The sequence below is a fragment of the Ranitomeya imitator genome, chromosome 3, assembly GCF_032444005.1.
Source record: "Ranitomeya imitator isolate aRanImi1 chromosome 3, aRanImi1.pri, whole genome shotgun sequence".
Taxonomy (NCBI): Eukaryota; Metazoa; Chordata; class Amphibia; order Anura; family Dendrobatidae; genus Ranitomeya; species Ranitomeya imitator.
Window position 1 is genome coordinate 227,273,853 of NC_091284.1, and position 144,179 is coordinate 227,418,031.

The window sequence follows — 144,179 nt, forward strand, 5'->3', positions numbered from 1 at the left end:
CCCATATCACCAAAATTAAAAGCATTATGGGTCTCGGAAAATGGCGACACAAGTAAAGATATATATATATTTTTACAAATTTCTGCTTTTTTTTTTCACCACGTAAAAAAAAAAAATGGATGTTTGGTGTCTGCTTAATCATACTGAAGTTGAGAATCATATTACCGGGTCAGTTTTACCATATAGTAAACATGGTAAATAAAAAAAACATCTCGTCCCGCAAAAAGCAAACCCTCACATGGCTATGTGGACAGAAAAATAAAAAATGTATGGCTCTTGGAGGAAGAGGATGAAAAATGAAAAAAAAAAGGAAAAGAAATCGGCACGGTTGTAAGAGGATTACATTTATCCGTGTGTGTGTGTGTGCGTGTGTGTGCGTGCGTGTGTGTGTGGGCGTGCCTGCGTGCGTGCGTGTGTGTGTGTGTGTGTGTGTGTGTGTGTGTGAAAAATCATTTTTCTAGTAAATGAAGGGTTAATTGCCAAGTGTCTTCTTTAATCATCTTTCCCTGGAAATGAGATAAAATACTAATGTGCATTCATGTATGTAAAGGAAAGGGTTGCTAGTCAAGTGTGCGATCTGATTATAATTCAGATTGATGAATCCATTAGCAAGATGCAAATCTCCTTCACATACAAAGCGTGAGATTCTTTCTTCTCGGCCACATCCTCAGTGTCCATCTCACTTCTTCAGAGCTATGTAATAAAAAAAGGATTAGCATTAATTTATTCTAGGGTACAGGAGGCACGCTGCCGCTGTGGGGCCGTAGGGAACACATCTCAGGGATAAAACCTGGAGACTGGTTACTGGTCGCTGAAAAGTGAGACTGTGGAAGAAATCTGGAGCAGCATGGTATAAAACACAGAGACCCGTTCTACTGTTCTTATGCCATTGGTATAAATGATAAGGTAGCTGCGCCCTAGGTGAAGCTAAAGTTGGTGAAACTCGAGTCAAGCTTGGTGTAATGTACATTTTGAAGCTGTTTTTAGTAAATCTCTAGTAAATATAATATTTTGTGGAAAGGAGCTCTGTTTTGCAGTAGTGGACTTTCGGCTGGTGGTCTGTGCGTTTTCCATAGGACGATTAGTTCCTTGTCTGAACACTGCACTACGAAATTGTCTAGTTTATACTTAGAGTGTGTTTGCATTAATCGCTGTGACTTGGAAAGATTATTCAAATGATTTTTTGTGAAAATGTTGCAAGATTTTATCTGCTCTGTTGAGTATACTAATGCTATGTACAATACTGCCCACTCTCAGTCGTACAGAACCTTGTTCAGTAAAAACTGAAGTGCTGATTGATATTTTCAGGCAGAAAAAAAAGCACTTGCCTATGACATCATATAAAGGAAGGGTTACATAAAGCCGGAATGTCCTGTTCTGGCCTGTTGTGGAATAATAAACATGACACCGGGGTCTTTCAAGTGCACATCAAAGTTAGCCTTCAACACCTGTAAGACAATGAGTGTACATCATGTATTCTCCTGCCGCAGTCAGGCTACAGACACACCGAGAGGATTCACAAACCAAGCTCTGCATCCATCACTAGATGTGGTATCACTTTATTAAGGGATCAGACAGCAAAGTGACCAGTTTTATTTAATAGATCTACTTTTTTAAAAAAACATTTCCAAGGTGCTGCCCCAAATACATGTCATAGTCTACAGTATGTACATTAATACTATAATGATGTATCATACAGGGCTATTGTTGGACAATGACATGTGTATACCAACGTCTAGTATTTAAGCAGAAAAGGCAAACATATTGCAAGTTCATTTAATTCAACTAGTACATAGTGTTCCAGAAACTGGTTCTACTTGCTCAATGGAAATGAATAGTGGTGCTATCTCCTCTTTCTTTTGTTGACGTAATTGTTAAAGGGAACAGGGTTTCCCAATATAAAGTATTACGGTGTCTTTTACAGTATTCTAGTAAGCTGTAGGTCCCCTCTGCATAGCACAAAAAATAATTTTATGGTGCTATCCAATGGGCGTCAGTGATCTTGCTTCGGTGCAGGGCCGGCGTCAGCACCCGGCACAGCGGGCAAATGCCGGGGCCTTGGGAAGAAAGGGGGGCCCACTAGCAGCTGGGAGAGCAGAGCAGGAGATAACATGCTCTCTCCGCCCACAAAGTCACTGCTGGCTGCGTTCTCTTAACCCCTATGTGCCAGCTCTGACACAAGCAGCTTCTCACTCAGTCAGTGCAGCCAGGCAGGCACACATAGGGGTTAAGAGAAGGCAGCCAGCGTGACTGTTTGTGGGCGGAGAGAGCAGTTCTCTGCTCTGGCCCCTGGCTGGCTGCAGACAGTGCTGCTGAGCTGAACTTATCAGGAAGATTCCGGAGGAGCTAGTCCTACCAGAGTGCAAAGGTATCCAGCAATAATTGCAGTTGGTCCTGTGGCTCAGTCTGCTGCTGTCTGTCTCTGCTGCCTAAAAATGTGGGTGATGTCTGGAGGAGCAGCTGGTGGGGTGCAGCCTGCAGCCACCCAGCTCTCCCAGAACACATGCATGCTGCACCAAACCTGCACCAGTGGGGTAGGAAGAAGCTTAACCCCTTCCCATCTGTATGAAGGTTATTGCTAAACCTTAAATATAACAATCTGACCCGCATAAATGGGGTTAACCAGATGCCAGGAGGAAGGGGAGCTGCTGCCATGTGGGCTGTAGGTTGGGGCCAGGGCCGGCTCCAGGTTTTTGAGGGCCCCGGGCGAAAGAGTCTCAGTGGGCCCCCCTCCTTTAACACATACCCGATTTATGATGCACAGATACGGCAGAGAAATGTATAGTACAATGCCAGATTTCACTTCTTACATGAGTGACAGCTATTGTAAATTCTGCAGTGTATATATACAGGACAGGAGGAGTGGTACTGTGCAGTGTATATATACAGGAGGAAAGGTGCTGTGCAGTGTATATATACAGGAGAGGTGCTGTGCAATGTATACATACAGGAGGAAAGGTGCTGTGCAGTGTATATATACAGGGGGAAAGGTGCTGTGCAGTGTATATATACAGGAGAGGTGCTGTGCAGTGTCGTGAGCAGGGCGTTGTTGTATCAGAAAATCTTTTCTGTTTTAAGTTTTTCTATGAAACAAAGACTTTTCTACATAAACAACGTTGTTTGGTTTTGCGGCCCTAACAGATCTGTGCTACAAAGTAACATCGCTCGGGCATTAATGAGGGACCTGATGCTGAATCCTTTCCACAAACCCTAATGACCCAATTAGTGCCCCGTCATTAGAAGCTCATTAAATGCCTCCCTGTCCCGAGCAATCATGTACAGTATGGGGGGATCCTGCAGCCCACCCGTGACTGCTCCATACCATACACTGCCCTCTGTCGCTCTCACTATTATCCTGTGCATTTCTCCTTCATCGTTACCCCATGTTACACTTGTCACCCCCCACTACAGAGTAGCAGGGCAGCCAATGTCACCCCCTCCCGGACCCTAATGGCAGCAGGAAATGTCTGCTCCTCTATTGGGTTGGAACCTGATTTAATCAAGGAATAATGTGGATTTGTTGCCGGTGGCTGCAGAGGAAGGGTTAAGTGATGCCATGTCCTTGGTGGGAGCAGTGGCAGCTGCTGGGACCTGGACAGACACAACCAATGTTGCTGTGACTGCACAGTGTGACCTGGAGGAGAGAAGCTGAGACTCCGGAGCAGAAATCACCCACATGCCAGCACTGGGCAGAGTCCCTCCAGTCACCAGCATGGGGCCACGGGGCCCCAACCTACAGCCCACATGGCAGCAGCTCCCCTTCCTCCTGGCATCTGGTTAACCCCATTTATGCGGGTCAGATTGTTATATTTAAGGTTTAGCAATAACCTTCATACAGATGGGAAGGGGTTAAGCTTCTTCCTACCCCACTGGTGCAGGTTTGGTGCAGCATGCATGTGTTCTGGGAGAGCTGGGTGGCTGCAGGCTGCACCCCACCAGCTGCTCCTCCAGACATCACCCACATTTTTAGGCAGCAGAGACAGACAGCAGCAGACTGAGCCACAGGACCAACTGCAATTATTGCTGGATACCTTTGCACTCTGGTAGGACTAGCTCCTCCGGAATCTTCCTGATAAGTTCAGCTCAGCAGCACTGTCTGCAGCCAGCCAGGGGCCAGAGCAGAGAACTGCTCTCTCCGCCCACAAACAGTCACGCTGGCTGCCTTCTCTTAACCCCTATGTGTGCCTGCCTGGCTGCACTGACTGAGTGAGAAGCTGCTTGTGTCAGAGCTGGCACATAGGGGTTAAGAGAACGCAGCCAGCAGTGACTTTGTGGGCGGAGAGAGCATGTTATCTCCTGCTCTGCTCTCCCAGCTGCTAGTGGGCCCCCCTTTCTTCCCAAGGCCCCGGCATTTGCCCGCTGTGCCGGGTGCTGACGCCGGCCCTGGTTGGGGCCCCGTGGCCCCATGCTGGTGACTGGAGGGACTCTGCCCAGTGCTGGCATGTGGGTGATTTCTGCTCCGGAGTCTCAGCTTCTCTCCTCCAGGTCACACTGTGCAGTCACAGCAACATTGGTTGTGTCTGTCCAGGTCCCAGCAGCTGCCACTGCTCCCACCAAGGACATGGCATCACTTAACCCTTCCTCTGCAGCCACCGGCAACAAATCCACATTATTCCTTGATTAAATCAGGTTCCAACCCAATAGAGGAGCAGACATTTCCTGCTGCCATTAGGGTCCGGGAGGGGGTGACATTGGCTGCCCTGCTACTCTGTAGTGGGGGGTGACAAGTGTAACATGGGGTAACGATGAAGGAGAAATGCACAGGATAATAGTGAGAGCGACAGAGGGCAGTGTATGGTATGGAGCAGTCACGGGTGGGCTGCAGGATCCCCCCATACTGTACATGATTGCTCGGGACAGGGAGGCATTTAATGAGCTTCTAATGACGGGGCACTAATTGGGTCATTAGGGTTTGTGGAAAGGATTCAGCATCAGGTCCCTCATTAATGCCCGAGCGATGTTACTTTGTAGCACAGATCTGTTAGGGCCGCAAAACCAAACAACGTTGTTTATGTAGAAAAGTCTTTGTTTCATAGAAAAACTTAAAACAGAAAAGATTTTCTGATACAACAACGCCCTGCTCACGACACTGCACAGCACCTCTCCTGTATATATACACTGCACAGCACCTTTCCCCCTGTATATATACACTGCACAGCACCTTTCCTCCTGTATGTATACATTGCACAGCACCTCTCCTGTATATATACACTGCACAGCACCTTTCCTCCTGTATATATACACTGCACAGTACCACTCCTCCTGTCCTGTATATATACACTGCAGAATTTACAATAGCTGTCACTCATGTAAGAAGTGAAATCTGGCATTGTACTATACATTTCTCTGCCGTATCTGTGCATCATAAATCGGGTATGTGTTAAAGGAGGGGGGCCCACTGAGACTCTTTCGCCCGGGGCCCTCAAAAACCTGGAGCCGGCCCTGCTTCGGTGCCTCCTCTCTCGTCACAAGCGCCATCCTCCTACCCTGCTTCATGTGGGTGATGCGTCCTACGTCATGCTCACAGTGTCCCCCAATAGCTGTCCTGCGCATGCGCTCTTCTCTCCGCCCAGCTGAGGTCAGAGCAAAGAACTGTAATGTGCGAGGAGAGGCCAACGAGAGCCAATGACCCGGAATTAAAGCCATCACATGTGCACTGCAGAGGGGTAGTAAAAGGTATTTTTCTGCTATGCAGAGGAGATTGAGGACTTACATACAGCTTACTAGATTACTGTAAAAGAGGCCTTAAAGGTGATGGCCATACTTTATATTGAGAAAACCTGGTGGCAGGTTCCCTTTTAAAGAGGTTTTCCAAAATTTGAAAAATACAACCAGTTTTTTTCCAAAACAGCACCACCCTTGACTATTGGTTGCGTCTGGTATTGCAACTGTAACCCTTTGACGTAAATAGGCGCTTGCTTTGTTAGAGGGTATAGGGATGGCTCCTTTATAGTTTTAGACCTTCTTAATTTTACATTTTAATAGGACTAAACATAAATAATTGAAATGAAAAAGTAAAGGTTAAAAAATACTTGTAAAATAAGCATAAAATGACTTTTTTTTGTATCCAGTCCTGTAGTTAATATATTAAAACTGCACCAAAAACCTGTACTGTGTGAATTTGCCATATTATATTGCATTATGTGAAATATCTGAACAAGCGTGTGCACCAACCTGGGTGACTAGACTATATGTGGGTGTCACATATCACACTGTGCATGGAGAATACAAAAACACTATTTTGTGTGTCCGCAGAAAGTAAGATATCACACATGAGTTTTTTTGGTGTGTGTGCTATCTGTTATTTTTACGGATAGGTCACAGACCCATTACAACGAGGCTAAGCTTTGAAAAAATTGTCAGAGTTTCATCCATATTTTTTTTTCTCATTTCTCATCCGTTTGTAATCTGTGTGCAATCTGTTCTTATACAGTGGCAGTTACTAAACATGTATAAGATCAAATAGTATCTTATGTTAGAGGACTGCAATGTATCTGTACAAATCAGAGGCTCCATGATGGCTCCATTCAGAATCTGATTTTTTTTCCCAACCATAGACCAGAATGGGCGATTTTCATCTGACAAAAGGAAAAAAATAGTGCATATTGTAATTTATTTCACGTGCCGTTTCAGTCCATGAAAAAAATCTGCAATGTGGCACTAAATAACATTGAACGGAGTGCTGTCCGACACAACACGTGTTTTTTGTTTTTTGCTTTTGGTCAGTATTTTACCTCAGTATTTGTAAGCCAAAACCAGGAGTGGGTGATAAATACAGAAGTGGTGCATATGTTTCTATTATACTTTTCCTCTGATTGTTCCACTCCTGGTTTTGGCTTACAAATACTGAGGTAAAATACTGACCAAATACTGCTAGTGTGACGGCAGCCAGACACTTGGAACTTTCTCATGCTCTCGTTTTAATAACGCGATTAGTAATCTGAAGTGATGCCATGTCATTTTTTTTCGGTAAAGAGACTGCTATTGGTTGAGCTCATAGTAGGTCTTGGTCTGGTTTTTATATGTATAATATTATGACTGAGCTATGCCATGTACATTAATGGGTAAAACTCCTGTACTTTGAAGGGTACTTCTCTCTTTTTGTCTCTCTTTCCACCCTTATCCTAGTGGTTTGTACACTAATAAAAACGTTTTGGTACATTAAAATGGGTTGTCCAGGTTTAGCACGAAAGTCTGCTGTCACTTAATTTCATTGCAAACTTGTGAACCCTCATAGCGAGCACGGCACATACTGTCAAGATTCTCTGGTGCTGGCGGTAAATATGCATACTCTTCGTCACATTCTGACTAGACATGCCTGGCTTAATTCACTGCATTGAGTGAATCCGCGCACGTCTAGTCGGAATGTGCCTGGGAATATGCAAATCAGCCCTGGAGAATCTTGACAGTGCACGCCGCACGATGGGAGGATTCACAAGTCTGCAGTCACATACAGTGACTGCAGACTTTCATGTCATGGCTGGAAACCACTTTAATCACTATACAGATCAATATAAAATATTTTCATGATCCCTTATTATATTTAATATGTATTTTTGCGTCGATTAGTTACCCTAACATCACTTTAACATTGTTTGAACAAACTTATGTGATGCTGAATATTATAGAGTGTCTTAGTTTTGACTTTAGCAAAATAATTCTCATTTTCTGCTGTATGCGCTCACAATCCAGATTCCATGAATACATCATATACGAATATCTTGGTATACATGGCTTGGCAAATAAAACAGTCTGATAACCACGGTATAAAACACACACTCTGAAACTCTTTCAAACCTACTGTAGAGAATGTACAAAATACCAATAACGCCTTAGTCAAGATTCTATTAAACTCAACATGTCTACTGCAGAGCTGGGCCCCTGGTTTACTCCCCCTATGGCATACAGCCTGTTCTTCAAGACCATCGTAGCGCAGGCACATCGGGGGTTCGGCATGGGACTTAAGCTTTCCCATCTGTTCTTCAATGGATGGAAGATCTCTGTGGTTTCCAAAACGGAAGGTTGGTTTCCTGAAGAGAAACAGAATTCAGTTCTAACTATTCATGGAATGTTTAATATTAATATATAATTGTCCTTATGCTCCGGTAGTGACTTGTATCTCACATTTCTCAGGGTAAAGCATCTGGAAGTAAGCTGAATTTTTCTTTAGGTTACACCTGTCACATCCAAACCCTGTGTAATCTATGCAGACAATCTGCATTCTGCATAATGTGCCCATCCTTATGGCCGCAAACGGAAATATTCTGTCTATTCTCATTATGTCATAATGTTAGATTCAATGAAATAAAGAGATTTTGACAATAAGAATGTCCTTGGTATTAGTCCGGCAGAAGTGAATATTATCTAGTGTTTTTGTCCTTACCAAGACCTCCGGCCACAACAACTCTCCCATGTATTGCCCCCGCAACAAAATCAGCTCTTCTTTTTCTTAGAAAGCAGGAACGATCTGTCTTCATCCAACCCCCTGAAAATAAAAAGATATGAGCTCCTGGGAATTTCTTTTGACCAGCTAAACATAATCAGTGAATCTGGCAACTCTATGACACTAAAAAGTTCATAAAAATTAACCAATTATTTTTATAAATCAATCATGAACACGAACATTAGAAGCTTTGTAATATATCTTATCAGAGAAATCGTCTTTCTCTTTCCGAACTGATCACTCAGTCTCAAAATTCTCAATTCCTGGGTAAAATGTGTCCTCAGTGAATGCAGATTTTCCCATTACTGAGATAGGAGACAATTGGTGCTTATAAAGTTCTATGGAGAACTGTCTCTAGCCCCTCTGTCCTCATCCCGCCTCCCCTCTCCATAGAATCTATTAGCATGAACTATCATCTCCTATGTCATTATTAGGAAAATCTGTCTTCACCGAATCCAGATTTTACTCAAATTGAGAGTAACTGATCAGTCCAGGAGGAGAAAGAAAGTAAATTTCTCTAATAGATGCTTACTTTCATGTGTACTATTGATTTATGAAATAAAAAAACTATGGTTAATCTGTAATCATGAATACAATTGAAGATATGAGTGTCAGTGCTACATTGGCAGACATGATGAAGTCACCTCTTCAGATGTGACAAATGTGTGGGCCATGATAAGTGCTCCATAGCGGAGCCGAAGGTTCAAGGCACTTTGGGAATGTGTAGAGTATAAATAAGTGGGAGGGGGGATAATGCAAGGGCACAGTATGGGACGAAAAGTGTGAACAGGGAGTACAGTACAGAAAAGGGGCAGTGTGGGGAGGAACAGTGTAAAGAGAGGGGGCAGCTTGGGTAGGAGGGATAGTATACTGGGAAAGTAGTGTGAGGGGCTAGCATGGAGGGAACAGAGTGGGAGAGTCAGTGTGAGGGCACAGTATGGAGAGAAAGTAGTGTATGGGATGGTGACAGTGTGAAGAGGGGGTCCAGCATACAGCAGGAGGGGCACTGGGAGTGTCAAAACACTTTCCATACCTCGGTCATGCTGACTCTATTCTATGTTCAGCCTAATCTTTGTGATTGACAGCTCACTAGCTTGACTACAAAGTCACTGAGTAGAGAAATGTGGGCAATAGAGCCAAAGAGGCACAGGCTTGGGAAGTGTTTTGACACACCCAGGGCACTTAAGCCTAATTTGCATACTAATCAAACTAGTAATTTTTCAGTCAAGGTGCAACAAATTGCAAAAAGAAAGGTATGGATGATATTATAATTCACAGTGCACCATAACCATATAAACAGGTTTTGTTTTGCTTTTTTGGGGGGTGGTGTGATCGTGCAGACAGCTTCCCTTTATTATTTTTATGAGTGAGTGAGGGGCCTGTAACTGGGTGTGAAGCCCGTTGCTCCTTTCACTTGGTGTTGTTACTGTGTGGCGGCCATTGTTGCTGTGGTTTTGTGCTGTGAGACGGTGTGGCCTGGAATCATGGGGACTCAGCCTTAGGCCGGGATCACACATGCGAGAAATACGTCCGAGTCTCGCATGGTAATACCCGGCATTGCCGCTGTCACTCAGGAGCGGAGCGTCGGCCGCACGCTCCGCTCCTGAATGTCCCAGTGCTTCAATGGTCCCCCATTATTTTATTTGTTTACTTCACTGAACCAATGATGTGATGTACATGCAAATGAATACTGCAGCCAATCACTGGCCTCAGTGATGATGGTGGCAAATATAGCATGAGAGTTGTAAAGCCATTGATTGGCTGCAGCGGTCACGTGGATGAATGTAACGTCATTGGTAAAGTAAAGTACGACAGACGGGAACCACTAAAGAATCTGCAGTAGAATTCCAGGGGATTGAACATCTGAGTGTTTCATCATCTTTACTGACATATGCTAGATGTTTTAAAATCTTGAACAGTTACTTTAATGTTGTCATTTGCTGATGCACACATATTTTTAGGATGCACTGTCGCCTAAGGCCTATATTTTACTGTCTTAAGTCTTGGCATTGTTTACTCTGAACAAAAAAATTGTTTAACTTAAAGGGAACTTGTTGTTAGACTTAGGCCTCTTTCACACGTCCGTCGGTACGGGTCCGTCGCTATGCGTCGGGCCGATGTACCGACGGACGTTGTGAAAGTTTTGCACGACGTGGGCAGCGGATGCAGTTTTTCAACGCATCCGCTGCCCATTCTGCAATCCGGTTTCAGCCGCGCATGTGTGGTCGAAAATGGTGGACGAGTCGGACAAAAAAACGTTACATTGACCTTTTTTGTGACGACGGTCCGCCATAACACGACGGATCCGTCGCACGACGGACGCAACGTGAGGCAATCTGTCGCGATCCGTCACTAATACAAGTTTATGGGCAAATAATGCATCCTGCGAGCGAGCACATTTGCAGGATCCGACGGAAGTGTGAAAGAGGCCTTATGCCATGCCCGAACCACAGGTAGCATGAATCAGAGCCTGGTTGCACGAGTGCCACTAAGTATGTTTTACTCTACTATAAAATGATGCGGCAATCAGAGAAAATATTGTTTGAAAAGCCAGCTGGGGATTATAGGGGGTGATTTGACAAGTCCAATGATGTCTTCGACCAACTTCTCCCCAGCCCACTAAATTTGCAGATGTTTTACATGTGTGTCTTTAAGGAGAGATCTGTCAATTACTTGGAGCAAAGCGGAAAGAAGTTGGACATAGACCACATTGGTCTAGTCAGGTCTCTCCCTATAGTTCTCAATTGGCTTTCAAGGTTTAATTTTCTCTGAAAAGGTGCAGTGATTCAGAATAAAAGATACCTGGCTGACATTGCACAGCCCGCTCTGATTCATTCTGCGCATGGTTCAGGCAGCATGAATGTAATTACAGGTTCCTTTTAAATAAGCCATAAGATATGTATATCCAGTAACGGACAGTATTTAGATGGAGAGTTGGGGAGATGCATATGCCAAGTTCAGATCTAGTACTGATACTGTTTTATATTAGTGTTTATGACATGGGCTGACAGAAGGAGCACTCTCCCTGTGTTAAATGTCTTAGCTAGTTTTGGTCTCGGCCGGTGAAGACCAACTGTTCCACATTGCAGCTGTCTGTGGCTGTGGATAGCACGGAGTTTACATTTTCAAGCCGGGTTAGTGAACGCTTCTTACTATTTGTATACCTGTTGTTATGTAGACAGGAACCGGCATTCAGGTGTGTTCTTAGACTAGAGTACATAGAGAGTGTTACCTGCTGTACTAACGCGTTTCTTCATAGTATAATAGAAAGTTCATTCTACACCTGAATCAAGAGATTGCAGGATATCCTGCTTGGTGAACCCCTGATATCCTGAAAGATTGGTGGTGGGAGAAATGGGATTGCTACCTATCAAACATTTATGGTGTACAGAATTTGGATTTACAAATCTGTAAAAAAAAGTATGATTTCAAGTTGGTATTTATATTTGAACTTGCCTTGTTCCATTTCAAAAATATCCACAGTCTTTGTAAATTTTGGCCGTCGGTATGTTCCCCCTTGCCGTAGTCCTCCCAAACTGTAGAGTGACCCCTCACTTATCACAAATCTTGAGTATGCCCTTTTGTTGGGGATACTGGGGAATTTGGTCCATGATCGAGAGTCAGTGTCAAAAACTTCAAAGGCATTCACCGCATACTTAGACTGCCTACCCCCTATGGGCAAAGAAATATGTGTTAACAGAGAAAAGAATAGAGTGAAGGTCAAAGGTTTACAATATATGACCGTGCAATACGAACCATAAAGATATGCAGATCACGGTTCTTTCTTTGCAATAATCATACAAAGTCTTAACGCAGATAACATAAAGGTGCAGTAGATTTCCCTATCACATACGTAGAATGTCCTTTGTGGGATAAATGAAACGGCTCCTTCACATTTTATGCATCGCTTTCTTCCAGGTAATTTCGCAGCTCATATCACTAGAGATAACATTGGACTATGTTCTGACCTTTCATATAGAATCCTTCTTCTGTGTGTTCTGGAAACTGTTAGTATTTCTTAAAATTCAGGAGCTATGAAAAGCGCATTAACAGGCAGTGGTGAACCTTCATGGAATGCAGAACCTCAGGTTTTGGTAAAATTTTTACTTAATGGTTCTACTTAGGTTTTATGTGTTAAAGCATTCCTGTCACCAGGTTTGGCTGATACGAGTTACGGCCATCGCCTTTCAGGGCTCATATACAGCATCCGATGGGTGTCGCAGGTCTGGGTCTGGGGCCTCCCATCTTTTTACAATGCCGAACTCCTGCTTTCTTCATCAATCCCCGGCATCGCACTCCTGCGCAAGCGTACTTATCTGTCCTGTTGAAGGCAGAGCAAAGTACTGCAGTGCACAGGCTTCGGGAAAGGTCAGAGAGGCCCAGCGCCTGTGCATTGCAGGAATTTGCTCTGCCCTCAACAGGGCAGCTAAGTACGCCTGCGCAGCAGTGCGATGCCGGGGAGCCATGAAAAAGCAGGAGGGTGGCATCGCAAGAAGATGGGAGTCGCCGGATCAAGACCTGCAACACCCATCGGACCAGATCGCCCTGCAGGTGAGTATAATAAAACTTATTTTTCTTCTCCTACAGGTCAGATCAGGGGCTTACCTACACCATTATAGAATGTTGTAGATAGGCCCTGAAAGGCGATGGTCGTAATTCATATCGGCCAAACTTGGTGACAGGTTCCCTTTAAGTGTGAATGCTTGTGGTTAAGTACCCGACCGATAGCGGTAGGCAGGTGCATATTGTTCTAAAAAATTCTGTAGGGAATGTACCAGACAACTAGCTGACTGCCTAATACAATAACTCACGTGACATAGGCTGAGTTGCATTTCAACATACAGAAAACTAGAGCTTAAAGATAATACAGTCCACTCCCTATTCGCCCTCAGGGTCACTAAATATCGTGCATTCAAATGTTTTTCTCCTTCTATTGTCAGTGTATACCATCTTATGTCACCAATTTCAAGAATGCAAAGAATGTACCAGCTTCAACCGTGTCTAATACTGGAGCACATATTGTTCCTCCTTTGAAGTATTAGCAATTTAATAATGAAAATATTTGTAATATGCAAAAATGATCCTATTAGCTATATAAAATTTATCTGCATTATTGATTTTTACTAACAGTGCTAAATCCATTATACATCTGATCCCAATGATGCCTGACCCCATTGACTTATAATAGGGTCCCTTGGAGTTCCACTGCTGTTATGTCGATCAATTTAATGAGAACCTGTCAGCAGGATTTTGCCATGTAAAGAACAAACAGTGTCATATTAGTGCTGTAATACTGATCAAAATGATACTTGCGGTGAAGAAATACATTTTGTGGTTCTTGTGCAATGAATGTTTAACCTCTTTACCTTCCCCCCAAGCCTGTTTTCACCTTCATAACCAGGCCAAAATTTACAATTTTGACCACTGTCACTTTATATGGTAATAACTCTGTAATGCATCATCCGTAAATAGAGATACCGTATATACTCGAGAATAAGCCGACCCGAGTATAAGCCGACCCCCCTAATTTTGCCACAAAAAACTGGGAAAACTTATTGACTTGAGTATAAGCCTAGGGTGGAAATGCAGCATTTACCGGTGAATTTCAATAATAAAAATAGATCATTATTTCCCCATAGCTGTGCCATATAGTGCTCTGCACCGTTCATATTTCCCCATAGCTGTGCCATATAGTGCTCTGCACCGTTCATTATTTCCCCATAGCTGTGCCATGTAGTGCTCTGCACTGTTCATTATTGCCCCATATAGTGCTCTGCACCGTTCATTATTTCCCCATAGCTGTGCCATATAGTGCTCTGCCCCATATAGTGCTCTGCACCGTTCATTATTTCCCCATAGCTGTGCCCCATATAGTGCTCTGCGCCGTTCATTATTGCCCTATAGCTGTGCCCCATATAGTGCCCTGCACCGTTCATTATTGCCCTATAGCTGTGCCCCATATAGTGCTCTGCACCGTTCATTATTGCCCTATAGCTGTGCCCCATATAGTGCTCTGCACCGTTCATTATTGCCCTATAGCTGTGCCCCATATAGTGCTCTGCACCGTTCATTATTGCCCTATAGCTGTGCCCCATATAGTGCTCTGCGCCGTTCATTATTGCCCTATAGCTGTGCCCCATATAGTGCTCTGCGCCGTTCATTATTTCCCCATAGCTGTGCCCCATATAGTGCTCTGCGCCGTTCATTATTGCCCTATAGCTGTGCCCCATATAGTGCTCTGCACCGTTCATTATTGCCCTATAGCTGTGCCCCATATAGTGCTCTGCAGCGTTCATTATTGCCCTATAGCTGTGCCCCATATAGTGCTCTGCACCGTTCATTATTGCCCTATAGCTGTGCCCCATATAGTGCTCTGCAGCGTTCATTATTGCCCTATAGCTGTGCCCCATATAGTGCTCTGCACCGTTCATTATTGCCCTATAGCTGTGCCCCATATAGTGCTCTGCACCGTTCATTATTGCCCTATAGCTGTGCCCCATATAGTGCTCTGCACCGTTCATTATTGCCCTATAGCTGTGCCCCATATAGTGCTCTGCACCGTTCATTATTGCCCTATAGCTGTGCCCCATATAGTGCTCTGCACCGTTCATTATTGCCCTATAGCTGTGCCCCATATAGTGCTCTGCACCGTTCATTATTGCCCTATAGCTGTGCCCCATATAGTTCTCTGCACCGTTCATTATTGCCCTATAGCTGTGCCCCATATAGTGCTCTGCACCGTTCATTATTGCCCTATAGCTGTGCCCCATATAGTGCTCTGCACCGTTCATTATTGCCCTATAGCTGTGCCCCATATAGTGCTCTGCACCGTTCATTATTGCCCTATAGCTGTGCCCCATATAGTGCTCTGCACCGTTCATTATTGCCCTATAGCTGTGCCCCATATAGTGCTCTGCACCGTTCATTATTTCCCCATAGCTGTGCCATGTAGTGCTCTGCACTGTTCATTATTGTCCCATATAGTGCTCTGCACCGTTCATTATTTCCCCATAGCTGTGCCATATAGTGCTCTGCCCCATATAGTGCTCTGCACCGTTCATTATTTCCCCATAGCTGTGCCCCATATAGTGCTCTGCGCCGTTCATTATTGCCCTATAGCTGTGCCCCATATAGTGCTCTGCACCGTTCATTATTGCCCTATAGCTGTGCCCCATATAGTGCTCTGCACCGTTCATATTTCCCCACATAAATCTCTGCCATTGTCGCTGCTGCGGTAAAAAAAAAACACATACTCACCTCTCTTGATTGCAGCTCCCAGCGTCTCGTTCTGGCGTCCGGTCACAGCGTCTCTCCGCTCTGACTGATCAGGCAGAGGGCGCCGCGCACACTATATGCGTCATCGCGCCCTCTGACCTGAACAGTCAGAGCGCAGATAGACGCCGGGAAGATGGAGCGGCGCCCGGCGGCTGGAACGCGGACAGGTGAATATTACATACTTACCTGGTCCTGGCGTCCTGCTCCTTCTCCCGGACAGCTATCTTCGGTGCCGCAGCTTCTTCCTCTATCAGCGGTCACCGTTACCGCTGATTAGAGAAATGAATAGGCGGCTCCACCCCTATGGGAGGTGGAGCCGCCTATTCATTTCTCTAATGAGCGGTCTCACGTGACCGCTGATAGAGGAAGAACTGCAGCACCGAAGACCGTGGGACGGCAGGAGGAGCGCGAGGATCGCTGGAAGCAGGTAAGTATGCCTCAGCATCCTCACCCCCTCACCCGCCAACCCTGCCACCCACCTTGACTCGAGTATAAGCCGAGAGGGGCACTTTCAGCCCAAAAATTTGGGCTGAAAATCTCGGCTTATACTCGAGTATATACGGTAACAGCAGACCGCACCACCGTAATGTGTGTAAGCTGTGTCCGTCCACTAGCAGCAAGGAGTAAAGCCTGCAGATGTCGGGTGCTATAGCCGGGAAACAAGCCGATGAATCCACAAATGGCCGTCACTGACCCGTAGAAGCGCCAGGTAGGCGCGAAACGGCCGTCGTCAGTCCCCGCCACACTCTGTACCCCTGCACTCCCGGCCATGAAGATGTTATGTAAGTAAATAAAGACACCTGCTTCAGAAGATCGGTGAGTGCTGCCTTCTTTTTTCTCTGCATTTCTGTAATGCATCAATCAATGGATCCCACTGATTCTAAGGCTGCTGTTTTGTGACATATTGTACTTCATAATAGTGGTAAAATTTGTTTGATATGACTTGCGTTTATTTGTGAAAAAATTTGGAAATTTGGCGAAAATTTTGAAAGTGTTGCAATTTTCAAACTTTTAATTTTTATGCCTTTAAACCAGAGAGTTATGTCACACAAAATAGTTAATAAATAACATTTCCCACATGTCTACTTTACATTAGCACGCTTTTTTGTTAGGAAGTTAAGAATTAAAATTTGACCAGCGATTTCTCAGTTTGAAAATGAAAAAAAAAATCACATTTTTTCCACAAAAATGTTATTTTAGCACCAAATTTTTATTTTCACAAGGGTAGCAGGAGAAAGAGGACCACAAAAATTGATGTGCAATTTCTCCTGAGTACGCTGATACCCAATATATGGGGAAACTACTGGTGCACGGCAGGGCTCGGAAGGGAAGGAGGACAGTTTGACTTTTTGAACGCAAAATTGTCTGGAATCAAGAGCAAACACCCTGTCACGTTTGAAGAGCCCTTGATGTGCCTAAAAAGTTGAAACCATCCACAACTTACTCCATTTTGGAAACTAGACCTCTCAAGAAATTTACATAGATGTGTGATGAGCCATGAAAATAAAAAAAAGAAAACACACAAAAATGATCCTTTAGCCCCCAATTTTTTAATTTTCATAAGGGTAACAGAAGAAAATGGGCCCCAAAAATTGCTGCGCAATTTCTTCCGAGTATGTTGGTATACCATATGTGGGGGAAAACTAGTATTTGAGCGCTTGGCAGTGTTTGGAAAGAAAGCAGTGATGTTTTGAAATGTAGACTTTGATGGAATTGTCTGCGGGAATCATATCACGTTTGGAGAGCCTATGATGTGTCTAAACAGTGGAAATCCCCCACAAGTGACCGTATATTGGAATTCATCCTCTCAAGGAATTTATCTAGATGTGTGCTGAGCCCCAAGGGGCTTCACAAAAATTTATAACTTAGAGCTGTGAAAATAAAAACAAAAAAAAATTGCCATAAAAATGTTCTTTTAACCCCAATTTTTTTTATTTTCACAAGGGTAGCAGGATAAAATGGACCACAAAATTTGTTGTGCAATTCATCCTGAGTACGCTGATACCCCATATGTGGGGGAAAACTTCTGTTTGGGCATATGGAAGGGCTCAGAAAGGAAGGAGTGATTTTGAGTGCATATTTTGATGGCATGGTATGTCACATTTGGAGAGCCCCTGATGTGTCTGTGCAGTGGAACTCCCTCCACAAGTGACCCTATATTGGAGATGATCTATTGTTTTCCTAATATGTGAATGTTATAATGTGGTGGTATACGTAAGTTGTGTAGAGTGTATCAGGTTGGCATATGTGAGCTTTGTAGACTATATCAGGTTGGCTTACGTGAGTTGTGTAGAGTGCATCAAGTTGGCATACACGAGTTGTTTAGATTATATCAGGTTTTGATATGTAAGTTTTGTAAGTCGAAATAAATATAGTAGTCCATGGATGTATGGTAGAGTTTGAAGAATTCTTTTATATACATCCAGGTTTGTCAGGGCAGGTGTCACATTGCTGTCCTTTCTTATCCCCCTTCTATAACATACTCGGCACCTTTTTTACAACCTTCCTTTTTTATGTTTGCGGGACCTCACCAGGGAAATGTTGCTGTGGTACGATACAGGCAACTTTAGTTCTGGAAGTACTGGGGCCCATCCTTACTGACTTTTAAAGATTACGATCTTGATCACTACCTCCTGGAACTCAAGGCACGTGCCAGTCTGGCCTGCACATTGTGATAGCACGAAAGCGTTGTACATTGCCATCTGTATGATGTGCATGGCCGGCTTTTTGTACCACAACTTAGCTTTTCTCATGGTACTGTATGGCTGGAGTATCAGAGAAATAAACTCCCCCCATGTTCTTGTTGTACCCCAGGATACAGTCTGGTTTGGTGACCCATATAGAGGAACCTCGTACAGAGGTGGGGATGCTGCCATCACCATGTATGGTGGTCAAGAAAAGGACATCTCTCTTGTCCTTGTTCTTTAACATCAGCAATTTGTTGTTACTTTGACCTCTGCTCTCACCCTTTCTGAGCAAATGCTCAATTAGTGTCTTAGGGAGGCCTCTGATTTTTGTGGACAGTACCGCATGATGCGGTACCTCGCGCAGAGAGGGATTTGAAGAGTGGGATGCTGGTATAAAAGTTATCTAGGTAAAAGTGATAACTTGATCCAGCAGTGGGTGCACCAAATCCCACACAAACTCACTCATGGATTGTTGAATCCTGGTGTTCTTTCCTTCATACACTCTTAACCTGTGGGTGTACCCTGAGGTACTCTCAAACAGCTTGTAGAGTTTAATTCTGTACCTGGCCCTCTTACTGGGCAGGTATTGTCAGAATTCTGAGAGTCCCTTTGTCATGTATTAGGGACTCTGTAAGGGGGTGCCACGCCTCTACCTCCTTAAAGATGTATATTTGTCATGCCATGTATATACCGTATTTTTCGGACTACAAGACGCACTTTTCCCCCCCAAAAAAAGGGGGGAAAATGGGGGGTGCGTCTAATAGTCGCAATGCAGGCTTACCGTGGCGGCAGAGGTGCGGTGATGAGGAGGCGCAGTAAGCGGGGTCCCTTTCTCCGGTGAGGTGATGCAGCAGCCCGGTAAGCAGCAGAGCCGGGTGAATCCTGTTGTTATCGGTGGTGGCGGCCATTTTCCTGAGGCCACGCGTGCGCAGATGGAGCACTCTGCTTCCCGGGGCTTCAGGAAAATGGCCGCGGGAGGCCACGCGTGTGCAGATGAAGATCGCGGTGGCCATTTTCCTGAAGCCGAGTTCGTAGATTTAGATGTTGGCTTCAGGAAAATGGCCACTGCGATCTCCATCTGCGCACGCGCGGCCTCCCGTGGCCATTTTCCTGAAGCCCCGGGAAGCAGAGCGCTTCATCTGCGCACGCGTGGCTTCAGGAAGATGGCCGCCCCCACCAATAACAACAGGATTCACCCGGCTCTGCTGCTTACCGGGCTGCTGCATCACCTCACCGGGGAAAGGGACCCCTCTCACATCATACCTCTCACTGCGCCTCCTCATCCCAGCACCTCCTCATCCCAGCACCTCCTCATAACCGCACCTCTGCCGGTAATCACTGCTGCAACCCTCCCATGGACACCAGGCCGTGGCATCGCCCACCTAAGCAGGAAGGGACCCTGCTCAGGTGCACGCCACACCGCATCACCCCACCTCTGCCGACACCATGCCTCCTGTGACCCTGCTCTGCCACCGCCAGCCCTCAGGTAAGATACTGTACATTTGGACAATAAGATGGACCCCCATCTTATAAAAAATCTTTTTTTCTGCAATTTTCACCCCAAATTTGGGGTGCGCCTTATGGTCCGGTGCATCTTATAGTCCGAAAAATATGGTATATATATGCCATTTTGGCTGTTATAGTTGTGATAGGGCAAGTGTAGAACCTATTCAGGCACTAGATTGGGCTCCATATTATACATAGTTTTGCAGGAGGGGCTGTCTGTGTTAAGCGCAAGAGCCTTCCTGTTGGTAGTTAGTAGGGGCTTAGTGCCTGTGTTGGGCAGACAGCTCCACAATGTTTAAGCCTCATATCCAGCCATTCAGAGTCCAGATGGATGACAAGTACAGCTGAGGCAGCAGTGTAACCACAGTTCGGTAAAGAAGCTAGAGAAGTGGTCCAAAACCAGTACAGGGACACAGGTCGCTCACCATGTGGCAGATTATTGCTTGGGATGATGCCATTCGTACCGGTGCAAAACAGACGGAGGAACACTCAGGTGTAGTGATCTCGCAAAGGGAGGAATCTGAGCTATCGCAAGAGGCGATACGTCCCCGTAATGTACTGCAGGACGTAGGAGAAAGCGTAGGGAGAGCGGAGGATGTGAACTGTGTGGAACCTAATGTTGATGATGTAACTGACAAGAATGTGCTGCGACAAACAAAGAGTAAAGTCCATCGTTTTAAGTTTGAAAAGGACTCTGTTTTTTACTGTACTATGGAGGCAGTGGAACTTCAGCCAGTCCGATGGGACCCAGATGGTGCAGAGGGCGAAGCGAAAGGTATGCTGAAGAAGGAACATTGCATGCATGTCATTGGAAGTGTTATGAACAGGTAATTCAGAACCACAATGGACATAGAAGTTCAGAGCACACAAAGTGACCTGACAATTACCAAAAACATAGGACGAGCTCTGAGACGTGGGAACTCTGCTGACCGCAATCCCTAATCCTTTTACACCACACTAGAGGTAGCCGTGGATTGCGCCTAACGCTCCCTATGCAACTCGGCACAGCCTGAGAAACTAACTAGCCCTGAAGATACAAAAATAAGCCTACCTTGCCTCAGAGAAATTCCCCAAAGGAAAAGGCAGCCCCCCACATATAATGACTGTGAGTAAAGATGAAAATACAAACACAGAGATGAAATAGATTTAGCAAAGTGAGGCCCGACTTACTGAATAGACCGAGGATAGGAAAGATAGCTTTGTGGTCAACACAAAAACCTACAAACAACCACGCAGAGGGGCAAAAAGACCCTCCGCACCGACTAACGGTACAGAGGTGCTCCCTCTGCGTTTCAGAGCTTCCAGCAAGCAAGAAAAACCAATATAGCAAGCTGGACAGAAAAAATAGCAAACAAAAATAACACAAGCAAAACTTAGCTTATGCAGGAGAGAAAGGCCACAGGAACGATCCAGGAGGAAGCAAGACCAATACTAGAGCATTGACTGGAGGCCAGGATCAAAGCACCAGGTGGAGTTAAATAGGGCAGCACCTAACGACTTAACCTCATCACCTGAGGAAGGAAACCCAGAAGCCGCAGTACCACTCTCATCCACCAAAGGAAGCTCATAAACAGAACCAGCCGAAGTACCACTCTCGACCACAGGAGGGAGCTTGGCCACAGAATTCACAACAGTACCCCCCCCTTGAGGAGGGGTCACCGAACCCTCACCAGAGCCCCCAGGCCGACCAGGATGAGCCACATGAAAGGCACGAACCAGATCGTCAGCATGGACATCAGAGGCAAAGACCCAGGAATTATCTTCCTGACCATAACCTTTCCACTTAACCAGATACTGGAGTTTCCGTCTCGAAACACGAGAATCCAAAATCTTCTCCACTATATACTCCAATTCCCCTTCAACCAGAACCGGAGCAGGAGGATTAATAGATGGAACCACAGGTGCCACGTATCTCCGCAACAATGACCTATGGAACACGTTATGGATGGAAAAAGAAGCTGGAAGAGTCAAACGAAAAGACACAGGATTAAGAACCTCAGAAATCCTATATGGACCAATGAAACGAGGCTTAAATTTAGGAGAGGAAACCTTCATAGGAATATAACGAGATGACAACCAAACCAAATCCCCAACACGAAGTCGGGGACCCACACAGCGCCTGCGGTTAGCGAAACGTTGAGCCTTCTCCTGGGACAAAGTCAGATTGTCCACTACATGAGTCCAAATCTGCTGCAACCTATCCACCACAGTATCCACACCAGGACAGTCCGAAGACTCAACCTGCCCTGAAGAGAAACGAGGGTGGAACCCAGAATTGCAAAAAAACGGCGAAACCAAAGTAGCCGAGCTGGCCCGATTATTAAGGGCGAACTCAGCCAAAGGCAAAAAGGACACCCAATCATCCTGATCAGCAGAAACAAAACATCTCAGATATGTTTCCAAGGTCTGATTGGTTCGTTCAGTCTGGCCATTTGTCTGAGGATGGAAAGCCGAGGAAAAAGACAAATCAATGCCCATCCTAGCACAAAAGGGTCGCCAAAACCTCGAAACAAACTGGGAACCTCTGTCAGAAACGATGTTCTCTGGAATGCCATGTAAACGAACCACATGCTGGTAAAACAACGGCACCAAATCAGAGGAGGAAGGCAATTTAGACAAGGGCACCAACTGGACCATCTTAGAGAAGCGATCACAAACCACCCAAATGACCGACATTCTTTGAAAGACGGGGAGATCCGAAATAAAATCCATAGAGGTATGTGTCCAAGGCCTCTTCGGGACCGGCAAGGGCAAAAGCAACCCACTGGCACGAGAACAGCAGGGCTTAGCCCGAGCACAAATCCCACAGGACTGCACAAAAGAACGCACATCCCGCGACAGAGACGGCCACCAAAAGGATCTAGCCACCAAATCTCTGGTACCAAAGATTCCAGGATGACCAGCCAACACCGAACAATGAACCTCAGAGATAACTTTATTCGTCCACCTATCAGGGACAAACAGTTTCTCCGCTGGGCAACGGTCAGGTCTATTAGCCTGATATTTTTGCAGCACCCGCCGCAAATCAGGGGAGATGGCAGACAAAATTACCCCCTCTTTGAGAATACCCGCCGGCTCAGGCAAACCCGGAGAATCGGGCACAAAACTCCTAGACAGGGCATCCGCCTTCACATTTTTAGAGCCCGGAAGGTACGAAACCACAAAGTCAAAACGGGAGAAAAACAGCGACTAGTGTTGAGCGATACCTTCCGATATCGGAAAGTATCGGTATCGGTTGGGATCGGCCGATATTCAAAAAATATCGGATATCGCCGATACCGATACCCGATCCCAATGCAAGTCAATGGGACCAAAATATCGGAATTAAAATAAACCCTTTCTTTTCTTGTAGGTTCATTCTACATCAAGGAAAACAACTAAGAATAATGTAGGATGTATTGTGGGAGGTGGCGGAGACATTAAAGGCAATGAGGTTTAGCCCAATCAAATAGAATAGCATGTTTTGTTTTTTTTTAAAGACGTTCGGAGTGAAAAAGATATTGAGTATGTAAATTTTTTTTTATTTTGTCAGATATTGATGTTTCACTATTCCACGCCCTTCCCCTTCTTTTTTTTCTTTTTTTTTTTTACTTTTCCCACACTTTCATCTTCACCATCATCAGCATCTTTGACATCAACTTCTTCTTCACCTTATTCATCTTCTTCTTCATCTTCTACCTATTTTTTTTTTTATTACATTCTTCATATTCATTTTATTCAACTATTATTATTCTTCCTATTCTACATATTCTTTTTATTCCACTGTTATTATTCTTCCTATTCTACTTCTTCATCATATTCTCATTTGTGACAGGCATTCCCGTAGTTGTTATCTATAAAAGTTGGAAGATTACACCTTCCGTTCTGCCAGTCACAAAAGTTACATTTGTCCGCGTTCAGTTTGGCCTGCAGCATCAGGCTTTATCCAGGGGCACCACGAGGAGGAACGGACTCACCCCCATACACTGCTTAGTCTTCTTCTGCATATAATTTAGATAATATCTTTTGCTCTGATATTAAGTCTTATACTTAATGTTCTTCTGCTCTTTGTTCTGCAGCCTCTTGTTCTTCTGCTTCTCGGTCTTCCATGTCGTCGTCTCCAAGGTCGTCGTCTCCAGTGTCGTCATCTCCGCCGTCGTCGTCTCAGCCGTCGTCGTCTCCGCCGTCGTCGTCTCCGCCGTCGTCATCGGGGTGGTCTTCCGGGTCGTCGTCGTCGTCATCGGGGTGGTCTTCCGGGTCGTCGTCATCGGGGTGGTCTTCCGGGTCGTCGACTTTAGGGTCTTAAACTTGGAAATGTAGCAGAAGGTACAAGAAGGCTGAGAAAATGCCAAGAACCAGCTGATGGAACTGGAACTCGGATGGCTACCCGAAGGTTCAAGAGCCTATGGAACTACCGAGGACCAGCTGACGTTACTGGAACCCGGTTACTAAGCAGGAGGTACCCGTGCTAAAAAGCACTACCAAGGACCGCCTGGCGTTGGCGGAACTCGGATACCCAGAAGGAGGCACCTAAGCCAAAGGCTCTGCCCGGAACCAGCTGACGTTACTGGAACCAGGATGGGGAGCAGAAGGTAAAAGAGCAAAAGACACTGCCGAGAACCAGCTGACGGTACTGGAACCCGGATGGGTAGCCGAAGGTCCAAGAGCCAATGGAACTACCGAGGACCAGCTGACGTTACTGGAACCCGGTTACTAAGCAGGAGGTACCCGTGCCTGAAAGCACTACCAAGGACCACCTGACGTTGGTGGAGCTTGGATACCTAGAAGAAGGCACCTAAGCCAAAGGCTCTGCCCGGAACCAGCTGACGGTACTGGAACCAGGATGGGGAGCAGAAGGTACAAGAGCAAAAGACACTGCCGAGAACCAGCTGACGGTGCTGGAACCAGGTGGTGGACCCGAAGGCCCACAGGAGAGGAGAGAACAGCTAGGCCGCGAGGCAGCCGCAGTTACCGAACCCCAACAGTCCTACAGGGGGAGCTGGGCCTACTGGCACTACAGAACCAGCCTTGACTACCAGTTCACGCAGCCCACATAGGAAGCTCCTAAACTGGAGGCACCCTGGAGTTGGCTAACCCGACTGCAACACGACGGGGCAAACATAGGCGTCTCAGCGAGTTTGACACACCCCGGAAACAGCTGACGGTGCTGAAACCAGGTTTGGCACGAGGGAGTACCTGTGACAAAAACACTGCCGAGAACCAGCTGGCGGTGCTGGAACCCAGATGCGTTGCCCCAGTGTGCAAGAGCCAATGGCACGACCGAGGACCAGCTGACGGTGCTGGAACCCGGTTACTAAGCTGTAGGTGCCCGCGCTTAAAAGCACTACCAAGGACCGCCTGACGTTGGCGGAACTCGGATACCCAGGAGGAGGCACCTAAGCCAAAGGCTCGGCCCGGAACCAGCTGACGGTGCTGGAACCAGGTGGTGGACCCCAAGGCCCACAGGAGAGGAGAGAACAGCTAGGCCGCGAGGCAGCCGCAGTTACCGAACCCCAACAGTCCTACAGGGGGAGCTGGGCCTACTGGCACTACAGAACCAGCCTTGACTACCAGTTCACGCAGCCCACATAGGAAGCTCCTAAACTGGAGGCACCCTGGAGTTGGCTAACCCGACCGCACCACGACGGGGCAAGCATAGGCGTCTCAGTGAGCTTGACACAACCCGGAAACAGCTGACGGTGCTGAAACCAGGCTTGGCACGAGGGAGTACCTGTGACAAGAACACTGCCGAGAACCAGCTGGCGGTGCTGGAACCCAGATGCGTTGCCCCAGTGTGCAAGAGCCAATGGCATGACCGAGGACCAGCTGGCGGTGCTGGAACCCGGTTACTAAGCTGTAGGTGCCCGCGCTTAAAAGCACTACCAAGGACCGCCTGACGTTGGCGGAACTCGGATACCCAGGAGGAGGCACCTAAGCCAAAGGCTCGGCCTGGAACCAGCTGACGGTGCTGGAACCAGGTGGTGGACCCCAAGGCCCACAGGAGAGGAGAGAACAGCTAGGCCGCGAGGCAGCCGCAGTTACCGAACCCCAACAGTCCTACAGGGGGAGCTGGGCCTACTGGCACTACAGAACCAGCCTTGACTACCAGTTCACGCAGCCCACATAGGAAGCTCCTAAACTGGAGGCACCCTGGAGTTGGCTAACCCGACCGCACCACGACGGGGCAAGCATAGGCGTCTCAGTGAGCTTGACACAACCCGGAAACAGCTGACGGTGCTGAAACCAGGCTTGGCACGAGGGAGTACCTGTGACAAGAACACTGCCGAGAACCAGCTGGCGGTGCTGGAACCCAGATGCGTTGCCCCAGTGTGCAAGAGCCAATGGCACGACCGAGGACCAGCTGGCGGTGCTGGAACCTGGTTACTAAGCTGTAGGTGCCCGCGCTTAAAAGCACTACCAAGGACCGCCTGACGTTGGCGGAACTCGGATACCCAGGAGGAGGCACCTAAGCCAAAGGCTCGGCCCGGAACCAGCTGACGGTGCTGGAACCAGGTGGTGGACCCCAAGGCCCACAGGAGAGGAGAGAACAGCTAGGCCGCGAGGCAGCCGCAGTTACCGAACCCCAACAGTCCTACAGGGGGAGCTGGGCCTACTGGCACTACAGAACCAGCCTTGACTACCAGTTCACGCAGCCCACATAGGAAGCTCCTAAACTGGAGGCACCCTGGAGTTGGCTAACCCGACCGCACCACGACGGGGCAAGCATAGGCGTCTCAGTGAGCTTGACACAACCCGGAAACAGCTGACGGTGCTGAAACCAGGCTTGGCACGAGGGAGTACCTGTGACAAGAACACTGCCGAGAACCAGCTGGCGGTGCTGGAACCCAGATGCGTTGCCCCAGTGTGCAAGAGCCAATGGCACGACCGAGGACCAGCTGGCGGTGCTGGAACCCGGTTACTAAGCTGTAGGTGCCCACGCTTAAAAGCACTACCAAGGACCGCCTGACGTTGGCGGAACTCGGATACCCAGGAGGAGGCACCTAAGCCAAAGGCTCGGCCTGGAACCAGCTGACGGTGCTGGAACCAGGTGGTGGACCCCAAGGCCCACAGGAGAGGAGAGAACAGCTAGGCCGCGAGGCAGCCGCAGTTACCGAACCACAACAGTCCTACAGGGGGAGCTGGGCCTACTGGCACTACAGAACCAGCCTTGACTACCAGTTCACGCAGCCCACATAGGAAGCTCCTAAACTGGAGGCACCCTGGAGTTGGCTAACCCGACCGCACCACGACGGGCAAGCATAGGCGTCTCAGTGAGCTTGACACAACCCGGAAACAGCTGACGGTGCTGAAACCAGGCTTGGCACGAGGGAGTACCTGTGACAAGAACACTGCCGAGAACCAGCTGGCGGTGCTGGAACCCAGATGCGTTGCCCCAGTGTGCAAGAGCCAATGGCACGACCGAGGACCAGCTGGCGGTGCTGGAACCCGGTTACTAAGCTGTAGGTGCCCGCGCTTAAAAGCACTACCAAGGACCGCCAGACGTTGGCGGAACTCGGATACCCAGGAGGAGGCACCTAAGCCAAAGGCTCGGCCTGGAACCAGCTGACGGTGCTGGAACCAGGTGGTGGACCCCAAGGCCCACAGGAGAGGAGAGAACAGCTAGGCCGCGAGGCAGCCGCAGTTACCGAACCCCAACAGTCCTACAGGGGGAGCTGGGCCTACTGGCACTACAGAACCAGCCTTGACTACCAGTTCACGCAGCCCACATAGGAAGCTCCTAAACTGGAGGCACCCTGGAGTTGGCTAACCCGACCGCACCACGACGGGGCAAGCATAGGCGTCTCAGTGAGCTTGACACAACCCGGAAACAGCTGACGGTGCTGAAACCAGGCTTGGCACGAGGGAGTACCTGTGACAAGAACACTGCCGAGAACCAGCTGGCGGTGCTGGAACCCAGATGCGTTGCCCCAGTGTGCAAGAGCCAATGGCACGACCGAGGACCAGCTGGCGGTGCTGGAACCCGGTTACTAAGCTGTAGGTGCCCGCGCTTAAAAGCACTACCAAGGACCGCCTGACGTTGGCGGAACTCGGATACCCAGGAGGAGGCACCTAAGCCAAAGGCTCGGCCCGGAACCAGCTGACGGTGCTGGAACCAGGTGGTGGACCCCAAGGCCCACAGGAGAGGAGAGAACAGCTAGGCCGCGAGGCAGCCGCAGTTACCGAACCCCAACAGTCCTACAGGGGGAGCTGGGCCTACTGGCACTACAGAACCAGCCTTGACTACCAGTTCACGCAGCCCACATAGGAAGCTCCTAAACTGGAGGCACCCTGGAGTTGGCTAACCCGACCGCACCACGACGGGGCAAGCATAGGCGTCTCAGTGAGCTTGACACAACCCGGAAACAGCTGACGGTGCTGAAACCAGGCTTGGCACGAGGGAGTACCTGTGACAAGAACACTGCCGAGAACCAGCTGGCGGTGCTGGAACCCAGATGCGTTGCCCCAGTGTGCAAGAGCCAATGGCACGACCGAGGACCAGCTGGCGGTGCTGGAACCCGGTTACTAAGCTGTAGGTGCCCGCGCTTAAAAGCACTACCAAGGACCGCCTGACGTTGGCGGAACTCGGATACCCAGGAGGAGGCACCTAAGCCAAAGGCTCGGCCTGGAACCAGCTGACGGTGCTGGAACCAGGTGGTGGACCCCAAGGCCCACAGGAGAGGAGAGAACAGCTAGGCCGCGAGGCAGCCGCAGTTACCGAACCCCAACAGTCCTACAGGGGGAGCTGGGCCTACTGGCACTACAGAACCAGCCTTGACTACCAGTTCACGCAGCCCACATAGGAAGCTCCTAAACTGGAGGCACCCTGGAGTTGGCTAACCCGACCGCACCACGACGGGGCAAGCATAGGCGTCTCAGTGAGCTTGACACAACCCGGAAACAGCTGACGGTGCTGAAACCAGGCTTGGCACGAGGGAGTACCTGTGACAAGAACACTGCCGAGAACCAGCTGGCGGTGCTGGAACCCAGATGCGTTGCCTATTAAAGATTGTCTTCCTAGAGCCCCAACTAGCGGTGTTGGAGCTAAGGGTAAGCAGGGGGAGCAGAGTGTAGGCCGAAGCCTGCACTGGAGGCAGCTTTGTGTCTGCGTTGCGTTTGCAGGACACTTTGCCGGCTAGGTGAAATCCCAAGAAACAATGAAAACCCTATATTAAGAGTCACCAATCTAACCCAAGAAGAGGTGCGAAACCGGCTAAATAAGATTAAAATAGATAAATCTCCGGGTCCGGATGGCATACACCCACGAGTACTAAGAGAACTAAGTAATGTAATAGATAAACCATTATTTCTTATTTTTAGTGACTCTATAGCGACAGGGTCTGTTCCGCAGGACTGGCGCATAGCAAATGTGGTGCCAATATTCAAAAAGGGCTCTAAAAGTGAACCTGGAAATTATAGGCCAGTAAGTCTAACCTCTATTGTTGGTAAAATATTTGAAGGGTTTCTGAGGGATGTTATTCTGGATTATCTCAATGAGAATAACTGTTTAACTCCATATCAGCATGGGTTTATGAGAAATCGCTCCTGTCAAACCAATCTAATCAGTTTTTATGAAGAGGTAAGCTATAGACTGGACCACGGTGAGTCATTGGACGTGGTATATCTCGATTTTTCCAAAGCGTTTGATACCGTGCCGCACAAGAGGTTGGTACACAAAATGAGAATGCTTGGTCTGGGGGAAAATGTGTGTAAATGGGTTAGTAACTGGCTTAGTGATAGAAAGCAGAGGGTGGTTATAAATGGTATAGTCTCTAACTGGGTCGCTGTGACCAGTGGGGTACCGCAGGGGTCAGTATTGGGACCTGTTCTCTTCAACATATTCATTAATGATCTGGTAGAAGGTTTACACAGTAAAATATCGATATTTGCAGATGATACAAAACTATGTAAAGCAGTTAATACAAGAGAAGATAGTATTCTGCTACAGATGGATCTGGATAAGTTGGAAACTTGGGCTGAAAGGTGGCAGATGAGGTTTAACAATGATAAATGTAAGGTTATACACATGGGAAGAGGGAATCAATATCACCATTACACACTGAACGGGAAACCACTGGGTAAATCTGACAGGGAGAAGGACTTGGGGATCCTAGTTAATGATAAACTTACCTGGAGCAGCCAGTGCCAGGCAGCAGCTGCCAAGGCAAACAGGATCATGGGGTGCATTAAAAGAGGTCTGGATACACATGATGAGAGCATTATACTGCCTCTGTACAAATCCCTAGTTAGACCGCACATGGAGTACTGTGTCCAGTTTTGGGCACCGGTGCTCAGGAAGGATATAATGGAACTAGAGAGAGTACAAAGGAGGGCAACAAAATTAATAAAGGGGATGGGAGAACTACAATACCCAGATAGATTAGCGAAATTAGGATTATTTAGTCTAGAAAAAAGACGACTGAGGGGCGATCTAATAACCATGTATAAGTATATAAGGGGACAATACAAATATCTCGCTGAGGATCTGTTTATACCAAGGAAGGTGACGGGCACAAGGGGGCATTCTTTGCGTCTGGAGGAGAGAAGGTTTTTCCACCAACATAGAAGAGGATTCTTTACTGTTAGGGCAGTGAGAATCTGGAATTGCTTGCCTGAGGAGGTGGTGATGGCGAACTCAGTCGAGGGGTTCAAGAGAGGCCTGGATGTCTTCCTTGAGCAGAACAATATTGTATCATACAATTATTAGGTTCTGTAGAAGGACGTAGATCTGGGGATTTATTATGATGGAATATAGGCTGAACTGGATGGACAAATGTCTTTTTTCGGCCTTACTAACTATGTTACTATGTTACTATGTTACACAGTGGGGGAACAGCTGGCGTTGCTGAACCCCACTAACACAATGGCGTGTGTTTTTCTCTGTGCAGCTAGCACTTGCGGTCAAAAACTAGCGATGTTAGAGCCCGTGTTGAAGCAGGAGGAGGAGGAGAGGAGCAGAGTGTAGGCCGAAGCCTATTTGAACCAATTTCAAAGGAAACCTTTAACCTCCCCTCAGGTGTTACAAAGTACAAGAGACACACCTTGTGCAGTATTAATGCTGCACAAGTGAAAGGTTGCTCTATTAATTTGTCTACTTGCACACGCTGAATGAAAGACGTACACAATTTAGCCCATTCTACAGTCAAACTGTAGTGGATGCGTGACTTGGCTTTTTAAGGAGACGCAGCACAGGTGTCCCAAATAACGCCTTGGTGCAGGGCCCAGCTTCCTGAGCGTTGTTATTTGCTGTACAGGAGTCTGCGCTCTTGTGTTATCCCTTGGCAATGCCCTGTTAGAGCTGCCCGTCTTATGACCTCATTTCATGTTGGCCGGTGCGGTTAACGATGGCCATAAATCCCAGACCCACAGTGCCTTTTCATAAAGTCACACTGCGGTGCTGTGATTCGTGGCCTTCAGCAGTAAATATTTTGGCCGCTCACACACGTCCTTACACCTGCTTCAGACTGGGCGGCCTCTGCTGATCCCTTCTCGCATGCCGCGGCCATGAGGCTGCACAGTCTGAAGAAGGCGGAAGGAGATGAGTTAAGACAGGTGAAGATATGCACTGCTCGTGCCCATCAATCACACCCTCGCAGTCAAAATAAGACAACGAGGAGCATTGTTTCAGGCAGGGCGGACGCACAGGCGCAACAAGCCAACCAATGATGTCAGAAGACGGGAAGCGCTACCAAGGGGGGTGCTGCGTATCATTAGAAAGGAAAGTCACACCTCAGGGACAGTGGAATGGTCTCAATGAGACACATTTTGTACGTGTTGAGTTCCACGTGGGCAAGGACAAAAAGTCAGCCACCTTGTACAAATGCAGCAGTACTGCTGTACAAGGTGGCTGTTATACATAGAAACACCTGGGGGGGTGGGGCCAGGTTCCCTTTAATTTCAGTTCATGTGCCTGCGTGGCATTTGCAGGTCACGTTGCCGGCTACACAGCAGGGGAACAGCTGGTGTTGCTGAACCCCACTAACACATTGGCTGGTGTTTTTCTCTGTGCAGCTAGCACTTCCGGGCAAAAACTAGCGGTGTTTGAGCCCAGGGTCAGCAGGAGGAGGAGAGGAGCAGAGTGTAGGCCGAAGCCTGCACTGGTGGCAGCTTTTGTTCTGTTGTGCCAGCGTGGCTTGTGCTGGACACGTTGCCGACTACACAGCAGGGGAACAGCTGGCGGTGCTGAACCCCACTAACACATTGGCTGGTGTTTTTCTCTGTGCAGCTAGCATGTCCGGGCAGAAACTGGCGTTGTTTGAGCCCAGGGTCAGCAGGAGGAGGAGAGGAGCAAAGTGTAGGCCGAAGCCTGCACTGGTGGCAGCTTTTGTTCTGTTGTGCCAGCGTAGCTTGTGCTGGACACGTTGCCGACTACACAGCAGGGGAACAGCTGGCGTTGCTGAACCCCACTAACACATTGACTGGTGTTTTTCTCTGTGCAGCTAGCAGTTCCGGGCAAAAACTAGCGGTGTTTGAGCCCAGGGTCAGCAGGAGGAGGAGAGGAGCAGAGTGTAGGCCGAAGCCTAGTTGAACCAATTTCAAAGGTTACCTTTAACCCCCCCCTCAGGTGTTGCAAGGTACAAGAGCCACACCTTGAACAGCATTAATGATGCACAAGTCAAAGGTTGCTCTATTTAATTTTGCTCCTTGCACACGCTGAATAAAACACGTACACTATTTAGCCCATTATACTGTCAAACAGTAGTGGAGGCGTGACTTGTCTTTTTAAGGAGATGCAGCACAGGTGTCAAAATTTACACCTAGCTGCTGTGCGCAGATTCCTGAGCGTTGTTATTTGCTGTACAGGAGTCTGCGCTATTGTGATCCCTTGGCCATGCGCTGTGAGCGCTTCCTGTCTTCTGACCTCATTTAATGTCGGCCGTTACGGTTAGCGATGGACATGAATCCCAGACCCACAGTGTGTTTTCAAAAAATCACACTGCGTGGCTGGGATTCGTGGCCTTGTTCAGTAAATATGTTTGACGCTCACACATGTCCTTACACCTGCTTCAGACTGGGCGGCCTCATCTGATCCCTTATCGCCTGCCGCGGCCATGAGGACACCCAGTCTGAAGAAGGCGGAAGGAGATGAGTGAACACAGGCAAACATATGCACTGCACATGCCCATCAATCACACCCTCGCTGTCCAAAAAAATAAGACACCGAGGGGCGTTGTTTCGAGCAGGGCAGACGCACAGGCGCAGCCAGCTAACCCATGATGACAAAAGACGGGAAACGCTACCAAGGGGGGTGCTGCGTATCATTAGAAAGGAAAGTCACACCTCAGGGACAGTGGAATGGTCTCAATGAGACACATTTTGTACGTGTTGAGTTCCACGTGGGCAAGGAGAAAAAGTCAGCCACCTTGTACAAATGCAGCAGTACTGCTGTACTAGGTGGCTGTTATACATAGAAACACCTGGGGGGGTGGGGCCAGGTTCCCTTTAATTTCAGTTCATGTGCCTGCGTGGCGTTTGCAGGTCACGTTGCCGGCTACACAGCAGGGAAACAGCTGGTGTTGCTGAACCCCACTAACACATTGGCTGGTGTTTTTCTCTGTGCAGCTAGCACTTCCGGGCAAAAACTAGCGGTGTTTGAGCCCAGGGTCAGCAGGAGGAGGAGAGGAGCAGAGTGTAGGCCGAAGCCTGCACTGGTGGCAGCTTTTGTTCTGTTGTGCCAGCGTGGCTTGTGCTGGACACGTTGCCGACTACACAGCAGGGGAACAGCTGGCGGTGCTGAACCCCACTGACACATCACCTAGTGTTTTTTCTGTGTAGACAACACTTCCAGGTGGCAACTGACAGTGTTGAAACCCAGGGAATCAAAGAGGAGCAGAGTGTAGGCCGAAGCCTGCAGTGGAACAAGTTGAAAGGGAACCTTTAACCCCCCCCCAGGCATTTGTTGCTGAAAGAGCCATCTTGTACAGCAGTAATACTGCACATGGAAAATGGTGGCTCCGAAAATTATGCTCCTTGCAAACGCTGAAGTACACACTCATATAATGTGTCCCCTCACACCGTCAAACCATCCCGGAAGTGGGACTTTCCTTTGTAATGTGACACAGCACAGCCGTCATTCCAACCCCCTTGGTGCCGGGCGCCACCTCCTCAACGTTGTTTGGTTCTGTCACGGAGCCCGCGCTGTAATGTTATCCCTTGGCCATGCACAGTTAGCGGTGCCCGTCTTCTGACATCATGTAGGTGTCAGGCTGGCAGTGCCTGTGCGTCCAAGCTGCCCGAGATCCAACCTTGCAGTGTCATCTAATGTAGTCCCACTGCGGGCCAGGGATCCATGGGCATGCGCAGTGCATATCATCGCCTCTCACTCACCTCCTTCCTGCTTCTTCAGACTGTGAGGCGTCACGGCCGTGGCATGCTATTAGGGATCAGCTGACGCCGCCTAGTCTGAAGAAGCGTGAAGAAGGGGAGTGAGAGGCTAGTATATGCACTGCGCATGGCCATGGATACCAGGCCCACTGTGGGATCACATTAGACGACACTGCGAGGTGTGATTTCGGGCAGCGTGGACGCACAGGCGCAGCCAGGACGACAACAAATGATGTCAGAGGACGGGCAGCGCAAACTGTGCATGGCCAAGGGATAACATAACAGCGCAGGGTCCATGACGGAATCAAACAACGCTAAGGAGGCAGCGCACGGTGCCAAGGGGGTAGCAATGACGGCTGTGCTGCGTCACATTACAAAGGAAAGTCCCACCTCCGGGACGGTTGGACGGTGTGAGGGGACACATTACATGAGTGTGTAGTTCAGCGTTTGCAAGGAGCATAATTTCAAGAGCGACCTTTCCCTTGTGCAGTATTAGTGCTGCACATGGTGGCTCTTTCAGTAACAAACGCCTAGGGGGGGGGAGGGGACAGGTCCCCTTACATTTTAGTTGTGCCAGCGTGGCGGTCGCATGACACGTTGCCGGATACACAGCTGGGGATCAGCTGACGTTACTGAACCCCAATAACAGAGGAGCGACTGTTGACTGTGCACACAGCACTTCCAGGCACCAACTGGCGGTGTTAGAGCCCAGGGACAGCAGGAGGAGCAGATTGGAGGTATTGCCGCACACACAGCTGGGGATCAGCTGACGTTACTGAACCCCAATAACAGAGGAGCGACTGTTGACTGTGCACACAGCACTTCCAGGCACCAACTGGCGGTGTTAGAGCCCAGGGACAGCAGGAGGAGCAGATTGGAGGTATTGCCGCACACACAGCTGGGGATCAGCTGACGTTACTGAACCCCAATAACAGAGGAGCGACTGTTGACTGTGCACACAGCACTTCCAGGCACCAACTGGCGGTGTTAGAGCCCAGGGACAGCAGGAGGAGCAGATTGGAGGTATTGCCGCACACACAGCTGGGGATCAGCTGACGTTACTGAACCCCAATAACAGAGGAGCGACTGTTGACTGTGCACACAGCACTTCCAGGCACCAACTGGCGGTGTTAGAGCCCAGGGACAGCAGGAGGAGCAGAGGAACAGAGTGTAGGCCGAAGCCTGATTGGAGCAAGTTGAAAGGGAACCTTTAACCCCCCCCCCCAAGACGTTTGTAGCTGAAAGAGCCATCTTGTGCAGCACTAAGGATGCAAAAGGAAAAGGTTGCTCTTTTAATTATGCTCCTTGCAAACACCGAAGTAAACACTAAAAATGTGTCCCTTTATACCGTTAAACCGTTCCGGAGGTGCGAATTTCCTTCATAATGGGACACAGCACAGCTGTCATTCCTATCCCCTTGATGCCGTGCGCTGCCTCCTCAGCGTTGTTTTAAGCTGTCACGGAGCCTGCGCTGTTCTGTTAGCCCTTGGCCATGCCCAATTAGCGCTGCCTGTCTTCTGACATAATTTGGTGTCAGGCTGTCAGTGCCTGTGCGTCCACGCTGCTCCAGATCCCACCTCGCAGTCTCGTCTAACGTAATCCCACTGCGGGCCTTGGAACCATGGGCATGCACAGTGCATAACCTCGACTCTCACTCCCCTCCTTCCCTCTTCTTCAGACTGTGCGGTGTCACGGCCGTGGCATGCTAGGGATCAGCTGACGGCGCACAGTCTAAAGAAGGCGGAAGGAAATGAGCGAGAGCCCGAGGGGAAGATATGCACTGCGCATGCCCATGGATCCCAGGCCCGCAGTGTGACTCAATCAGAAGACACTGCGAGGTGGGATCTCGGGCAGCGCGGCCGCACAGGCGCAGCCAGCCTGACACCAAATTATGTCAGAAGACAGGCAGCGCAAATAGGGCATGCCCAAGGGATAACAGAACAGCGCAGGCTCCGTGACAGCTTAAAACAACGCTGAGGAGGCAGCGCATGGCACCAAGGGGGTAGGAATGACGGCTGTGCTGCGTCACATTACGAAGGAAAGTCCCAGCTCCGGGACGGTATAACGGTATCAGTGAACACATTTTATAAGTGTTAAGTTCTGCGTGTGCAAAGAGCTAAAAAAAAAGAGCTACCTTTTCCTTGTGCAGCATTACTGCTGCACAAGATGGCTCTTTCAGTAACAAACGACGGGGGGGGAGGGACAGGTTCCCTTACATTTAGGTTGTTGTGCCAGCGTGGCGGTCGCAGGACACATTGCCGGCTACACAGCTGGGGATCAGCTGACGTTACTGAAACCCAATAACACTGGGTCGTATGTTTTTACTGTGCAGCCTGCACTTCTGAGCCGCAACTGGCGGTGTTGGAGCCCAGGAATAGCAGTTCAGGTGGTAGAAAGATGAACACAGCAGGAGACCTGGATGACACCCAATTACTTAATCAGGCAGAGGAGTGGCAAATTCCTGCGAGATCCAGGCCTGGTTCATTTTCAGGAAAGTAAGCCGGTCAACGTTATCGGAGGATAGTCGCATGAGACGGTCTGTTAGTACACCACCTGCGGCACTAAAGACACGTTCCGATAAGACACTAGCCGCAGGGCAAGCCAGCACCTCCAATGCATACTGGCTTAGCTCTGGCCATGTATCCAGCTTAGAGACCCAAAACTTGAACGGGGAAGAGCCGTCTGGGAGTACAGTAAGAGGGCAAGCCATGTAGTCTGTCACCATCTGACGGAACCGTTGCCTCCTGCTGACTGGAGCCGCCGGTGATGGTGTAGACATTTGGGGCGGGCGCCAGAGTTGTGCCATACTGGGCTTGCCTTGGGCAGAGGCACTGCTTCTGCTCCCTCTTTGGGCAGAGCCTCCCCCACTGCCTCGACACACTGAGCTGCTTTGTAAAGCACTAGCAGCACTCCTCTCAGTTGGACAGGAGAAGATGATGGAATTCACCAGTGTGTCGTGGTACTCCCGCAATTTACGCTCCCGGGTCAACGCAGGGATGAGGTTTTGGACGTTGTCCCGGTAGCGAGGATCGAGGAGGGTGAACACCCAATAATCAGGCATGTTGAGAATGTGGTCGATGCGGCGGTCGTTTCTCAGGCACTGCAGCATGAAATCCACCATGTGCTGCAGAGTGCCAACTGGCCCAGAAACGCTGTCCCCTGCTTGAGACATGATCTCTGCCCGCTCGTCATCACCCCACCCTCGCTGTACACACTGACCACTGGACAATTGTGTCGCTCCCTCCTCTGGACGGAGCTCTTCCTCCTCCATTGACTCCTCCTCATCCTCCTCACAAATTGGCCCCTGCGTACCCCTTTGTGAGGAACCACGTGGCGCTGACTCTCCAGAAGCTGATGGAAAAGGTGACTCCTCATCCTCCACCTCTTCCACCACATCATCCCTTAACCCTTGCAAAGTTTGCTGAAGCAGGCAGATAAGGGGGACAGTCATGCTGACTAGTGCATCATCTGCACTTGCCATCCGCGTGGAATAATCAAAAGGACGCAAAACCTGGCAGACGTCCTTCATAGTGGCCCACTCTGTGGTTGTGAAGTCTGATCGGCGCTGACTGCGACTTCTTTGCGCCTGATGCAGCTGGTACTGCATAACTGCTTGCTGCTGCTCACACAACCGCTCCAACATATGTAACGTGGAATTCCACCGGGTAGGTAGGTCACATATGATGCGGTGTTCCGGAAGGCGGAATCGGCGCTGCAGAGCAGCAATGCGGGATCTGGCCAAGCTGGAACGCCGCAAGTGAGCACACTCTAGGCGGACCTTGTGCAGCAGGGCATCAAGATCCGGATAGTCCCTCAGAAAACTCTGCACAACCAAATTGAGCACATGTGCCAGACATGGGATGTGAGTGAGGTTGCCAAGGGCCAAAGCTGCCACCAGATTTCGGCCATTGTCACACACTACCATGCCTGGCTGGAGATTCGCTGGCAGTAACCACACATCGCTCTCCTGCTTGATGGCATTCCAGAGCTCCTGCGCTGTGTGGCTTCGATGCCCCAATGAAACTAGTTTCAAGACGGCCTGCTGACGTTTGGCCACGGCTGTGCTCATGTCGGTCATAGGTAAACGTTCACGGGTCCATGTGGAGGTGGACTGTGACGGATCCTGCAGAGAGGAATCAGAGGAACTGGTGTAAGAGGAGGAGTCGATGCGTACAGACTGGATTCCTGCAATCCTTGGAGTGGGCAGGACACGTCCTGCGCCACTCGCACGATCTGTACCTGGCTCAACAACATTAACCCAATGGGCAGTGAGGGAAACATATCGCCCCTGTCCATGCTGACTGGTCCACGCATCGGTGGTGAGGTGGACCTTGCTACTGACGGCGTTCAGTAGCGCATGTTTTATGTTTGCCTCAACATGCCTGTGCAGGGCAGGGACAGCCTGCCTGCTGAAGTAAAAGCGGCTGGGCACCTTGTACTGTGGGACTGCCAATGCCATCAAGTCACGGAAGCTGTCAGTCTCCACCAGCCTGAACGAGAGCATTTCCAGGGACAACAGTTTGGCAATGCCTGCATTCAGAGCCTGTGCTCGGGGGTGGTTGGCCGAGAATGCCCGCCTTTTCTCCCATGCCTGGACTACCGATGGCTGTAGAGTAGACTGGGAGTGTGAGGATGACTGGGAAGGTGGTGCTGTGGGTGGAATTACACTAGGTCTCTGGACAACAGTGGAGGAAGAGGCAACATGAGATGAAGAGGTGGTAGCTGCCGCTGTTGGTTGGCCTACGTCTTCACTGTGTTTCTGTAACTCCACCGCGTGCCTGTTCCGCACATGTTTCCACATATTTGTGGTATTGAGGTTGCTGACACTTTTACCTCTTTTTACTTTCTGATGACACAGCTTGCATTTGACAAAACAAATGTCATCTGCAACTGTGTCAAAAAAGGACCAGGCACTGCAAGTCTTGGGAGCGCCCTTTTTGGCTTTGGAAAGAGACAGGCTCCTAACAGGTGCCAAAGTGGAGGCTACAGGCTCTGCAGTCTTCCCCCTCCCTCTCCCTCTTTGGCCCGTAAGGGGAAGCTCTTCCTCAGAGCTGCTCCCACCACCTTCCTGTTCCTCACGCCACGATGGGTCAAGGACCTCATCATCTCCACTACCCTCTGCCACCAACTGCTCCTCCTGGGTAGTCTCGGCAGCACAGTACGCATCAGAAAGCGGCACCTGAGTTTCATCATCAGATGCGTACTGCGCTGTGGTCACCGGAGGCACTGGCCCACCTGCCTCTTCAGAGTCAGAGAGATAAAGCTTTTGGGCATCACTGCACACTGCCTCTTCTTCCATTTCTCCAATGCTGCTTGGCTGGCCCCCTGTTTCCAAGCCAAGAGATTCAGAGAACAGAAGTAGAGACGGCTCCTGTCCTGGGCTCTCTGACTGCCTGGCCAATTTGGCAGGTGGTGAAGAGACAGATGGCTGCTCTCCAGTGCTCTGTGCCTGAGAGGATGTGGCACTAACTGAAGTCGATGCCGAGGCGTTAGCTGCCATCCACCCGACAACGGCTTCAATTTGGTCTTCACGTAGCAGCGGTGCACGGCGCTCTCCGACAAAGCTGCGCATGAAGGACTGTTCCCTGCTGAAACTGAGTGACGACGAGTCACCGGCGCCCGCAGCAGGCACAGAATCACCACGTCCTCTCCCTGCTCCTCTCCCTGCTCCGCGCCCACGCCCACGTGCCTTACTCCCTGCCCTCTTCATCTTGGTTGACAGATAAAGATAAGCAGAAAAGTACTAAGGCCTTAGTGTGCTTATTCCTGAAATGCTCCTCCTAACAGGTGTAAGAAACACTAATGTTGTAAATTGTGGACTAAACTTTATTTTTTTTCAAATGTGGCCTATACAAGTGTTAAGTTGTGTTTGGTGAACTTAACTTTTTTTTTGGTGCAGATCGGGCTACAGAGCTAGTTTAAATCACACGGAGACGGCGCTGCAAGGCCAAAAAACCCTCCTCTCGGTTATCCTATATAGTGTTTTTCCACTATTTAGCTGGATACGAGTGGAACGACACTAATAGGAATTTTTTTTTTCAAATTTTAAACTGGCTGCACTATTTGAAAAAAAGGAAATTGTTTTTCAAGGTATGAGGCAGTAACGCACCCTGAGCTGAATCCAACCGGCTATGGCTGCACACAGACTACAGGGCGAGCTGCGCTCACACAGAGACCGTGCAGACAGCCGTAAACGGCGCTTCAAGGCCAAAAAACCCTCCTCTAGGTTATCCTATATAGTGTTTTTCCACTATTTAGCTGGATACGAGTGGAAAGACACTAATAGGAATTTTTGTTTTTCAAATTTTAAACAGGCTGCACTATTTGAAAAAAAGTAAAATTTTTCTCTAGGTATGAGCCAGTAACGAACCCTGAGCTGAATCCAACCGGCTATGGCTGCACACAGACTACAGGGCGAGCTGGGCTCACACGGAGACCGTGCAGACAGCCGTAAACGGCGCTGCAAGGCCAAAAAACCCTCCTCTAGGTTATCCTATATAGTGTTTTTCCACTATTTAGCTGGATACGAGTGGAAAGACACTAATAGGAATTTTTGTTTTTCAAATTTTAAACAGGCTGCACTATTTGAAAAAAAGTAAAATTTTTCTCTAGGTATGAGCCAGTAACGAACCCTGAGCTGAATCCAACCGGCTATGGCTGCACACAGACTACAGGGCGAGCTGGGCTCACACGGAGACCGTGCAGACAGCCGTAAACGGCGCTGCAAGGCCCAAAAACCCCCCTCTAGGTTATCCTATGTAGTGTTTTTCCACAATAGAGCTGGAGACTGGTGGAAAAACACTAATAGGAAATTTGAGAAAAAATGTGCAGCAGGCTGCACTAAGAGCAAAAAAGGACAACTGTGTGAGGCAGTGTGAACCCCCCCTGAGCTGAATACAACCGGGTATATGGCTGCACACAGACTACAGAGTGAGCTGCACACACACACACACACACACACACAGAGACCTTGCAGAACGCTGTTAAAACAGCGCTGCAAGGCCAGAGCAAGGTGAACAGTGAAGAACACACAGCGTTTTGCTAAATTAGCCTTTGGAAAGGAAAATAAAGCAATTAGCTAGCTCGACTGGCCCTCAGTTAGAACACAGCGTCCTGTCCCTAACTGAAATCACAGCAGAGTGAGCGCAAAATGGCGGCAGCGTTTTTTATAGTGCAGAGTGACATCATTTCAGCAGCCAATCCAAGCCTTGCCAGTACTTACATGCCCACCATGCTAAACAGGATGTGCCCACACTTCCAATCATTCCTCATTGGCTGCTGCGTTCAGTTTGAATTCTGGGAACTTCCGATTCCGGTATCCGATACGCGGGAAGTATCGGAATTCGGTATCGGAATTCCGATACCGCAAATATCGGCCGATACCCGATACTTGCGGTATCGGAATGCTCAACACTAACAGCGACCAACGAGCCTGTCTAGGATTCAACCGTTTGGCAGACTCGAGATAAGTCAAGTTCTTGTGATCAGTCAAGACCACCACGCGATGCTTAGCTCCTTCAAGCCAATGACGCCACTCCTCGAATGCCCACTTCATGGCTAGCAACTCTCGATTGCCAACATCATAATTTCGCTCAGCAGGCGAAAATTTCCTGGAAAAGAAGGCGCATGGTTTCATCACCGAACTTCTCTGCGACAAAACAGCCCCTGCTCCAATTTCGGAAGCATCAACCTCGACCTGGAACGGAAGCGAAACATCTGGTTGGCACAACACAGGGGCAGAAGAAAAACGACGCTTCAACTCCTGAAAAGCTTCCACAGCAGCAGAAGACCAATTGACCACATCAGCACCCTTCTTGGTTAAATCAGTCAACGGTTTAGCAATACTAGAAAAATTAGCGATGAAGCGACGATAAAAATTAGCAAAGCCCAGGAACTTCTGCAGACTCTTCAGAGATGTTGGCTGAGTCCAATCATAAATGGCCTGAACTTTAACAGGGTCCATCTCAATAGTAGAAGGAGAAAAAATGAACCCCAAAAATGAAATCTTCTGAACACCAAAGAGACACTTTGACCCCTTCACAAACAAAGAATTAGCACGCAGGACCTGGAACACCATTCTGACCTGCTTCACATGAGACTCCCAATCATCCGAGAAGACCAAAATATCATCCAAGTATACAATCAGGAATTTATCCAGGTACTCTCGGAAGATGTCATGCATAAAGGACTGAAACACTGATGGAGCATTAGAAAGTCCGAATGGCATAACCAGGTACTCAAAATGGCCTTCGGGCGTATTAAATGCTGTTTTCCATTCATCGCCCCGTTTAATACGCACAAGATTATACGCACCACGAAGATCTATCTTGGTGAACCAACTAGCCCCCTTAATCCAAGCAAACAAATCAGACAGCAGCGGCAAGGGGTACTGAAATTTGACCGTAATTTTATTTAGAAGGCGGTAATCAATACAAGGTCTCAGCGAACCATCCTTCTTGGCCACAAAAAAGAACCCCGCTCCCAATGGCGACGATGACGGGCGAATATGACCCTTCTCCAAAGACTCCTTCACGTAACTCCGCATAGCGGCGTGCTCAGGTACAGATAAATTAAACAGTCGACACTTAGGAAACTTACTACCAGGAATCAAATCGATAGCACAATCACAATCCCTATGCGGAGGTAGGGCATTGGACTTGGGCTCATCGAATACATCCCGGTAATCAGACAAGAACTCTGGGACCTCAGAAGGGGTGGATGATGAGATAGACAGAAATGGAACATCACCATGTACCCCCTGACAACCCCAGCTGGACACAGACATTGATTTCCAATCTAATACTGGGTTATGGACTTGTAGCCATGGCAACCCAAACACGACCATATCATGCAGATTATGCAACACCAGAAAGCGAATATCCTCCTGGTGCGCAGGAGCCATGCACATGGTCAGCTGGGTCCAATACTGAGGCTTATTCTTGGCCAAAGGCGTAGCATCAATTCCTCTCAATGGAATAGGACACTGCAAGGGCTCCAAGACAAACCCACAGCGCCTAGCAAACTCCAAGTCCATCAAATTCAGGGCAGCGCCTGAATCCACAAATGCCATGACAGAATAGGAAGACAAAGAGCAGATCAAAGTAACGGACAAAAGAAATTTCGACTGTACCGTACCAATGGTGGCAGACCTAGCGAACCGCTTAGTGCGCTTAGGACAATCGGAGATAGCATGAGTGGAATCACCACAGTAGAAACACAGCCCATTCTGACGTCTGTGTTCTTGCCTTTCAGCTCTGGTCAAAGTCTTATTGCACTGCATAGGCTCAGGTTTATGCTCAGATAATACCGCCAAATGGTGCACAGATTTACGCTCGCGCAAGCGTCGACCGATCTGAATGGCCAAAGACATAGACTCATTCAGACCAGCAGGCATAGGAAATCCCACCATGATATCCTTAAGGGCTTCAGAGAGACCCTTTCTGAAAATAGCTGCCAGCGCACATTCATTCCATTGAGTGAGCACGGACCTCTTTCTAAACTTCTGACAATAAATCTCTATCTCATCCTGACCCTGACACAGAGACAGCAAATTTTTCTCTGCCTGATCCACTGAATTAGGTTCGTCGTACAGCAATCCGAGCGCCAGAAAAAACGCATCAATATTACATAATGCAGGATCTCCTGGCGCAAGGGAAAATGCCCAGTCTTGAGGGTCGCCACGTAATAAAGAAATAATGATCTTAACTTGTTGAACTGGGTCACCAGAGGAGCGGGGTTTCAAAGCCAGAAAGAGTTTACAATTATTTTTAAAATTCAAAAACTTAGCTCTATCTCCAGAAAATAACTCAGGAATAGGAATTTTAGGTTCTAACATAGGATTCTGAACTACTAAATCTTGAATATTCTGTACATTTATAGCGAGATTATCCATCAAAGAGAACAGACCTTGAATGTCCATGTCCACACCTGTGTTCTGAACCACCCTGATGTAAAGGGGAAAAGAAAGACAGAACACAGTGCAAAGAAAAAAAAATGGTCTCAGAACTTCTCTTTTCCCTCTATTGAGAAGCATTAGTACTTTGGGCCTCCAGTACTGTTATGAACAGGTAATTCAGAACCACAATGGACATAGAAGTTCAGAGCACACAAAGTGACCTGACAATTACCAAAAACATAGGACGAGCTCTGAGACGTGGGAACTCTGCTGACCGCAATCCCTAATCCTATCACACCACACTAGAGGTAGCCGTGGATTGCGCCTAACGCTCCCTATGCAACTCGGCACAGCCTGAGAAACTAACTAGCCCTGAAGATACAAAAAATAAGCCTACCTTGCCTCAGAGAAATTCCCCAAAGGAAAAGGCAGCCCCTCACATATAATGACTGTGAGTAAAGATGAAAATACAAACACAGAGATGAAATAGATTTAGCAAAGTGAGGCCCAACTTACTGAATAGACCGAGGATAGGAAAGATAGCTTTGCGGTCAACACAAAAACCTACAAACAACCACGCAGAGGGGCAAAAAGACCCTCCGCACCGACTAACGGTACGGAGGTGCTCCCTCTGCGTCTCAGAGCTTCCAGCAAGCAAGAAAAACCAATATAGCAAGCTGGACAGAAAAAATAGCAAACAAAAATAACACAAGCAAAACTTAGCTTATGCAGGAGAGAAAGGCCACAGGAACGATCCAGGAGGAAGCAAGACCAATACTAGAACATTGACTGGAGGCCAGGATCAAAGCACCAGGTGGAGTTAAATAGAGCAGCACCTAACGACTTAACCTCATCACCTGAGGAAGGAAACCCAGAAGTCGCAGTACCACTCTCATCCACCAAAGGAAGCTCATAGACAGAACCAGCCGAAGTACCACTCTCGACCACAGGAGGGAGCTTGGCCACAGAATTCACAACATGGAAGCCACAGCACGTGTAACCAGTTAATCTCAGCCACGACTACAGCTCTAGCTCTGCCTCTTACACTTGGCGTAGTGCGGCGGGATCCCACAACTGTGCAGCATGGGAATGTCGCGGAAGATGTTATTGATGCGACCAGAAAAGAAAGAGATGAAGTCATTATGGATGCTACTGATACACTGGACTTTTCAAAAACCGTCAATGAGGCTGACATTGTGATGGCCAAGATGGTGACCATAAAGATGGCGGATAATTGCACGCAATTGAGGGACAATAACTATGATCCCTCCCCTCGTGGGCGTCCTGATGGAAAATTGGTGCGAGAAGCTGTCTGACAGAGTCTGTGGCCTAACCATAGTGCCCACCCCTGGTGGGTGCATTGGAGAAGAAGAAGGACTCACCCTCTGTCATATGCTACTAGGAAATGGTGGAGAGGTCGGAATTGACCCCACTCTGGAACAGGGGCGAACAAGAAAATCCTGGGTGCAGCTGTGCAGTGTCATTACGAGACATGGCACCGGCAGCGATGGAGCACTCCTGCATATGTCACTGCAAGGGAGTAGGCCACATGGAGTTAAAATGGTGGCAGGAGGAGGAGAGTACCCAACCTGGACGAGAGAGAGGAGTGTCGGATGAGTATTGGACTAACCGCTTTCCAGAGCTTCCCCAGGAGAGGACCTGACTCGGGAGACAGAGAGACGACGCTGCTGAAACATCCCCATTACTTGCAGAAGAGAGCTCCCGGCGGCTACCGGAGCCAGAGCGCCATCCACGGGAGCCCGAGCCACGTCGTGCGGAGCCAGAACATTGGCGGGAAATGAGGCCTCGACATCTTGTAGAGCAGGAGCCTGACCTTCAGGAGTCGGGACAGCAACGGAGGCCGGAACCACCTTGTCCGGAAAGTTTCCTTCTACAATGTCGGGGACCAGGATGAACGACACCCTTGGAGGAGCCTGGACCAGAAGCAAAGGGCCAGTCGGGACTTCAGTAGCGGGAGCCAGAGTGTGCAGCGGTGTCTGCATAGGGATCCACCAATCGCAGGATGGGCGCGGTCGGATCACTGCAGTCAACAGCGGTGAGTGCTCCTCGGCCCTTGACCCCTGAGGGTTGGTCCCTACCACGGACCTCCACTCCGCCAGGCTGGATTGTCCCTTGGCTTTCTTCTTCAGAAAAAGAGCTCATCAATCCTTCCTGCAGCTGTCCAGAGCGGGAGACCCAGCCTACATCCGTCACAAGTACAATGCTGGGCACTTCTTATCAGGCCGCGAATGGCCCAGTCCCCTCTCCCGGGCAGTCTGCCTGGATTGCTGGAGTCATTTAGAAGAAGAAACAACGGGAGAGAGAGATATGATCTGAATTGCACTGAAATGGAGAGGGTGCTATGGCCTGTCGCCATACTCATGGCCAACTTGTATAGACGGAGGTGGGAAGAGGCTTCATCTGTGAGTCGGGAACTGACTACAAGGTTTACGCAAATGCCACCTTGATAATATTTGGTAGACCCCTGAAAGAAGGGAACTGGGTTTCCTTTGTGAGAGAGGACTGTCCCAGGGGCGACTATGCTGTGGCACTGACTCTCTGCTCAGAGGATGATGGCCTGGGACTGTATGCGAGGCCGGACCAGGATAGGTCAGCCCCTGTGTTTCATCTACCCCCCCATTCTAATACTGCTTCTGCTGCATCCTGGAAGCCTGCAGACTCTGCAGCTGCAGAGTCCCCTTCAGCCCGTACGTGGGCGTGGAACCAGTCTGATGGAGTGGCATGGGATACGTGCCGTTGAACTGTATATACTTGTTGGTGAGGCTTGAAAAGTTGTGCTTGTTGCACCTTCAGAATAAACTGGACTGTTCTGCGTCCCTGCGGGCAAGTGAGCCCTGATAACACTCCCAGAAACGGGAGTAGTGCGGCCAGTACCGCCAGTGAAGTACGTTAAGTTGTCGGTTAAGGTTTGTTGCATCTGTTGCACCCTTTTTGCTGGATAGCAAAACTCTACATTATGGAAAAAGGGGGTCCTTGGACTAACGGACACAGTGTGGCTACGGCAATAGACTGTGCTCTATGACCAGGCAGCACACGTGTCACACAGGATAGTGCTATACACAAAGGGAGGGGGACGTCTCCCTTAAAGAACTGCTGACCTTACGGAAAGGTCATACCCCTGTAAATATGTTGGATGCGGGTAGAACTGCTTGATCTGTGTACTAGCGGTGCGAATGGAAGGACTGTTTCTTGGCACATGGTAAAAGGTTTTGTGGGAAAACAGACTTTTTGTTCCCACATTGGACTAAGGGTGTAACCTGCAGGACTGTGAACCAGGCACCTCTTAAGGGAGACAGGACTCTCGTGCATTGATTTTGCGCAGTTATAATCTACCTCATTTTATCTCCCTGTGTGGAGTATTTATGTTAATTATTAAAGCTTGGGTAAATGGTCAGGGACAACAATTGTTAAACGAAGGGGGAATATAAGTGGGTGCCACACCTCTACCCCCTTAAAGATGTATATTTGTCATGCCATGTATATATATATATATATATATATATATATATATGCCATTTTGTCTGTTTTAGTTGTGATAGGGCAAGTGTAGAACCTGTCATCGGACACTAGATGGGGCTCCATATGATACATAGTTATGTAGGAGGGGCTGTCTGTGTTAAGTGCAAGCCTTCCTGTTTGTAGTTAGTAGGGGCTTAGAGCCTGTGCTGGGCAGACAGCTTTGCAATGTTTAAGCCTCATACCCAGCCATTCAGAGTACAGCTGAGGCAGCAGTGTAACTACAGTTTGGGACAGAAGCTAGAGAAGTGGTCCAAGACCAGTACAGGGACACAGGTCGCTCACCATGTGGCAGATTATTGCTTGGGCTCGTGGCGAAACGGACGGAGGAATACTCAAATGTAGTGAGCTCCCACAGGGAGGACCCTGAGCTATCGCAAGAGGTGATACATCCCCATAATGTACTGCAGGACGTAGGAGAAAGTGTAGGGAGAGCGGAGGACGTGAACTGTGTGGAACCTAATGCTGATGATGTAACTGACAAGAATGTGCTGCGACAAAGTAAAGTTCATCGTTTTAAGTTTGAAAAGGACTGTCTTTTACTGTACTACGGAGGCAGTGGAACTTAAGCCAGCCCGATGGGACCCAAATGGTGCAGAGGGAGAAGCGAAAAGTATGCTGCAGAAGGGACATTGTTTGCATGTAACCAGTTAATCTCAGCCACAACTATGGCTCTGGCTCTGCCTTTTACAACTCATTCACGCAGATGTCCCCTTGGGGAAGGAACATCTCAGCAAACTTGTTGCTGAAGTGATCAATGATCGGCCAGAATGTTGAAAAGTTGGGGTGATCTTGGGAGGACAACGTGCATAATTGTTGTAATGTAAAAAATTTTGGATGGCCTCAAAGCGCTTGAATCATAGCCATGTGGAACACTGGAATGTTGTATAAAATATGAACACTCCAATATTGCCGAAGTTCTGGCTTCTTCACTAAACCCATGGGAAGAACAAGGCCCTAAAATGTCTTGATTTCTACTGCAACTAAAGGGGTCCAGTTAGAAAATGAAATAGTGGTGTTTTGGGCCAAATATTGCTGTGCATACAAATTTGTCTCAGCCACCATCAGGTCTACAAAATCCTTAGAGAAAAATACATTGAAAACTATTTCTGTGATGTTGGTGGTGTCAAATTGGAGGAGGCTCTTAATCTTCCGGGCGGGGGGGGGGGGGGGTGTTGTCCATAGGGGCTCACTAACGGTAGGCACTGGTTCATTTTCTGCCCTGGAGTGTCTGCGTGGCGGTTCGGTATCACTTGAGTAAGAGGAGGAATCGGATAAATAGCGTAAGGTGGTTACCCTCTCCCTCACTATCAATGTCAGAGGCAAAGAAGACATATGCCTCCTCCATTGAATACCGTCATTGGGACAAGTAGGACATTTTTTCACTTGTGATGTGTGTATACCAAATATTATTCAGGTGTATGTTTATGAGTGTGTGAGAGAGTGTTTGGTGTAAACTTTTTTATTTAGAAGACGAAAAAAGAAAAGAATCTAGAAAGAAAAAGATAGAAATAAAATTAAAAGAATATAAAAATTTGGTAAAATAAAAGACAAAACAGGTGTCAGTAAAAAAGAAAATTACTGAGCACCCGCAACTATCTGACACTAAGCCTTACTATACTCAGTAAAAAATACTGTATAAAAGATGCTGATTACTACAGTATATTTTTACTATCCCTAATCTAGTCCTATTAATTAATCTTATCATTTTTTTTTACTCTTTTTTTTCATAAAAAAAATGGGCATAACCGATCAGCATGGATATAATTCTTTTTTTTAACTTTGCACTTCCTGCTCTTTCTGCTACTGCCTGCGTTTTGCACATGGCTCACAGATCCCCAGGCCCTGTACTTACAGCCCACGCTCCCCCTTTCTTAAAGGGACTGCGCGCACAGTTCTAAAGTGCCCCCAGCCAATGGCCAGGAGACACTTATTATTTACGGCACCTTCGCCTGAGCAACATGTTTAGTTAGTTGGCCTGCGAGCTTGCTAGTCCTCAGGTCGCCTTTCTGTGTGTACCCGCCAGTTCCTGCTAGTACCTACCTGTGCCCACTTGCTCTGCTCGTTCCTGTTTATCCATGCTTGTGCCTTCCAGCATACCTGCCTGCACCTGCTGTGCCAGTCTGCATACCAGCCGTACCTTCTTGAACCTGCCAAGCCAGTCTGAATAACAGCCGTATCTGCCTGCATCTGCCATGCCAGTCTGTATGGCAGCCATATTTGCCTGCATCCGCCATGCCAGTCTGTAACCAGGCGTATCTACCTGCACCTGCCGTGCCAGATTGTATACCAGCCGTACCTGTTTGCAACTGCCATGCCAGTCTGCATACCAGCCGTACCTGCCTGCACCTGTATTGCCTTCCAGTATGCCAGGTCCATACATTCTTGGATGTTCCATCTTCCTGTCCTGACAGCTGCCGTGTCCCCAAGGTCTTCCCTGGAGTAGCACTTGGTGCCAATTCTAACCCCACCATCAGGGGCTCTAGCAAAGAGTCAGGTGTTCGCTTAGTCAAGCCCCTCCAGGGGCCATGGCACATTGTTTATTGGGGCTCTTAAAATCACAAAGAGGAACTTTAGTTTTTGCAATGGGGACGTAGTCTGTTTTGACAGATGTCTTACGTAAGAAAAGCCTCTGTGACATGCAGAGTGTGCTACATTACAAAGTCAGCAAGTATATGCAAGTACAGAGAAGAGCAACATGCCTTACTAGTGCTAAAGCCATACTTCTCTCTATCGTTCACTGCCATGGGAAAAATAATAAAACTCATGTGCTGATCGAATTTTGACATTTCCACCATATATGCTTTTAAAATAAACTTACCCAATACATAAATCTTGCTGCCTCGTAGAAATGACGTAGCACCATAGCGGGGTGTTGGCATTGGCGCAAAATGGACCCAAATGTCTTTTAACATGTCAAACTGCTGAAGGAAACACTGTGGTCGCAAATCTGATCCCATTCCTCCGGCAGCATATACCCTGCAATCTGAGATGAAAACCAGAAAAGATATATAAAATATAGAAAATTCCAGAGACACATGGGCTTTTGTGTCTCTTTGAAAACTATATTCGAGTCTTTGCTCATTGTTCAGGTTCTTGAAGTCCTGATGATTTGCTCTATTACCCGTGTAAACCAATATGCCATGTATTACCCGTAGCCGTGTATTACCCGTGTAAACCAATTAGGAAGTATTAGGAAAAATAAGGCCCAGATTAGTGACATAATCAGTATTGGGTGTAGCGGGTGCGTGTCTATTTTCTTTTTTATGATCATTTGACACTTCTTAAAAATGAGTTAATGTTTCCTTGAAAATAAACTCTAGTCTTGTTAGAAATGTTTGAGCTAAGACATCTTCTCAGATTGCTATGGAAACTGTGGAATTCAGATCTCTTGAAGATCCTGCACCTTTTTTTGGAGAATTATACTTCAGCACTTTTTGGAAGGATATGCAGTTTTTTTTTTCTGGGATGATATTAGGACAACTTTCTTAGAAGTAACTGAGCCGTAAGGTCACCTTACACATTAGCCAGAAGTTCATTGATGGTTGAACAACCTTGAAGGAGCCATTACATGTATATTAACTTTTGGCTAATGCAGCTATGTACATTTAAAGTGGCTGTCCGGCCTCAAGCTAAAAGTCTACAGTCATGATATGTGACTGCAGACTTGTGAATCGTCACACAGCGTGCACTGTCAGAAGAGTCTCCGGTACTGGCACTGGGAGCGGTGAGTGCGTGACCGCAAGTATGTGAATTATATATAAGCATCACATGCCTACTAGATGGACAAGACCTCACTCAATTCAAGGGTATTGAGCAAGGCCAGATACAGTCTAATCGGAATGTGGTCAGAAGTATGAAAATCGCATACTTGCGGTCACATGAATGCCCGCTCCCAGCATAGGAAAATCCTCACAGCACACAGTGATCATGAGGTGACAACCCCTTTAAGTCTACATTCACCACTACAGACTACCCATAGTTTTCAGTGATACCAGGTGAGGGACGAATTATCTTTTTGCGAACATTCTTTCAGGGAAAAATCTTTCATTTGACTATTGTACAAGCCATTCAAAACCTAGTCATTTTCATTCCAGATGATTTTGGTGTGTCATTGGTCAGCTGTGATGGCTCGTTAAAGATTAACTGTCGATTTTATTTCTTTTTCGTAAATCAATAGTACCACGTGAAAATTATAAACTTTTTAAAATATCTTATGAGAGAAATCCACTTCTTTATCTTCCAGTACTGAATATTCATTCTCAAAATTCTCAATTATTCAGTGAATACACTCTTTCCCATTACTGAGATAGCTGATCGTAGTTCGCGCTCGTACAATTCTATGGAGAACTGTAACTGTCGCTTCAGGAGAACTTGCAGCAAAATGTCTGTGTCTGTCTATCTCTAGTACCTCCCTCCATAGAATTTTAAAAAGCAATGAACTGAGGGTCAATGATAAATCAATGAGTTCTAAGATATATTAGAAATTTGCTTAATCTCATAGGTGCTATTGATTTTTTAAATAAAGATTAAGATGGTGGTTATTTTTTAAATTTCACCATATGAATGTTTGTTGAATTTAAAATGATTCACTTTCATCAATTTTTGTCTAACTTGGATGGCCACCTTTAGATAGCTCACAAACAATGTAAAATGAAGGTGAATGAAAGGTCAAGGGACATTAATGTTTACCTCGAGCAGTGATTGAAATGCCCATGGCAGGCTCCCGTAAAGAGCTCTTTTTCTTCCACTTGCCCTCGTCGATATTGTAAACCTCTACGACCTTTAGAGGCGTCTGGTTTTCCCCCACTCCTCCAACCACCATGATTCTTTTGCCCAAAGAAACCACCGCAACTCCAGCTCTGGCAGAAGGCATGGGAGTCAAGTTAGTCCAACGGTTGACCTCAGGAGAAAACATCTCAAATGTGTTCATTGGGTTTCCTGCATCATCACATCCTCCAATAGCGAAGATTTGTCCTCCTGCTTCCACCAATGAACAGTATACCCGCGGACTAGAGAGCGATGCTAGTGACTGCCATTGGAAGTCCTTGGTAGGGGGGACCTCCATGTTGGATCAATACAACAGCAGGCAATCATTTGTCTATTCCGCAGCTGTCTCCCTAAATTCAAAATAAGAAGGGGACAACAGAAAATCATGCACTTGTCCTGTGTTATGTTGCTTTTAATTTCATGTTGCAGTAGCAGCAATGAGCAAATGAACTAGGCTGCTTTTCAGTATTGGTTGTTATGAAATTTGGCTGTAGCAAAAGATAATCAATCTTCAGTTTATGAGTAGCGCAGTCTGCAGATTCTAAATTATGAAGATTTCTGCAGATGCACTGCAGATAAAGTCTATGTAATGAAGAATAATCCTGCTGATCACTTCTATTTCCCATTAGAACATATTAAACCACATTTTCATATCCCCATAACATCTAAATCTTAAAATGTTGCAAAACCCAAAAATATTTAACGTAACGCTATAAAGTAAAGAAACAACAAGCAAATGTGATGTAAAAAGAAATCAAAATGCTTTAGTATGATAAAAAGTTAATTTACGGTAATTGGTAAGGTGCAAGGTGCTACTATTGTAGTCAAGCACTGAAGCTAACTCCCTCAAAGAGGACCTGTCACCAGGTCAAAAGTGGACAGTTTTTGCCTTTATTTTATTCCCCCTGCTCCCCTGAGTATGCCATTTTTTTTGTTTAATTCGTCATACAATTCCAGAGATATCAGCCATTTTTATTTAGTGATAGTTTTTATGGTCTTTACCTGGGGTGTAGTTCATAGGATTTTCTGGGGGTGTATTTAGACTGCTCTGCATTATTAACCTGAAAGCAACGCTCCTTTGTTAAAAAAAAAAAAAAAGATTATCGCTAAATAAAAAATCTCTGGACTCCTATGGTGGATAAAAAAGCAGGGTACTTAGGGGAGCATCAGGAATCAAATAAAACAAAAACTGGTCACTTTTGATGTGGAAACAGGTCTGCTTTAAAGTCTGTGTGACATTTAATAGCCTATTGATAGGCTTTCCCCAATTGCATTAGGATATTACAGACTTCTTGTTATTTTTTGGGTAATGCGACTGTAAGGGTGTTAACAGAGGCTGCTATATGCCTCTCCCCCTTAAAACAGCATTTGTAAAGAAGTGTGTTCTTATATGTGATTTGATTCCATTTTTGTAACTTGTAATAATGACTGGTATTGAAGAAATATATTATATACTGTAGGTAGATGTGAATATAACCAACTAATACTGAATAGTTGAATAAAGTGCAATACTACCCATGAACAATTCATAAAAAGCAAAAAGTGCACATTTAAAGAAGGGGGTATATATATATATACACGTGTATGAAAATTCATATATGTGTAACCAGGGAGTGATGAAGTGGCAGCGAAACGTGAGTTGGAGTGGTGTGTGCGGGAGCAGCGGTGCGTCATATCGGTTGGTATTTGTGGCTGATTTATTTACTATTTTGCTCTTTGCCCATATAATTGCACCTTAATCAGAAGAGTTTTTAAGCACTGGCACTTTTTTAATGAATTTTATTTATTTGGTTACACATATATGAACTTTCATACACGTGTATATATATATATATATATATATATATATATATATATATATATACATATATCCCTTTCTTTATATGTGCACTTTTTGCTTTTTATGAATTGTTCATGGCTAGTTTTGCACTTTTTTCGGTTATTCAGTATTAGTTGGTTATATTCACATCTATCTATCTATCTATCTATCTATCTATCTATCTATCTATCTATCTATCTATCTATCTATCTATCTAATACAATTGTCTAAGGGTCACTTCCGTGTGTCCTTCTGTCTGTCTGTCACGGATATTCATTGGTGGCGGCCTCTGTCTGTCATGGCATCCAAGTCGCTGATTGGTCGTGGCCAAACGCCCACGACCATTGCCACGACCAATCAGCGACGGCCACAGTCCGGTCACAGTATAGACGCTCTTTCCTCCCCGCAGTCAGTGCCCACTCCATACTCACCTCCAGTCATCCAGTCAGCCCTCACACAGGGATAATGCCAGCGTTACCGGAGCGTGGTGTAACGCACTCCAGTTACGCAGCTATTAACCCTGTATGACCAACTTTTTACTATTGATGCTGCGTATGCAGATCTAATGTTACAAATAAGAATAATAAAGAAAAAAGATTATTCTCACCCTCCGACGTGCGCCCTGTCCTCGGAAAGCGGCAGGTTCCGGTGCTAAGGATGCTATGCGAGAAGGACCTGCCATGATGTCACGATCATGCGAGGTGACAGGACTGCAAGGGGCCCTCGGAAGGTGAGTATATGTTTATTTTTTATTTTTTAACCTGTTACATACATGGCTGGGCAATATACTACGTAGCTGGGCAATATACTATGTGACTGGCCAATATACTACGTGACTGGGCAGTATACTACGTGTCTGTGCTGTATACTACGTAGCTCTGTGCTGTATACTACATGGCTGGGCAATATACTACGTCACTGGGCAATATACTACGTAACTGGGCAATATACTACATGACTGGGCAATATACTACGTGACTGGGCAATATACTGCGTGGCTGGGCAATATACTACGTGGCTGGGCAATATACTACATGACTGGGCAATATACTACGTGGCTGGGCAATATACTACGTAGCTGGGCAATATACTATGTGGCTGGGCAATATACTACGTCACTGGGCAATATACTACGTCACTGGGCAATATACTATGTGACTGGGCAATATACTACGTGACTGGGCAATATACTACGTAGCTGGGCAATATACTATGTCACTGGGCAATATACTATGTAACTGGGCAATATACTACGTGGTTGGGCAATATACTACGTAGCTGGGCAATATAGTATGACACTGGGCAATATACTATGTAGCTGGGCAATATACTACGTGGTTGGGCAATATACCCATGCAAAATAAGCAAGAGAACTTCCAATATTTAATATTTAATATATTTTATGTTCTCTATATATACCGGGTATGTTTTTTATTTTTATCAATTGGTCTGACGTACCCTCCCTCCCGCATACAGGTGTAATTATTTTTCTTTGTATTTTTGTTTTTAATCATTTTAATAAAATTCCTTGTTTTTATCATATTTTTTATTATGTATTGTTGTGTCATTTTTGCCTTATATGCCAATAAAATAATATAATTAAATGTTTATGTGCTTGATGAATATCTTTTGGGGCTTACAGTATATGTTAAGTAAAGTTAGACTGATTGTTATGAAGTAAGTTTCAACAGATTTGTGTGCAGCTGATCCTGGACCAAAGGACGTGGAAGCAGGAGAGGCCTCCAGCATGAAAGTGAGTACACTGAATTGCATACAGCACAACATTGATGGACAGGGACACTGTTTATTTGTGGGGTGTCTGGGCGTGGGAAAGCAGCTCCTCAACAATGACTACAGCACTATGCACCTTACACATCAAGACAAAGACAAGTCCCTTAAGCCCAATTTTTTGCATAATCTGTCCCTATTGTTAATCCAGGATCATCAGACATACCAGAAAATTAGCTTGTGCTGTATGAGCTGTTTCTAAACGTAATGTTAGAAATTTATTGTAACAAGGAATATCACAATCTCCAAGGTGCACAATGTATTGCATTTTTGGCACCCCAGGAGTCTGGTTGCCACAATGGCATTGGCTTCCTCAGGGGGGTGATGCCATGGCTGGAAGCAAGAGGGATCCCCTTGGCAGGTAATACAGTCAGCATGCAACACCTTTCCTGACTCCAGACCAGAAGGGGGAGCTCTAAATGGTTTTTAGGGGAACTTCCCTATAAGTTCTGGTCTGGAGGTGGGGTTAGTTAGTGTGTGTGAGGGAGCAGACAGAGAAGGAGGAAGAGGCAAGTGAGGAGAATCTGTGGGATAGGAGCTGCGACTAAACTCACCCCAGGACTGAGCACTGAAGATTGGACATCAGAGTCCATGGTTGTGTGGGAACTGCAGGTCCCGCAACCAAATCTGGAGGACAGGAGATTGCAGGTCTCCTGACCCCATTGGACACCCAAAGGCACAGCAGCATATGATAGCCTGGAGTCACCACAAGGGAGTGACACCTGGAACAGGCTCAAGCTGCCTGCCATGCGGGTAGTGTTTCACTTAGTGGACAGACAGAGAGGGACTTGAGAAGACCTAAAAGCACCAAGCACCCAGAGAACAGCACAGCAGGGAGGCCTCCATCCCCACCTGGCTAGGATGATCCTGTATTTCTTTCAGGCTGCCCGGATCTCCATCACCAGCTGTGACTTGTGCCCCGGACTGCACCTGCAACCTAGGATTAAAGGTAAAGGAAACTGCAGCCCTTGAGTCCTCTGGTTTTTCCTACACCCTCATTCCTGCACTCCAACATCCACCATCTCTCATAAACTGTTCTGGTAGCCCTGGGAACTCGCTCCACCTGTGGGGAGCAGAACCATCCCAGCTGCATCACCATCATCCCCAGCGGTCCCTTTAACCCCTTCCCGACCTTTGACGCATACGCTGCGTCATGAAAGTCGGTGCCATTCCGACCCATGACGCAGCATATGCGTCATGGAAAGATCGCGTCCCTGCAGATCGGGTGAAAGGGTTAACTCCCATTTCACCCGATCTGCAGGGACAGGGGGAGTGGTAGTTTAGCCCAGGGGGGGTGGCTTCACCCCCTCGTGGCTACGATCGCTCTGATTGGCTGTTGAAAGTGAAACTGCCAATCAGAGCGATTTGTAATATTTCACCTAAAAAAATGGTGAAATATTACAATCCAGCCATGGCCGATGCTGCAATATCATCGGCCATGGCTGGAAACACTTATGTGCACCCACCCCACTCCTCCGATCGCCCCCCCAGCCCCCCGATCTGCGGTCTGCTCCCCTCGGTCCTGTGCTCCGCTCCCCCGTCCTCCTGCCCGCTCCCCCCGTGCTCCAATCACACCCCCAGTGCTCCAATCAAACCCCCCCGCACTCCGATCCCCCCCCGCACAGCGATTCCCCCCCCCGCACAGCGATTCCCCCCCCCGTGCTCCGATCCACCCGCCCGCACAGCGATCCCCCACTCCGTGCTCCAAACCACCCCCCCGTGTTCCGGTCCACCCCCCCCCGTGCTCCGACGCCCCCCCCATGCCCTGATCTCCCCCTCCTTATACTTACCTGGCCTCCCGGGGACCGTCCGTCTTCTTTCCTGGGCGCCGCCATCTTCCAAAATGGCGGGCGCATGTGCAGTGCGCCCGCCGAATCTGCCGGCCGGCAGATTCGTTCCAGAGTGAATTTTGATCACTGAGATAGGTTATATCTCAGTGATCAAAATAAAAAAAAAGTAAATGACCCCCCCCCCTTTGTCACCCCCATAGGTAGGGACAATAAAAAAATATATATATATTTTTTTTCACTAAGGTTGGGGTAAGAACTAGGGTTAGAGTTAGGGGTAGGGTTAGGGGTAGGGTTAGGGGTAGGGTTAGGGGTAGGGTTAGGGGTAGGGGTAGGGTTAGGGGTAGGGTTAGGGGTAGGGGTAGGGTTAGGGGTAGGGTTAGGGTTTCGGTATGTGCACACGTATTCTGTTCCTCTGCGGATTTTTCCGCTGCGGATTTGATAAATCCGCAGTGCTAAACCGCTGCGGATTTATGGCAGATTTACCATGTTTTTTCTGCGCATTTCAATGTGGTTTTACAACAGCGATTTTCTATTTGAGCAGTTGTAAAACCGCTGCGGAATCCGCAGAAAGAAATGACATGCTGCGGAATGTAAACCGCTGCGTTTCCGTGCAGTTTTTCCGCAGCATGTGTACAGCGATTTTTGTTTCCCATAGGTTTGCATTGAACTGTAAACTCATGGGAAACTGCTGCGGATCCGCAGCGTTTTCCGCAGCGTGTGCACATACCTTTAGAATTAGGCTATGTGCACACGGTGCGGATTGGCCGCTGCGGATCCGCAGCAGAGTTCCATCAGGTTTACAGTACCATGTAAACATATGGAAAGCCAAATCCGCTGTGCCCATGGTGCGGAAAATACCGCGCGGGAACGCTGCGTTGTATTTTCCGCAGCATGTCAATTCTTTGTGCGGATTCCGCAGCGTTTTACACCTGTTCCTCAATAGGAATCCGCAGGTGAAATCCGGACAAAAAACACTGGAAATCCGCAGGTAAAACGCAGTGCCTTTTACCCGCGGATTTTTCAAAAATGGTGCTGAAAAATCTCATACGAATCCGCAACGTTGGCACATAGCCTTAGGGCTAGGGTTGGGTTGGAATTAGGGTTGTGGTTAGGGTTAGGGGTGTGTTGGGGTTACGGGTGTGTTGGGGTTAGGGTTGTGATTAGGGTTACGGCTACAGTTGGGATAAGGGTTAGGGGTGTGTTGGAGTTAGAATTGAGGGGTTTCCACTGTTTAGGCACATCAGGGGGTCTCCAAACGCAACATGGCGCCACCATTAATTCCAGCCAATCTTGTATTCAAAAAGTCAAATGGTGCTTCCTCACTTCCGAGCCCCGACGTGCACCCAAACAGTGGTTTACCCCCACATATGGGGTACCAGCATACTCAGGACAAACTGCGCAACAATTACTGGGGTCCAATTTCTCCTGTTACCCTTGTGAAAATAAAGAAATGCTTGCTAAAACATCATTTTTGAGGAAAGAAAAATGATTTTTTATTTTCACGGCTCTGCATTGTAAACGTCTGTGAAGCACTTGGGGGTTCAAAGTACTCACCACATATCTAGATAAGTTCCTTGGGGGGTCTAGTTTCCAAAATGGGGTCACTTGTGGGGGGTTTCTACTGTTTAGGCACATCAGGGGCTCTGCAAACGCAACGTGACGCCCGCAGAGCATTCCATCAAAGTCTGCATTTCAAAACGTCACTACTTCAATTCCGAGCCCCGGCATGTGCCCAAACAGTAGTTTACCCCCACATATTGGGTATCACCGTACTCAGGAGAAACTGGACAACAAATATTGGGGTCAAATTTCTCCTGTTACCCTTGGGAAAATTAAAAAATTCTGGGCTAAATAATTATTTTTGAGGAAAGAAAACGTATTTATTATTTTCACGGCTCTGCATTATAAACTTCTATGAAGCACTTGGGGGTTCAAAGTGCTCACCACACATCTAGATAAGTTCCTTTCGGGGTCTAGTTTCCAAAATGGGGTCACTTGTGGGGGGTTTCTACTGTTAAGCCACATCAGGGGCTCTGCAAACGCAACGTGACGCCCGCAGAGCATTCCATCAAAGTCTGCATTTCAAAACGTCACTACTTCAATTCCGAGCCCCGGCATGTGCCCAAACAGTAGTTTACCCCCACATATTGGGTATCACCGTACTCAGGAGAAACTGGACAACAAATATTGGGGTCAAATTTCTCCTGTTACCCTTGGGAAAATTAAAAAATTCTGGGCTAAATAATTATTTTTGAGGAAAGAAAACGTATTTATTATTTTCACGGCTCTGCATTATAAACTTCTATGAAGCACTTGGGGGTTCAAAGTGCTCACCACACATCTAGATAAGTTCCTTTCGGGGTCTAGTTTCCAAAATGGGGTCACTTGTGGGGGGTTTCTACTGTTAAGCCACATCAGGGGCTCTGCAAACGCAACGTGACGCCCACAGAGCATTCCATCAAAGTCTGCATTTCAAAACGTCACTACTTCACTTCCGAGCCTCGGCATGTGCCCAAACAGTGGTTTACCCCCACATATGGGGTATCAGCGTACTCAGGAGAAACTGGACAACAACTTTTGGGATCCAATTTCTCCTGTTACCCTTGGGAAAATAAAAAATTCTGGGCTAAATAATTATTTTTGAGGAAAGAAAACGTATTTATTATTTTCACGGCTCTGCATTATAAACTTCTATGAAGCACTTGGGGGGTCAAAGTGCTCACCACACATCTAGATAAGTTCCTTTCGGGGTCTAGTTTCCAAAATGGGGTCACTTTTGGGGGGTTTCTACTGTTAAGCCCCATCAGGGGCTCTGCAAACGCAACGTGACGCCCACAGAGCATTCCATCAAAGTCTGCATTTCAAAATGTCACTACTTCACTTCCGAGCCCCGGCATGTGCCCAAACAGTGGTTTACCCCCACATATGGGGTATCAGCGTACTCAGGAGAAACTGGACAACAACTTTTGGGGTCAAATTTCTCCTGTTACCCTTTGTAAAATAAAAAATTGCAGGCTAAAAGATCATTTTTGAGAAAATAATTTTTTTTTTTATTTTCATGGCTCTGCGTTATAAACTTCTGTGAAGCACTTGGGGGTTCAAAGTCCTCACCACACATCTAGATTAGTTCCTTTGGGGGTCTAGTTTCCAAAATGGGGTCATTTCTGGGGGATCTCCAATGTTTAGGCACACAGGGGCTCTCCAAACGTGACATGGTGTCCGCTAATGATTGGAGCTAATTTTCCATTTAAAAAGCCAAATGGCGTGCCATCCCTTCCGAGCCCTGCCGTGCGCCCAAACAGTGGTTTACCCCCACATATGGGGTATCAGCGTACTCAGGACAAACTGGACAACAATATTTGGGGTCCAATTTCTCCTATTATCCTTGGCAAAATAGGAAATTCCAGGCTAAAAATCATTTTTGAGGAAAGAAAAATTATTTTTTATTTTCATGGCTCTGCGTTATAAACTTCTGTGAAGCACCTGGGGGTTTAAAGTGCTCAATATGCATCTAGATAAGTTCCTTGGGGGGTCTAGTTTCCAAAATGGGGTCACTTGTGGGGGAGCTCCAATGCATAGGCACACAGGGGCTCTCCAAACGCGACATGGTGTCCGCTAACAATTGGAGCTAATTTTCCATTCAAAAAGTCAAATGGCGCGCCTTCCCTTCCGAGCCCTGCCGTGTGCCCAAACAGTGGTTTACCCCCACATATGAGGTATCGGCGTACTCGGGAGAAATTGCCCAACAAATTTTATGATCCATTTTATCCTACTGCCCATGTGAAAATGAAAAAATTGAGGCGAAAAGAATTTTTTTGTGAAAAAAAAGTACTTTTTCATTTTTACAGATCAATTTGTGAAGCACCTGAGGGTTTAAAGTGCTCACTAGGCATCTAAATAAGTTCCTTGGGGGGTCTAGTTTCCAAAATGGGGTCACTTGTGGGGGAGCTCCAATGCATAGGCACACAGGGGCTCTCCAAACGCGACATGGTGTCCGCTAACAATTGGAGCTAATTTTCCATTCAAAAAGTCAAATGGCGCGCCTTCCCTTCCGAGCCCTGCCGTGTGCCCAAACAGTGGTTTACCCCCACATATGAGGTATGGGCGTACTCGGGAGAAATTGCCCAACAAATTTTATGATCCATTTTATCCTACTGCCCATGTGAAAATGAAAAAATTGAGGCGAAAAGAATTTTTTTGTGAAAAAAAAGTACTTTTTCATTTTTACAGATCAATTTGTGAAGCACCTGAGGGTTTAAAGTGCTCACTAGGCATCTAAATAAGTTCCTTGGGGGGTCTAGTTTCCAAAATGGGGTCACTTGTGGGGGAGCGCCAATGTTTAGGCACACAGGAGCTCTCCAAACGCGACATGGTGTCCGCTAACGATGGAAATAATTTTTCATTCAAAAAGTCAAATGGCGCTCCTTCCCTTCCGAGCCTTACCATGTGCCCAAACAGTGGTTTACCCCCACATGTGAGGTATCAGTGTACTCAGGAGAAATTGCCCAACACATTTTAGGATCCATTTTATCCTGTTGCCCATGTGAAAATGAAAAAATTGAGGCTAAAAGAATTTTTTTGTGAAAAAAAAGTACTTTTTCATTTTTACGGATCAATTTGTGAAGCACCTGGGGGTTCAAAGTGCTCACTATGCATCTAGATAAGTTCCTTGGGGCGTCTAGTTTCCAAAATGGGGTCACTTGTGGGGGAGCTCCAATTTTTAGGCACACGGGGGCTCTCCAAACGTGACATGGTGTCCGCTAAAGAGTGGAGCCAATTTTTGATTCAAAAAGTCAAATGGCGCTCCTTCCCTTCCAAGCCCTGCCGTGCGCCCAAACAGTGGTTTACCCCCACATATGAGGTATCAGCGTACTCAGGACAAATTGGACAACAACTATCGTGGTTCAGTTTCTCCTTTTACCATTGGGAAAATAAAAAAATTGTTGCTAAAAGATAATTTTTGTGACTAAAAAGTTAAATGTTCATTTTTTCCTTCCATGTTGCTTCTGCTGCTGTGAAGCACCTGAAGGGTTAATAAACTTCTTGAATGTGGTTTTGAGTACCTTGAGGGGTGCAGTTTTTAGAATGGTGTCACTTTTGGGTATTTTCAGCCATATAGACCCCTCAAACTGACTTCAAATGTGAGGTGGTCCCTAAAAAAAATGGTTTTGTAAATTTCGTTGTAAAAATGACAAATCGCTGGTCAAATTTTAACCCTTATAACTTCCTAACAAAAAAAAATTTTGTTTCCAAAATTGTGCTGATGTAAAGTAAACATGTGGGAAATGTTATTTATTAACTATTTTGTGTCACATATCTCTCTGGTTTAACAGAATAAAAATTAAAAATGTGAAAATTGCAAAATTTTCTAAATTTTCGCCAAATTTCCGTTTTTATCACAAATAAACGCAGAATTTATTGACCTAAATTTACCACTAACATGAAGTCCAATATGTCACGAAAAAACAATCTCAGAACCGCTAGGATCCGTTGAAGCGTTCCTGAGTTATTACCTCATAAAGGGACACTGGTCAGAATTGCAAAAAACGGCAAGGTCTTTAAGGTCAAAATAGGCTGGGTCATGAAGGGGTTAAGCAGCGTTGGCCATCCCTGGTCGAGTTCCACAGGTGGCGTCACAAATAATCCCCTTTTCCTATATAAACTTTATTCCTTTCCATCATCCATCCCTTTTCATTGCATGCCCAGGGCCACAGACCGGGTCACCAGACACAAATTTGGATTGAAATGGCCACAGCAGCCGTTTATTAACATTGAATAAACAAACCATATCAAACAATAACCTCCCAAAAGGGGGGTGGTCCTCGAAGTCCTAACAATGGGAGCCGCAAATATCAAAACCCCACCTTGGCTCCCAGGTTAAGTCTTACCCCCAGCCGCCATGCACCAGCTCAGGGGCAGAAAAAACTAACCTGGCCAAAAAAAACCCATCCATAGTGCATGCTGCGATTTTTTCCAGGTTTGTCCTGATGAAGAGGTCCGGCGTGACCTCGAAATGCATAGACTTATAAACCTGGTAAATAAATGTTTTGCTTTTAATGATATTCCGTCTCAGTAGCGCATTAGTGATATCTACCTCCGTTTTCCTTTCCATTTTTTCCAAGCAGACATTAGGTCAACATATTTCCATATTACCTACTCAAGAACCTAAAGCTGTACCAGAACTAGTTTATGAGGACACTATGGCCACTTCTGATTTCTGTCAGTGTTAATATAGAGACATTACGGCATATTTATCAAACTAGATGCACCAGAATTCTGTGACAAAAGCTGTCTTTTATGACTTGCACCATATTTATTTTGTTTCCTATTTTTTGTGCCTTGTCCTTGTGTGGTTTTGTGTGCTGCATTGCTCATAATAAAAAGTGCTAACATTTTGGCACAAATTTTAGGCACAAAGTAAGTCACTTAATAGCTTGTGTAACGGTAGATTAGGTAGTCTTAAAAATAACATCACAGAAAAAAGTCGGCCATATTAACCAACATCAGGTGACAAAACTAATGCACTACAGAATGCAGCATGATCGGTAGCAGAGGGGCAAAATACTGATGAAACAACCATTCACACACCTACCATTCATGAAGGGGTGGTTGTCCGGCACAATAAATGCACACAGATGAGGCTTGTATATGGCTCCAGCAACACAAATACGTGTAGTGCACAGTTTCTGGCTTACAGCTTATTGGTCCATTCCAAGACCATTAGTCATGCCCGGACGCACTATGCAAATGATGAATCAAAAAAGATGCAACAAATGCATGAGATATTGGTTGATGTTTTGGTCAAAAGACACATAGTACTGCACGGTCCGCCTGATCTAATAGGATGTGCGTGACCAAGAGGCAGTAAGCCAGACGCCATATCTGTGTGATTGATGCACTATGTAATCCTCATCTGTGTGCATTTCTAATACTAAGCAGCTACCCCCTCCATGAATGGTAGGTGTGTGAGTGGTTGTTTCATCAGTATTTTGCAAATGTGCTGCCCCCGCCTTTATCATGCAGGCCTTTTCCATTAATATTGTGTCCAGTTGTTGGTAAATATGGCTTCTTTTTTTGTGATGGTTTTTGAATTTTATGTGAATTACTACTCTTAAAATTAGACAGATTTATCAAATAGCACGAGCTACTATGATAAATTTGGTGCATTTTAAAGAATTTAAATGTTATAATTAGAACATATTGATATACATATCACGTTGTGTGGATTCAAATCACCATCCATATCAATGTTCACACATTCTTAAAGGGAACTTTTCAAACTGGGGACAGCAGAAATCAGGGCCTGGCTTTGTGCTTGCAGTCTGTGATTTATTTGTATGAAATGTTTCAAAGAAATCATAGTTTAAAGTTTGCGCTGAAAACTACAAGATTAGTCCACTGCAGCTTCTATCAGTCCAACCCACGGTTTGGGCAGTATTCTGACTCTTCAAGGCGGTATGAGTCTCTAAATCCTTAGCCATCAATCCCTTAGATAGCTGTATGATTGTTGTACTCACATGCCAGGCTTCCTCAGACAGTGTCAACTCAGCTAGCAGTGACTTGTAATAAGAGTCCAGGAGAAACAGAGTTGATATTCTCTGAAATCTTGTATTAAGTACAATGCAGCAGGTAGAAATAGTAATCCCAAATAGAGAAGCATACACGTGCATCCAAAGATGGCTACAGCAAACTGATAATGAGGAAGAAGGGAGGAGCAAGGGCTAACATCATCAACTACAGGAGAGACTAAAGGACAAACTTCAGAGGACAGAACTTGTTCTTAGCAACAACAAAATGCATAACATAAAAAATACACAAGTTGTTCCTATTCATGGCACTCAACTTAATGCTTGTGAGATTTTAATTGTAGTAGCCAAAAAACGTTTTGGTCCTATATCTGGACCTTCATCAGTTACGTACTATGATGAAAAAAGTGAAACTGTAGTGTCATATAAGGCACAGCATGGTCTGCGTCTGGTATTTGCGCAGATAGGTTTAGGCACACAGAATGGACTTATTCACGCTGATAGGTGCTGTGCTTGTGTCCAGACACGGAATCCCCGCTTGACAAGCGTAACTGATGAAGGTCCAGATATAGGACCGAAACGTTTTTTGGCTACTACGATTTAAATCTCACAAGCATTAAGTTGAGTGCCAGGTTCTTTTTTTTAGTATCACATGGTGTGGGAACCTACCTGGGCACCACTAGTAGTAGTGCACACGGCTTTATCTTTAATTGCGTTCCTATTCATGGGAGACAACACTCCCCGTCTGAAATTTTCAGATTTCACAATGTCTCTGTAAGATGTGACAATTCATTGCTGTCCAAAGCCGAAATGGAACCTGAAAAGAGATGCAGCAATAATGCAACAAGTCAAGTCCATACTTCAACAATAACGCGTAGTCCTTGAATAAAAACTAAAAAATGAGTATGAGTTCAGTAGAAAAACCCATCTTCGGGTTGGGGAAGCCGCAACAAGCCAACTCTTCCACCAACCCAACAATCAAATAGTAACATTTAATCCATGGAGAAGTGTTCAAGTCCAGTTGCACACCGAGTGATTTATGTCCTAACACGGCTGGGGTATGAGGAAGTATGCTCCCTGCCGTGATGGAGTCCAGCAACAATGTTCAGTCTTGTGATGTCCTCCTTCGGTAGAAGTAGCACAAGTTCAGGGACTGGGCGAAATAAGATTCGAGTTGAACCCCCTTTTGTCACCTTGACTTCTACCTTCTGAGTCTTCCTGACGTCGCTGGGCACAACCTTGGTGATAAGACCCATCGGCCAGTGGTTACGATGAGCCTCGTTGTCTTTAAAATGTTGAGATCTCCTTCTTGCAGGTTAGGACTTGGCTCCTGCCATTTGTGACGGTTTTGAAGCAGATATTCAGTCTTCCCACGGTGCCAGAATACAGTACACTAGACAGATGTTTTACCTGCTTCCATTGATGTTTGAAAATGTCTATGTGATCAAAGTCTCCATGAGGGACTGGAAAAGCTCCATTCTTCTGCGTAAGGAGAGTAGCTGGTGTGTGAATCATTGGAGCATCGGGGTCGGATGATACCGGAACCAAAGGTCTGGCATTTATTATACCTGACACCTCTGCGAGGAATGTGACCAGCATTTCATGGGTGAGAGGAAGCTTGTGGTCCAGCAACATGGAATCAAGAATTCTTCGTGCAATTCCAATCATACATTCCCAGGATCCACCCATGTGTGATGAGTGTGGAGGATTGAACACCCAGATGCAGCCGTTATTGGTCAAGAAGTTGTCTAACTGCAATTACTTGGAAGCCCTTACAAAGTTAGTTCCACAGTCAGACCAGAGTTGTGTAGCAGGCCCACGGATGGAAAAGAATCTTCTTAGGGCATTGATGAAGCAAGAAGAGTCCATGGCTTCGATAACCTCAATGTGAACTGCACGGATATTGAGAGAGGTAAATAGAACAGCCCATCGCTTACTGTTTGCACCTCCACCATGAGTTCTCCTAGTAATGACCGACTAAGGACCGAAGACATCTACCCCGACATAAAAGAATGGCTGATCTGTACTTAGACGATGTGTGGGGTGATATGCCACCTGCTGGTACTGATGTCTTCCTCTTAATCTTTGGCACTTAACGCATCTATGAAGCATGGAGGAGACACAGCTCTTCATTCCATCGATCCAAAAACCAGCGGACCTGATGCCACCTTCGGTAAGCTGTCTGCCTTGATGCTGTACTTGTTTGTGATAGTGCCGAACTAACAGAGTAGCCATGTAGTGCCGACCCGGGATGATAATAGGGTTCTGTTCCTTATCATACAGTCCAGATTTCCCTATGCGATTGCATGCTCTCAGCAGTTTGCTGTGATCGAGCACTGGGTCCAGGTTTTGGAGAGGTTGACACCTTTCATAATACTGTCAATCTCATGGTGATATACTTCTTGTTGTACTTACCTGATGATAACTTGTGCAGCTTGTTCCATGTCTTCAACGGTAGGAGACATGCACATGTGCCAGCAGTGGCACCCTGAAGACTTGTCTTTGGTAAAGCAATGAGTGATGTGAGTAAGATGAAACACAGCTCGTACGGCGGATGACCATCTTGAGAAGCGTTCAAATCCATGAGGTTTCAACTTCAGCCTTGATGTCATTGAAGTATAGTGTGTGGAGATAGTTGGCCTAACTTTTTTTGTCAGATTCTGGATCCACCAGCTCATATGCGTTGCTGACGTAGTTATCGTAGGTATCCTCGCATAGGATACTTGGAGGTGTCAGCCATATGTTGTCACCGAGCTTGGATGCAGCTGTGAGTCTCATTCCACAGTCAGCTGGGTTTAGGTCAGAGGGGATGTGATGCCACTGCTCTGGAGTAGCAAAACGTCTGATGCGCTCTACCCTAATACTCACGAAGACGTAGAATTGTTTTGTTTGGTTATATATATCCAAGTACCACTCTATTATCTGTGTAGAATGTAAAGGAATCAATTGCAATGTCCATTTCATCTTTCACTACTTCAGCGATTTCTACCGCCAATACTGCGGAAGAAATAGTTCAAGCCTTGGTACTGAGTGTGCAGGTTTAGGGGTTTGTTTGGCCTTACTTAGAATGAAACCACAGTGCACTTCATTGTGCGCTCCCAAGGTCTTCAAATAGGCTACCCTGTCTATGGCTTCTGTAGATGCGTCAGAGAAAATGTGGACTTCTCTTCTGGTGGCAACTGAAGAAGATTTTACAGAGTAACAACGTGGAACTTGGAGTTGTTCTAAGACCTTTAGTGTGCTTTAGAGTAGAGAACCTTGCTGTTGCTTGCTGCAGATTGTTTGCCAACCTTGGTCTTGGAGAACGAAAGGGTAACGGAGCCACCCAGCTGTTGGAGTTGTCTTGCGCGAATTCTTTGTCCATAACCCATATAAATTCCTTATCTTCTCTTGTGGGTGCCAACTTGATGTCTTCACTGGTGGAATTGAATACCATTGACCCGAGGTCGTCGTCCCAGGAATGGTGTGTGTTTGCACTGTCAAATGGTGGCCGTTGCCACTTGGTGTCGCTCAGTTTCTCTTTCACTGAGTAATGATGTGGGCATGGCTGGAAATGAGTGCTGCGACTATTTGGCAAGATGCGCACGTTGTAGGAGAAGATAGCATTAGGTCTCTTCATTTTGTCCACGCAGACGTTTCCCATGATCACTCAGCCTAGGTCAAAGCGGTGAGCAAATAGTGCATTGTGAGGACCGCTGATTTGCTGACGTACCTTGTGTAAATGGAGGATGTCTCTCCCAAGTAGAATCAGGATTTCTGTGTTGTGATCAAGAGCTGGAATCTTGCTGGCTATAGTCTATATGTGAGGGTGATCAAGAGCGGCTTCCGATGTTGGTATCTGATTGCACTCAACGAGTGTGGGTAGAGGTATTTCTATGGTATTTTCAAGAGACGTTGCCATGAGACCATTGGCCCTTCTTCAGAAAACTTATGAGGTACTGTTGCAGGTGCCTAAGGTGTAGGGGTAGGCACTTCCTTTTAAATCGAACAGATCAAAAAGTTCTGACCTTGCTAGTGATCGATTGCTCTGATCGTCCAGGATGCTATACACTTTCATGGCCTTTTCTGGGTGACCCTTGGGATACACCTTTACCAGGCAAATCTTCGCATAAGTCTTGCCCCAAAGACCTTCTCTGCAGACTTCTGTGCATGATGAAGATACTGTGAGATGACTTGCTGTTTGGCATGTACTCTCCCCACCATGGCTTGTGGTGGGAGAAGGAGAAAGGGGTAGGGTTAAGCTGGGATGGATGAAGCGCTTGTACGTGGTCCTCGCTGTAACACTCCATACACTTGATTGTAACCTTACAATCCTTAGCAAGGTGTTTTTGTTGAAGCACAACATCTGAAGCATACTCCAAACTTCTTTACAAGCTCCTTGCGTTCTTGGACAGTTTCTTTCTGAAGCCGATACATTTCTTCAGCGGATGTGGCATCTTGTGGATGGGACACTGACAGTTTGGATTCTCGACTCTTTCACCATTGTCCCCCTCATCATTAACTGATGCTGGTGTGGAAAGAACGTCAGTCTTTTTTACCAATACTGGGCCTCCAGGTTTTATATCAATTTGACAAGTCCTCTCATATTTGGGAGCGGATAATGCTCTGCCCCGGTGGGTCAACCTTATGCTTTGCAATGTCTTTGATGAACTTGCAGAAGTTAGAGAATGGAGGAAAGGACACCTGGTGTTCATTTTTATATCTTGTCCCTCGCATAGTCCACCTTTCTTGCACATTATATGGCAGCTTGGCGACTATAGGTTTCACCCCACGTCCTGGTAGCTGAGGCCAGGTAGATGTCTGTCTGTCTTGGCCAGAATTTGTTTGAGCAGTTCATCTTCTATAGCTTCAGGAGTGCCGAAACCTTTCGCTATTCTGTCCTATGCGGTCGTGAGACCAGCTGCTGGATCGCTGAGGTAAGCAGATCTGAGTCTCTTGATTCACTCTGTGGAATGTGGTCCAAGCCACCTGATTAGCAGGTGACGTCAAAGCTGTACTTTACGGCCGGCGCTCAGTCAGTGCGGGAAGCTGAAGGCAAGGGACATGACCAGACACCGGGAATGTAAGTATGTAGTGTTTGTTTTTATTACATTTACAACGGTAACCAGGGTAAACATTGGGTTACTAAGCGCGGTCCTGCGCTTAGTAACCCGATGTTTACCCTGGTTACCCGGGGACTTCGGGATCGTTGGTCACTGGAGAGCTGTCTGTGTGACAGCTCTCCAGAGACCAAACAGCGATGCTGCAGCGATCGACATCGTTGTCGGTATCGCTGCAGCGTCACTTAGTGTGACGGTACCTTAAGGTTTGGGCATTGGTTGTGCATTGGACTGACCTTGAATGCTGGGAGTTGCAGGTAGATGAGCATCTTGGTGCCTTGGAGAAGTGTCGGAACTGACAGGAACATTAGTGGTGATTGGTGGTTTGTTATTTTGGCTTAGTACATAGTCTCTTGTCTATGTCTTGTTTGTGTCTCATAGTCACAATGTCGTTAACATTGCAGTCTTGTTCAGAATTGAGTTGTTGAAAGCTCTGAAGTTCCTTTTGAGACACTGGCGTGTTTAGTTTCACCAAGACAGAGGTATATTTCTCAGAAGTGTCCTTGAAAGACTGGTATGCTGAGTACAATCATTCCAGTGCTCCCTCTGGTGGTAACTCATGAGCACCAAGCATAGATAAGACAGTCACTTGATTCTGCAACCTTTCCCATAGGGAAGTTACACTGGAAAATAATTCACATTTGGCGGTTTCTAGGTTGTCTTTGACTTTCCATGTAGGTTTAGTCAAGCGTTTGTATCTTTCACTGAAGGATGCATGAGATCCTGTGTCTTTTTCTTGTTGTTGTAAATCAGGCAGATAATTAGAAATTCTTCCTGTATTTTCCATTATACACAGGAATGCAAGGGTAGGGGCTATTCTGCTCCTAGCTGCAGTGGAGCTCACATACAATGTTGCAATTTATAAGCAGCACAAGCAGTGCCTGCAGACTCTATGAAGCTGCTGTATCTTCACAATTAGCTTTATAGATGTTCCTTTCTCTGGATTGTAAGCTGTATACTGTTCTTGATGGCAGGCCACTCTTTCCACTATCCAGACTCTTCAAGGCAGCATGAGTCTACTTAATCCTTGGTCATCAATCCCTTTAATAACTGTATGATTGTTGTACTCACATGCCAGGCTTCCTCAGACAGTGCCAACTCAGCTAGCAGTGACTTGTAATAAGAGTCCAGGAGAAACATAGTTGATATTCTCTGAAATCTTGTATTAAGTACAATGCAGCAGGTGGAAAGAGTAAACCCAAACAGAGAAGTATACATGTGCATCCAAAGATTGCTACAGCAAACTGATAATGAGGAAAAAGGGAGGAGCAAGTGCTAACATCATCAACTACAGGAGAGACTAAGGGACAAACTTCAGAGGACAGAGCTTATCCTTAGCAACAGCAAAATGAAATGCATAACATAGAAAGTACACAAATTGTTCCCATTCATGGGACTCAACAGGCACGATGAATCATCTGACAGATTCCCTTTAAATGTAAGACAGGATGTAGATATTGAAGAAAATGGTGATTTGAATTTTTATTACAAATACATTTGCACTAACCTTACAACTCTTACAATTCTTTTAATGCAGTTAGCATTATTAACCCCTTAGTGACAGAGCCAATTTTGTACCTAATGACCAAGCCAATTTTTACAATTCTGACCACTGTCACTTTAAGATGCTATAGCTCTGGAATGCTTCAACGTATCCCACTGATTCTTTACTTTGGAACCAAACTTTTTATTTTCACAAGGGTAGCAGGAGAAAATGGACCATAAAATTTGTTGTGCAATTTCTCCTGAGTACGCTGATACCCCGTATGTGGGGGAAAGCCAGTGTTTGGGCACATAGCAGGGCTCAGTTTGACTTTTTGAATGCAAAATTGGCTGGAATCAATGGTGGGGGGCATGTCGTATTTGGAGACCCCCTGATGTACCTAAAAAGTGGAAACCCCCCAATTCTAACTCCAACCCTAACACATTCCCAACCCTAACTCCAGCACACCCTTAACCCTAATCCCAACTCTAACCATAATCCTAACCACAACCCTAACCCCAACATCATTCTATCCCCAACACCACAAACCTAACCCCAACACAACCCTAACCCCAACCCTAACCCTAGCCCAACCCTAACCCTATCTCTAATCCTAGCCTCAACCCTAACCCAACCCTAACCCTAGCTTTAGCCCTAACCCTAGCCCAACCCTAAGCCTAGCTCTAACCCTAGACCCAACCCTAACCCCAGCCCAAACCTAACCCTAGATCTAACCCGAGGGCCTAGGGAGAGAACCGGAGGGACTGGGGGAGACTGGAGGTGTAAATGGGAAATCAGATTTTTTTTTGCGGTGGCCGTTATTCGGTGAATAACTGCAATCACAATACTGGGGACAGTAAAAACCGACCCGAATCATGTAGCTGACACCCCCAGATAATTTCTGATTCTGGGGGCACTATAACCTTATTTCTCAGCGCAGTTAAAAAGCGACATTGAGGAATAAGTACCCTTAACTGCCGCCATTAAAAGGCGTATCGATGGTCGTTAAGGTGTTAAGGCTATCCCTGCAGTACTGGAGCTGAATAATATTAAAAATCAATTGCATGGAAACCAATGAATCCAAAAAATTGGCAAGAGTAATTGGTAGTTCTAAACTAAAAAATAGCAGTTAACCCATTGCTTGCCAAATTAGAAATGTTCATTTTACGGATTTTTCAGAAAAGAGCGTCCCAATATTCAATTAAAAATGACAATGACATGATTTCCTATTTTGAAAACATTCATTTTACAAACACAACACAAAAAATTGAACCTAATTATAAAAATTATAAAATCTTAGTTGCTAGAAGCAAAAGATTAGGCGTCCCAAAAAAAGGACATTGGTAGATAATGGGTTAAAGTAAACTTCCAGTTCTTGTACAGCCATTGTTGCTACCCCTATTATGATGCAGACATTGTTGAGTGATATCCAATTAACCTTTTTTACCTGATGCTTCTTTTCCAAATAGCTGCCGAACAGAAGAGTGGGTGGGCAGATTACAAGTGAACGTCACCATCCTGTTCACACCCGCTCTAATAAACCTTTCACTGATTTTTTTTTATTTAAACATTATTCCTCCTCCGATAGTGGATGTTCCATTGATTAGAGAACAGTTTTTTTTTCTATTGTGCCCCTCTATTAATAAAGATGTTTAATTCAATCAACTGGGCGTATAACACAAAAGTTCTCTATGGGGGTTTGCTTTTTCTCTACAACAGAATTTCTGTGGTATGCACCTAATTTATTAAAGGAAAAACTTCCATCATTATTATAGGGGAATATAACTTTGGAATAGAGGGCCACAAAAAAAAACCTGTCCCAGAAGCAGTGGAACAATTGGAGGAGGTACTCTGCTAAAATTCAAAAATTCCAGTGCGAGGTCTTACTTAATCAAATTGTGTTGGCCTAAAATATAACTATTAACACAATCTACCAAAAGTGTCTCAGACTACAACAACGTGCATATTACTACCTGTCACCATGATGCTTTCTTGGATTGTTCTGGTAGCTTTTAGCATGATCCTACAGAAAGTTGGGGCCGAATGACCAACTGGACAGTTGGTCGAATGATGTTATCAGTTAATTCTGAAAATACCATAAAAGTCAGATTGGTGGCATTCTAACCACTTGGGAATTCTACCAATCCTAAAGTTGCATTTACACTGAAAGATTACCGTGAACACTAGTAGCTTTCATTTTATAATAATCTAGCAGTTTAAAAAGACTGCCAATCACCCAATAAACAAACAAAATGCTCATTCATCAGGAGAAATGATTTTTAAGCTTGATTAGAAATCATTGTTCTCGACAGCGCATTGTTCAATTTAAGACAATGGTAGCCTAGGAACAGAGAATGATTAATTACAGATCATTCAGTACAGTTTAGTGCTGTCTGCTACATGGACAGGCTCAATCGGTCAATGGTTACTGATTGACTGTCATTTAGTGCTACCAGTTGGTTCATGTGTAAACCATAGGTGCATAACATGCAGCCCACCATGACATTTTGTGCTACCCCATCCTTCTGTATATAGTAGTTTTCATGTCAAAAGGAAGAAGAGTAGCACCCTGCCAATCAGAAGAGATGGGAAAGCATGAATAGAGCACTGTGTAACCATTGCTGGGTCCCTCATACATCAAGAGACTAGGCTTTCCTGACCCCTAACTATCACTCCAGACCAGCATATGTGACTTATGCAACCAGCTCTCACTAAGAGAATTGTGAAATGCAGCCAGCTGTAACACTCATAGTCTTCAATGGAGACAATTATGTCTGCTGGGTCTCGAGAGTACAGATTTGGGGAAAAGAGCACCCCATTCTCCAGGTATGTAGGAGTCTTGGTAGTGAAGCCTAAATCTCTAAATACGGTATATTTTTGATATGCCAATAAAAAGGTAATACCCCTTTAAGCTTTACTGAGGCCCTTGAAAGCCATTCAATATGTTCAATATGACATTGTAGTCTTTGGATGAGAAAAGGTTTTGCACCCCAGGTGTAAACGAACTCTAAGACACAAACACTTAGGCCACGAGCACATGTTGAGTATTTAGTGAATTTTACCTCAGTATCTGTAAGTCAAAACCAGGAGTGGAACAATCAGAGGAAAAATATAAGAGAAACATATACACCACTTCTGTATTTATCACCCACTCCTGGTTTTATTTTACAAAAACTGAGGTAAAAAACTCACCAAATACTGAATGTGTGCATGTGGTTAAAGAACGTGCGAAAGTGATAAAGGCCTTGGAGTATTCCTAATGAAGGCTGAAGCTAAAGCTGTGAATTGAGAAAGTAAAGAGCTTTGAAGATACTGGTACTGAGCACTAATTCAATTTATAACCTGTATCACAGGAATAAGACCCACTGTTCCTTGCATATTTCATAAGTAAGGACAATTCAGTTTCCCTTTTCAATCTCCCTTTAGAACATTTTGTTTCTTTATTCACAGACAATGCGCTGCAACTGTCAAAATGCTGCATTCTCTGTTCTGACAGATGCTGATGCAAAGTTTCCTTGCTAAAAAAAATCTATTAGTAATGTTATTCTAGGATCTGGATAACATTCTGGAGGTTGCGTTCCTATGTTGTGGCTGAGGTTTTCTGAAGTCGTGACAAAAAAAGCAACATCTTTAAAGGGAACCTATCACCGTAGAAAATGCTATTTACCTGCAGTTATAGGTTAATGTGCAGATTTATAGCTTTACAGCGCTGCCCAGTCAAATTACTGAAAGTGCGGCTACTAAGAGAAAATGAACTTATTTCTTCCCTGAAGCTGCCGGCTTTCAGTCATGGGGCAGTGGGTAAAGTGACCATTCACTATACTGGGAACAGCAGCTGTAAGCATGCTCCAGCATATTGATTGACAGCGGGTTCTGTGCGTATGCACTGCAGAACAAGCTGTCAATGAAAGTGCCAAACGTGCTTACTGCTGCAATGCACAGTATAGTGAATGGTGCTGAGAATGGTGACTATAGCAGCTACGTGCACCGCCATATGACTGAAAAACAGCTGGGAGGAAATAAAGAGGGGGAAATAAGTATTTCATACACTGCCGATTTTGCTAGTTTTTACACCTATAAAGAATGGAGAGATCTGTAATTTTTAGCATAACTGCACTTTCAGTGAGGTGAACAGGCAACATTGTAACTCTATACATCTGCAATTAGCTTTATATCTGTAAGTTACTAGCATTTTCCAATGAGACAGGTTCCGTTTAAGCAGTCTAGTATGTATACCAATAAGAAATTCATCACCCATAGGGGCCAATTCATTAAGACCAGCATTGTCCACACTATTCTTAGTATAAGGGCGTTCAGGAGTAAGATGCATACGCGCATAATATATTGGTGTGTTACAAGTGCCCAGTGATGTACTCCAGTCAAGGACTGGAATATATTTCTGTCAAATTTTACGCAACTAAACATATGTAAAATGTCATGACTGAGTTAGACTGACTGAAAACATCAAAACTTGAAAAAACCTTTACAACAGCTTCTAAGTTGGCAAATATTTTGCAACTTTTTAAAGTGTTTTACACTAGAATTTAGCCACACACACCTTAATGAATCAAGCCCATACTGTCAACATAGAACATTGTGATTTCACTAACTTCTTACAGGGTTTGTAAGTTAAAGTTTACATATCGCTTGTGGTTAATTACGTGTGAAGAGAATCATACTGCGAGGGAGGGATGTCTTATTCATCACATCGGGAAAGTAAAGCTTACAGTAGTTTGCTGGTTTAGTTTATAAAATAATTGCAACTAATATGAAGCTGCATCTTACAGAAATACACAGGAGACTCAATACATGACACATACAGATAGTGCCAGAAGTGCTTCTAATGGGAATGTGAGCATCAGAACTAGACCAAAGAGCAACTGAGGAAGGTGGTCTGCTTATTTCTGGGCAATTTTCTTGCATTTTTGTGGACGTTATTTTGCCATATATTACCAACTCAAACATTGCTGTAGTTCAAACTCATGACAACACTTTCAGTATGATAATGCGCTCTGCCCAGAGTAGAGTAAAAAGATCCACAGAACCAGGTCTGAAGTCAGCATCCGTACTCCATGGCAGCTACACCAACTTCTTCGCCAGCACTTGAATGCTGGCATCCTGTGTACCGCTTATGACTATTTGGATCCCATGCCATTATGACAACATGGCGCAAGACACGTTATGATGCTGTGGGGATCTAGTAATAACAAGAGGCACAGAGGATGTTGCCATTCACGTGCCAGCTGAGCAAGTTGACACTTCCCTGGTCCGACTGGTACCAATGTGGACTCTCGACCAGAGTCCTGCAAACTCAACTCAAGCATCGGCGTTGTTCCAGTAACATTGTTTTGCCACCTGAGTCCTACAGAAAATTAGTGACCCCTTTTGAGCTCAATAGTGGCCACTGATAGTCTGCAGGGCTCACGAGACATAATAATGTCACATGAGCCCATGAGACCCAACATCATTGGAATGGCGCCGGTTCAGAAGGTGAGCATGTGATTTTTATTTCATCTTATCAGGATGACTACTTTGTATTAAAGGGGTTGCCCAGGTAGTGGACAAGAAGGCTAAGGGATGATCTTATGACAATGTATAAATACATGAGGGGACAGTACAAAGACCTTTCTAATGATCTTTTTACTCGTAGACCTGAGACGGGGACAAGGGGGCATCCTCTGCATCTAGAGGAAAGAAGGTTTAATCATAATAACAGACGCGGATTCTTTACTGTAAGAGCAGTGAGACTATGGAACTCTCTGCCGTATGATGTTGTAATGAGTGATTCATTACTAAAATTTAAGAGGGGACTGGATGAATTTCTTGAAAAGTATAATGTTACAGGTTATATATACTAGATTCCTTGATAGGGTGTTGATCCAGGGAACTAGTCTGATTGCCGTATGTGGATTCGGAAAGAAATTTTTTTCCCCAATGTGGAGCTTACTCTTTGCCACATGGTTTTTTTTTGCCTTCCTCTGGATTAACATGTTAGGGCATGTTAGGTTAGGCTATGGGTTGAACTAGATGGACTTAAAGTCTTCCTTCAACCTTAAAAACTATGTTACTATGTTACCTGATAAATCCCCCTGCTGCAGTGATGTCGTCACATCAACATGTGACCGCTACAGTCAATCAATCGTCATCTTAGTCAATGTACAAATGTTTCAGAATGATATTGTCTGTCTTGATTCCAGTTTTCGCAATAAAATATTTTGCTGTCTAATTTGGGGTTTTGTAGCCTGAGGTTTCTCTTACACACAGCTTTGCTCTAAGCCACAATGCAGAATGGATGTAACTTGCATCTTTATTGATTTGTTAATGCATAATTCAAGGTTATTTTTAAAGCGCATTTCCTATAAATGAGGAACGAAGGAAACGGGGTTAATCTGAGTATTGCACCTATCTGCTCAGTCGTTAGCACTCTGCTTGATCAGTTCTGGTTACCAGGCAACCAACGCCTACATGAACTCACCACGCGGTGCAACAAGGACAGCATGAGCGAGCGGAAACTGGGCCTTATAACAAATAAATACAAATATTAAGACTAGCCATCATGTTACCTAGGGGGATAATGATGGCTGTTATAGTGACACATTCAATGTTTTTAAAAAAAAGTGTTCTGCCCTTGTATTACAAAGGCATTCTTCATTTACAATGTGATTGTAAAAGGCTGGCAGGTTGTGAGAAGAATGAATGTGTCCAGCAGTGAATGTGTTATAGGAGAGAAGATCCAGAGTAAATGATATGGTAAAGGAGACTAAAATCCAGGTCACTGCACTACAGCGTAAAGCCCCTGGGGGAACGCTATGTATTAGTCACGTGTATGGGGTCTCCAGATGTAAATCACGGATGTAGTATTTTTATACTAGGACCTAGATTCATTAAGTACATGACCTAGAAAGCTGGGATAATAATGACAGCCAGCATTTAGTTAATGCCTACAAAGTAATTTGTACAGTCTATACAGTTCATTCTCCAGACATACGTTCTCCATTTGGTGATAGTGTTACCGAGTTCCTCCTCTATTGATGTCATAAGTTGTCACAAAATATATAGTCATTAGGCTATGTTCAGACATGGCGCAGAAAACCTGTGGCAGTTTACACTACAATATCAATACAATCAGTGTGGATTTGAGGGCATGCTGTGGATTTTCAAATGACCAGTTTGTCCCCTTTTTTGGGGGGCAGAAATATCAAGTGAAATCTGTAGAAAATCTGCTGAAAATAACACATGTATAACATTTATTTATTACTAGATTGTAGCCCGATTCTAACGCATCGGGTATTCTAGAATATGCATGTCCCCGTAGTATATGGACAATGATGATTCCAGAATTCGCGGCACACTGTGCCCGTCGCTGATTGGTCGAGGCAACCTTTATGACATCATCGTCGCCATGGCAACCATTATGACATCTACGTCGATACTGTGCCCGTCGCTGAATCAGAAACGTGAGATGTCTACGTCCTTTATGACATCATCGTCGCTGTGCCCGTTGCTGATTGGTCGAGGCCTGGCGGCCTCGACCAATCAGACGCAGGATTTCTACGTCCTTTATGACATCATCGTCGCTGTGCCCGTTGCTGATTGGTCGAGGCCTGGCGGCCTCGACCAATCAGAGACGCGGGATTTCTACATCGATGCTGTGCCGGTCTCTGATTGGTAGAGGCCTGGCGGCCTCGACCAATCAGAGAGCCGGGATTTCCAGGACAGACAGACAGACAGACAGAAAAACCCTTAGACAATTATATATATAGATGCTTACTTATATGGCGCCATCATATACCACAATGCTTTACAGATATCGTGATCACTGTCCCCAGTGGGGCTCACATTCAAAAACTCCCTATGAACATGTCTCTGTAGTATGAGAGTAAACCAGAGAACTCGGAGGAAACCCACGCAAACATGGAGAAAACATACAAATTCCTTAAAGATGTTGTCCTTGTTGGGATATGAACCCAAGACCACAGCGCTGAAAAGAAACATTGCTAACCATTGAGCCACCCTGCTGCCCATAACACTACCATATGTTTATGTGGACAGATCATTACAAACGCCCTAAAAAAGGGAATAACTTTTTACAGATGATAAAGTTATATGACTATAAAGATGATTTCAGGGAATTAGGCTGCAAGCTGAAAGCAAGGACCTCCAATGTGGAATTTTCCGAAATACTGCCTGTACCACGTGCCACGCCAGAGAGGCAACGGGAGATTAGGGAGGTTAATAAGTGGCTCAAGAATTGGTGTAGGAAGGAGGGGTTTGGGTTCCTGCAGAACTGGGCCGACTTCTCAGTTGGCTACAGGCTCTACGCTAGGGACGGGCTGCACCTCAATGGGGAGGGTGCAGCTGTGTTGGGGGAGAAAATGGCTAGAAGGTTGGAGGAGTGTTTAAACTAGGGATTGGGGGGGAAGGTATTCATTTTATAGGATGGGAAGATAGTGCAGATAGAGACCTGGGAACAAATAAGGAAGATGGGGGTGGTGGTGGCATGGGGGTTGGGGTTAGAACAGTTAATAATTTAAGAAAGAATAGAGGTACAGAGAGAAACATCAAGTGCATGTATACTAATGCCAGAAGCCTCGCCAACAAAATGGACAAATTAGAATTAATGTTGTTGGAGCATAATTATGACATGGTGGGGATATCTGAGACATGGCAGGATGAGAGCCATGACTGGACTGTTAACTTGCAAGGTTATAGTCTGTTCAGAAATGACTGAATGGATAGGCGAGGGGGAGGGGTGTGTCTATATGTCAAATCATCCTTAAAACCCATCCGGCGTGATATTATAGGTGAATCTAATGAAAATGTAGAATCCCTGTGGGTGGAGATTAGGGGAGAGGGAAAAAAATAATAAATTACTGATAGGGGTTTGTTATAAATCTTCAAAAATAATGGAAGCAATGGAGAATATCCTCGGAAAGCAAATAGATGAAGCTGCGACTCAAGGGGAAGTCATTATTATGGGGGACTTCAACTACCCTGAAATAAATTGGGGAACGGAAATCTGCAGTTCCAGCAAAGGTAATCGGTTTTTGACAACTATGAGAGACAATTATCTTTCACAACTGGTTCAGGACCCAACAAGAAGGGGGGCACTGCTAGACCTAATATTAACCAACAGGCCAGACCGCATATCAAATAAAGGGTTGGGGGTCACTTGGGGAATAGTGATCACAAAATAATAAGTTTTCATGTATCCTTTAATTAGATGTGTAGTAGAGGGGTTACACGGACACTAAACTTCAGGAGGGCAAATTTCCAACGGATGAGAGATGACCTGGGTGCAATTAACTGGGACGATATCCTGAGACATAAAAATACACAAAGAAAATGGGAGACATTTATTAGCATCCTGGATAGGACCTGTGCACAGTACATATCGTATGGGAATAAACATACTAAAAATAGGAGGAAAGCAATATCGCTAAATAGAGCTGTAAGGGGTGCAATAAGCGACAAAAAGAAAGCATTTAGAGAATTAAAGGAAGTAGGTAGTGAGGAGGCATTAAATAAATACAGAAAATTAAAAGATTGAGACAGAGAGACTCATTGCCAGAGAGAGTAAACATAATCCCAAAATATTCTTTAACTACGTAAATAGTAAGAAACTAAAAAATGATAGTGTTGGCCCCCTTAAAAATAGTCTGGGTGAAATGGTGGATGAGGATGAGGAAAAAGCCAATATGCTAAATGACTTTTTTTTTCATCAGTATTTACACAAGAAAATCCCATGGCGGACAAAATGACTAGTGATAAAAATTCCCCATTAAATGTCACCTGCTTAACCCAGCAGGAAGTACGTCGGCGTCTAAAAATCACTAAAATTGACAAATCTCCGGGCCCAGATGGGATACACCCCCGAGTACTGCAGGAATTAAGTACAGTCATTGATAGACCATTATTTTTAATCTTTAAAGACTCCATAATAACAGGGTCTGTACCACAGGACTGGCGTATAGCAAATGTGGTGCCAATATTCAAAAAGGGGACAAAAACTGAACTCAGTAATTATAGGCCAGTAAGCTTAACCTCTATTGTGGGTAAAATCCTGGAGGGCATTCTAAGGCCATGTTCACACGATCCTTTTTTTCATGCGGAATTGCCGCGATTTTCCCGCTGCGGGTCCGCAGCTGTTTTCCATGCAGGGTACATTACATTGTACCCTATGGAAAACAGGAACTGCTGTGCCCACAATGTGGAAAATCAAAAAAAAAGCCGCGCTGAATAGCTGCGGGAAAAAAGAAGTACCATGTCACTTCTTTTTTCGGAGCCGCAGCGGTTCTGCACCCATTGGCCTCCATTGTGAGGTCAAACCCGCAGTAAAACCCGCAGATGAAAAAAATATCTGCGGGTTTTACTGCGGTTTGTGGTGCAGAACCGCTGCAGCAGGAAGTGCGGGGAAGCGGGCGGAAGTGCGTGGGCGGAGTGTGGCTGCCCCCCCGTGCTCCGATCCCGCCCCCCCGTGCTCCAATCCCACCGCCCCGTGCTCCGATGCTCCCCCCAGTGCTCCGATGCCCCCCGTGCCCTAATCTCCCCCCCTTATACTTACCCGGCGTCCCGGTGTCCGTCCGGCCGTCTTCTCCCTGGGCGCCGCCATCTTGCAAAATGGCGGGCGCATGCGCAGTGCGCCCGCCGAATCTGCCGGCCGGCAGATTCGTTCCAAAGTGCATTTTGATCACTGAGATATAATCTATCTCAGTGATCAAAATAAAAAAAAATAGTAAATGACACCCCCCTCCTTTGTCACCCCCATAGGTAGGGACAATAAAAAAAAATTAAGAATTTTTTTTTTTCCACTAAGGTTAGAATAGGGTTAGGGGTAGGGTTAGGGTTAGGGGTAGGGTTAGGGGTAGGGGTAGGGTTAGGGGTAGGGTTAGGTTTAGGGTTAGGGGTAGGGTTAGGGGTAGGGTTAGGGTTAGGGGTAGGGTTAGGGGTAGGGTTAGGGTATTTTCAGCCATTTTAACCCTAAAAAACTTCCTAGAAAACACACAGACTCTGCATAGAAAACTGCATAAAAAAAGGATCAAAAAAAGGATCAAAAAACGCATCATAAAACGCATCAAAAAAGGACAAAAAAAGGACCAAAAAAAGGACCTGCGTTTTCTGCCAAGAGCTGCAGTTTTTTAAAACACAGTCCTGAAAAAAAAAGGATGGAAATCAGGAACGTGTGAACATACCCTAAGGGATGCTATACTGGAGTATCTGAAGAGGAATAACCTCATGACCCAGTATCAGCACGGGTTTACTAGGGACCGTTTCTGTCAGATTAATCTGATCAGCTTCTATGAAGAGGTAAGTTCCGGACTAGACCAAGGGAACCCAGTGGATGTAGTGTATATGGATTTTTCAAAAGCTTTTGATACGGTGCCACACAAAAGGTTGATACATAAAATGAGATTAATGGGGATAGGAGAAAATATGTGTAAGTGGGTTAAGAGCTGACTCAGGGATAGGAAACAAAGGATGGTTATTAATGGAGCACACTCGGACTGGGTCGCGGTTAGCAGTGGGGTACCATAAGGGTCAGTATTGGGCCCTCTTCTCTTCTTTTTAACATATTTATTAATGACCTTGTAGGGGGCATTCAGAGCAGAATTTCAATATTTGCAGATGACACTAAACTCTGCAGGGTAATCGATACAGAGGAGGACAATTTTATATTACAGGATGATTTATGGAAACTAGAAGCTTGGGCTGATAAATGGCAAATGAGCTTTAATGGGGATAAATGTAAGGTCATGCACTTGGGTAGAAGTAATAAGATGTATAACTATGCGCTTAATTCTAAATCTCTGGGCAAAACCATCAATGAAAAAGACCTGGGTGTATGGGTGGATGACAAACTCATGTTCAGTGGCCAGTGTCAGGCAGCTGCTACAAAGGCAAATAAAATAATGGGATGCAATAAAAGAGGCATAGATGCTCATGAGGAGAACATAATTTTACCTCTATTCAAGTCGCTAGTTCCACCACACTTAGAATACTGTGCACAGTTCTGGTCTCCGGTGTATAAGAAAGACATAGCTGAACTAGAGCGGGTGCAGAGAAGGGCGACCAAGGTTATTAGAGGACTGGGGGGTCTGCAATGCCAAGATAGGTTATTACACTTGGGGCTATTTAGTTTGGAAAAACGAAGACTAAGGGGTGATCTTATTTTAATGTATAAATATATGAGGGGACAGTACAAAGACCTTTCTGATGATCTTTTTAATCATAGACCTAAGACAGGGACAAGGGGGCATCCTCTACGTCTGGAGGAAAGAAGGTTTAGGCATAATAACAGATGCGGGTTCTTTACTGTAAGAGCAGTGAGACTATGGAACTCTCTGCCATATGATGTTGTAATGAGTGATTCATTACTTAAATTTAAGAGGGGATTGGATACCTTTCTTGAAAAGTATAATGTTGCAGGGTATATATACTAGATTCCTTGATAGGGCGTTGATCCAGGGAACTAGTCTGATTGCCATATTTGGAGTCGGGAAGGAATTTTTTTCCCCAAAGTGGAGCTTACTATTTGCCACATGGTTTTTTTTTGCCTTCCTCTGAATCTTAGGGCATGTTAGGTTAGGCTATGGGTTGAACTAGTTGGACTTAAAGTCTTCCTTCAACCTTAATAACTATGTTACTATGTATGTTACTATAAGAACTAAAAGTCCTCCCATTAAATTTTTTTTCATTGTGCATGCAATGTAGTGTGAGTGTATTCAAATATTCATGTACCGCCACTTTCTCAGGAGTCCAGCACCGTTCTGCTCCTCTTCCCAATGACTTCACTATTCTCCAGACTCTTTGGGTCACACTGCGTCCTGCATGACCATGAAGTGACTTTTACAATGTAAGTCTATGGAGCATCAGAACAAGGCCCCATATTCTCCAGTGTCCAGCGCTGTTCTGCTCCTCTTCTCAGTGACAGCACCACTATGACAATTAGCCAGCTCACTCTGCTCTATGTGTGAGCTGGAAGTCTCTCTTACAATTTAAGATTATGGAGCTTTGTTCTGACACCCCACAGACTCGTACTGTAAAAGTCACATCGTGACTTAGTCTGGAGAGTGGTGAAATGTCTGAGAAGGGTAGCAGAATGGCACTGGACTCCAGAGAATGTGGCGGTAGGTGAGTACTGTTTATTAATACACTCACACTACATTACATATATGTAACACCCCAGGCTCCTGGTTGTCACAGTGGCATTGCTTTCCTCACGGGGAGAGTGATGTCACGCTTGGAAGCGAGGGAGGATCTTCTCTATCAGGTACACACAAGCATACAACGTGTTCACACTCCAGGCCAGAAGGGGGAGCTCTGTTCCAGCTTATGAGTGGCTCCCCTATAAATATTTTTTGGTCTGGAGGGAAAGTCAGCCAGTCTGAGAGAGAGTTCCTGTCAGAGTGACAAAGGAGAAGGAAGCTAAAGGGCCGTGCAGCCATGAGGGTGCTGCAGCTCCTAAAGAAAGAGAAAGACGAACACATTGTAGAGAGCATGTTGGAGAACTGAAGCACAGGAGAGTGAGAACTGGGGAGCACAGCTGCGACTGGGCTACTGTTGTGAATTCCGCTCTTGGGCTCCCTCCGGTGGTTGTAAGTGGCACTTTTGTGAGTTCTGCTCTTGGGCTCCCTCTTGTGGTTTCAAGTGGTATGGCTGCTCCTTGGAGTTAGCTGTCTTCAGCTGCTTCCACTGATCGTCTTTTCTGCTCGGCTATTTATGCCTGCTCTGTCCTTCAGCCAGTGCCACTTGTAAATGGTTCCTGGTTGGATTCACATCTCTTTGGAGTTCCCTGTTATCCTGACCAGTTCAGCAAAGCTAAGTTTTTGCTTGCTCTTTTCTGTTCACAGATTGTGGACTTATCCATTCTGTGCTTCTATGTTTGTCCAGCGTTATCAGTATGAATTGATTCTGTCTTGCTGGAAGCTCTGCGAAGCAGATTTACCCTCCACACCTTTAGTCAGGTGTGGAGATTTTTAGTAAACTCTGCGTGGATTTTTGTAGTGTTTTATACTGACCGCACAGTATTCCATCCTGTCCTATCTATCAAGTTAGACTGGCCTCCTGTGCTCATCCTGGTTTCATTCTGTGTATGTCTTTTCCCTCTCCACTCACAGTCATTATTTGTGGGGGGCTAATCTATCCTTTGGGGATTTTCTCTGAGGCAAGATAGTTTTCCTGCTTCTATCGTTAGGGGTAGTTAGCTCTTAGGCGGTGACGAGGTGCCTAGGGAGAGTTAGGAGCATCCCACTGCTACTTCTAGTGTGATGTTGAGCTTAGGGACTGTGGTCAGTACAGTTACCACTTCCTTCAGAGCTCGTTCCATGTTGCTCCTAAACCACCGCATCATAACAGTACAAGTGGCCGCAAATGAATTAAATGCATCTCAAAAGAAGGAAAAGAAAGTTCTGAACCATTTTTTTTCTGTGCTCTGGTTTGTCTTTTCTTTCCTCTTGATATCTGGGTGGTTCAGGATATATGCTCTGGCATGGATGTTCAGGGTTTGTTTTCTCGTGTGGATCAACTTGCTGCAATAGTACAGAGTATCCAGGACTACGTTGTCCAGACTCCGGCTTTAGAGCCTAGAATTCCTACTCCTGATTTGTTTTTTGGGGACAGATCCAAGTCTTTGAACTTTAAAAATAACGGCAAATTGTTTTTTGCTTTGAAACCCCGTTCTTCAGGTGATCCCATTCAGCAAGTGAAAATCATCATATCCTTGCTGCGTGGTGACCCTCAAGACTGGGCCTTTTCTCTTGAAACAGGGGATCCGGCATTATTGAATGTAGACGCATTTTTTCAAGCGCTCGGATTATTGTATGATGAACCTAATTCTGTGGATCATGCAGAAAAAACCCTGTTGGCCTTGTGTCAAGATCAGGAAGCGGCAGAATTATACTGCCAGAAATTTAGAAAATGGTCTGTGCTCACTAAATGGAATGAGGAGGCTCTGGCTGCTATTTTCAGAAAAGGTCTTTCTGAAGCCCTTAAAGATGTTATGGTGGGCTTCCCTACGCCTGCCGGTTTGAGCGAATCTATGTCTCTAGCTATTCAGATTGATTGGCGTCTGTGCGAGCGCAAAGCTGTGCACCATATGGCAGTATCCTCTGAGCAAAGTCCTGAACCTATGCAATGTGATAGGATTTTGACTAGAATAGAACGGCAGGAATTCAGACGTCAGAATAGGCTGTGTTTTTACTGTGGTGATTCTACTCATGTTATCTCTGATTGCCCTAAGCGTACTAAGAGAGTCGCTAGGTCTGTTACCATTAGTACTATACAGCCTAAATTTCTCTTATCTGTGACCCTGATTTGCTCATTGACGTCCTTTTCTGTCATGGCATTTGTGGATTCAGGCGCTGCCCTGAACTTAATGGACTTAGAATTCGCCAGGCGCTGTGGTTTTTCCTTGCAGCCTTTGCAGAGCCCTATTCCTTTGAGGGGTATTGATGCTACACCCTTTGCCAAGGATAAACCTCAGTACTGGACGCAGATGACTATGTACACGGCCCCAGCACATCAGGAAGATTGCCGTTTTCTGGTGTTGCATAACCTGCATGATGTTGTTGTACTGGGTTTTCCATGGTTACAGGAACATAATCCGGTGCTGGATTGGAAAACTATGACTGTGACTAGTTGGGGTTGTCAAGGGGTACATAGTGACGTTCCTTTGATGTCAATTTCCTCTTCCCCCTCTTCTGAGGTCCCTGAGTTTTTGTCGGATTTCCAGGAGGTATTTGATGAGCCCAAGTCCAGTTCCCTTCCACCACACAGGGACTGTGATTGTGCTATTAACTTGATTCCTGGTTGCAAGTTCCCTAAGGGCCGACTTTTCAATCTGTCTGTGCCAGAGCATGCCGCCATGCAGAGTTATGTTAATGAGTCTTTGGAGAAGGGGCATATTCGGCCCTCTTCGTCACCATTGGGAGCGGGTTTCTTTTTTGTTGCTAAGAAGGATGGCTCCTTGAGACCCTGTATTGATTATCGTCTTCTTAATAAGATCACGGTTAAATTCCAATACCCCTTGCCTCTGCTTACTGATTTGTTTGCTCAGATTAAGGGGGCTAGTTGGTTTACTAAGATTGACCTCCGAGGGGCATATAATCTTGTTCGTATTAAACAGGGTGACGAATGGAAAACTGCATTTAATACGCCCGAAGGCCATTTTGAATACCTTGTGATGCCATTTGGGCTCTCTAATGCTCCATCTGTGTTCCAGTCTTTCATGCATGATATTTTCCGCAATTATCTTGATAAATTCATGGTCGTATATTTGGATGATATTTTGATTTTTTCCGATGATTGGGAGTCTCATGTCAAGCAGGTCAGGATGGTGTTCCAGATCCTTCGTGATAATGCTTTGTTTGTGAAGGGGTCTAAGTGCCTATTCGGAGTTCAGAAGGTCTCTTTTTTGGGTTTTATTTTTTCTCCCTCGTCTATAGAAATGGATCCAGTTAAGGTTCAAGGTATTCATGACTGGTTTCAACCCACATCTGTGAAGGGCCTTCAAAAATTTTTGGGCTTTGCTAATTTCTATCGCCGTTTCATTGCCAACTTTTCCAGTGTGGTTAAGCCCCTTACTGATTTGACGAAGAAAGGCGCTGATGTGACGAATTGGCCCTCTGCGGCTGTTGAGGCCTTTCAGGAGCTTAAACGCCGATTTACTTCTGCCCCTGTGTTGCGTCAGCCGGATGTTTCTCTTCCTTTTCAGGTTGAGGTCGACGCTTCTGAGATTGGGGCAGGGGCCGTTTTGTCTCAGAGGGAGTCTGATAGTTCTTTGATGAAACCGTGTGCCTTTTTTTCCAGAAAGTTTTCGCCTGCGGAACGCAATTATGATGTCGGCAATCGGGAGTTGTTGGCTATGAAGTGGGCGTTTGAGGAGTGGCGACATTGGCTTGAGGGAGCTAAGCACCGCGTTGTGGTCTTGACTGATCATAAGAATCTGGTTTACCTCGAGTCGGCCAAGCGGCTGAATCCTAGACAGGCTCGATGGTCTCTGTTTTTCTCCCGTTTTGATTTTGTGGTCTCGTATCTTCCGGGATCTAAGAATGTTAAGGCTGATGCCCTCTCTAGGAGTTTTTCGCCTGATTCTCCTGGAGTCCTTGAGCCGGTTGGCATTCTTAAGGAAGGGGTAATTCTTTCTGCCATCTCCCCTGATTTGCGGCGGGTGCTTCAGGAATTTCAGGCTGATAGGCCTGACCGCTGTCCTGTGGGGAAGCTGTTTGTTCCTGATAGATGGACGAGTAAGGTGATTTCTGAGGTTCAATAGTAGAAGAAACACACATCCGCACTGCTAAAAGGTCAAACTCAGAGACCGTGTTATGTTGTCGGTCTGGCACCACAGAAAGTGATACTGGCTGTGTAAATCCTCTACACCTGAATCAACGGGGTGCTGCTGCCAGAAAAAATGTACAAAGAATCCAATGGCAAAATAGAAAAAAAAAGGACCCGTTGAAGTGCCGTAGAGCACGAAATGATCGTTGTCCGTGGCTGACTCGATCCCTCCCTGCTATCCGTTTGTTTATATGTCCTAATAAAGTGATATTCACCGCAACAGGGTTAGTGCGCGCCTATTTTTTTCTATTTTGACATTGATTTCTGAGGTTCATTGTTCAGTGTTGGCTGGTCATCCTGGGATTTTTGGTACCAGAGATTTGGCTGCTAGGTCCTTTTGGTGGCCTTCCTTGTCGCGCGATGTATGTGCTTTTGTGCAGTCCTGTGGGACTTGCACCCGAGCCAAGCCTTGCTGTTCCCGCGCTAGTGGGTTGCTTTTGCCTTTGCCGGTCCCTGAGAGGCCCTGGACGCATATTTCCATGGATTTTATTTCGGATCTTCCTATTTCCCAGAAGATGTCTGTTATCTGGGTTGTTTGTGACCGGTTCTCTAAAATGGTCTATCTGGTACCTTTGCCTAAGTTGCCTTCCTCCTCAGATCTGGTTCCATTGTTTTTTCAGCATGTGGTTCGTTTGCATGGCATTCCGGAGAATATTGTGTCTGACAGAGGTTCTCAGTTTGTCTCTAGATTTTGGCGGGCCTTTTGTGCTAGGATGGGCATTGATTTGTCTTTTTCTTCGGCGTTTCATCCTCAGACTAATGGCCAAACTGAGCAAACTAATCAGACCTTGGAGACCTATTTGAGATGCTTTGTGTCTGCTGATCAGGATGATTGGGTGTCTTTCTTGCCGTTGGCTGAGTTTGCCCTTAATAATTGGGCTAGTTCGGCTACTTTGGTTTCACTTTTCTTTTGTAATTTTGGTTTTCATCCTCGCTTTTCTTCTGGGCAGGTTGAGCCTTCTGATTGTCCTGGTGTGGATTCTGTGGTGGACAGGCTGCAGCAGATTTGGACTCATGTGGTGGACAATTTGACGTTGTCTCAAGGGCTCAACGTTTTGCTAACCGCCGTCGGTGTGTTGGCTCCCGGCTTCGTGTGGGGGATTTGGTTTGGTTGTCTTCTCGTCATGTTCCTATGAAGGTTTCGTCCCCTAAGTTTAAGCCTCGGTTTATTGGTCCTTATAAAATTTCTGAAATTATTAATCCGGTGTCTTTTCGTTTGGCTCTTCCAGCCTCTTTTGCCATTCATAATGTTTTCCATAGATCTTTGTTGCGGAGATATTTGGTGCCCGTTGTTCCCTCGGTTGACCCTCCTGCCCCGGTGTTGGTTGAGGGAGAGTTGGAATATGAGGTTGAGAAGATTTTGGATTCTCGTTTTTCGAGGCGGAGGCTTCAGTATCTTTTCAAGTGGAAGGGTTATGGTCAGGAGGATAATTCTTGGGTTGTTGTCTCCGATGTCCATGCCACCAATTTGGTTCGTGCTTTTCATTTGGCTCGTCCTGATCGGCCTGGGGGCTCTGGTGAGGGTTCGGTGACCCCTCCTCAAGGGGGGGGTACTGTTGTGAATTCCGCTCTTGGGCTCCCTCCGGTGGTTGTAAGTGGCACTTTTGTGAGTTCTGCTCTTGGGCTCCCTCTTGTGGTTTCAAGTGGTATGGCTGCTCCTTGGAGTTAGCTGTCTTCAGCTGCTTCCACTGATCGTCTTTTCTGCTCGGCTATTTATGCCTGCTTTGTCCTTCAGCCAGTGCCACTTGTAAATGGTTCCTGGTTGGATTCACATCTCTTTGGAGTTCCCTGTTATCCTGACCAGTTCAGCAAAGCTAAGTTTTTGCTTGCTCTTTTCTGTTCACAGATTGTGGACTTATCCATTCTGTGCTTCTATGTTTGTCCAGCGTTATCAGTATGAATTGATTCTGTCTTGCTGGAAGCTCTGGGAAGCAGATTTACCGTCCACACCTTTAGTCAGGTGTGGAGATTTTTAGTAAACTCTGCGTGGATTTTTGTAGTGTTTTATACTGACCGCACAGTATTCCATCCTGTCCTATCTATCAAGTTAGACTGGCCTCCTGTGCTCATCCTGGTTTCATTCTGTGTATGTCTTTTCCCTCTCCACTCACAATCATTATTTGTGGGGGGCTAATCTATCCTTTGGGGATTTTCTCTGAGGCAAAATAGTTTTCTTGCTTCTATCTTTAGGGGTAGTTAGCTCTTAGGCGGTGACGAGGTGCCTAGGGAGAGTTAGGAGCATCCCACTGCTATTTCTAGTGTGGTGTTGAGCTTAGGGACTGCGGTCAGTACAGTTACCACTTCCTTCAGAGCTCGTTCCATGTTGCTCCTAAACCACCGCATCATAACAGGCTACCTCCCTACATAGCATAGACACCGGTAGCCGGAAGACCGAGGTTTTGAGGGACTCCAAGACTTACAGCAGAAATCGGCAGGACAGCTGGACTACACGTCACCTGTCCGCCCTAACTCCTGGAGACACAGTGGTGCATAGAGCCCGGGTCGTGATAGAGACCCTGTAAAAAGGCTCGAGCCACCTGTCATACGGGTTAGTGTCCCACCTTTAAGGAGGACAGAGAGAACAGTGAGGACATTGACAGAAGCCACAGGCAGCAAGGGACTACACAAGGGACTACACCACAATGCTAGAAGGAAGGCTTCTAACTCCACCTGGTAAAGGGGACTCTGAACTCGCTTCCAAGCTGGCCGGACCCTTCCTGTACCTGTGATCTGGTGCCCAGGACTGTGGCTGCCTGAAGTCTTCAGTAAACCAAGTAAAGAGGCTGCAAACCTGTGTCCTCCGTTTCTTTCTACACTACCCACCATCTCCATCTACACACCGGGAGCCCTGGGGACCCAACTTCACCTGTGGGAAGTTATACCATCTTAGCTGCCATAACATCACCCCAGTGGGCCCCTTTAAGCAGTGTCGGTCACCTCTGACCGAGAACCACAGGTGGCGCCATGAACACAAACTTTATTCAAAACCCCTTTAAAGACATTCCCTTAACATGGGCGTCCAGGGCCATGGACCAGGTCGCCGTTACCGTGACACATCCCTTTAAGTACCGGACCCGTACTGAGTACCCCACGGCCCTGGCGGGCATTCCATATACACACATTTACTGACAATAAAAATTCATGGGAGGGCTTCTTTAATGAAACCAGAGAACTGAAAAACATAAATTGGCACTCATCTCCTAGATTTCCTCTGTAGCCAGCTCTGCGTCCACCTGCCTGTATCCATTAATAAGCGGTTATCCACTACTGGACAACGCCTTTAATATAAATTGTTGTCAACATTGCTGACTGCCTGTTCCAGAAGTAAAGTTGTACCTGGGTTTAAAGGGGCTGTCTTTGTGAAAACAAGTTATCACCTATTCACACGACAGGTGATAAATAATTTGTTGATCTGTGGGATGATCTGAACACTGTGACTCGCACTAGTCAGCAGCAGGGTGAACTATTCTCCCCGTAAGAATGGAGTGGCAGTTCACATACTTGACCGAAAGGAAAACTGAAACAGAGAAGATACAGACTAGATATTAGAAAAAAAAAATTGACAGTGAGGGTGATCAATGAGTGGAACAGGCTGCCATGGGAGGTGGTGAGTAGTGATGAGCAAATGTGCTTGTTACTCCAGATTTCCGAGCATGCTCAGGTTTTCTCCCGAGTATTTTGGCCGCGCTCGTAGATTATGTTTGGGTTGCCGCAGCTGCATGATTTGTGGCTGTTTGATAACCTAAACACATGCAGGGATTGCCTGTTTGTTAGGGAATCCCCACATATATTCAGGCTGTCTAGCAGCCGCGGGGACTCAAACATAGTATACGAGCATGCCCAAAATACTCGGAGAACACCGAGCATGCTCGGAAATTTCAAGTAACAAGCACACTCGGTCATCACTAGTGGTGAGTTCTCCATCAATAGTAGTCTTCACACAGAGGCTGGACAGACATCTATCTGAGATGGTTTAGAGAATGCTACCTAGCATGGCACACAATGACCCTTGGTGGTCCCTTCAAACTCTAACATTCTATGATTCTATGACTGCTGGTTCATTCAGTCCCTATGAGGCTGCGAAGTGCTGCGCTCTGCTTTTTCCAGAAGCCCCATATAAAATAAATGCAGCAACAATCAGCTATCAGACTTGCCTTCCCCATTTAACAAAGATAAAAATTTCCCGTTGGGGACAAATGCCCCAGTCTGTTGATCATTCTGTGTCACAGCGGTCAGATCCCACTGATCTGCGAGTTTTCACATCTCCTGTAGATAGGAGATATTTTGTTTCAGCTGGATGACAGCTGGGAGTTTTAGTACAGTTCATATGTATATAGATAATAGCGATAACATATAAAAATAATCTTTATCTTGTTCTTGGTGGTCAGAACTGTGTAGGTAATAGTGCAGGTGCGGACTGGCCCACCAGAGTATTAGTGGATCTTCCAGTGGACTTAGTTTCTATAACAGTAATGGGTCTAAAAGTACAAAACCAATCTAAGACCAATTTGGAGGTTTGCCGCTAAGAACAATTTTTCGCAACAATGATTTAATAATAATCTATTGAAATATGAGTGTACCACGTAATTAAAAGTGAATATACACATGTTCTGGGTAAATTGTTGGTGGGCATTCAATTCAATAATTGTCTCTGATACACCTGCAGGGCCCCAGAGTCCTGTTCATTGCAGTAATGTCGTTCTTCCACCAGGGGGAGTGATTTTACGTCTGAGGGCAATAAAGGAGATTACCTTACCAGGTATCACTAACCACACGACACACTTCACACTCCTGGCCGCCAGGGGGAGCCATGCTTCTATTTATTAGGGCACTCCTCACAATTAGGTAAAACTGGTAGTCTGGACAGAAAGTTAGGCAGAGGGAGATGCAGAGGAGATGCAGACTGAAGCTGAAGCTGGCTGGAGTGAGAGGGAGCCAGATGCAGTCTGAGGTCTGCGGAGAATGAGGGTTCACGGAGCTGCGCCTGCCCCACGTGCGGCAGCATCCAAAAAAAGAGACATCTGAAGAGAATTGTCTTGTAGTGAGTGAGAAACAAAGTCATAGCAAAGGAGAGGAATATCAGAGGGAGACCAACCAGGAGCCGGTAGCCAGAACACCGAGGGAGTAAGGATCTCTATGCTTTACTTCAGAGACTGGCAGGACAGTTGATTCCACGTTGGCTGCCCGACCTTATGCCCACGAGGCACGGTGGCAACTTGTGGGGGCTGGGGTATTGTAGGGTCCCTGCAAAAAGCCTCAGGCCATCAGTCATACAGGTTTGTCCTATCCTATCTATCAGGGGGGCAGAGAGAAAGAGACATTACATCTACGATAGTTGTGAGGACATCACCGAGGAGCTCAGCAGGGAGGAACTACAACACTCAGGCGCCAGAGGAAGGCTACTGATTTCCACCTGGATAAGGGGGACTCTGGAATTGCCTTCAGACCGGCCGGACTCTGCCTGCACTGTGATCTGTGCTCCACGTGCGGCAGCATCCAAAAAGAGAGACATCTGAAGAGAATTGTCTTGTAGTGAGTGAGAAACAAAGTCATAGCAAAGGAGAGGAATATCAGAGGGAGGCCAGCCAGGAGCCGGTAGCCAGAACACCGAGGGAGTAAGGATCTCTATGCTTTACTTCAGAGACTGGCAGGACAGTTGATTCCACATTGGCTGCCCGACCTTATGCCCAGGAGGCACGGTGGCAACTTGTGGGGGCTGGGGTATTGTAGGGTCCCTGCAAAAAGCCTCAGGCCATCAGTCATACAGGTTTGTCCTATCCTATCTATCAGGGGGGCAGAGAGAAAGAGACATTACATCTACGATAGTTGTGAGGACATCACCGAGGAGCTCAGCAGGGAGGAACTACAACACTCAGGCGCTAGAGGAAGGCTACTGATTTCCACCTGGATAAGGGGGACTCTGGAATTGCCTTCAGACCGGCCGGACTCTGCCTGCACTGTGATCTGTGCTCTGGACTGTGGACGCTGAAGCCTTCAGTAAAGGTAAAGAGACTGCAACCTTGTGTCCTAGTTATTCACTGCGCCTTTCAACATCCACCATTCACCATCTACACTCTGGGAAGCCCTGGGGATACACTTCACCTGTGGGAAGGTATACCATCTAGCTGTTATAACATCACCCCAGCGGACCCCTAAGCAGCGTCGGTCACCCTGACCGAATACCACAGGTGGCGTCACGAACACTATCCCTTTAAAGACCTTTCCCCATTTATCAACGGACGTTCCCCTAGGCCAATCGACCGGGTCAGCCACCGTGACATCCCTGACGAGAACGGAAGGGCCCGGCTCTGAGTACCCCATTGCCCAAAAGGGTGGGCGATCCACACCCATGATAGCACATACCAATACTAGTCCTTTGTGTCCGGTGGGGAGAGGTCTAGGATATATCCTTTCAAGAACAACAATAAAGAAGGTATTTTATATTCCCTGTTGTGCAAGGAAGCGAAAGTAGGTGATACTCCCTGGTGTACAAGGTAAGGAGGTAGATTATATGCCCTGGTATTCAATCTGATCAAAGAATGTGTTACATTTCCTGCCATCTATTTACACAGGAGAAAGAGTAAGGCGTTACTTTGTTAGATAAGGTAGGCGGTATAAAAATTTAATTTTGATTTCAAGTAGTATGCCGAGAATGGTCAAGGGGATGTAAATTGTATGGAATAAATTATCCTAGTATACAGTAGTAAATATGTAGGAACCTAATGAGAAATGGTGAAAAACAAGCTTACTACTATGGGGTACTTAGCTACCTAAAGTAGCAGTAAAGGGTTAGGGTACAAGTCTGCAGTCACTTTATGTGACTGAAGACTTGTAAATCCACACAGAGCGCACACTACGCACTTTGAGTATTCACCAGTATCAAGATCGGGCGGTCATGTGACCACAAGCATGTGATTTGCACACTTCTGGCCTTCTGGCCACATTTTGATTAGACGTGTCGGGCCTCGATCAATACACTTGTATTGAGGTAGGTTGTGCCTGTCTAGTCGGCATTTGATTGCATGAATGCAAATAATATACTTGCTGTCATACTCGTACCGCTGGTACCGGACAATCCTCACAGCACGCAATGCACACTCTGTGAGGATTCACAAGTCTGCAGTCACATAGAGTGACTGCAGACTTGTATCCTAAGGGTAGACGTCTCCGTTAAGTGGCATCTTCTAGGCTATAGCGTAGATAGGTACCTTACGCATACTAGTAGAAGAGTTTGTAAAATGTAAAATTATATTGAGAGCTACAAGACTCTCAACCAGGGCCGGACTGGCCATCGGACAGTTCTGGCAAATGCCAGAAGGGCTGGTGCCAGTAGTGGGCCCCTGCGCGCTGACTCTCCCTCCCCACCAGCACCGCAGCCACCACATTCAACTATACCGGCGTCTATGACGTCGGTACAGTTGAATGCAATGATGGAGGAGAGAGCGTCCGCTGACGCTCCCTCTCCCATTATTCCCCGCTCTGCCTCTGACACAGCGGGTGCGCGCGCACTCACTGTGTGCCAGGCAGTGCAGCGGCAGCCACCGAGACAGGAGCAAGGAGCAACACGGGCATGAGGAGAGGTGAGGAGTGTGTTTTTTTTTTACTGGACTGTGGGGCCATTATCGGGGGAGGAGAGATGCGGGCTGTGCTGTATACTACTGTGTGGACTGTGCTATATACTACTATGTGGGCTGTGCTATATACTACTACGTGGGCTGTGCTATATACTACTATGTGGTCGGTGCTATATGCTACTGTGTGGGCTGTGCTATATACTACTATGTGGGCTGTGCTATATACTACTATGTGGACTGTGCTGTATACTACTATGTGGTCTGTGCTATATACTACTGTGTGGGCTGTGCTGTATACTACTATGTGGGCAGTGCTGTATACTACTGTGTGGGCAGTGCTGTATACTACTGTGTGGGCTGTGCTATATACTACTATGTGGGCTGTGTTGTATACTACTATGTAGGCTGTGCTATATACTACTGTGTGGGCTGTGCTATATACTACTATGTGGGCTGTGCTATATACTACTATGTGGGCTCTGCTGTATACTACTGTGTGGGCTGTGCTGTATACTACTATGTGGGCTGTGCTATGTACTACTATGTGGGCTGTGCTGTATACTACTATGTGGGCTGTGCTATATACTACTGTGTGGGCTCTGCTGTAGTCACTCTATGCGACAGCAGACTTGGGAATCCTCACAGCTTTCACAGTTCACGCTGTCAGGATTCTCTGGCCCAAGCAGCAGTCATGTGACTGCAAGTATGTGATTTGCATACTTCTGACCACATTCTAACTAGACATGTCCAGCGTTGCTCAATTAATTTGTATTGAGTGAGGCTGCACATGTCTAGTCAGCACATGACCGCATATATGCAAATCACATAATTGCAGTCACACGTTCGCCTGCTCCTGCTGCTGACATCAGAGGATCCTGACAATGTGCATTGTGCGTAGTGTGAGGAGTCACGAGAGTGACTGCAGACTTGCACCCAAAGCCCGGACAACCCCTTTAAAGCATCCGAGCCTGGACTATTCTGTGGAAAGAAACGTGAAGAGGAACTAGTCATACCTCATTTGCATATGTGACACTGTGGAATAAAACTACATTCTTCAAATATTAGTATTATTAGAATAGTATTAATAAATCGCATATATCACATGATTAAAATAAAGAAAACTGAACCCATACTGCAGTAGCAGTAGTTCAGTACAGTCAGGAGACCTGACAGGTTCTCTTTAAGGTACATACAGTTGTGGCCAAAAGTATTGACACCCCTGCAATTCTGTCAGATAATACTCAGTTTCTTCCTGAAAATGATTGCAATCACAAATTCTGTGGTATTATTATCTTCATTTAATTTGTCTTAAATGAAAAAACACAAAAGAGAATGAAGCAAAAAGAAAAACATCGTTTCACACAAAACTCCAAAAATGGGCCAGACAAAAGTATTGGCACCCTCAGCCTAATACTTGGTTGCACAACCTTTAGCCAAAATAACTGCGACCAACCGCTTCCGGTAACCATCAATGAGTTTCTTACAATGCTCTGCTGGAATTTTAGACCATTCTTCTTTGGCAAACTGCTCCAGGTCCCTGATATTTGAAGGGTGCCTTCTCCAAACTGCCATTTTTAGATCTCTCCACAGGTGTTCTATGAGATTCAGGTCTGGACTCATTGCTGGCCACCTTAGAAGTCTCCAGTGCTTTCTCTCAAACCATTTTCTAGTGCTTTTTGAAGTGTGCTTTGGGTCATTGTCCTGCTGGAAGACCCATGACCTCTGAGGGAGACCCAGCTTTCTCATATTGGGCCCTACATTATGCTGCAAAATTTGTTGGTAGTCTTCAGACTTCATAATGCCAGTGCCAGAGGCAGCAAAGCAACCCCTCCGCTATGTTTGACTGTAGGGACCGTGTTCTTTTCTTTGAATGCCTCTTTTTTTCTCCTGTAAACTCTATGTTGATGCCTTTGCCCAAAAAGCTCTACTTTTGTCTCATCTGACCAGAGAACATTCTTCCAAAACGTTTTAGGCTTTTTCAGGTAAGTTTTGGCAAACTCCAGCCTGGCTTTTTTATGTCTCTTTTTTATGTCTCGGGGTAAGAAGTGGGGTCTTCCTGGGTCTCCTACCATACAGTCCCTTTTCATTCAGACGCCGACGGATAGTACGGGTTGACACTGTTGTACCCTCGGACTGCAGGGCAGCTTGAACTTGTTTGGATGTTAGTCGAGGTTCTTTATCCAACATCCGCACAATCTTGCGTTGAAATCTCTTGTCAATTTTTCTTTTCTGTCCACATCTAGGGAGGTTAGCCACAGTGCCTTGGTCTTTAAACTTCTTGATGACACTGCGCACGGTAGACACAGGAATATTCAGGTCTTTGGAGATGGACTTGTAGCCTTAAGATTGCTCATGCTTCCTCACAATTTGCTTTCTCAAGTCCTCAGACAGTTCTTCGGTCTTCTTTCTTTTCTCCATGCTCAATGTGGTACACACAAGGACACAGGACAGAGGTTGAGTCAACTTTAATCCATGTCAACTGGCTGCAAGTGTGATTTAGTTATTGCCAACACCTGTTAGGTGCCACAGGTAAGTTACAGGTGCTGTTAATTACACAAATTAGAGAAGCATCACATGATTTTTCGAACAGTGCCAATACTTTTGTCCACCCCCTTTTTTATGTTTTTTTATATCCAATTTGGCTTTAGGACAATTCTTTTTGTGTTTTTTCATTTAAGACAAATTAAATGAAGATAATAATACCAATGATTTTGTGTTTGCAATCATTTTCAGGAAGAAACTGAGTATTATCTGACAGGATTGCAGGGGTGTCAATACTTTTGGCCACAATGGTAATGGTGACTTATTGTGATGAGCGAGTATTCTTGTTGCTCGGGTTTTCCCAAACATGCTCGGGTGATCTCCGAGTATTTGTAAGTGCTCAGAGATTTAGTTTTCCTTGCCTCAGCTGCATGATTTACAGCTGATAGACAGCTTGAATACATGTGGGGATTCCCTAGCAACCAGGCAACCCCCACATGTACTCAGGCTGGCTAGCAGCTGTAAATCATGCAGCTGCGTCAACAAAAACTAAATCTCTGAGCAGTCACAAATACTCGGAGATCACCAGAGCGTGCTCGGGAAAACCTGAGCAACGAGTACACTCGCTCATCATCACTAGTGACTTATGCAGAAATAATTGTAAATAACAACTACATTAACAAATAATAGTATAAAAAAGCAACCTACATATTTTGCAAGATTTATTACTGCAATTTATAGAAAATGATGCCTGATCTGACTAGGAACAGACATAATATGTGTCAAGCCTTTAGATGTTTGCAGGATCCTAGCTCTTGAATTAATTCCATTTTTCTTTTTTATCAAATTCACTAACCATGATGAACAGTCAACAGGTATCTTATGAGAATAGCAAAACAGGTGGCCACAGTCTCATAATAGATGCTAGGAATTTTGACAGCATTTTCCAACATCCTTTGTGGTATAAATCATTCAACATTTATATGAAAGAGGCATCATTTACATAAGTGAGACACCGAGAATAACATTATATGCAAAGTAATCCTCTACAAAAGGACCTTCATAGAAGAGGAAACTATAAAGATGGTGCAATTGTCTCTTATCACCCACATAGGAGAGATTATATTAAGGATTACCGTATTTTTAATTTGCAATAATTGGTCATCAGGCTTTTTTTTATCATTTTGTTTTGCTTTCAAAAACAAAGCTGTCATTGTATGTTCCCAATAAGTCCTATGCAGTGTCCCATACAATGAAGTAAAGGCATGCCAACGCATACTGGTCTGACGTGATAAAAGGACACCATTTCTGCATTCTTTTGATGTGAACCTGGACACTTGTGAATATACTAGTGCTTAGCTTATTAGTTTTCAGTAGTTAGTAATCCGGCTACAGGTACTAGCCTACATGTTGGCCCTTGGAGTAGTTGATGACAAGCTAATATTTTTGAGAGCAGATTCAGTGTGCCCTTTGCCAAGCATTGGACGAAAAGTTTGGGATGTTGCATCAAAAAACCTTGTAGAAAAATACCCTAATAAATAGGTTCCATTTATGCTCAGTTGATTAGCCCTGCAAAATGGCTAGAGTATATTCTGCAGAAGTTTGAGTTGTAAAGTTTTGGACTGTATCATTTGATTTTACAGGTCCCAGGGAAAAGAAGTTGCTCGTATAATCACTGTGATGCGCTAGTAGTGCACCACACCAATCTACCAAAGCAGATGACAGAATGAGAACAGTAGGAACAAGACATGGCCTATTTGCTTTTGTCCCAGTTTAAGTCACCATTTCCTCTAGAGCTCAATAAATGTGATCTAGAAATGTAATTGAGTCAATATATGAAATTTATGAGTCCAAAACAAGTGTACATTTCAGCAATGATTCACTTAGTATCGAATAATCATTAGGTAAAACTTATATCCATACAGGTAAAAGAATAATAACATCAGGCTGAGTAATATCTATCCAACACAAACAATGATTATTCCTGTTCTTAAATCCCCAAACTGGACTATATGAACCTCTAGTATTCATGAATGAATTATAAAAGAAGAGAGAGTGCATATATATGTACAGGTGCTTCTCACAAAATTAGAATATCATCAAAAAGATCATTTATTTCAGTTCCTTAACCCCTTTCTGCCATCGGACGTGCTATCCCGTCCATGTGACCTGGGACTTAATTCCCATGGACGGTATAGTACATCATACGAGATCAGATGCGCTAACGGGGGGAGCACAGCCGATCGCGGCCGGGTATCAGTTGATTATCACAGCTGACATCCGGCACTATGTGCCAGGAGAAGTCACAGACCGCTCCCGACACTTTATCCCCCGGAATACTGCGATCAAACAAGCTCGCAGTGTACCGGTGGCATAGGGAAGCATCGCACAGGGAGAGGGCTCCCTGCATGCTTCCAAGAGATCCTCAGAGCAACACGATGTGATCGCGTTGTTCCAAGGGTCTCCTCCCTGCAAGCCTCCGGATCAAAGATAGCTGCGGGGTCCTTCCGGGTCCTGCAGGGAGGTAGCTTGTCAGTGCCTGCTAAGAGCTGCAAAGTGTCAGATCAGCGATTTGACTTTATACAGTGATGTCCCACTCTGGGACAATGGAAAAAAGTAAAAAAAAAAAAAAAATTAACATGTGTAAAAATATTTTTTTAAAAAATCCTAAAGAAAAGAAAAAAAAATGTTTTTCCAAAAAAATACATTTTTTATGTGAATAAAAAAGCGATAAAAGTACACATATTTAGTATCGCCGCGTCCGTAACGACCGACCTATAAAACTGTTGCACTACGAGGCAAAATACAATGCTTTATCATGATACCGCCGAACAAAAAGTGGAATAACACGCAATCAAAAAGTCGGATATAAATAAACATGGTACCGCTGAAAATGTCATCTTGTCTTGCAAAAAATGAGTCACCATACAGCGTCATCAGCAAAAAAATAAAAAGTTATAGGCCTCAGAATAAAGCGATGCAAAAATAAATATTTTTTATACAAAATAGTTTTTATTGCATAAAAGCGCCAAAACATTAAAAAAATTATATAAATGAGGTATCGCTGTAATCGTACTGACCCGAAGAATAAAACTGCTTTATCAATATTACCACACGCGGAATGGTATAAACACCCCACCCAAAAGAAATTAATGAATTGCTAGTCTTTGTTCATTCTGCCTCCCAAAAATCGTAATGAAAAGCGCTCAAAAAATGTCATGTGCCCGAAAATGGTACCAATAAAAACATCAACTCGTCCCACAAAAGCAAGGCCTCACATGACTCTCTGGGCCAAAATATGGAAAAATTATAGCTCTCAAAATGTGGTGATGCAAAAACTATTTTTTGCAATAAAGTGTCTTTTAGTGTGTGACAGCTGCCAAACAAAAACACGCTATAAAAAACCCGCTATAAATAGTAAATCACCCCCTTAGTTAGGGAAAAGTAACTAAAATAAAAAAATGTATTTATTTCCATTTTCCCATTAGGGTTAGGGCTAAAGTTAAGGTTGGGCTAAAGTTAGGGTTAGGGTTGGGGCTAAATTTAGGGTTAGCATTGGGGCTAGAGATGGGGTTAGAGTTTGGATTACATTTACGGTTGGGATTAGGGTTGGGATTAGGGTTAGGGGCGTGTTCAGGTTAGGGTTATGGTGTGTTCTGGTTAGGGTTGGAGTTAGAATTGAGGGGTTTCCACTGTTTAGGCACATCAGGGGCTCTCACAATGCGACATGGCGTCCGATCTCAATTCCAGCCAATTCTGTGTTGAAAACGTAAAACAGTGCTCCTTCCCTTCCGAGCTCTCCCGTGTGCCCAAACAGTGGTTTACCCGCACATATGGGGTATCAGCGTACTCAGGACAAACTGGACAACAAAATTTGGGGACCAATTTCTTCTGTTACCCTTGGGAAAATACTAAATTTTGGGGCTAAAAAATGATTTTTGTGGGGAAAAAAAATATATATTTTTTTATTTTCACGGCTCTGCATTATAAACGTTAGTGAAACACTTGGGGGTTAAAAATTCTCACAACACATCTAGATAGGTTCCTTGGGGGGGTCTACTTTAAAAAATGGTGTTACTTGTGGGGGGTTTCCACTGTTTAGGCATATTAGGGGCTCTCCAAACGCGACATGGCATCCTATCTCATCTCCAATCAATTTTGCATTGAAAAGTCAAACAGTGCTCCTTTCCTTCCGAGCTCTGCCATGCGCCCAAACAGTGGTTTATCTGCATATATGGGGTATCATCGTAGTCAGGACAAATTGTACAACATTTGGGGTCCAAATTCTCCTGTTACCCTTGGTAAAATAAAACAAATTGGATCTGAAGTAAATTTTTTGTGAAAAAAAGTTAAATGTTCATTTTTTTTTAAATATTCCAAAAATTCCTGTGAAGCACCTGAAGGGTTAATAAACTTCTTGAATGTGGTTTTAAGCACCTTGAGGGGTGCAGTTTTTAGAATGGTGTCACTTTTGGGTATTTTCTATCATATAGACCCCTCAAAGTGACTTCAAATATGGTGTGGTCCCTAAAAAAATGGTGTTGTAAAAATGAGAAATCGCTGGTCAACTTTTAACCCTTATAACTTCCTAACAAAAAAAATTTGGGTTCCAAAATTGTGCTGATCTAAAGTAGACATGTGGAAAATGTTACTTATTAACTATTTTGTGTGACATATCTCTGAGATTTAAGGGCATAAAAATTCAAAGTTGGAAAATTGCTAAAAAAAAAGTTCATTTTTTTCTCATTAATGTACACTCTGCACCTCATTTTGCCTGAAAAAACCCCCAGAAATGTAGGTATTTTTGCAAATTTATTAAAAAAGAAAACCTGAAATATCACATGGTCATAAGTATTCAGACCCTTTGCTCAGTATTGAGTAGAAGCACCCTTTTGAGCTAGTACAGCCATGTGTCTTCTTGGGAATGATGCATCAAGTTTTTCACACCAGGATTTAGGGATCCTCTGCCATTCTTCCTTGCAGATCCTCTCCAGTTCCGTCAGGTTGGATGGTGAACGTTGGTGGACAGTCATTTTTAGCTCTCTCCAGAGATGCTCAATTAGGTTTAGGTCAGGGCTCTGGCTGAGCAAGTCAAGAATGGTCACAGAGTTGTTCTGAAGCCACTCCTTTATTATTTTAGCTGTGTGCTTAGGGTCATTGTCTTGTTGGAAGGTGAACCAAGTCTGAGGTCCAGAGCACTCTGGAAGAGGTTTTCATCTAGGATATCTCTGTACTTGGCCGCATTCATGTTTCCTTCAATGACAACTAGTCGTCCTGCTGCCACCCTCATGTTTCACTGTTTGGATGGTATTGGGCAGGTGATGAGCAGTGCCTGGTTTTCTCCACACATACTGCTTAGAATTATCACCAAAAAGGTCTATCATCGTCTCATCAGACCAGAGAATCTTATTTCTCATAGTCTGGGAGTCCTTCATGTGTTTTTTAGCAAACTCTGTGCAGGCTTTCATATGTCTTGCACTGAGGAGAGGCTTCCGTTGGGTCACTCTGCCATAAAGGCCCTACTGGTGGAGGGCTGTAGTGATAGCTGACTTTGTGGAACTTTCTACGATATCCTTACTGCATGTCTGGAGCTCAGCCACAGTGATCTTGGGGTTCTTCTTTACCTCTCTCACCAAGGCTCTTCTCCCACAATTGCTCAGTTAACTGGACGGCCAGGTCTAGGAAGAATACTGGTGGTCCAAAACTTCTTCCATTTAAGGATTATGGTGACCACTGTGCTCTTAGGAACCTTGAGTACTGCATGAATTCTTTTGTAACCTTGGCCAGATCAGTGCCTTCCCACATTTCTGTCTCTGAGCTCCTTTCCCAGTTCCTTAGACCTCATGATTCTCATTTGCTCTGACATGCACTGTGAGCTGTGAGGGATTATATAGACAGGTGTGTGCCTTTCCAAATCAAGTCCTATCAATTTAATTAAACACAGCTGGCCTCGAATGAAGGAGTAGAACCATCTCAAGGAGGATCACAAGGAAATGGACAGCGTGTGACTTAAATATGAGTGTCTGAGCAAAGGGTCGGAATACTTATGACCATGTGATAATTCAGTTTTTCTATTTTTTAAATTTGCAAAAAAATCTACATTTCTTTTTTTTCAGTCAAGATGGGGTGCAGAGTGTACATTAATGAGAAAAAAATATCTTTTTTGAATTTACCCAAAGGCTGCAATGAAACAAAGTGAAAAATTTAAAGGGGTCTGAATACTTTCCGTACCCACTGTATATATATATATATATATATATATATATATACACACACACATGCACACACACACCTATACCTAGGCACATATATACTGCATATACAAAGCAGAAGAAGCAGACACAGGGGGCACTAAAAATTCAATGATACAATGTATGTGCCTAATATACCACATGGAAAGATCACAGTTCAATATAACAAAGAATGTAATCCAAGAGAAAACATTGTAGACATTGAACCATATTAATGTAGAACATGACATTTTATTAAATATACAAAATACAAGTGTAAAAATAATAGCTTAACAGTGGGAAAATCAGCAAATGGCATCACACTCAAATTATCTAGCAGGGGCAATCACAGTATATGTGTCCCCGATAACTGATAACTGAACTAATCATTTATTAATCATTCCACTATGACTGCAAAGGTTTTTTTAACTAATCATATATATGTACAATAAGAAATGGACCGATGTTTTGTGTCCCTTTGGGAGAAATATATACTGTGATTGTGATTGTCGTGGGAGTTAGGGATAAAGAATATCAAATTTTTGACTGCAGACCTATTTTCTCTGTACAGATAATCCATTGCCACACATGTCTGGTAGCATCTCTTTTAAAAAGAACACAGGAGTGCTTGGCAGAGCAAAAACTCCTGTGTATGAGATAGTTCGAGATGTTCGGGTCCAGCGGGTTGGGCCGAACAATTAAAAAAGTTAGGTCTCGGGTACTAGAACAGTACCTGTACCTGAACCCGGACTGCATACACTTGAATGGAGGGCCTGAACATCCAGTGGTTGACACTCTGTCATGTGCATGACAACGCGGAAAAAAACACTGCTTCTAATCGGTGGTAAAATCATTACCGCCGGTCAGACGGGCGTAGTTCCCATGCTGTCAAATGACTGCGTTATCCCGCAGCTATGATTGGAGGTAAAAAGTTTACCTCTGGTCACAGTCTATGCCTGCTGTCAATAATAACAGCGAGAACATGCGGCGATTGATGGCAGTGGGTTCATATTTGTGGGGATGATGTCATCTTTGTATTGTCATATGACATCAAGCCCCTGGCTAATTATGGAGAGGCGCCTATAAGACACCTGTCCATTCCTAATCCAATACTTATATTGTAAAAAAACACACAGCAAGTATAAAGTCCTTTATTTGAAATAAAAAACACACTTCTACTTTTTTATTTAAAAATAATAAACACAGTTATACTAACCTAACGCCCAATCTATTGAAGCCATTGTCACCTGTAAAAAAACATAAAACAGCAAAAATACTTACCTAAACCCCAATTACACTGAAGCTAATGTCTTCTGTAACAAAACAAAAACAAAAAACAACCATATCCCTCACCTGTCCGACTTTCTGTCCCATGCCAAAATCCATGTCTGGGAAAAACAGTTTTCAACCTGGAAGGTGCCAAGATGTGATTATCCAGGTTGATAACCACTGAGGAATGAGCTGCTGTAAGCACAGCCCCTGTGACTAGCGGTGATGTCATCAAGGTTACTGCAGGTTACTGAGGCTGCGTTCCCAGCCGGGCCAATGAACGCGGTGACCTTTGGTGAGATCACTGCTTGCACAGTGAGAAAAAGTCTCACAGTGCAGTGGTGAGTTCACTGCAGTTCAAAGGGAGAAATTTCTCACGGTGTAGTCACTGTTGCAATGTGAGACTTTTTCTCATTGTGCTATTGATGATCAACGTAGTTCATGGGCCACTCATTGCAGCTCATTCTTCCTTGATTCTCAGAATGAATGGTCACATGATGCCACCGTTCATGCTGAAGATTACATGTCGCACAGGTGGATTATGGTGTGAGACACTATGGATTCCAGTCATCCCTCATCCATCCATTCTTCATCCATCCCACATCCATCCATCCCTCCTCCATCCATCCAGCCATCCCTCCATCCATCCATCTGTCATCCATCCATCCATTCCTCATCCATCCATGTCTCCATCCATATCTCCATCCATCCATCCCTCCATACATCCATCCCTCAAACACAATCCTTCATCCATCCATTCATCCATCCATCTCTCTTCTATCCAGCCATCTTATAGACACCTGTCCATTACTAACCTGTGGGCTTGATGTCTTCAGACAATACCAAGGTGACATGAACCCCACAAATATGAACCCCAATTGCCACCGCCACAGGGCAAGTGGGAAGATCTGGGCAAAGCACGAGAATTGGGGCATCTAATAGATGTGCCTTTTCTGGGTTGGCCACGGTGACACTTTTATAGGTTTGCAAAATGCAGGATAGAGGGTGCACTCTAGCTATATATCTATATGGAATAGGGGTGCAGGTAAAGAGTTTACCTCTGGTCACTGGCGTCGGCTGATGGGACTACTGCTCCCGTCAGCCTACACCTGCTTTCACTAATAACGAAAGCAGGCGGCGGCTTCAGGGAGTACAAACCTATAAAAGTGAGATCAAAGAAAAGACAAAAAGAATGGACTAAAAGCAGGCTCGCACAACCCCAAATATAGAAAAATAATTAACACGTTTATTAAACACCATAACATGAATGTAAAAACACTTAAAAATCACAACAAGTGTGTACAACACACCCCCATAACTCGATGAAATATCCATAGAGAGTACACGTATATATAAATGGAGTAACATACATAGCCAGACATATAAATAAATGCAATACAGTGGGTTTAAATGATCATATGGGTCATATCAATAAACCAAGGCAAAAAGCCTAGATACATACAGACACTGTATACCCAATTGAGAAATAAATGATCTACGAGGACCTAAAAATGGTCTAAAGATCCAAGAATATCCACTGTATATGGCGCATGTAAGAAAGGCAACCTAAGCAGAGAAATAAGGCTCCCACAAAAAGGATAAAGGAGCAGGCAGCGTCATGCTGGAAAATACTCAGCTGCATATAAGGTGGTATGGCTGAAAGCAGAAGGCTGCTGAGCTGTAAATGGCTCCAAAAATCCACATGTGCCACAAAGCCGGCAAACGAGGAGGGGGTGTGAGGACAAGACCCCACGCGTATCGCCGCCGCAGCGGCTTCGTCAGGGGAAGTGGGTCATATGGTGCAATACTTACGTATATATAAGGTACATAATGAGCAGGAATAAACACCGGTGTGTTATCTGGACGCAGGGGGAGTAGACCGGAAATGAGCCGCCGGCCACGGGAAGAAGGAGGCAGGACAGAATGAGAGAATCTCCATGGAGAAGGGCGCGTGCACAGACGCGGCTCAATGATTGAGCCGCACTGCGCAAGCGCCGAGCAGAGAGTAGAACCCATAGATGGAAAGGGGGGAGCGGTGAATGATCGGCACACATCAGAGGCAGAAACCAAACAGACCAGCGCAAATCTAGATCGAGCCCACCATAGCGCAACCCAAGAGGACCTGTGTAGGAGGAAATATATAATTAATGCATATATATAATGCCAAACAAATATGAAGGAAATATATATAATATAATAATAACAAACATGCAATGATAAGCTAAGGACAAGAATAATAAGATAGCAGAAGAGTATATCAAAAGTCATATCATATCACAAGGCATAGAAGACCAAAGGGCGCTACTCATTGTTCTACTAGAAAATAATTGAGTAATAAAGATCCATATATATATGGATCTCGAAGAAGGCTGGAGCGGCAAGTCCCATTCCAAATGAAGCAAGTTTGAACTGTTGATTCCGCTCCTGATAGATGTAGAAAATCCAAGAGAGCGCTGATGCTATATGTTGAAGTGAAGGTCTCCAATATCCAATATGATATTACATTATATCACACCAGGCGCTATCCATCATATAGTAGTTCCCTCCGCACTAGTCCAAAGTTGTAAATCATCAAAGTTCACACAGAAAGGAGGAAAGATGGCTGGTTAATCCGTTTATTCGATATAAATATCAATGATCCACATATTTGGAATAAGCTGTCCATCTGATGTAAGAGGATTCAGGTACCCAGGAAAGTTCGCCGACATGAGCAAGACATATCACGATGTCAGTCCTTAACATCCAAAGGTCATGTACAAGAAAAGCCGTCCGTCCTACTGAAAAGTCCACCACCATCCAAAAACGGGAAGATCTCATAATAGCGAGCAACTAAAAAGTGGAAGAGAGATGTAAATATCAATAAATCTGCGTATTAACCTAAAAAACCGGTAAACAGTAGCTCCTCATTCAAACCGAAGGGGGTCACTGAATGCAATAAAAAGATCCAACGGGATTCTAGTTGTAAAAGAAATTTGCGTTTATCTCCCCCTCTCTCATTGTGGGTCAGTTTTTGTAGACCAACTACTTTTAAATGAGTGGAAGAACCACCATGTTTAGCCAAAAAATGTTCGGCCACCGGCACAAGGGCCTTTCCTTTCCTCAAATCTGAGGCCGCAAGATGCACGGTGGAGATGTGCTTCTGAGCTCGCTTCCTCAGCTCTTGGGTAGTTTGGCCGACATACACCATCTTGCAGGGACAAATGAGTGCATAAACTACATCCCTGGATTTACAGTTGATGTATGATTTTAGAGGAAAACTTTTGGAGAGGGTCGGGTGGATAAAGGCATCACGGGTCGGAACCATGTGAGGACACACAGTACAGTCTCCACATGGAAATGATCCCCGAAGCGTGATGCCTCTATTCAATCTCATAGTAGGTCTTTGGTAGTGGATCCTAGTTAGAAGGTCCCTTAAATTGGGTGCCCGTCTCGCTGTCGTAAGAAGTCTGCTGCTAGTGACCTCCATCGTTTGGGTATCTGCACGGAGAATTGGCCAGTGTCTTGATAAAATATCACTGACCTGTTTCCAGCTGTTGTTGAAATCCGTGATAAATCTAGTCTGTGTTTCTCGGTTATGCTTCTTGGAGGATAAGAGTGCACTCTGATCTTGTGCCCTCGCTCTCTGGTAGGCTGTAGAAACAACACGTTTAGGGTAACCCCTTTTTGAAAAACGATCAGAGAGTTCACGAGCTTGAACCGAGAAATCGCGATCAAGGGTACAATTGCGTCTCACGCGTAGGAATTGTCCCGTAGAAACACCCACCTTAGTATGCCACGGGTGAAAACTGGAAAACTCCAGAAGTGCATTTGTCGCTGTGGGTTTACGGAACAGATTTGTCGCCAGATGTTGCTCGTGTGGAAAAATCCTAAGATCCAGAAAGGTGGTATCACTGGTAGAAATAGAATACGTAAGAAAAATATTATGGGGATTAGTATTCAGATGGTCAAAGAATAAGACACATTCCTCCCTGGTGCCCTTCCACAAAATGAAAATATCGTCTATATAGCGATACCAGGCGTGTACGTGGGCAGCGAAAGATGTTAAAGGGTAAACAAATATTTCTTCCCACCAGCCTAAAAAGATGTTAGCATAGGCTGGTGCGCATTTCGCACCCATCGCCACGCCTGATCGCTGTAAATAATAGACCCTGTCAAACAGAAAAAAATTGTGGTGAAGAACAAATGTTAGCAAATCCAGGAGGAATGTGTCATGTCCCCTATCAGTAGACTGTTTTTTATTCAAAAAATATGCAACTGCCTCCGTCCCGTCCTTGTGATCAATGTTCGAATAAAGTGTTTCCACATCACAAGTTACAAGCAAAAAATTAGAGGGAAGATCAATCTGGCCACATATTTCGATGAAGTGGGGGAATCCTGAATAAATGAGGGAAGGGATGAAGCAATTAGTTGAAGAAAAAAATCCAAATATCCACCCGCCCTCTCACACATGCTGCCGACACTTGAGACGATGGGTCTGCCCGGGGGTCTGGTGCTGTCTTTATGAATTTTCGGCAACATATAAAATGTTGCCGTAACCGGGTTGTCCACCCACAGATATTGTTTTTCCTGTGCAGAGATGATACCGTGCTGTAAGGCCCTACATAATAAACGTTGAAATTTTGAAAGGAAGACAGAAGTCGGATCAGAGGGGAGCTGTTGGTAATACTGGGTATTGTTAAGTTGACGTTTAGCCTCAGCTTCATATAATGAAGTGGACCACAGTACCACGTTACCCCCCTCATCAGCTTCCTTGATAGTAAAATCCCTATTCTTCTGCAGGGCAAACAAAGCACGTGTCTCATCTCTACTCAAATATATGTCATGTTATGGTGTTTAATAAACGTGTTAATTATTTTTCTATATTTGGGGTTGTGCGAGCCTGCTTTTAGTCCATTCTTTTTGTCTTTTCTTTGATCTCAGTAGCTATTGGACTTGGCTCTGCACCTCTATTCCATATAGATATATAGCTGGAGTGCACCCTCTATCCTGCATTTTGTATTGATTGTCTAGCCCTGTGTCCCAGGGCAATTTCAGGAGGGTAGCACACACCCATTTTGGTGGTGCTGTTGATATATATATTTATATATTCATATAGTGTGGTTTATACATCGGTAGTTATCACTATGGACTGGGAGGCCAGGGAAGCGGCCTGGTTGGCTAAATCGTCTAGCATTTTTGAAGGAGCAGGAGTTTCCACAGTCCATGTGGATAATGATTTTTATACCCTTTGCTCAGATTTGACCAGGGCCCACAAGACATGCGTTAGGTTGTGGTGGAATATGAGGAGTTTGGAGGAATATATCAAATCTGGTTTCATTCCCAGAGGTCTTCGTATATCTATTTTTCCTGCATGGGAACCTTCTGATAGTTTCAAACTACTTTGGGAACAGAGTTTGACACTTTGTTCCAGCATTTTGATTAATCTTTTGCTTGAACATGACAAAACATTAGTTTCATCTACAAAGATCTCCATTAAAGAATTGGAGACTAAATTAGCCAACTTTGACGAGGGTCAAGTCCTGTCGTTCAAGAACAGACTGAAGGATACTTTAGATAAATATGAAACAGAAGTGATACAACGCAAAAGTACGAAATTCCAGAGGGATAGAAGTGATTTCGAACAAAAGTCGGCATATAAATGGAGACATTTTGGTAATGCCAGTCGCCCAAGGCCCGGTAGGGGCAGTCCTACATCTGTAGCCTTGTCAGCTCCATGTAGAGAAGAAAGCTCTAGTGATTTTTTGTCCTCTGCCGGAAGCGAGATAGACCCCGGACCAGACGGGGGGGCAAACATAAGAAACGTGAAAAAACGACCAACACGACACAGGGGCCAGATATTACCCTTCCATCACAATTACTCCACCAGACGGAAGTAAACTTAGTTGGCACTTGTTCTCAGAATATTTTGGAACTGGAGCGTGATGTGACAACACTACAGGTAATAAATCTCTCTGAACATAATCTCACGTCTACTGAGTTATCTGTGCTTCAGAAGGGTCTATCTTTTGTTCCCACACACCCAGTGGATACATTCACTCTCATTAAAGACCTTTACCTGTTTTGCAGAAAATTAACATTCCAGGTCATGTACAGGAGACCCGACATCTTACAAGCTATTCCGATGGACGAGCGCCAAACTTTTCAGGATCTACTGGAGCTCCTGGAGGAAAATGAATCATGTTCCAACAGAAGAAAATTTCCATATAAGAATAAATCTCTCAAGACACCCTCGTTCTCTCTGGTGCCGGCCATTAAAATATTCTTTGAAGTTGTTAAACGGGACATTATGGCTATGACTGCCCAGGTAAGCAGCCCTTCCAATTTGAGTAGAGATGAGACACGTGCTTTGTTTGCCCTGCAGAAGAATAGGGATTTTACTATCAAGGAAGCTGATAAGGGGGGTAACGTGGTACTGTGGTCCACTTCATTATATGAAGCTGAGGCTAAACGTCAACTTAACAATACCCAGTATTACCAACAGCTCCTCTCTGATCCGACTTCTGTCTTCCATATAAAATGTTGCCGAAAATTCATAAAGACAGCACCAGACCCCTGGGCAGACCCATCGTCTCAAGTGTCGGCAGCATGTGTGAGAGGGCGGGTGGATATTTGGATTTTTTTCTTCAACCAATTGCTTCATCCCTTCCCTCATTTATTCAGGATTCCTCGCACTTCATCGAAATATGTGGCCAGATTGATCTTCCCTCTAATTTTTTGCTTGTAACTTGTGATGTGGAAACACTTTATTCGAACATTGATCACAAGGACGGGACGGAGGCAGTTGCATATTTTTTGAATAAAAAACAGTCTACCGATAGGGGACATGACACATTCCTCCTGGATTTGCTAACATTTGTTCTTCACCACAATTTTTTTCTGTTTGATAGGGTCTATTATTTACAGCGATCAGGCGTGGCGATGGGCACAAAGTGCGCACCAGCCTTTGCTAACATCTTTTTAGGCTGGTGGGAAGAAATATTTGTTTACCCTTTAACATCTTTCGCTGCCCACGTACACGCCTGGTATCGCTATATAGACGATATTTTCATTTTGTGGAAGGGCACCAGGGAGGAATGTGTCTTATTCTTTGACCATCTGAATACTAATCCCCATAATATTTTTCTTACGTATTCTATTTCTACCAGTGATACCACCTTTCTGGATCTTAGGATTTTTCCACACGAGCAACATCTGGCGACAAATCTGTTCCGTAAACCCACAGCGACAAATGCACTTCTGGAGTTTTCCAGTTTTCACCCGTGGCATACTAAGGTGGGTGTTTCTACGGGACAATTCCTACGCGTGAGACGCAATTGTACCCTTGATCGCGATTTCTCGGTTCAAGCTCGTGAACTCTCTGATCGTTTTTCAAAAAGGGGTTACCCTAAACGTGTTGTTTCTACAGCCTACCAGAGAGCGAGGGCACAAGATCAGAGTGCACTCTTATCCTCCAAGAAGCATAACCGAGAAACACAGACTAGATTTATCACGGATTTCAACAACAGCTGGAAACAGGTCAGTGATATTTTATCAAGACACTGGCCAATTCTCCGTGCAGATACCCAAACGATGGAGGTCACTAGCAGCAGACTTCTTATGACAGCGAGACGGGCACCCAATTTAAGGGACCTTCTAACTAGGAGCCACTACCAAAGACCTACTATGAGATTGAATAGAGGCATCACGCTTCGGGGATCATTTCCATGTGGAGACTGTACTGTGTGTCCTCACATGGTTCCGACCCGTGATGCCTTTATCCACCCGACCCTCTCCAAAAGTTTTCCTCTAAAATCATACATCAACTGTAAATCCAGGGATGTAGTTTATGCACTCATTTGTCCCTGCAAGATGGTGTATGTCGGCCAAACTACCCAAGAGCTGAGGAAGCGAGCTCAGAAGCACATCTCCACCATGCATCTTGCGGCCTCAGATTTGAGGAAAGGAAAGGCCCTTGTGCCGGTGGCCGAACATTTTTTGGCTAAACATGGTGGTTCTTCCACTCATTTAAAAGTAGTTGGTCTACAAAAACTGACCCACAATGAGAGAGGGGGAGATAAACGCAAATTTCTTTTACAACTAGAATCCCGTTGGATCTTTTTATTGCATTCAGTGACCCCCTTCGGTTTGAATGAGGAGCTACTGTTTACCGTTTTTTTAGGTTAATACGCAGATTTATTGATATTTACATCTCTCTTCCACTTTTTAGTTGCTCGCTATTATGAGATCTTCCCGTTTTTGGATGGTGGTGGACTTTTCAGTAGGACGGACGGCTTTTCTTGTACATGACCTTTGGATGTTAAGGACTGACATCGTGATATGTCTTGCTCATGTCGGCGAACTTTCCTGGGTACCTGAATCCTCTTACATCAGATGGACAGCTTATTCCAAATATGTGGATCATTGATATTTATATCGAATAAACGGATTAACCAGCCATCTTTCCTCCTTTCTGTGTGAACTTTGATGATTTACAACTTTGGACTAGTGCGGAGGGGACTACTATATGATGGATAGCGCCTGGTGTGATATAATGTAATATCATATTGGATATTGGAGACCTTCACTTCAACATATAGCATCAGCGCTCTCTTGGATTTTCTACATCTATCAGGAGCGGAATCAACAGTTCAAACTTGCTTCATTTGGAATGGGACTTGCCGCTCCAGCCTTCTTCGAGATCCATATATATATGGATCTTTATTACTCAATTATTTTCTAGTAGGACAATGAGTAGCGCCCTTTGGTCTTCTATGCCTTGTGATATGATATGACTTTTGATATACTCTTCTGCTATCTTATTATTCTTGTCCTTAGCTTATCATTGCATGTTTGTTATTATTATATTATATATATTTCCTTCATATTTGTTTGGCATTATATATATGCATTAATTATATATTTCCTCCTACACAGGTCCTCTTGGGTTGCGCTATGGTGGGCTCGATCTAGATTTGCGCTGGTCTGTTTGGTTTCTGCCTCTGATGTGTGCCGATCATTCACCGCTCCCCCCTTTCCATCTATGGGTTCTACTCTCTGCTCGGCGCTTGCGCAGTGCGGCTCAATCATTGAGCCGCGTCTGCGCATGCGCCCTTCTCCATGGAGATTCTCTCATTCTGTCCTGCCTCCTTCTTCCCGTGGCCGGCGGCTCATTTCCGATCTACTCCCCCTGCGTCCAGATAACACACCGGTGTTTATTCCTGCTCATTATGTACCTTATATATACGTAAGTATTGCACCATATGACCCACTTCCCCTGACGAAGCCGCTGCGGCGGCGATACGCGTGGGGTCTTGTCCTCACACCCCCTCCTCGTTTGCCGGCTTTGTGGCACATGTGGATTTTTGGAGCCATTTACAGCTCAGCAGCCTTCTGCTTTCAGCCATACCACCTTATATGCAGCTGAGTATTTTCCAGCATGACGCTGTCTGCTCATTTATCCTTTTTGTGGGAGCCTTATTTCTCTGCTTAGGTTGCCTTTCTTACATGCGCCATATACAGTGGATATTCTTGGATCTTTAGACCATTTTTAGGTCCTCTTAGATCATTTATTTCTCAATTGGGTATACAGTGTCTGTATGTATCTAGGCTTTTTGCCTTGGTTTATTGATATGACCCATATGATCATTTAAACCCACTGTATTGCATTTATTTATATGTCTGGCTATGTATGTTACTCCATTTATATATACGTGTACTCTCTATGGATATTTCATCGAGTTATGGGGGTGTGTTGTACACACTTGTTGTGATTTTTAAATGTTTTTACATTCATGTTATGGTGTTTAATAAACGTGTTAATTATTTTTCTATATTTGGGGTTGTGCGAGCCTGCTTTTAGTCCATTCTTTTTGTCTTTTCTTTGATCTCACTTTTATAGGTTTGTACTCCCTGAAGCCGCCGCCTGCTTTCGTTATTAGTGAAAGCAGGTGTAGGCTGATGGGAGCAGTAGTCCCATCAGCCGACGCCAGTGACCAGAGGTAAACTCTTTACCTCTGGTCACAGCTGTGGGCTCACGGTGTCATTTCACAGCGTTGGAACTGCGGCTGTCTGACCAGCGGTAATCATTTTACCGCTGATCAGAAGCAGTGTTTGCAGCGCTGTCATGCACATGACAGAGCTAGAAACACCCAGTGTTAAGGGGGCCGAACCTGAACAGTTAGACCAACCTCCTGGTGTAGTCAGTTTTCGGTGTCTGTGCCTGAACAGTAGATGTTTGGTACGGAAGCCTAACTTTACTGTTCGGGATCACCCATTTCTACTTACAATTGCTGATTTTACCTTTTTACCCAGCTAATCCTTCTCTTTTCTCTATGTAGAAACAGGAAGTTTCTTTTACCTGCAGAAATCATTCCCCTCCTCAACTGGTGACCCAGCTGCTCCGCTCCTCTCCGATGCCATTGACTTTTACCAAGACTGATGCATACAGGGAAAATTGACCTCCTGTTTCTATATAGTCCTTAGAAGGATTCAGCTTTTCAGTTTTTAATCACGTGATGTCATAGACCTAATGGAAAACAAAAGAATTATCCAGGTAGAAGGACAAAATGAGCAATTGAAACTACACAGTGCCATAGAATATGATGATTGCAATATTTTTAAGAGGATACAAAATGGTGATGGGAGTGCATCTTTAAAAAAATCAAGGGCAGTCAATATTTTTTACAGACTCATTGGAAAACCATCATAAATTATTATGATTACAAGTGATCCATGTCTACAGCCCATAATTATGATATGAAGTCTTCAGCTGCATGCACTGTAAACTGTAAAATGATAATTCCATTCAAAATAATTTGTAAAAGTTTCTTCAGCTTCAAAAGAATCATGAACGCCTTACATTGTTTTTATAGACAGGTCAAAAAAGTGCTCTATTATTACTGACTGTTCTGGAATTTCTGGATGGCTGGCAACCCAGCTTTTGAAATGTATTTTTGGTACTGTCCTGAAATTTGTAAGGACATTTGTCTGTTTGCATGAAATATATTCTAATTATGCAAATTGTGTCTCCAGAAAGGAAGAGAACTAGAACTCTAGTTGTTGTGAATTCTGTTGTCGGGCTCCCTCCTGTGGTCATGAATGGTACTTCGGCTGGTTCTGTCCATGGACTTCCTCTGGTGGGTGTTTCTGAGTTTCACAGGTGACTAGGTTAATTCGTTAGCTGTTGCTCTATTTACCTCCACTTAGATCTTTGCTCTATGCCACCTGTCAATGTTCCAGTACTGGTCTAGTTCTCTCCTGGATCGTTCTTGTGACCTGTCTTCCCATCAGAAGCTAAGTTCCAGCTTGTATTTCTTTGGTTTTCTATTTTTCTGTCCAGCTTGCTATTTAATTTGTTGTCTTGCTTGCTGGAAGCTCTGGGACGCAGAAGGAGCGCCTCCGCACCGTGAGTCGGTGCGGAGGGTCTTTTTGCGCCCTCTGCGTGGTCTTTTTGTAGGTTTTTGTGCTGACCGCAAAGTAACCTTTCCTATCCTCGGTCTGTTCAGTAAGTCGGGCCTCACTTTGCTAAATCTATTTCATCTCTGTGTTTGTATTTTCATCTTTACTCACTGTCATTATATGTGGGGGGCTGCCTTTTCCTTTGGGGAATTTCTCTGAGGCAAGGTAGGCTTTATTTTTCTATCTTCAGGGCTAGCTAGTTTCTTAGGCTGTGCCGAGTTGCATAGGGAGCGTTAGGCGCAATCCACGGCTATTTCTAGTGTGTTTGATAGGTTTAGGGATTGCGGTCAGCAGAGTTCCCACGTCCCAGAGCTCGTCCTTATTATCAGTAACTATCAGGTCATTCCGTGTGCTCTTAACCACCAGGTCCATTATTGTCCTGACCACCAGGTCATAACATCTAGTGCCACCTATTGAGGCTTTAAGTCTCCTCATCTCAGCATGCTTAGCATGTCAATCTCTGTAAGGAGAAACGATACTTTTTGGATATCGGTCGGACGCCTCTCACACAGCCAAACCAGATCTCCACTTTGCACTAACGAGGGGCAGTACTCTGAAACACAGAGTCTGTAAATTGTGATTCTGGTTTGGCTATTAACCTAAGTCATGTGACAAGGCTCGTTAAAGGGTTGACATTGACTTGTAGGATTGTTACCTTCCAATAGGTGGCACTAGAGTTCTAGTTCTCGTCCTCTCTGAAGAGACAATTTGCATAATTAGCATATTTCCCACAGGAGCATTGCGGCTTTAAGTCTCCTCATCTTGGCATGCTTAGCATGTCAATCTCCTCAAGGAGAAACTATACTTCTTGGATACATGAAATATATCAAAACTGATCACAGATAATCACAATAGACCCGAAAGGTCAAATTATCAGAGCCAAGGTCACTCTTCTAAGGAAACATAATTGCTTATTATGTCATTCTAATGTTGAAATTGTTAACTAATGATAATACACCTTAGTTACCAAAGTGCCAGCGGAAACTGCTGCACTAAGTCATGTAATCACGTAGAATCCTATTTATTACTGTTCGGAAGCACTTAGCAGAAAGAAGGAATGCAGTCGCAAACTTTAACAGCAAGTTTATCGCGGCATCCTGTTTAGACAGAGCCGATACTGGATTGGGATGAAAACCATTGACAGTCATATCTCTTGGCTATGATTTGTTTTTCATTGGGACCTTCTCAAAGTCTAAATCACTTTTTTTTTCTTGTTGTGCAAAAAAAAAAAAAAGAATATTACCGGTACTGCTAATGAGATCTACCTTGTGATCACTTTCGGGTTGTAGCGATAACAATCACCCCTTTAGAAATGCTTATTTTTTCCTTCTTCACGAGCTGATTTTGATGTAGTGATTTTGGCATTGTGGACAAATCGCTTTAGTTAAAAGCATTCTGTAAATGAAAAACTGACAAGCCGAGTACAAGTAGGGTTAAGTTTAACGCGTGCACAAGAACACATGCAAGTCAATCCAGAGAAACGTAGAGAGACATATCTCCTAAATCTGATTTTTTTTCCCTATATGGTACCTATACTATCCTCAAACCTGACCTTTTTTTTTCATTTCTACTGTATAGGCAAAACTAGAAACTTCTATAACAAATCTTTTTGAAAGTGACAATAACAGGAAGGGTTCAAGAACAAGTCACAGCCGCCACAACAAAGTGTAGGTGTTAATGGCATTCACTCACAGGGAGATAGTGATGCCAAGAACAGCTTGGGCTCCTCTAATCTGCTTTCATCCTACCGACTAAAACATCAAACCATGCTTAATCCTAGGTCTTTATTCAGGATAGCCTGCTGTCTAGATGTTATTACTGCTTTCTCCCTAACCACCTATTAAGGGGAAACGTGCTATAGACCATTGCAAATTAAATGTGTGGAAAAATTATAGGGTTTTTTATTCCTCAAGGAAAATAGTCATTACGATGGCATTAAAACTCAAAGGTTTCTAGGTCTTGTGTAACTATACTGAACCATCTACAATGCCTTCAGTGATTGTGTAACATCATATTGTAAAATTTCTTCTCACCCGTTTAATTAGTGTTATGTCATTTCTATATACAGGAACATTGCTTTTTGAGAAATCCAGTGATGTTTTGCCCCAGATATCGGAGATCAGTAATATAGCTATGAGTCTAAAGGGAAGCTTATAAAATCATTTGGCTGGTTGAATACTGTTGTCGGAAAGCTAAAATTAAATTGTCTACTAATTAAACGATTGGAAGGCACCATGACGGGTTTGTATCCATGACACTGAAGGTGACAGAACCAGCAAGGCACAACGTTAAGCACGATTCCAGTGATGCCCTTGCAAGATTGGGTAGCCTTCAGCATAGTAGACACACAGCTAACTCAAATGCTGAGAACTGGGACCAATATGGGTTAACAGAGAAACCACTGTACTCACTGCGGTCTCCGGTATGACCAGTTTCCTGGGTGCTGTCGCCAAGTTTGATCCTGGGAAAGTCCAAATTTAGTGGCTTCCTCAGAGCTTGTCTCTCCCAATATTGTGTTCCTCTCCTCTCAATGCAAACATGCCTGCTCTCCCTCTCAGCATGCTTCCTGCCAGCCCCCTTATTCCTCACATGCATACAATATTGTGAAGTCTATGCTTTTTTTTCCCCTCCCTCCTCGCAGCCCTTAGGGAATGACACAAGCTGTGATTGAAGAATGCTTCAGACAGGGAAAATGCCTAGAGAGAAGGAAACTGCATGAGCGAAAGGATAGCCAATTCCTTAAACGTGCAAATATGATTTATGCTGGCAATAGCTGGAACGATTTTTCTTACAAATAACAAACAATCCATTACGGTTACAGGGCAAGACTGGAATAAGTGTCCCAGAAAAATGACAATAGTATAGATGCCAAGGATTTCTTTGTATTGAAAGGGTGAAGCCACAAGTGGCATGTTGCTACTTGTGTGGAACCTACAGACTCCTTAACCCCTAGGCTCACTTTGGTCTATATAGTTAATCTTTGGACTACTACATTTTATTGCCTGATGTTGGATCTTACATTATTCTTGTTATTGATATGGTATTATGCTTTGTCACACATAGCTGAAAGACATAGCTGAACTAGAGTGGGTGCAGAAAAGAGCGACCAAGGTTATTAGAGGACTGGGGGGTCTGCAATACCAAGATAGATTATTACACTTGGGGCTATTTAGTTTGGAAAAACGAAGGCTAAGGAGTGATCTTATTTTAATGTATAAATATATGAGGGGACAGTACAAAGACCTTTCTGATGATCTTTTTAATCATAGACCTGAGACAGGGACAAGGGGACATCCTCTACATCTAGAGGAAAGAAGATTTAAGCATAATAACAGACGCGGATTCTTTACTGTAAGAGCAGTGAGACTATGAAACTCTCTGCCGTATGATGTTGTAATGAGTGATTAATTACAAAAATTTAAGAGGGGACTGGATACCTTTCTTGAAAAGTATTATGTTACAGGTTATATATACTAGATTCCTTGATAGGGCGTTGATCCAGGGTACTAGTCTGATTGCCGTATGTGGAGTCGGATTGGATTTTTTTCCCCAATGTGGAGCTTACTCTTTGCCAAATGGTTTTTTTTGCCTTCCTCTGGATCAACATGCTAGAGCATGTTAGGTTAGGCTATGGGTTGAACTAGATGGACTTAAAGTCTTACTTCAGCCTTAATAACTACCGTATGTTACACTATATTTTTGCACTTTATGCTGTGATACTTTTTTTTACTGTGTAGAGACACAGTGGTGGAGCTAGGCGTTTAACACGGAGGGAGGGGTGGAGCGTAAAAGATCTGAGTGGGTCCCTAACATAGTAACCATCTTTATGATGGTGGCGTACCCTTTCTTAATGAGTAAAGGGTAACTTCAGCAGATGACCATGTTGTAGCAAAAAAATGAAAAAAAAACCCAATACAAATGCAAGAACTGATATTACCACCATATGGTGACGTACAGTGCTAGATACCAGTTGTGTATAGCAGTAGAGTTATATGTAGTGACATACATATAATGTTCTTTCTGATGGAGTCATTCACTTTTTTCCAGCTTGCCCAGACTGACTGTGATGGGTATGTCAGATGCAACAGACTGTCCCTCTGCATCTGGCTGCAAGAGGTCTCTGCGTTTGGCATTACAAATGCCTCCTTAATCCTTCTGAATCTTGGACCCAGCAGCAACCTCCTTCCAGCTCTAGTGGACACACCTGGACCTGAGAGTTTATAAATCCCCAGTCTGCTGCAGAGAGTCGCCGATGATATTCACATTGCTCCCTTTTCAGTCTTGGAGCTATAGCAGTTGGCTAACTTTATTTCTGGAGCTGTTTGTGGATGTTTGGTGCTACCTCTCTGAGTCTGCTCAAGCTAAGTTCATTTCCCTTGTGTCTATCTTTTTGTCTTTAGTTTACAGTGGGGATTGACAAGTGCTCATGCACTCCCTATCTAGGGCCTAGCTCTAGGGAGATACAAGGCTTAGGTCAAGGAAGGGGCCTGATTTTTCCAAATGTTCAGATGTCGCCCTGCAGGCTTTTTCCTCCCTAAAGAGCTCTTTTGCCAACCCAATGTTTCCCAACCCTTTGTTGTGGAGGTTGATGGGTCAGAGGTGAGGGTTGGGGCTGTGTTGTCTCATGGTCCGCCCCTGGTAAATAGTGTCCATGTGCTTTCTTTTATAAAAAATTGTCTTCAGATAAGAGAAATTGTGACGTGGGTAACTGGGAGCTTTTGGCGATTAAATTGCCAATTGAAGAATGGCGACATTGGTTGGAAAGTGTCTGTCCATCCTATTACTGTTATCACTGACCATAATAACAGCTAATATCTTCAATTGGCTAAACGTCTCAACCCTATGTGAGCTACATAGTCCCTGTTTTTTGCTGGGTTCAATTTTGTTGTCACTTTCCATCCAGGGGTCAAAAATTTCAAGGCTGATGCTTTGTCTTGGAGTTTCCATGGTAGTGGTGACCATGAGAACCCTGCCCCGATTTTGCAGAAGGGGGTAGTCATTTTGACATTGTACCCTGAGCTGGAGGGTCAGGTGTTGCGCCACAAAGTAATTAAGAAACATCACAACTCTGTGCTTTCTGGTCATCCAGGTGGTAAGGCAACTGCGAACCTCATTTCTCGTCGTTTTTGGTGGCTGGGGTTGCATCGAGATGTGGTTGAACACGTATCTACTTATAGTATCTGAGCGTGTTCTAAAGTATCACATACCCATCCGTCTGCTACTCTTCTTCCTCTACCTATTCCTAGCAGGCCTTGGTATCTGCAGACAAAACTGTGGTTTTGGTGGTTGTAGATAGGTTCACTTAAATGATTCAATTCATTGCATTACCGGCACTCCCGAATGCCAAGACTCTTGCTCAGGTGTTTATAAATGAGATTGTGAAGCTTGAAGGGGTTCCCTCCAGTGTGGTATCAGATTGGGGGACCCAGTTTGTTTCCAAGTTCTGGAGGGTGTTCTGTTCTCGATTGCGGTTGCAGCTGTCCTTTTCCTCTGCCTTCCATCCACAGTCGAATGGACAGACCGTACGCGTTAATTAGAATTTGGAGACGTACTTCAGGTGTTTTTACTCCGAAAATGAGGAGGATTGGGCATCCTACTTACTGCTGGCAGAATTTGCTATAAATAATCGTCAAGAGTCTACCGGCAGGTCATTGTTTTTTGGTGAATACGGTTACCATCCACAGTTTAGTACTTTTAGCGGGGGAAGTGCTTCGGGAGTTCCTAAAGAGTAAAGCTTTGATTCGTCGGTCTCCTCAGTGTGGTGGGGGGGGGAGGGTTCTGAGTAATTTGAAGATCATGGGAGACAGGTACAAATGTATGGCTGACAGAAAGCGCTTGCCAGGTCCGGACCTGAATGTGAATGACTTTGTGTGCTTGTCTACCAGGAATATCAGGTTGAAGGTTCCTTCCTGGAAGTTGGAACCTAGATTTTTTGGACCTTATAAAATAACCACTGTCATTAACCCAGCAGCGTTTTGTCTTGAGCTACTTCAGGCCTTTAAGATTCACAATGTCTTTCACAGGTCTCTGTTCAATAAATATGTGGAACCTCTTGAGTCCTCACCCCTACGACCATCCCCAATATTGGTTGATGGTAATCTGGAGTTCTAGGTTTTGAGGATTGTAAATTCTAGTCTCCAACGTCATTCCCTACAGTACTTGTTGCACTGTAAGAATTATGGTCCAGAGGAAAGGATGTGGGTTTCAGCTTCGAAGGTGAATGCCCCCAGGCTGGTTTATTCATTTGATACCTCTTATCCTGAGAAACCTGATCCTGTGTGTCCGGATGCCACTCGTAGAATGGGGGGTACTGTCACGGGTGTGTCAGATGCAACAGACTGTTGTTCTGCATCTGGCTGCAGAAAGTCTCTACGTTTGGCATTACATACGCCTCCTTAATTATTTTGACTCTTGGACCCAGCAGCAACCTCCCTCTGGCTCTAGTTGACACACCTGGACCTGGGTGTTTATAAATCCCCAGTCTGCTGCAGCGAGTCACCGTGATATTAACATTTTTACCTTGTGAAGGCTTGGAGCTATAGAAGTCGGCTAACTTCCTCTCTGGAGCTGTTTGAGGACGTTTGGTGCTACCTCTCTGACTCTGCTCAAGCTAAGTTCATTCCCCTTGTTTGTCTACTTTTTTGTCTTTAGTTTACAGTGGGGACTGACTAGTTACATCTCACCCCCTCCCTATCCTGAACTTAGCTCTAGGGAGATACAGGGCTTAGGTTTCCTGCACAGCGATTGGTGAGGAACCAATTTAGGGATGGTAGGGCAGGTAGGGTGTTATTAGTTCTGCCTAAGGGTCTCAACTCACCCTTTCCCCTCATCCCTTCATGTTGCTATTAGTCTTTCCCACACTGTGCATGACACTGACATAACAACTTCTTTAGCCAAGACTTATCTGCAGAGTTTACAATACATACACATTTTAGTTCTTACTAGGGTTGAGCGACTTTTACTTTTTTAGGATCGAGTCGGGTTTCGCAAAACCCGACTATCTCAAAAGTCGAGTCGAGTGAAATCGGTCGATTATCGTGAAAAGTCGGGGATCGACCGAAACACGAAACCCAATGCAAGTCAATGGGGAAGCATAGTCGGCAGTGAGTGGAGGCCAGGAAAACACCTACAGTGCCCATTTTAATGGCAAAAACATCCATTCTTGTTACTGAAGCTTGTCAATCTTAATTTACCTTATAATAATAGTTAGGCATTGGAAATTGGGGGTCATTTGGCTAAAGTTGTGGGGGGTATGGCTGGTTCAAGTATTTAGTGGGCCCAGGAAACTTGGACCACGTCACGGCAGTGGAGCAGGGAGAGGTAAGTATTTCAACTTTGCAAGTGCTGTGATCCTGAGTAAAGTAGTAAACAGGCGGCACTGCTTTGTTCAGTGGAGGAGAACAGCAAGGAGCGGCAGACACCATTAGAAGGTCCCAACCAAACTAGTAGGCCAAATGCAGTGTAATCTAAAAACTACTTAATGAAAGCCTGAAGATCGAAGCTCAGGAAAGGAGACCAGGAGAAAACCTTGGATCGGCAGACACCGTTAGTAAGCCCCAACCCAACTAGTAGGCCAAATGCAGTGTAATCTAAAAACTACTTAATGAAAGCCTGAAGATCGAAGCTCAGGAAAGAAAACCAGGAGAAAACCTTGTAGCGGCAGACACCGTTAGTAGGCCCCAACCAAACTAGTAGGCCAAATGCAGTGTAATCTAAAAACTACTTAATGAAAGCCTGAAGATCGAAGCTCAGGAAAGGAGACCAGGAGAAAACCTTGTAGCGGCAGACACCGTTAGTAGGCCCCAACCAAACTAGTAGGCCAAATGCAGTGTAATCTAAAAACTACTTAATGAAAGCCTGAAGATCGAAGCTCAGGAAAGGAGACCAGGAGAAAACCTTGGAGCGGCAGACACCGTTAGTAGGCCCCAACCCAACTAGTAGGCCAAATGCAGTGTAATCTAAAACTACTTAATGAAAGCCTGAATATCGAAGCTCAGGAAAGGAGACCAGGAGAAAACCTTGGAGCGGCAGACACCGTTTGTAGGCCCCAACCAAACCAGTGGGCCAAATGCAGTGTAATCTAAAAACTACTTAATGAAAGCCTAAAGATCGAAGCTCAGGAAAGGAGACCAGGAGAAAACCTTGGAGCGGCAGACACCGTTTGTAGGCCCCAACCAAACTAGTAGGCCAAATGCAGTGTAATCTAAAAACTACTTAATGAAAGCCTGAAGATCGAAGCTCAGGAAAGGAAACCAGGAGAAAACCTTGGAGCGGCAGACACCGTTAGTAGGCCCCAAACAAACTAGTAGGCCAAATGCAGTTTTCAAATTCCGATAAGCTGAAAACCTGACAATTGAAGCTCAGCTTTTTTAAGAGGAGGACAGCTGTATTGAGTGGCGCAGACAGACACAGGTAGTAGGCCTTAAACCAAAAAGTTGTCTCAAAGCAGTTTAAAACAGGTTACAGGGGTACACAGGCAGCATTGGTGTGGTCAGCGGAGGACAATTGGAAGGAGGGACCGCAGACAGACTTACTAGGCCTAAAATAAAAAAAGTAGGCTCTATGCACTTTTAAATAGGTTCCAGGGGTACACAGACAGCATTGGTGTGGTCAGCGGAGGACAATTGGAAGGAGGGACCGCAGACAGACTTACTAGGCCTAAAATAAAAAAAAGTAGGCTCTATGCACTTTTAAATAGGTTCCAGGGGTACACAGGCAGCATTGGTGTGGTCAGCGGAGGACAATTGGAAGGAGTGTCTGACACAGTTAGTAGGCCAAAATAATAAATTTGAGGTTAATGTCTGGCAAAAAAAAAAATTAACAAATAAACAGGTGGCATACCTAGGTTCAGGGGTGGGCTCCTCTGCTGACTTGCAGACAGTGGTATTTGGCGCAAAGTATTAGCTGGTGTAAATGTAGGACAGGGCCCCTGAATATTTTTACTAGCATCATATATGTCAACAAATTGGTTTTGGCAGTGCCATTGAAGGATTTAACCGCATAGGCTAAACAGCAGTGAGAGATAATTTTGCAAGTGGTAGAGGACTGTTTGAGCTTGGGGGGAACACTCTCTCGTGGCCAGCGGTACTGGCCCAGGGCCCCTCATGTTACAACGGTGTATCTGATGTTGGGTGCGCACCACCACCGCCAGAGACACTTCATTGTACTATGAGGGACCCGGTGCCAGTGCCGTCGACCAAAAGTGGACACACCCACCTCTTCAGAAAAAAAAGGCACTCTCACGGGTGCTTTCGCCAAGTGGCGAGACCACGGCCCCGTGGGGGGAGTCAGCCCATTTAGGGAGGTGTAAACATGTCGTATGCTGGACATACAGCAGCTGCAAATGGAGAAATTGGAACACTCAGTAAGACCAGTCCAAAAGCAAGACCTTTTTAAAGGAAAGCTAGGTGTCAGCCAGGAAAGGTGGGGCAAAATAATTAGAAATCCATGAGTGGTTCATTTTTATGAAGGTTAGATCATCAACATTTTGGGTAGCCAGACAAGTCCTTTTTTTGGTCAGTATTGAACCAGCAGCACTGAATACTCTTTCTGATAGCACGCTAGCTGCTGGGCAAGCGAGCTCCTGCAATGCATATTCGGACAATTCAGGCCAGGTGTCTATTTTGGATGCCCAGTAATGAAATGGGAATGACGGGTGAGGGAGAACATCGATAGGGCAGTAACCATACTGGACAAATGTTGTCTCCTGTCACTTTGAATTGATGCTGCAGTACCTGTCCATCACCGGCGCTGTGTGCTGGGAATGCCTGAATCAAACGGTCAACAAGAGTTGCTTGTTTGGTTGCCAATATTTGTTCAAGGTTCTCATGTGGCATGATGTTTTGCAGTTTCCCCTTATAGCGTGGATCCAGGAGGCAGGCCAACCAGTAATTGTCATCGGTCATCATTTTTATAATGCGGGGGTCCCTTTTTAGGATACGCAAGGCATAATCCGCCATGTGGCCCAATGTTCCAGTTGTCAATTCACTGTTTGTGCTGGGTTGAGGAGCACTTTCGGGCAAATCAACGTTACTTGCCTCCCTCAAAAACCCTGAACCTGGCTTTGCAACGCCACCAGTTTCTATTGCCCCCTGAGAAGCTTCCTCATCCAAAAAATACTCATCCCCATCATCCTCCTCGTCCTCCTCCTCTTCGCCAGCCACCTCGTCCAGTAGACTTCCCTGACCAGACAATGGCTGACTGTCATCATGGCTTCCTTCATCCTCAGCTGCAGACGCCTGCTCCTTTATGTGTGTCAAACTTTGCATCAGCAGATGCATTAGGGGGATGCTCATGCTTATTATGGCGTTGTCTGCACTAACCAGCCATGTGCATTCCTTAAAACACTGAAGGACTTGACAGAGGTCTTGTAGCTTCGACCACTGCACACCTGACAACTCCATGTCTGCCATCCAACTGCCTGCCCGTGTATGTGTATCCTCCCACAAATACATAACAGCACGCCTCTGTTCGCACAGTCTCTGAAGCATGTGCAGTGTGGAGTTCCACCTTGTTGCAACGTCAATGATTAGGCGTTGCTGGGGAAGGTTCAAAGATCGCTGATGGTTCTGCATACGGCTGGAGTGTACGGGCGAACGGCGGATGTGCGAGCAAAGTCTGCGCACCTTCAGGAGCAGGTTGGGTAACCCCGGATAACTTTTCAGGAAGCACTGCACCACCAGGTTTAAGGTGTGAGCCAGGCAAGGAATGTGTTTCAGTTGTGAAAGGGCTATGGCAGCCATAAAATTCCTTCCATTATCACTCACTACCTTGCCTGCCTCAAGATGTACACTGCCCAGCCATGACTGAGTTTCTTGCTGCAAGAACTCGGACAGAACTTCCGCGGTGTGTCTGTTGTCGCCCAAACATTTCATTGCCAATACAGCCTGCTGACGCTTGCCACTAGCTGTTCCATAATGGGACACCTCATGTGCAACAGTGGCAGCTGCGGATGGAGTGGTCATGCGACTGCGGTCTGTGGACGAGCTGTCGCTTCTGCTGGAGGACGAGGAGGAGGGGGGCCAACGCCTACAGCCAACTGTTTCCTAGACCGTGGGCTAGGCAGAACTGTCCCAATATTGCTGTCCCCTGTGGACCCGGCATCCACCACATTAACCCAGTGTGCAGTGATGGACACGTAACGCCCCTGGCCATGCCTGCTGGTCCATGCATCTGTTGTCAGGTGCACCTTTCTACTCACAGATTGCCTGAGTGCATGGACAATGCGGTCTTTTACGTGCTGGTGGAGGACTGGGATGGCTTTTCTCGAAAAGAAGTGTCTACTGGGTAGCTCGTAGCGTGGTACTGCGTAGTCCATCAGGGCTTTGAAAGCTTCGCTTTCACCTAACCGGTAGGGCATCATCTCTAACGAGATTAGTCTAGCAATGTGGGCGTTCAAAACCTGTGTACGCGGATGAGAGGATGAGTACTTCCTTTTCCTAACGAGAGTCTCTTGTAGGGTGAGCTGGACTGGAGAGCTGCATATGGTGGTACTAGCGGGGGTGCCGGTGGACATGGCAGACTGAGAGAGGGTTGGTGATGGTATTCTTGCTGTTGGCCTACATACAGTGTTTCCTACCAAGAACCTGGTGATTCCCTAACTGCTTTGGCCTTGCGACGAAACCTCCACATTTGCTGCAGGTGGTGTGGTAAATGTTGGGCTTACAGTGAGGGAAGGGATGTAGCGTTGCTGACTAACTTCATTGTGAGAGGGTGCAACAACATTAAGGGACATTTGGTAGTTAGTCCAGGCTTGCAAGTGCATGGTGTTTAAATGTCTACGCATGCAACTTGTATTTAGACTTTTAACATTCTGACCTCTGCTGAAGGTCCTTGAGCATTTCTTACAGATTACTTTGCACTGATCATTTGGATGTTGGATAAAAAAATGCCAGACTGCACTCTTCCTATTGGATACCTTTTCAGGCATTGCACACTGAGCTACTTTAACCGGATGGCCACGCTGTCCTATAACTGCTTTTGGTTTAGCCACACGTTTTTGGCCAGATACGGGCCTGCCAGATGGAACCTGTTGCGATGTTGATGCCTGCTGCGGCTCCTCCTCCTCCGCTTCAGAGCTACTGCCGGCTGCACCCTGTTCCCACAATGGCTGCCAATCGGGGTCAACAACTGGGTCATCTATGACCTCCTCTTCTATGTCCTGTGCACCTTCCTCTGTGTCACCGTGTAACCCGGTGCTATAGCGTTCGTGACGGGGCTCCATAGTCTCATCTGGGTCAGATTCTGGATCAGTACACTGCGAGGGCAATGTTGTAATCTGAGTCAAAGGAACAGCATAAGAATCTGGCTGTGGCTGTGCATCTGTGCACTCCATGTCCGATTCATCTTGTAATGGGCATGACCTGTTAACAATTTCCCTTTCTAACCCAGGAACGGTATGTGTAAAGAGCTCCATGGAGTAACTTGTTGTGTCGCCTGACGCATCCTTCTGTCTTGTTCTGAGTGAAGAACGCAAGGAAGCGACTTGTCCCTGACCGGGAACATCCACTGACGACACGCTGCTTTTACATTTTGCACTTTCCGAAGAGGAGGCAAAAGAGCTAGAGGCAGAGTCAGCAAGGAATGCCAAAACTTGTTCCTGCTGCTCCGGCTTTAAAAGCGGTTTTCCTACTCCCAGAAAAGGGAGCGTTCGAGGCCTTGTGTTGCCAGACGATGATGGTGGCTGAACAACTCGAGACTTAGGTGCTATATTGCTTTTCCCACGACCATCTGATGCTCCACCACCACTACCATCATTACCAGCTGGCAATGACCGCCCACGGCCATGACCTCTTCCACCAAACTTCCTCATTCTTGGAAATATGTAACCAAACTTACAAACGTTATTTGGTATTGTAAAACCAGTTACAAGGTGGACGCAAAATTGTTGTGAATTTAAATCTCCCTTTATAGGTGTGTGAGAGTGCAGGGAAAATCAGGCCCACTGTATTACAGTCCACAGTTTCAGTGGCACACAGTGGCTGACAGATATGCCACTAACAGGACTGACGCAGATGCACAGATTTGCCAATATTAATCTCCCCTTCTTTTTTTTTGGGGGGGATGGGAGACTAGTGAATCAATCTGGCCCACAGTTTTACAGTAGTGTTTCAGTGGCTGACAGATATGCCACTAATAGGACTGACGCAGATGCACAGATTTGCCAATATTAATCTCCCCTTCTTTTTTTGGGATGGGAGACTAGTGAATCAATCTGGCCCACAGTTTTACAGTAGTGTTTCAGTGGCAGACAGTGGCTGACAGATATGCCACTAACAGGACTGACGCAGATGCACAGATTTGCCAATATTAATCTCCCCTTCTTTTTTTGGGGGGGATGGGAGACTAGTGAATCAATCTGGCCCACAGTTTTACAGTAGTGTTTCAGTGGCTGACAGATATGCCACTAACAGGACTGATGCAGATGCACAGATTTGCCAATATTAATCTCCCCTTCTTTTTTTGGGATGGGAGACTAGTGAATCAATCTGGCCCACAGTTTTACAGTAGTGTTTCAGTGGCAGACAGTGGCTGACAGATATGCCACTAACGGGACTGACGCAGATGCACAGATTTGCCAATATTAATCTCCCCTTCTTTTTTGGGGGGGATGGGAGACCAGTGAATCAATCTGGCCCACAGTTTTACAGTAGTGTTTCAGTGCCTGACAGATATGCCACTAACAGGACTGACGCAAATGCACAGATTTGCCAATATTAATCTCCCCTTCTTTTTTTGGGGGGATGGGAGACTAGTGAATCAATCTGGCCCACAGTTTTACAGTAGTGTTTCAGTGGCTGACAGATATGCCACTATCAGGACTGACGCAGATGCACAGATTTGCCAATATTAATCTCCCCTTCTTTTTTGGGGGGGATGGGAGACTAGTGAATCAATCTGGCCCACAGATTTACAGTAGTGTTTCAGTGGCAGACAGTGGCTGACAGATATGCCACTAACAGGACTGACGCAGATGCACAGATTTGCCAATATTAATCTCCCCTTCTTTTTTGGGGGGGGATGGGAGACTAGTGAATCAATCTGGCCCACAGTTTTACAGTAGTGTTTCAGTGGCAGACAATGGCTGACAGATATGCCACTAACAGGACTGACGCAGATGCACAGATTTGCCAATATTAATCTCCCCTTCTTTTTTTTGGGATGGGAGACTAGTGAATCAATCTGGCTCACAGTTTTACAGTTGTGTTTCAGTGGCACAAAATGACAGACCGATACCACAGACTGGACTGGCACAGATGCACAGATTTGCCAATATTAATCTCCCCTTTTTGTTTTTATATGGAAGACTAGTGAATAAATCTCGCCCACTGTTTTACAGTATTGTTTCTGTGGCACAAAATGACTGACAGATACAATAGACTGGACTGGCACAGATGCAATGATTGGCAATATAAATCCCCCTTTTTAGGGAGATTACAGAAAAATACAGGCCCACTGTTTCACACTACACAGTTTCAGGGGCAGAAAGTGGCTTGAAGATAAATAAAAAAATTAAAAAAAAGGACTGTACTACAATTACTATCTCCCTACAGTAATCTCAGAAACGTATGGCAGGCAGCAATAAAAAGGACTGCTGCACACAAAAGTGTGGACAAACAAACAAGATAGCTCTGCAGAAAGGAAGGAACAACAGGATTTGTGCTTTGAAAAAAGCAGTTGGTTTGCACAGCGGCGTACAAACAGCAATGCAGCTATCAGGGAGCCTTATAAGGCAGCCTTATAAGCTACAGAGCTGATGCACTGAAATCTAGCGTCCACTGTCCCTGCAAGGAAAAGGTGGTGTTGGACAGTGGAAATCGCTACAGCACAAGCGGTTTGGGGGTTTATATTCCCTGCCTAACGCTATCCCTGCTTCTGACGAAGCGGCAGCAACCTCTCCCTATGCTCAGATCAGCAGCAGTAAGATGGCGGTCGGCGTGCACGCCCCTTTATAGCCCCTGTGACGCCGCAGAAAGCAAGCCAATCACTGCCATGCCCTTCTCTAAGATGGTGGGGACCGAGAACCATGTCATCATGCTGCCCACACTCTGCGGCCTCCTTCATTGGCTGAGAAATGGCGCTGAGCGCGTCATATGAAACGCGACTTTGGCGTGAAGGTCGCATACCGTATGGCCGACCCCACACAGGGATCGGGTCGGGTTTCATGAAACCCGATTTTGCCAAAAGTCGGTGACTTATGAAAATGACCGATCCGTTTCGCTCAACCCTACCTTAAAACCATGTCTGACCTACTGTCTTTCACCCCAACTCAGCGGGTGTTGTTACACTGGGTCTTGTCGCGTCAATTTGGACAGCCATATCCCATGATTGTTGATCCGCGAAGGAGGAGACGACGATTGTGGGTGCATCCTCTTTGACCCAATGCCTCACTAAAGGACATTTTGAGAGGCTCTATACAGCTCTGAGGGCACATCCTGACAAGTTCTATCTGTACTGTCGCATGACCATCAGAACCTTTGACATATTGTTGGAGATATTACGTCCAAGTATCACCTATCAGGGCACAAGGATGCACAAAGCCATATCTGCAGAGGAGCGTCTTCAGCTTACCTTACTGTATGTATTCAACATCCTCACATACTGTATGTTGATGATCTTTTTTATGTGTTGTGTTCTAGCAGGTTTTTTCAAGTATATGTGTACATTAGGGCACAAGCAGATCCAAAAAAGTATGTTTAATGTTATAGTTAAGTACCCTAGGTAATTTTTTTCAGTTTACAGCGTTAATCATGTTTTTTTAAATATACAATCTACTTGTGCTTCTTCATGTTTTGTGTGACCTCTTGTTGCCTACCTAACATTATTTTTTTTTACTTTCAGCTTCCTGTCCACTGGCTTGTCGTATGCGGGACTACAGCTGGAGTTTCTGATTGGGCGGTCGACAATTTTGGGCATTGTGCAGTCAACCTGTAGTCAATTATGGGCTAAACTCCAGGAACTTTTGATGCCTGAGCCAAAACAGGCTGATTGGCTCAAAATAGCACTTGGTTTCCAGAACACTTGTGACTTCCCAAATTGCATTGGAGCCGTGGATGGGAAACATATCAGGGTGCGTAAGCCGCCGAACTCTGGCTCCCAATTCTACAATTACAAGCAGTTTTTCGCTGTAGTTCTGTTAGCTGTAGTTGACAGTAACTACAGGTTTATAATTGTAGACATTAGGACCTATGGCCGAACTGGAGACTCTAGTGTCTTCAATTCGTCCATTATGGGTCGGCGGCTACGTGACAACCAGTTAGACCTCCCACCACCACAACAACTCCCAAGCTCCAATGCGGAAGCAGTGCCTTTTGTTCTTGTTGGAGATGAGGCATTCCAACTGACGAGGCATGTCATAAGGCACGTCATGAGTAGGGTTGAGCGAAACGGGTCGTTCATTTTCAAAAGTCGCCGACTTTTGGCAAAGTCGGGTTTCATGAAACCCGATCCGACCCCTGTGCGGGGTCGGCCATGCGGTACGCGACTTTCGCGCCAAAGTCGCGTTTCAATGACGCGAAAAGCGCCATTTCTCAGCCAATGAAGGTAAACGCAGAGTGTGGGCAGCGTGATGACATAGGTCCTGGTCCCCACCATCTTAGAGAAGGGCATTGCAGTGATTGGCTTGCTGTCTGCGGCGTCACAGGGGCTATAAAGGGGCGTTCCCGCCGACCGCCATGTTACTGCTGCTGATCTGAGCTTAGGGAGAGGTTGCTGCCGCTTCGTCAGAAGCAGGGATAGCGTTAGGCAGGGTCCATTAACCACCAAACCGCTTGTGCTGTAGCGATTTCCACTGCCCAACACCACCTTCGGTGTGCAGGGACAGTGGAAGCTACATTTTTTTTTTTTCCCTCAGCGCTGTAGCTCATTGGGCTGCCCTAGAAGGCTCCCTGATAGCTGCATTGCTGTGTGTACGCAGCTGTGCAAACCAACTGCTTTTTTCATAGCACAAATCCTCTTGTTCCTTCCTTTCTGCACAGCTATCTTTTTTGTTTGTCCACACTTTTTATTTAATTTGTGCATCAGTCCACTCCTTATTGCTGCCTGCCATACCTGGCTGAGATTACTGCAGGGAGATAGTAATTGTTGGACACTCCCTGTTTTTTTTTTTTTTTTTGTGGGAGATTAAGATTGACATTTCTGCTAGAGTGCCATCCCTGTGTGTGCCATCTCTCACTCAGTGGGCCATAGAAAGCCTATTTATTTTTTTGCTTGATTTGGGTTATAAAATCTACCTGAAAAAATCACTACATCAATCAGTGGGAGAAAAATATTGGCCTCAGGGCTTGTGTGCCACTCTTGACTCCTGTGTGTGCCATCTCTCAGTCAGTGGGCCATAGAAAGCCTATTTATTTTTTTGCTTGATTTGGGTTCTAAAATCTACCTGAAAAAATCACTACATCAATCAGTGGGAGAAAAATATTGGCCTCAGGGCTTGTGTGCCACTCCTGACTCCTGTGTGCATCATCACTCACTCAGTGGGCCATAGAAAGCCCTTTTTTTTTTTTTTTGCTTTATTTGGGTTCTAAATTCAACCTGAAAAAATCAATAAATCAATCAGTGGGAGATTAATATTGGCCTTTGGGCTTGTGTGCCAGTCCTAAGCGTGCCATCTCTCTCTCTCAGATAGTGGGCCATAGAAAGCCTATTTATTATTTTTTTTATTGGGTTTATAAATTTTCCCTGGAACAAAAAAAAAAAAAGTGGGAGATTAATATTGGCCTCTGAGCTTGTGTGCCAGTCCTGGGCGTGCCATCTCTCTCACAAATAGTGGGCCATAGAAAGCCTATTTATTTTTTTGCTTGATTTGGGTTCTAAAATCTACCTGAAAAAATCACTACATCAATCAGTGGGAGAAAAATATTGGCCTCAGGGCTTGTGTGCCACTCCTGACTCCTGTGTGCATCATCACTCACTCAGTGGGCCATAGAAAGCCCATTTTTTTTTTTTTTTGCTTTATTTGGGTTCTAAATTCTACCTGAAAAAATCAATAAATCAATCAGTGGGAGATTAATATTGGCCTTTGGGCTTGTGTGCCAGTCCTAAGCGTGCCATCTCTCTCTCTCAGATAGTGGGCCATAGAAAGCCTATTTATTATTTTTTTTATTGGGTTTATAAATTTTCCCTGGAACAAAAAAAAAAAAGTGGGAGATTAATATTGGCCTCTGGGCTTGTGTGCCAGTCCTGAGCGTGCCATCTCTCTCACAAATAGTGGGCCATAGAAAGCCTATTTATTTATTTTTTTTTGGTTTTATAAATTCTCCCTGAAAAAAAAAGGGAGATTAATATTGGCCTTTGGGCTTGTGTGCCAGTCCTAAGCGTGCCATCTCTCTCAGATAGTGGGCCATAGAAAGCCTATTTATTATTTTTTTTATTGGGTTTATAAATTTTCCCTGGAACAAAAAAAAAAAAGTGGGAGATTAATATTGGCCTCTGGGCTTGTGTGCCAGTCCTGAGCGTGCCATCTCTCTCACAAATAGTGGGCCATAGAAAGCCTATTTTTTTTTGGTTTTATAAATTCTCCCTGAAAAAAAAAAGGGAGATTAATATTGGCCTTTGGGCTTGTGTGCCAGTCCTAAGCGTGCCATCTCTCTCTCTCAGATAGTGGGCCATAGAAAGCCTATTTATTTATTTTTTTATTGGGTTTATAAATTTTCCCTGAAAAAAAATAAAAAGTGGGAGATTAATATTGGCCTCTGGGCTAGTGTGCCAGTCCTGAGCGTGCCATCTCTCTCACAAATAGTGGGCCATAGAAAGCCTATTTATGTTTTTGGTTGATTTGGATTCTAAATTCTACCTGAAAAAATCAATAAATCAATCAGTGGGAGATAAATATTGGCCTCTGGGCTTGTGTGCCACTCCTGACTCCTGTGTGCGTCATCTCTCACTCAGTGGGCCATAGAAAGCCTTTTTTTGTTTTATTTGTTTTCTAAATTCTCCCTGAAAAAATCATTTTATTTTATTTGGTTTCTAAATTCTTCCTGAAAAAATCATTTTACTCTATTATTTTTTTTTCCTAAAGTCTCCCTGAAAAAAAAAAAAAAAAAAAAATCAGTGGGAGATTAATATTGCCCTTTCTGCTTGTGTGCCAGTCTTGACTCCTGGGTGTGCCATCTCTCTCTCTCTCTCCAATTGTGGGCCATAGAAAGCCTATTATTTTTTTAGCTTGATTTGGGTTCCAAAATCTACCTGAAAAAATCACTACATCAATCAGTGGGAGATAAATATTGGCCTCTGGGCTTGTGTGCCAGTCCTGAGCGTGCCATCTCTCTCACAAATAGTGGGCCATAGAAAGCCTATTTTTTTTTTTTTTTTTGGTTTTATAAATTCTCCCTGAAAAAAAAAAGGGAGATTAATATTGGCCTTTGGGCTTGTGTGCCAGTCCTAAGCGTGCCATCTCTCTCTCTCAGATAGTGGGCCATAGAAAGCCTATTTATTTATTTTTTTATTGGGTTTATAAATTTTCCCTGAAAAAAAATAAAAAGTGGGAGATTAATATTGGCCTCTGGGCTTGTGTGCCAGTCCTGAGCGTGCCATCTCTCTCACAAATAGTGGGCCATAGAAAGCCTATTTATGTTTTTGGTTGATTTGGGTTCTAAATTCTACCTGAAAAAATCAATAAATCAATCAGTGGGAGATAAATATTGGCCTCTGGGCTTGTGTGCCACTCCTGACTCCTGTGTGCGTCATCTCTCACTCAGTGGGCCATATAAAGCCTTTTTTTGTTTTATTTGTTTTCTAAATTCTCCCTGAAAAAATCATTTTATTTTATTTGGTTTCTAAATTCTTCCTGAAAAAATCATTTTACTCTATTATTTTTTTTTCCTAAAGTCTCCCTGAAAAAAAAAAAAAAACAAATCAGTGGGAGATTAATATTGCCCTTTCTGCTTGTGTGCCAGTCTTGACTCCTGGGTGTGCCATCTCTCTCTCTCTCTCCAATTGTGGGCCATAGAAAGCCTATTATTTTTTTAGCTTGATTTGGGTTCCAAAATCTACCTGAAAAAATCACTACATCAATCAGTGGGAGATAAATATTGGCCTCTGGGCTTGTGTGCCACTCCTGACTCCTGTGTGCGTCATCTCTCACTAAGTGGGCCATAGAAAGCCTTTTTTTGTTTTATTTGTTTTCTAAATTCTCCCTGAAAAAATCATTTTATTTTATTTGGTTTCTAAATTCTTCCTGAAAAAATCATTTTATTCTATTATTTTTTTTTCCTAAAGTCTCCCTGAAAAAAAAAAAAAAAAAAAAATCAGTGGGAGATTAATATTGCCCTTTCTGCTTGTGTGCCAGTCTTGACTCCTGGGTGTGCCATCTCTCTCTCTCTCTCCAATTGTGGGCCATAGAAAGCCTATTATTTTTTTAGCTTGATTTGGGTTCCAAAATCTACCTGAAAAAATCACTACATCAATCAGTGGGAGATAAATATTGGCCTCTGGGCTTGTGTGCCACTCCTGACTCCTGTGTGCGTCATCTCTCACTCAGTGGGCCATAGAAAGCCTTTTTTTGTTTTATTTGTTTTCTAAATTCTTCCTGAAAAAATCATTTTATTCTATTATTTTTTTTCCTAACGTCTCCCTAAAAAAAAAAAAAAAATCAAATCAGTGGGAGATTAATATTTACATTTGTGCTTCAGTGACAGTCCTGCGTGTGTGGCATCTCTCTCATTTGTTGCCACCAACAACAGAGTGTGTAACATTGTGCCTGATTTTCGTTGTGGTCTCACTCACCTGTAAAGGGGTAGCTAAATCATACTGAAGTTATAGCTCACCGTGTAAGTTGTGTGACAGCAACAAATACCGTTAGTTTGTTTACGTTTTTAAAACAATGAGGAAGTCTGGTGGAAGAGGTCGTGGCCGGGGGCGTTCATTGTCAGCTGGTAATGAGGGTAGTGGTAGTGGTGGAGCATCAGCTGGTCGTGGGAAAAAAAATATTGCACCTAAGTCTGGAGCTGTGGAGCCAGGTTCGTCGTCTGGCTACACAAGGCCTCGAACGCTCCCTTTTCTGGGAGTAGGAAAACCGCTTTTAAAGCCGGAGCAGCAAGAGCAAGTTTTGGCTTATCTTGCTGACTCAGCCTCTAGCTCTTTTGCCTCCTCTCGTGAAACTGGTAAATGTCAAAGCAGCGCGTCGTTAGTGGATGTTCACGGTCAGGGACAAGTCACTTCCTTTTCCTCTTCAGCAAAAACAACAACAGAGAAGAATGCAGCAGGCGACACAACGGGTTACTCCATGGAGCTCTTTACACATACCGTCCCTGGCTTAGAAAGTGAAGCAGTTAACAGTCCATGCCCATTACAAGTTGAATCTGACATGGAGTGCACTGATGCACAGCCACAGCCAGACTACTATGCTGGTCCTTTGACTCAGACCACAACATTGCCCTCGCAGGGTAATGATCAAGAATCAGACCCTGATGAGACTATGTTGCCCCATCACGAACGCTATACCACCGACCGACACGGTGACACAGACGAAGTTGCACACGAGCTACAAGAAGAGGTAATAGATGACCCAGTTCTTGACCCCGATTGGCAGCCATTGGGGGAACAGGGTGCAGGCGGCAGCAGTTCTGAAGCGGAGGAGGAGGGGCCGCAGCAGGCATCAACATCGCAACAGGTTCCATCTGCCGGGCCCGTATCTTGCCCAAAACGCGTGGCAAAGCCAAAACCTGTTGGAGGACAGCGTGGCCATCCGGTTAAAGCTCAGTCTGCAATGCCTGAAAAGGTATCCGATGCTAGAAAGAGTGCAGTCTGGCATTTTTTTAAACAACATCCAATTGATCAGCGCAAAGTCATCTGTCAAAAATGTTCAACTACCTTAAGCAGAGGACAGAATCTGAAAAGTCTCAATACAAGTTGCATGCATAGACATTTAACCACCATGCATTTGCAAGCCTGGACTAACTACCAAACGTCCCTTAAGGTTGTAGCACCCTCGGCCAATGAAGCTAGTCAGCAACGCAACATCCCTTCCGGCAGTGTAGGGCCACCATTTTCCGCACCACCTGCAGTATCTGTGCAGGTTTCTTTGCCAGGCCAAAGCAGTCAGGGTCAGGGAATCACCAGTTTCGTAGTAGGAAACACTGCATCTAGGGCACCGGCGGCAACAATACCATCTCCCACCGTCTCTCAGTCTGCCATGTCCACCGGCACCCCCGCTAGTTCCACGATCTCCAGCTCTCCAGTCCAGCTCACCCTACATGAGACTATGGTTAGAAAAAGGAAGTACTTAGCCTCGCATCCACGTACACAGGGTTTGAACGCCCACATAGCTAGACTAATCTCGTTAGAGATGATGCCCTACCGGTTAGTTGAAAGCGAAGCTTTCAAAGCCCTGATGGACTACGCTGTACCACGCTACGAGCTACCCAGTCGACACTTTTTTTCCAGAAAAGCCATCCCAGCCCTCCACCAGCATGTTAAAGAGTGCATCGTCCATGCACTCAGGCAATCTGTGAGCACAAAGGTGCACCTGACAACAGATACATGGACCAGTAGGCATGGCCAGGGACGTTACGTGTCCATCACGGCACACTGGGTGAATGTTGTGGATGCAGGGTCCACAGGGGACAGCAAGTTTGGGACAGTTCTGCCTAGCCCACGGTCTAGGAAACAGTTGGCTGTAGCCGTTCGCACCCCCTCCTTCTCCTCTTCGTCCTCCTGCAGAAGCGAGAGCTCGTCCACAGACCGCAGTCGCACAACCACTCCATCCGCAGCTGCCACTGTTGCACATCAGGTCTCCCATTATGGGGCAGCTACTGGCAACCGTCAGCAGGCTGTATTGGCTATGAAGTGTTTGGGCGACAACAGACACACCGCGGAAGTTCTGTCCGAGTTCTTGCAGAAAGAAACGCAGTCGTGGCTGGGCACTGTAGATCTTGAGGCAGGCAAGGTAGTGAGTGATAACGGAAGGAATTTCATGGCTGCCATCTCCCTTTCCCAACTGAAACACATTCCTTGCCTGGCTCACACCTTAAACCTGGTGGTGCAGTGCTTCCTGAAAAGTTATCCGGGGTTATCCGACCTGCTCCTCAAAGTGCGTGGACTTTGCTCACATATCCGCCGTTCGCCCGTACACTCCAGCCGTATGCAGACCTATCAGCGTTCTTTGAACCTTCCCCAGCATCGCCTAATCATAGACGTTGCAACAAGGTGGAACTCAACACTGCACATGCTTCAGAGACTGTGCGAACAGAGGCGGGCTGTTATGTTTTTGTGGGAGGATACACATACACGGGCAGGCAGTAGGATGGCAGACATGGAGTTGTCAGGTGTGCAGTGGTCGAAGATTCAAGACATGTGTCAAGTCCTTCAGTGTTTTGAGGAATGCACACGGCTGGTTAGTGCAGACAACGCCATAATAAGCATGAGCATCCCCCTAATGCGTCTGCTGATGCAAAGTTTGACGCACATAAAGGATCAGGCGTCTGCAGCTGAGGAAGAGGAAAGCCTTGATGACAGTCAGCCATTGTCTGGCCAGGGCAGTGTACAGGACGAGTTAGCGGGCGAAGAGGAGGAGGAGGACGAGGAGGATGATGGGGATGATTATATTTTTAATGAGGAAGCTTTTCCGGGGCCACTGGAAATTGGTGGCGCGGCAAGGCCGGGTTCTGGTTTTTGGAGGGACACAAGTGACGTGGATTTGCCTGAAACTGCCCCTCAACCAAGCACAACCGCAGATTTGAGAACTGGAACTTTGGCCCACATGGCGGATTATGCCTTACGTATCCTCAAAAGGGACACACGCATAACTAAAATGATGAACGATGACGATTACTGGTTGGCCTGCCTCCTTGATCCTCGCTATAAAGGCAAATTGCAAAATATAATGCCACATGAGAACTTGGAACTAATATTAGCAACCAAACAATCAACTCTTGTTGACCGTTTGCTTCTGGCATTCCCTGCACACAGCGCCCGTGATCGTTCTCACACGAGCTGCAGGGGCCAGCAGACCAGAGGAGTTAGAGGGGCAGAAATCAGAAGTGGCGTTGGCCAGAGGGGTTTTCTGACCAGGTTGTGGAGTGATTTTGCTATGACCGCAGACAGGACAGGTACTGCAGCATCAATTCAAAGTGACAGGAGACAACATTTGTCCAGTATGGTTACAAACTATTTTTCATCCCTTATCGATGTTCTCCCTCAACCGTCATTCCCATTTGATTACTGGGCATCAAAATTAGACACCTGGCCAGAATTGGCAGAATATGCATTGCAGGAGCTTGCTTGCCCGGCAGCTAGTGTCCTATCAGAAAGAGTATTCAGTGCTGCAGGTTCAATACTAACAGAAAAAAGGACTCGTATGGCTACCCAAAATGTAGATGATCTAACCTTCATTAAAATGAACCACAACTGGATTTCGAAATCTTTTGCCCCACCTTGCCCGGCTGACACCTAGCTTTCCTATGAAAAGGTCTTGCCTGTGGACTATTCTGAATGCCTTTTCCAATCTCGTAATTTTCTGCACCTGATTGTCCAGCATACGACATGTTTACACCTCACTAAATGGCCAAACTCCCCACACGGAGCCGTGGTATCGACACTTGGCGACAGCACCCGTGAGAGTGCTGTTTGTCTGAAGAGGTGGGTGTGCCCGCTTTTGGTCGACAGCACTGCCACTGGGTCCCTCCTAGTACAATAAAGTGTCTCTGGCGGTGGTGGTGCGCACCCAACGTCAGACCCACCGTTGTAATATGAGGGGCCCTGGGCCTGTACCTCCGGCCACAAGACAGTTCCCCCCCCAGCTCAAACAGTGCTCTACCACTTGCAAAATTATCTCACAGCTCCACCAATGTTTAGTCTATGCGCTGACATCCTTCAATGCCTGCCACTGACAATACCATTGTATTGACATTTTTGTTACGTTAGGCCTTCGAAGCCTGTCTGCGGTCACTCCTTCCACTATGCCTCCACTGACCACACCACTGCTGCCCGTGTACCCCTGGAACCAATTTAAAATTGCCTACAGCCAGCCCAATTTTTTTATTTTAGGCCTTCGATGCCTGTCTGCGGTCACTCCTTCCACTAGGCCTCCACTGACCACACCACTGCTGCCCGTGTACCCCTGGAACCAATTTAAAATTGCCTACAGCCAGCCCAATTTTTTTATTTTAGGCCTTCGATGCCTGTCTGCGGTCACTCCTTCCACTAGGCCTCCACTGACCACACCACTGCTGCCCGTGTACCCCTGGAACCAATTTAAAATTGCCTACAGCCATGTGTTATTATTTTAGGCCTTCGATGCCTGTCTGCGGTCACTCCTTCCACTAGGCCTCCACTGACCACACCACTGCTGCCCGTGTACCCCTGGAACCAATTTAAAATTGCCTACAGCCATGTGTTATTATTTTAGGCCTTCGATGCCTGTCTGCGGTCACTCCTTACAATATGCCTCCACTGACCACACCACTGCTGCCCGTGTACCCCTGGAACCAATTTAAAATTGCCTACAGCCAGCCCAATTTTTTTATTTTAGGCCTTCGATGCCTGTCTGCGGTCACTCCTTCCACTAGGCCTCCACTGACCACACCACTGCTGCCCGTGTACCCCTGGAACCAATTTAAAATTGCCTAGAGCCATGTGTTATTATTTTAGGCCTTCGATGCCTGTCTGCGGTCACTCCTTCCACTAGGCCTCCACTGACCACACCACTGCTGCCCGTGTACCCCTGGAACCAATTTAAAATTGCCTACAGCCATGTGTTATTATTTTAGGCCTTCGATGCCTGTCTGCGGTCACTCCTTACAATATGCCTCCACTGACCACACCACTGCTGCCCGTGTACCCCTGGAACCAATTTAAAATTGCCTACAGCCATGTGTTATTATTTTAGGCCTTCGATGCCTGTCTGCGGTCACTCCTTACAATATGCCTCCACTGACCACACCACTGCTGCCCGTGTACCCCTGGAACCAATTTAAAATTGCCTACAGCCAGCCCAATT

The 144,179-nt window shown here is 45.4% G+C and overlaps 1 protein-coding gene across 4 annotated transcripts; it reads right to left on the minus strand.

The window, feature by feature from the left end:
- Positions 1–1,543: 1,543 nt before the first annotated feature.
- On the minus strand, positions 1,544–120,854 carry KLHDC8A (kelch domain containing 8A). 4 transcript variants are annotated; one of them, XM_069756215.1, is made up of 9 exons: positions 120,655–120,830; positions 119,509–119,652; positions 66,007–66,154; positions 52,337–52,764; positions 50,466–50,630; positions 11,900–12,115; positions 8,384–8,485; positions 5,442–8,030; positions 1,544–2,001 (listed from the first exon to the last, which is right to left on the minus strand). In XM_069756215.1, the coding sequence occupies exons 4-8, from the start codon at positions 52,710–52,712 to the stop codon at positions 7,837–7,839; spliced, it is 1,053 nt and encodes a 350-aa protein (XP_069612316.1). In that variant the 5' UTR covers positions 52,713–52,764; positions 66,007–66,154; positions 119,509–119,652; positions 120,655–120,830; the 3' UTR covers positions 1,544–2,001; positions 5,442–7,836. The 4 variants fall into 4 exon arrangements, with proteins under 4 accessions (XP_069612316.1, XP_069612317.1, XP_069612319.1 ...); XM_069756216.1 differs by lacking the exon at positions 66,007–66,154 and having other exon boundaries at positions 120,655–120,854; XM_069756218.1 differs by lacking the exon at positions 119,509–119,652.
- Between the last annotated feature and the right edge of the window lie 23,325 nt (positions 120,855–144,179).

Bases quoted from the DNA above. Each gene is read 5' to 3' on its own strand.
- KLHDC8A (XM_069756216.1), bottom strand. From the start codon at position 52,712: ATGGAGGTCCCCCCTACCAAGGACTTCCAATGGCAGTCACTAGCATCG. The intron at 8,486-11,899 runs GCAAGTTCAAAT...TTTTATTTTCAG, and splicing joins TATTTTTGAAATGGAACAAG to GGGGTTGGATGAAGACAGAT. The intron at 8,031-8,383 runs GTAAGGACAAAA...GTTTCTCTTCAG, and splicing joins TGTTGTGGCCGGAGGTCTTG to GAAACCAACCTTCCGTTTTG.